The following is a 120,880-nucleotide window of genomic DNA, read 5'->3' as shown; positions in this document are numbered from 1 at the left end:
AGAATAAGGAAAAATAAGGTAAGATGAAAACAGGGAAGCAGAAACACTTGGCTGTAGGAACAGGGTTGGGGGGGGATGGGCATGTGACGGAGGAACACTGGGTGTCACATACAACGGCCAGTCACTCTATTCCGAGGTCCCCCTGGAGCTCCGGGCCTCCCTTCAACCAGGCCTGGAAGCAACCACTTCTGCAGCGCACCTCGGGGAGCCCAGGGGTCGTGAGCGCGCCTCTCCCCACGCGCAGCCCCATTTCTGCCGCGGCTGTCAGAGCGCAGGTCCCAGCGAAAGTGCTGGACGGGCTGCAGGTCCACTTCTAGGCCGTGGGGTCGCCACGCTGTGCTTCCCTCTGCCCACCGGAGGGCCCTGTGCCATCCTGCCAACCCCCGGCCGGCTGCCTTCCCCGCCGTCTGCAAATGACTCACACTTGGGCCCCGGCTTCCTCACAACCCAGCCAAGTGCAACGGGAGTTACTGGCACGAGCCGGTCATGCTGCCATCCAGAGACACAGCAGCCCGAGGGACAGCGGTCGCACGGGGCAGGAGGCTCCTCCTCATTCCACGGCCTCCGCTCCCGTCCCCTCCTCGCTCTGGATGCCAGCTCTGCGCCCCGCCAGCCTCCCCTCCGCAGACGGACCCCTTACGGCTGCTGGACGCCCGGTGAGCACCCATCCCTGCTGTCCCCAAGGCCGCTTCCTCAGGCCAAACACAGGATACTGCCTCGCCTCTCCCACACAGGGTCCCCGTCATGAGTCGCAGGAACCGCTGCCCAGTGACACCCGGTCTCCTGGGGCGCCCGCCAACGGGGTCTGCGTCTTTCCCGTCGCGAAGGAGACAAATTGGTGCGGAAACACGTGAGGGAGCAAGGCTGAGACCCTCCATCGGATCCTAAGGGGGAGCCGGGGAGCCTAGCCACGGGCGTCATGGGAGACGCAGGCTGCAGTGCGAGGGACCCGGGGCAGGGCTGCGAAGCCCTGAGTGGAGCCTGAGGCCGGAGGGTCCACGGCCGGCGGAGACCGCGTCGGAGCCCCAAGATGGCTCAGGGTGCCACGATCTGAGCCGGGCGCGGCCACGCCCATGCCCACAGCAGGAAACCGGGGCCAGGACAGACGCACGGGCCGCGAGGCCGCGGCTGGTGGACGCCAAGGGGGAAGGACGGACACTGGACTGCAGAGGAGGCGGGTCGCGCCTTTATTGTGCGGGGCTACTTGAGCGGGATGAAGCGGGACGAGTGCGTGGCCCCGATGCCCGGCCGGCCGTGCTTCACCGGCTTGTAGGTGATGGAGAACTCGCCCAGGTAGTGGCCGATCATCTCGGGCTGCGGGGGCGGGCGGGGCAGGGCGTCAGCGACCGCGCGGAGGGCACCCGGCCGGCCACGGCGCCCGCCCGCGCCCCGCACCAACCTTGATCTCCACCTGGTTGAAGGTCTTGCCGTTGTAGACGCCCACCATGCTGCCCACCATCTCGGGCAGGATGATCATGTCCCGCAGGTGCGTCTTCACCACCTCCGGCTTCTCCATCGGCGGCGCCTCCTTCTTGGCCTTGCGCAGCCGCTTGAGCAGCGAGTGCTGCTTCCTCCGCAGGCCGCGGTTCAGCCGGCGCCGCTGCCGCGCGCTGTACAGCTGCATCAGCTGCTCGCTGCGGGGGGCGCGGGCTGAGCGCGGGGGGACCGCCCGCCCCGCCGCCGCCTCGCCCTGCCCCGCCGCGCCCGGACCCTGCCCCGCCCCGGCCTCGCCGCGCTCGGACCCGCCCCCGCCCCCGGCCGCCGCTTACTAGGACATGTCCAGCAGCTGGTCCAGGTCCACGCCGCGGTAGGTGAACTTGCGGAACGTGCGCTTCTTCTTCTGCTCCACTTCCGCCTGCGCGGCCCGGGGCGCGGGTCAGCGCTGGGCCCGAGGGCCGGTCCCCCAGCCGCCGCGGGGCTCACCCGGCCCGGCCTTCCCGCGCCACCCCGACACCCACCGGGCCCACCCCGCGCCCCCATATCCGCCGGCCCCGGAGGCTGCCGCAGCCGAGCGGCGCGGTCAAACCGCGGATGGCGTCAGATGGGCCGGGAACAATCGCGCCAACCCTCGGCACTCACCATCTTGTCAGCTCTCCGGAAAGGACCGCCCTCTCGACGCCTGCGCAGTTATCACGAGCGCGCCCCCACGCCCCGCCCCCCGGGCCGTCCGCGCGCAAGCACTTCCGCTTTCTGGTTAGAGGAGTGCGCCCTCTGCTGGCCGGAGGGCCGGACGCAGGCTGCGCAGACTGAAGGGACCGCCGTGGTTCTTCCGGGCTCTGACCCCAGGGCCAGGGCAGGGCCGGCCGCCTCCTGTATGGGGGACGTGGGGCACATCGTTGCCCCTTTCGAAACCTCATATTCCTGCAACGCTATTGCTGCCAGGGTGTGCGGGAGCTGGCGCTCCAGTGGGGCGGCGGTCAGTCGGGGGCGAGGAGGACAGCCCGGGGAGGCTCCAGAAGGCGCCCTTGATGGGGACCAGCCAGCCTTCAGCCCAAGAAGTCCCGTAACCGCTGTGCCCGCCTAGGTTTCTGTGCGGGTCTAACAGGGACAGCACGCAGGGGACAAGGGCATGGAGCTGTCACCCCGAGGACCTCAGATGCACGGTGCACCGCGGCCAGAAGGGGAAGCGCCCCAGTGTCCATCCATGGATGAAGGACACACGCGGCGCGGTCAGTCCCCACGCGAGAACACGGTGCAGCCTCAGCCTGACCCCTGCCACCACACAGAGGGACCCCGAGGACACGGGGCTCAGCGAGAGCAGCCAGACCGCCAGAAGGACCCGTCCGGCAGGCCCCCACTCCCAGGAGGGCCCAGAGGAGTCCCGTCTGCACAGAGAGGAGAGGGTGGGGGCCGGGGCTGGGGCGGGGGCAGGGACAGAGACTCCCTCCGTGTCGGGGGATGGAAGGTTCTGGAGTCAGAGGGTGCGGGTGTGAGTGTGCTTCATGCCGCGGAGCTGTGTGCTGAGAGACGGTTATGATGTCAAATCTCAGTGTTTTGTCAGGATAAAAAACCAGCACAACCGGACCTACGTTGTCGCTAGAGCAACCTCTAAGAAAACTCAAAAAATGTGAAAAAAACTCATTAAAAGAATTACAGTGGTACACTAGGAAATACTCATTTAATGCAAAAACATGCACAGAAGCATAGCGAACCAGGAAGCAGACACACAGCGGACGGAAAGCAGGGACGGAGCAGCTGGGATGGAGGAGGAAACTGGCAGGGCCAGACCGTCAGAGGAGGAGTGGAGACCCTGGGAGGGACCGGCCAGGCGCCTCGGCCCCGCCCAGCAGACCCCGAGGCCTGTTTCTCTGTGGGACCAGCAGCCACGGAGCCTCTCGGACCTTTCCTAGCCTCAGGCCAGACTGCTGGCTTTGTGGGGAGGCGGCGGGCTGGCCTGGCGGGAACAGGAAGCCTGGAAGGAAGCTGGGCCTCTTCAGCCATTTCCACAACCCTGTGGGTAGAGCCCCTCAACTGCCGAATTAGGGGACGTCCCTTCCTGTCCCCTGTGGAGCACAAGCTCAGGTTTGGGGACCTGAGGGGGCTCCCAGGAGCTGGAAATCCCTGCACGGTTTGCATGATGTCCTTTGGCCAGGGACACTTACCTTTGCAGAGGATTAATTTCACAAAAGAAAGGAGCTAAGGGGGGCTCCTGGGGGGCTCAATTCTCTCAGCCTCTGCCTTCAGCTCAGGTCATGATCCCAGGACCCTGGGATCGAGCCCACGTGGGGCTCCCCGCTCAGCAGGGAGCTGCTTCCCCTCTGCCTCTGTCCTGCTTGTGATCTGTTGCTATTTTGGTCACCGTCTCTCTAGCAAATAAATCAAATTAAAAAAATTTTTTTAAAAATTCTTGACCGTGGCCTTTAGAATAATAATGGTCTCTAAAGACTGGGAGCTGGGACGTGTCCCCTCCCGCGGCAGAGGGGACCTTGTCAGGGCCCTGAGCTGGGGGTGACCCTGGATTCCCGGGGCGCCCAGCGTCCTCACCAGGTCTTCACAAGAGGGAGGCAGAGGGCGGGGGTCCGGGAGACGGGGAGACCCCGCGCTGCCGGCGGAGAGGATGGAGGGGGGACGCGGGCCAGGAAAAGGCAGGAGCCGGGTCTCCCTGGGGCCCGGGGGCCCAGCCCCGCCAGCACCGGGGTTTTAGGACTTCGAGCCCCGAACCATCAGAGGATCAGCAAGTGCTTTAACCCTAAGCTGGTGGCAGGCTGTGGCAGTAGCCCTCAGGCCCCCACACACTGGAAGCTTCAACCATTTTGTTCCTCGCTGACTCCCAGAGCAGCCTCCCCAAAACGCCTCCCTCCCCCACTCTCGCAGAGAGGCCAGCCCAGAGCCAAAGTCCTGTGTGCAGGTGAACTCTGACTCCCCTCCCTCGTCGCTGGCAGTCACAGCCCCTTCGGTCTGGGGAGAGGGGCAGTCGGGAGGTTGGACAGGAACAGAACGTCCAGAACATGGCTGGAAAGGCGGGGCAGACACTTTGCCAGCCGGGCCCTTATATAGGCAGGGGGTGGCCACTGTGGGATGCTGAGCTCGTCCCACCCACCTCCTGCCCCCAGCTGCAGGTTCTACTAGGATGGCCAGGCCCCACCAGGTGCCCCCGCGGATCCACCTTCAGCTCTTGGGGCTCAGGCCCCCATGCTGCCTCCTGACGGCCCTCAACTGGGTGTCCCGACACCCAAAACCGACCACGTCAAAGCCCGGTTTGTGGAAAGGCGAGTGGCCTACCCAAGGCCACAATCCAGGTGTCACTTCCATGGGACAGGGGAGGCCTGGCCAGTCCCCACCCAGATCTGTCCAGGCACCCTTCCCCTGGGTCCCAGCAAGCGGCCACTGAGCCCGGGAACCTGGGCCCCCTTCACACTGGATCTGCAGCCCTAGGCCATCCTAAATCCACACTGGCCATGAGACCGAAACCCTGGACGCCCGAGGTCGGGCCCCGGGCTCCCCACTCGAGCGGGCCGCACATGCCGGAGACCACTGCCAAGGCCGAGGGCCAGCGAAGGTCCTCCCGTGGGGACGCACAGCCGAGAGCAGGGAGGGAACAAAAGGACACAACGTGGGTTTCTAATCCAAACGCACTTGTCTTTATTCAAACCAGGGTCCAACTGGTCAGTGGGGACGCCCTGACACCACGTGTGCGCGCGTGCGGCTGACAAGGCCTCCCTGTCCCTGGTGCAGGGGCGGGCGCGGGGTGGGCGCCTGCAGAGGCTGGGCGGGCGCAGCCCCCACAGCGCACCGGCCAACGGCACCGGCAGGTCAGTCGACAAAAGCAAGGAATAAACAAAAAAAAACAAAACACGCTCAGTAGACTTCTTCTGTAAGCTCCCAGAGTTTCCGGGCCAACGAGCCCAACCCTCAAAGCCCGGAGGGGGGGCTGGGAACGCCCTCTCCGCCACCAGCGCCGACGGAAACCCTGCTTTTTAAATTAAAAAATAAGCCAGTATACATCGTAGAAAATTTCTCTTAAAAATCTCACAATTTGTAAATGTATATTTTTTCTTTAACATAAAAGTTTACAATATATGGTAAAACAAAAGGCTCAGGAAAATAATTTCAAAAAAAAGGAAGAAAAAGAAACCTGAAGTTTTGAATTAAAGCTGAAGACTTTTTTTTTTTTAAACCCTGTTGTTGAACCAGTGACTTTTTTTTATTGTGCTGATGGGTTAGAGAAAGAAATATGTTTAAAAACTTCAGTCCAGACACCCACCGCCGCCTCCAAAAGCCTCTCGCCCCCCTCCCCCCGCCGTCGAGTCGCTATTTTTCTGCCAAGTTTGTGATTGTCACGAGTTCACAAGTTCTAAATCCTGGGTCTCAGCCGCCCTGACGTCCGCAAGGTGCCGGCCAGCTAGCGTCGGTACGGGTGGAACCCTTGCACGTTGTGGTTCTGACCTCGTCCAAAGCCACTGCCACCGGCGGGGGGGCCCCCCGAGCCTGGCACCGAGGGGCCCCCGTAGGAGGGGGGCTGCTGGCTGGGGTCTGAGAAGCCCTGTCCGAAGCCAGCCAAGTCCTGTCCGTAACCTGCAGGGAAAAAGCCTGGTGAGCCGGGGCCGGACAGCAGCTCTGAGCCCGCGGCTGAGGAGGGGTCCGCACCTGCACAGCCCAGCCTGCTCCCCCACAGGACCCCGACCGTCTCCGCACAGAAGGAAAAGCAGCTCAGAGAACCCTAGGACCCCCTGGTCTGTCCCATCCGTCTCCGGCCTCGCCTCCCCACCCGTTCCCAAGGACCCGCAGGCTGGGCCCTGGCGGCCCATCTGAGCCCCTGCAAACCTCTGAGCTTGGAGACGGAAGCACCTGGCCTGGCTGGTGGCCGGAGGGCTTCTAGGAAGTTTGAGTGCAATGCACGGGAAACGGACACAGCCCCCAGATTCTAAGAAAATGTCAGACTAGTGCCAGGCCTTCCCCCGACCCCCGCCAGACCTGAGACAGTCCTCCCTGCAGAGTTGACCCGAGCCGGCAGCGCCGGCAGCACCGGCAGGGGCGGGTGGAGTGCCCGACGCCGGGCAGGAGTGCCCCGCAGGGAACATGCGGGCAGAGACTGCCAGGGCCGGGCAGGTCCCCCCACCCCCCCACCCCCAAACAGGACCTAGACCCTGCACTGCGGACCTCAAAAGGCACGGGAGGCACTTCCGGAAAGGGGACCGGCACCAGACTGCACACCGGGATGCGGGAGTGTCCTGGGGCCCCAGGGTCCCCGTGTCCCGGCAGAGGGTGTGCGAAGGCACAGGGTGCCTGGGGCCGTGGGGCTGTGGCCTGTCAAGAGCCTCGCCCCGGCAAGGGCCCCATCCCGAGGGCACCGCCGGGTCCACCCCCACCCCGGGCCGGCCGCTGCCTGGGTGCAGGCCGAGTGGGGGCCGTGGAGGAGGAGGAGCCACGTACCTAGGCCACATCACTGCTCAGCCTGACCATAAGAGTGTAAACAAAGTATGGGCCCGAAGCCCGACGGGTCTGGAGAATAGGTACCCAGGCCTGGCAAGAGACGAGACCAGGGTGACTACCCCAGGGCAGCCTCAGCAGAGGGGCGGGGCCACGCTGGCGGGCGGCACACCCCCACCCAGGGCTGCTCAAGCCCATCACATCCTGCTTCGGGGGTGGGGGGCGGGGGCGGCAGACAGCCGAGGTGCTTGGGGACCATGGCCAGCCACAGTGCCGGGGGACAAGACTGCATGACGCTGGGCAGCCGGGAGCAGACAGCCGGGGACGACACCCAACCCGCAGACACTGCGGCCTGGGGCTGAGTGACGCTGTGGAACCATGGGCTAAGGCTGTGGCTCCCGCAGGAGTCCTGGGAGGCCTGGCGACAGGCGGTCCCACCCACGTGGCCCAGCAGAGGCGGCAGGAGACCCCCGGACACCTGGCCCAACCCTGTCCTCACGTGAGCTCCGCCCACACAGGCCACAGGTCGCCACGCTGCAGACCCCAGGCTCAGAAGCACCTCCTCTGCAACCAGCCACTCGCTCGCGGGAGGCCCACAGTAACGGCCCAGGCAGCGCCTGCCGCCGACCAGAGCCACGAACCCAGGGGGCCCACAGGTGCCCGCCCCGCACTCTGCACTCGGAAGAAAACAAGACAACCAAGGAACAGGGAGAGGTGTCCCGAGAGGCCCCGTGCCATCCTCCTAGGGGCCCTGTCACAGCTTCGGGTTCCCAAACCCACGGGCCCTGGACCACTGGCTGCACGATCGATGTTTTTCTAAGACTAGTTTCCTAGCCAAAACCCAAGAAACCAAAACCTGCTCGTGTTCACTCTGCTTGAGCCTGCACAAGAAGCCCCTGCCGAGCGGGGTCCCCGCCACATTCGCGCTGGCGGGGAGGAAGGCCAGAGGTTGGGGGGGCGGGGGGGGGGAGGCCAGAGGGGGCGGGGCCAGGCCCCGGGCCCTGGGCCTCGCCGGCAGGTCTCCTACTCACCGTACTGACTATAGGGGAAGTCCGGCTGGGCCGTCGGAGGCTTGCTCATGTCCGGGGCGGCCTGAGACGGAGGCGGAGGGAAAGCCAGAGGGGCTGCCCCTGGAGTGGCAGGTGGAGGAGGGACCCCTGGCGGGGCGAACTGATCCGGTGGGGGAGGGGGAGGCCCATAGCCGAAGCCTGCGAACAGACAGGAGAGACAGACACAGCGCCTGACCGCAGCTGCCCACACGACTTCCTGCCGGGACCCACCGAGCGGCCAGGCCTTGAGGATGTCCCTAGGGTGGGCCTGGGGCAGCCTGTCGACCCCCAACAGCCAGTGTTAGGCAGAGACCCCACAGGCAGTGGTGTGAAAAGGACAAAACCCGCCTGCCAGCACCGGCTCCCACACAGCAAGCCTTCTGCTCTGTCCTGCGGCTCGACAGCCCGTTTCTATCCACCTGCCTTCTGGTCAGAACCAGACACGGTCCAGGCCAGCGAGAGACACACCTCTTCCACGAGGAGCCACGCGGCCGTCCCGTGGCCTGACCCAAGCCAGGGTGCACCGGGACAGAACCCGCCCTCCTAAGCCCTCCCCAGCAAGACTGTGGGACCAGCAAGGCCGGCCGCGTGGCGCACAGCAGTGACAGCCATCAGCCACGGCGCACAGGCGAGGGTTTCCTGTCACTGCCGAGGACCCAGCCGCCAGGCGGGTGCCCCAGCACGGAGCTGAGCACAGACCAGAGCTCCTGAGCACTCAGGCCCCCTCAGCGGAGTCACATCAGGTCCAGACGCCCCAGCAAGGGGCACACTCCCCTCGCGCGACAGCTGTGCCGCACACGGCCCTCCGGCAAAGGGACCAGGACGGGCAGCAGCCCAGTCACGTGCCCCAAGCCAGCGCCAGGCACAGGCTGCAAGGTGCATGTCTGGGGGGGGCCCAGCCCGGCTCCAGGGGCCCGCAGGACTTACTGAACTGTGGGGGGGCACCGTAGCCCTGTGGGAAGCCCTGAGGAGGGGGGAACCCTCCGGGAGGGGTGGACACGATGTACGAGGTGAACGGCGGGGGCGGCGGGGGCGCTCCTCTCCCCGCAGGCGGCGGTCCGTAGCCACCTGGAACGCAGGAGCGGAGGGATGGGGGAGGGCGCAGGACACGGCTCCCGGCCGCCCCCCCCGCTGCAGATTCCGCTCTCTCCGGGGCCCGGAGACAAGGACTTACCAATTGCCTGTCCTGCTGGAACCCACATTCCTAAACAGGAAAACAAAGAGGGTGGTGGGTGTCCAGTCCACAACCCAGACGAGCCACGGACGCTCCCCCGGCGGCTCTCGCTCTACTGGCAAAGCCCTCCCAGAAACAGCCTCCAGGGGCCTGGCATCCTGCCGTACTGCGGGCACAGGAGGACGTCCCGGCCTCGAGGAAGGTGTCCGAGGAGACACTGGGCAAGGGGCTACCACTCTCTTCTCCAAGGGAAGGCTCTCCCGGACAGCCCTGGTCTGCCGTTCAGGCGGCCCCAGCTCCTCAACAGAGCCCGTCAGAAAGGGTGAAGGGGACACCCATGGACTAGGGGCTCAGAGGCACGGGTGGGACATCAGGCTGGGTGGTGGGACCCCTGGGCCGGCTCCCAGCCCAGGGCTAGTGAGCAGGAGCTTCTGGTCTCAGTGACTGGTCTCCCGCGGCTGCACTCGGGTCCCCCCCAACAAAGACCTTCTTTCACGGCAAGCGAGCAAAGTGGGGGGCGGCAGAGGCAGACGGAGGAGGAGACCTCCCGCGGAGCAGGGAGCCCAACGTGGGACTCAATTCCAGGGCCCCAGGATCATGACCTGAGCTGAAGGCAGACACTTAACGACTAAGCCACCCCGGCGCCCCTGGCTGTGTTTTATTTTGGAAAAAAAAATGTTTTAAAAAAGACAATCTGTGAGCTTTGGCTGGTGCGGGGTTAGGGGGCGGGCCAGGTGCCTCCGGGTGCAGACTGACCCGCCTAGCCTCCTCCGGCCCCTCCCTGGACACAGTTTCTAAAGGAGGCGGAGGCTATCAGATCCTGTTCTGGGGGCCCTGGGAACCTCAACCCTTCTGCCAGGCTGACCTTAAACCATCCTGCTGACCTTCACAGAGGCCCTGACGGCCCGGCCCAGCTAGCTTCAGCCCAGAGCCCAGGGGGCAGGAGCAGATTCAGAAGGTCCAAGAGGCGGGACCCTGTGCTTGCTTCCAGCCAGGCCAAAGCCTCAGTCTCCCTCCAAGCATCTTATCTGAGCCTCTGAGACGGCCAGGCCAGGCCCACCTCCCTCCGTCCTCGCCGAGAAGTCTGCTGTCGGCCCACTGTCGGGGCAGAGACGGCTGCTGTGGTGCGGCAGCTGCTGGGGGCGACGGCGGCAGGGACGGATTCCCGGAGCCACCAGGGCCTCTCACTGCCCGCTCAGACCTGTGCGGCCCTCCTCCACAGCATGACCCGTGGGGCAAAGACACTCACACAGCCCAGCGGGTCACAGGAAGAGAAAGCCATCTGCCCAAACCACAGGTGGGGAGCCTGGCTGGGACCCAAGCACACCGCCGAGGGTCACAGCATGCTCAAGGTGGACCAGGTGAGGCCACGGAAACTGTGAGCAGGCTGGACAGTGCCCCTCTGGGGCTTGCCGGAAGGTCTGGGTGCCAACAGGTACCCAGCACAGATCCCGCGTGTGGCCCCTGCGGCCGGACGGGGAGGGACCCCACCTCTGCCTTCACGTGGTCCCTCAGGGGCTTGTGCGCCTGTCTGGTCATCACGTCCCACCTCTGCGGTGAGTCTGCTACCCCCTGGCTCAGGACCCTGGCCTGCACGCAGGTCTCCCTGAAGGGGGCCGCCTGGGGGTGTGACCCGGTCTAGGCGCTGGAGCCTTACCTTGCGGGCCGTATCCTTGCTGCCACGTGGGTGGGGGCTGGCCTGCCCAGCCATTGGCAGCACTGGGCACGACCCGACTGCCCCACTGGCTGGCACCTGGCTGTCCCGGCGCTTGGCTTTTGCTGTCCCGTGGCTCAGCCCGTTTAACTTCCACCTAGACAAATGAAGCTCTGGTTTAGGGAGATGCCAAGGGTCCTGGACCCCCTTCCCTTCAGACACACCCTCAAATAAGTTACGACTACACTTAGCATCTTATTATGACTTAAAACTAAATACTTAACTATAAACCTTATTTAGGCCAGTAATCTTTTCTTTAAAAATTTATAGCTTTTTTTTTTCTTTTTTGCTTAAAACGTGTTTCTCAGGTACAATAGGTGCAACCGTAAGCTGGGTAAGCCCGCCGCTGCAGAGCGTGGGCTGAAGGCCGAGGACCCTCAGAGCTTTGTGGGACAAGGGTCTTTCAGTCAAGGTGGAAGGACGACTTTCTCCTTCGATGGCCTCATCACCCCAGGGACACAGAGCCCAGGCCTCTCCAGGGCCCCAGTGTGGCCGGAGCCGGACGCTATCCGAGCTCCGCGGAGAGGATGGACGGACCTCAGCTAGGAGGAGCCGGGCCCACAGACTCACGGGCCCCTCCAGAGTCCCCCCACCCTGCCTAGGCTTTAAGCTCATACCTGAGAAACACAGTTGCTTTACTTAGGTTTTTTATTTAAAATGTCTAATGGAAGATAAAGACTTACCTTCCCCAGGCTAACGCTTAAAGAATCTCAGTTAACTCAAAATAATGTCAGAGGGAATGGATGTGGTAAGAGAATCTTACATTACATCTAACAAAAAAAGTAAACAAACATGCAATAAAATGGACATTTGAATCAGTAAGCAATCTTCATACTGTGTTAGGTCGGCAGCCCTGGACCCTTCCTCTTTTGGACGCTGTCGGGAGCCGCAGCCCCGGGGACGGGCGCAGCGGGAGCGAGTGTGCGCGCCCCACTGGCACTGGGCACTGTGGCGGCCAGCAGCCCCCCCCCCCCCCCCTGCAGGGTTTAGGTGCGGGCAGACTGACAGTCCAAGGTCCCCCAATTACAGGGCTGCCTCAGCATCTGCGTCTCCAACTTTTTTTCTTTAGTGATAAATTTTAACGAGAAGGAAGACAATAAATCCACTCGGAGTCATCCTTGGGGTCTCACAGGCTGGTGCGCTAAGCATTATGTATCCCGAATTCCATCAGTTCTGCTCGGGGCCCCTTCCTGCCGGAGAACAGGAGACGGCACGGGGGCACAAAGACCCCACCTTCCTGATGCCCCAAGGACACCCCAAGGATAGGAACAAGATCCCCGTCAGCTCAAGGCCATGTGGCAGCCGGACCAAATGAACAGTCCACATGCTCTCCTTAAGGGAATCTGGTTTCCGCTTACAAAGCAAAGCAAGGCGGCCCTTGCACCTTTTCTGCCCGATTTTTACCCTCTTCCTATCAGCGCGGGGTGCAGCCACTTGCACTCTGGCCTTAATGAGAACTGGGCCCGGGCCCCTTAGGGAGGTGAAGCCCCACCGAGAACCCGAGGGCCTGCCGTGCCTCGCCCGCCCGTGAAGGTCGGGCACTGGGAAAAGGGCGAGGCTGGGGCTGCTGCCCGCTGGGCTCCCACGGGCGTGCGTCTTGCTCTAGAAGCTGAGCCCACACCCAGGAGCCATCTCAGTCCCCACTCGGTGCTCCGTGCGGACCAGACTCAGACACCGATGCGTCCTACAAAACCGGGGTGGCGCCGGCCGCCTGGAGACGGGTGCTTGGCAGCCTTTCTGCCCCTAGGGCAGGACCAGGCCTCCTCCAAGTTTTCAATGTTACAGTACCTTAAAGGATTGAACGTGGACTCCTCTGAACTGGTGTTCGTAACTGGCACGCATCCCTGAAATCCGCACACTAATTTTAAACTAAAAGCTTCAATGAACGCTGGAGCGAGATTTGTGTGTACTGCTTAATCAGGTTCAAACAGAATCAATTAAGCCTGCAACCAAACCTCAGGCACCTCGATGTAAAAATAGCTCCACGCGGCCGTGTTTACCGCGTGCAGGGAGCGGGCTGTGGGGCTGGGCCGGGAATGCTGGAGAGGTAGGAAGCTCGTGGTGCCTCAGTCCCTCCACAGGACCCTAACGACAAAAACGGGGCCGCTCTCGTCCCAGGGGCGGGGCAGGGCAGGGCAGGGCAGCGGGAACCAGGACATGCCTGCTGCCTGCGAGGCGACCATGGGGACCGCTGGGGGGGGGGCTGTACAAGGGCAGAGACAGGAATCCTGCACCAACGGGGGCCCGAGCCTCTCGCTAACTCTCAGAGACCCCACCCTGCAGACCCTCTCCCAAAGATCTGTTTTAGAGGGGACTCCCCCCGAGCCCCGGGGGCCCCGGGAGAGGAGGAGCGGGCGCGGGCTGACCCTGCCCGCCGCGGCGGCGGCAACACAGTATGAAGACGACACCGGAGGTCACTTGGCCGCATGGAGCTAAGTGCCACCGAGAGCATGTGGCTGCGGCCGGAGTTCCACATAAGTGACCCAAGTAGAGGAAAACCAATCCTTCAGGATGTTTACGTCTCTTTCAGTTTGACACGGACCCTGTTGTCACAGGTCCACTGCCCACCGCGCGGCACGGGGTGGCAGGAGGCAATTGGAATGCGGGACAGACATCTGAAGGAGTGGTCGCTGAAACCAAGCCTGAGGCAACCTGCAATTTCACTGGAGGCCAGCCCAGGGGGCCCCCGCAGACCGTGCCCCTCAGCCGGGGGGCCACCCCCACCCCCCACCCCAAAACCGGTCCCGGCGGATCCAGAGCGAGGGGCTCCGGGAGCAGCGCCGGCGAGACGGAGACGCCACGCCGCAGGCAGGAGCCCTCGGGCAGGACGGGAACCCGCACTTCTGCAGGAACAGCGCCCGAGCCCACCCAGCCCTACGTCCCAGGCCCTTTTTCTGCTCAGGAATTGTCGTTTCCAGTGAAATCCCTAAGTTGCCTAAAACTTGGTTTGGTCTTAAGGTAAAATAAAACTACAACTACACACTTTTTTGCCCATGATGTCGTGAAAATGCATGTTGACAGCCTGGTCCACTGATTGTTCGTCCTCGAAAGTAATAAATCCAAAACCTAGCCAACGACGAAGAGTGAATCAAGGTAGCAGGGCGTTGTGACACAAAACAGGATGATGAACAGTATCAGGGCCGGGCCGAGGGGGCACCCAAGGGTTTCAGGGAAGCTGAGTGTGTGCGGCGGCAGGGCCGGGCCGAGCCGGTGGTGGAGCCGGGGCTCCCCGTGGAGACACGCTGGGAAACGCCCCCCCCCCCCCGGGGGGGGGGGGGCTGGCCTCTGAGGGAGGCGCAGCCTGGGCAGGAGAGGCCCGGAGCGTGGAGCGCCCTGGAACGGGCCGCGGCGCACCCCTGCGAGCAGGGCAGCGGCCGCGAGCTCCGCCTGGGCGAGACGGGGTACGTGCGTGGGTGCGCGGTTGCTTTTCTGAAACCCGGGAGTCTCCCCCTCGGCTTGCAATTCGCTTTGCGACTAGGTCTGACGGCAGCCGTGTTCACGGTTCTAGCGCGCCGACCAGACTGCGGCGTCTACAGTTAGTGCCTCGCTAAGCTTAGCCAACGCCGTTGGATAAGCCCAAGGAGTCCCGTCCGAGTCACACACGTATGCATACAGGTGTCTACCTCACGGACCTACGCACAAGGTACACAGAGATACAGGCCACAACGGGGTCCAGCAGCTCCAACTCTGCTGGCAGCAAGAGCAGGAGGGCACTAGGTCGTCAGAAAGAGAATTTTCCAGGGAAAAAAATTTAGCGTTTCCCAAACACAAGTGGCAGTATAAACGAAGTTTGGTCGGTCCGGGGGAGAGTGGCCGCCCGGCTACCGTGGCGTGTCTGGTCCTCAGTCGGCTGCACTGTGTCCCCGGGGCCCGACTGACTAAGCGTGAGAGGCGGCACGCGGCAGGCAGCTGCCGGCAGAGCCGGGGGACGAGGGTGGCCGCGGGGAAGGGCCGAAGGGGGCACGGGGGTGCCGGCGGCGGCACAGCAGACCCTCCCCAGCCGATGGCCGGAGCCCAGGTCAGGCCTGCGCCTGCCAGGGCCTCCAAGGGCTGCGGGGCCGGAGCGGGCAGGGATGGGGCATTGATCGGGAAGGGGCGGCCAAGGCCGAGGCCTCTCAGCTGCGGGACAGGGATGCTGGGGCTGCAGCCACCGGGCGGGGGGTGGGGGGTGGGGGGTGGGGGGTGGGATGGGACCGCAGGCACGACGTGGGGCCGGGGGAGAGACAGCTCAGCTCCGAAACTGGGGGATGCCAGAACAGCAGGGAGGGACACCCAGGACTCTGGAGGCCTGACGTGCCCCTGCGCGCGTGTCTGAGCGTGACTATGCACACGCTCACGCGAGACTCTGCACACGGCATGAGGGCAGGGGTGGAGTCGCGGCTGCAGAAGGATGGTGGCAAGACACAGGGAAGGAGACAGCAGCGGGAGTCAGGCCGGGCCGGAGAGGAAGGTGGGAGGTGAGCAAAGGCAGTGGCCAGGGCGAGGGGCGAGGTCAGGGCTTCACTGTCCCCAGCAAGACACATGCAGAACCCTCGGGACAAGGACAGGGACACTGTCTCAGGTCAGCGGAGAGGGAGGAGGGAGGCAGAGGCCTGGAAAAGACCTGGGAAGGGGAGAAAGCAGGATGACCTCTCTGGGACGCCCCTCTAGCCCATGGGGGGGTGCCTACCATCACTGCCCCCCTCTGCTGGCCTCGTGCTCGCAGGGACCCTCAAAGCCCGACGTGGAGGACATTGTGAGCTCCCACGGGAACATGGGCCCCAAGGTCAAGCCCAAAGCGCTCTCCCCGCCAGCTCCTCCTGCCTGCACCCCCAGCCCACGGCGAGGCCTCAGGGCGCCGAAGGGGGGGGGTGAGTCTAAGAGCGGCCCTCAGGACCCCCACGCCCTGCAGTTTCACGAGACCGGAGGCGAATGGTGGAACACGACATGGGGAATGAACAGCACGTTAGAAAGTTAACATTTTCTCCAAGTGCAGGAGTGAGTGTCTGCAGCCACAGGGCTCGCGCGGTCCGTTACAGCGCGAGAGGCGGTGAGTCTCGGGTGGGGAGCCCCGGGGCGGGGCGTCTAGGGACGCATCTGTCTGTCAAGAGACGACATCACCACTGAGGGAGCGGCCAGAAACACACTGAAACTTCGTTTACACCCCACTGGAGCGAAGCCCGCTCCCTCCTCTGACTGCGGGACTGGCCTGTACCTGTGTGACATAATTTAGCACCTGGAGAAGAGAAATCTAAAGAGATATCGTTAATCACAAACAATTCACAGAGAGAAAAGGAAAAACAACTTACTTAACGTTACTGTACTTTACTACGAGACACTTAAGTACGTCACTAAGCATGTATGTCTACGTTAAAGTTAAGCTAAGACTTAACAGCTTAATCGACATGGAGTGCGGATACGTCACTTATCATGGAGGGAGAGAAGGATGAAGTTCAAATGGCAAACTATTCTCCAGCATGGCGGGCGCACGCGGCGGCGGCGCCGGCTCTGCGCGCGGGGGCCTCCGACGGGGCTGGGGCAGAGGCTGCGCGGCGCCCGGACGCCAGGCCGGCTCGCGCAGCCGGTCCCCAAGCGGCGGATGAACCCAAACAGATGGGCGGGCACAAGCAGCAGCAGCCACAAAAATAAAATTGCAAAAATAATAATAATCAACAATAATAAAAAAGGGCACGGAAATCGGGTGCCTGCTGTCCCAGCGCCACAAAGCAGCTGGGACGCGCGGGTGCGGGTAGCTCCCGGAAGCTCCCAGGGATGCCTGAGACGGCTCCTCACTCTCCTCCCGCTGCCCCACGGTCTTAGGGGAAACAAGAAACAAGAAAAACAGGAAAAAAGCATGGGATGGAAAAGAAAGTCCACGTTCAAGCCGAGCTGGGGCAGACCTAGCCTGACGCCGCGGAATGAGACCTGCCTGGGCAGGGGCCCCAAGTGGGACACGGCCCTGAGGGTCAAGGGCCCCATGAGAAAAGCAGTAAATCTCTCAGTACACGTTTAGAAACAGACCATATCGAAATTCAAGTCGGGCTGTAAAAACTTCAAAAGAACGAGCCAAAAACACCCGGGGACGTCTGACCTTGGGAAGCAGACAGGCTGGGGCTGCACAGGAAGGGCCTGCGTTTGAATCGTGTCTCCAAACCCCCCTTCTCTGCGGCAAGCTCGCTACCACCACCTAATTGTGAAATAGTTTGCCATCTGAAGGGGAAAGTCAAGGACAAACTCCATCTCCTTTACCTCGAGGCCTCTGCTTCTCCGCGTCGTAGATCATAACCACTTCTGTGACCTGCAAGAGAGACGGGTGTTCGAGAACCCGGGCGCCACGGGCAGGCGCGAGCACATCCCGCTGCCACAAGACTCCTGAGGCAAAGGACCGCTGGGGGCGTCTCCAGATGTTCCCCAGGGAGGCCCCGAGGCACAAGGCCGGACTCCTGGGGTTTGAGGCCTGGGACTCAGGGGACCCGAAGGAGGCCAAGGGGAGGCCAGGGGACCCGAAGGAGGCTGCTTCTGCCCCGAGTGCTCACGGGGAGGCGCGTGGACATCCGAGGCACCGGCCCCACACTGCAGTTGCAGGACCGCAGCATGCCCTTCCATTCTCAGACAAAAACCAAGGCCTGGATGGCGGGACAGGACCCAGAGCTCTGGTGCTCGGCCGCACGCTCCGAGACCATCCAGCTGCCCCGCACTCGGCTGGGCACTCCCCGCAGGGGTCCGCCCCGCCAGCAGCCCCCTCCCCGGGGCCCCTGGCTCACCAAGCGCCCTTCGGCACACGCTCCGGCCCAGGTCCTCCGCATACTCGGGCACCACCCCCGACAAGCAGGTGGCAGTGGGCAACAGGGCTGTCCCACCATCGGGGGTGCGGCCCGGTGGGCGCCTGGGGAGACCCTGTGCCTTTGCCTCAGATGACTGGACGGCCCCCCACGAGCCTGCTCGCCAGCCCCCGTCGTCTGCCTGCTCTACTAGAACGGAGTCTCCTGGAGGAGCCCAGGTAACTCTAACCCCCCATAAGAGTCTGAACAATTTCAGCCTCTTGAGAAACAACCGGCCTTGGGAGAAGGTCTGCTGTCACTGAGCAAACGCTGAGCAGGAGACACACGCCTGGCCGGGGAGCGCCAGGCCAGCTCCCTCCAGGCCGCCGGACCTGGGCTAGGGTTCTCCTCGCCTTCGCGGCCGCACCGCCCACCCCACAAGACACAGCAGGCGGGTTCCCCCAGACGAGCCGAACCCTGCTTCTCCGACACCTCGGAGTGCTCCCCACCATGCCGCTCACAACCTACGAGAGGGCCTTCCACACCGGCCTGGCAAGCGTCCGCTGGCCCGAAAAAGCAGTAGATGCGCCCCGGGCTCCGGCTTGCTCTGGGGGAGACACAGGCCCAGAGGACAGAGCCGCCAGGTGCCACCGGGCTCCACCGCTCCCGCCCGGACCCGCCGTGCTCTGGCGCAGGGACGACTCACCACTCCGAATTTCTTGAAGTATTCCCTGAGCTCTGTCTCACCACAATTGTGAGGAATCCCACCGACAAATATTTTATTTGATTTACTGTTATCGCTCCTGGGTCCTTTCTGCTGTTTCAAGAAGGAAACGACGGTTAGTCGGTGTGGGGAACCCCCACGATGCTCCCCGTGGGGAGGCTGTGACGCACGCCGCACTGGGCTTAAGACCCAGCCCAAAGCCAGACCGAAGCCCTCCAAAAACCAACCAAAGAGAATCAGCGAACTGTCCTAACCCTTCTTCCGCCTTCCTCCGGGACCCGCGGTGACAGGGGTCCAGCACAGCCACCAGAACGCATGCGCAGAGCGAGGGGCGGGTCCCGTGGCGAGTTCCAAGTCACAACAGCGAGGGCAGGAATCTCTACCGTCCCCGAGGAAGGGCTGAGCGGGGTGGCTGGCTCAACGGAGACCAGCAGTTTTCCGGGGCTAACCAAAGAGGACGACGGGCGGTTCCCCCACGCCTCGCCTGACCCCCAGTGACCCCACCCTCTGGGGGGAGGGCCTCGCACCTTGGAGGCAAACACTCGCCCGAGCTCATCCCTTGTGGATAGAGGCGGCCCAGAACCTCGGCTCCTGCTCCCAGGACGCCGCCTCCCCCTGACCCCTCACACCGTCTTTCCTGTCCAGAGCTCCCGGGCGCACTAGCTCCAACGTCCCTGGACCAACGCCACAGGAGTCTGGGGGCGGGCAAGGGTCTCCCGGGTACACTTAGGGCTCAAACTCCATCAAGAGTCTGCTTTGTCTCGGCAAGGCTGCCGAGAGACTAAAGGACACGAGGAACCGGAGAATGTAAATGCGGAACAGCAGAGTGAACAGCGTGAACAGCAGAGCCACGGAAGCCGCTGAGAATGACCCCAGAGCCACAGGGCCCGTGCGGACACAGCAGGGGCGGGAGCCGCTGCCGACACTCCCGCTGCGGGGACAGGCCTTGCGTGCGAGCACGTGGTTTCAGGAGATACCGCTCCAGCGCCCAGGAGTGGCCAACCCGAGACGGGCCGGAACAGAGACGACCAGGAAAATGTCAACAACTGATGGGCCTAGGCCATGTGCTTAGGTGTCTGATGTACTACTTTACGGATTTTTCCAAACTTCCCAAAAAGTTTCCCAATAGAAAACTGGGAAAATAAAAACGATTTCAAGGGTCTGAAGCCCCTGTCTACCAGCAGTGGTTGGATCTTGCTAGAAATTCAGGTTCTGGGGCCCTGGCCCAGACACACCGACCAGACGTCTGCCCTGCCTGCAGCCCAGCTCTGGCCAGGTCCGTCTGCCGGGACAACGGAGTCCCGGATGATGGTCCTCTCCGGGTCTGCTGGGTTGGGGAAGGGGAGGGCGGGTGACGGCACACAGAGGAGGGTCTGCTCCCACAGGCTCCGCATCAGGGGCCGCACAGCTTCCAGAGAGCCCCTGCGGAGCCCCCACACTGGCGGATTCTGAACCAGCTGTTCCAAGCAGCAGGCGCTCAGACCCGGCCGACTGACCCGACCTGGCCAGGAGCGGGGACCAGGGGGCGCGCTGACACCGCCCCCTCCCCGGGCACAGTGGGAGCCAGCAGGGAGGAGAAAATGGAACTTCCGCGAACAGGTGTGGGAGGCCTTTTCCTTGTTTCCAAGGTAGACTAGGAAGAATGTTCTTGGCTACGAAGTAAAACACACGCCCACTGGACAGAGTCAAGCAACTGCGTGCCGCTCCAGCAGCAAAGCGACCCGCTGCCCTCGAGGGCCACGGGCAGAACACCAGGCGGGGGGGGGGGGGGGCGCACGTCCCCTCCTGCGGGGCCAGGACACCGGTCAGAGGCCGCCCTGCCCAGCCCAGCCCTTACCCATCCTTCCTTGGGCCGCGTCCTCTCCGGCTGCATCCCTCGAGGCGTGCATGGCTTCGGGTCGATCTGCAGAAGTTTCAAAGGAGTCAGTTGTGACTACGAAGCCACCTTCTCTAGAAGAGGTGTCCGCACAGCAAACAAGCCCCTGCTCCCAGTCACTTCACCCCAAATCCAGGCCCTACTGCCCCCTCCGGCCTCAGCCCAGAGCTCCAGCCCTCTGAGCCTGCCCCGCTAACCTGCTCCCTCCCGGGAACACCCGCCAGGCCCAGCCGCAGAGGCAAGCTGACGGGGCAGCGTGCGGCGGGGCGGAGGGACGGGGGACGCGGACTCCAGGGAAGGCCACTTACGTTCCGGCCGTCTAGTGTGTGTGGTCTGCTGGCCAGCACCGTCCCCACACAGTTCGGGTCTTTAAATTTGACAAACCCAAAGCCTCGAGACTGGTTGGTGGTTTTATCTTTCATGATCACACAGTCTACAACTTCTCCATATTGGGAAAAGTAGCTGCGTAGAGTCTCTGCTCGGAGATTGGGACAAAAACACACACACACACACACCGAGTGTTAAGCACTGGCCCCGCTGGTGTCCCAAGCACACAGGCTTGCAGCTCCCCGTTCTGCAGCCTGACCTGGAAAGTGTGGAACCAACCCCTTGTCGACTGGCTCAGCAGATAACTGGGGGGGGGGAGGGGGAAGGGGAAGACGGTCCAGGACAGGAGACCCACGGGAAAGGACAGGTTCTGAACACGGACGCATCACGTCTTCCCAAGGAGTGGAACGGGTGCAACTGACCGCCGCAGCGGCCGAAGGCATCAGGGACTGCTCAGTGACCGCCAGGAATGCCAGTTCCCACAAGCTGCTTCCTCCTGAGCCGGAGCTCAGGGTTGGCGCCAGCAAGCCCCCAGCACACCCCGCACAGAAGCGGGCCCCCGCCCTCCAAAGCCCCCCAACTCCGCCGACACATGAGGACGGCTCCGGGTCAGGTGCCCTCCCTCCCCGGGATCCAAGACAACAGTAAGTCAAGAATCAAAGAAAACAAGCAAAACCCAAAGTAACAGCGAGACGCATTCACACGACTTGAAGACCAAGGTCAGAAGCCTGTCTGCGGTGCCTGGCACGCAGCCGGTCCCCGCCACCTACCTTGGGTGGTGCTCCAGTCAAGACCGCCCACGAAGAGCTTCCTGCAATTCAACAAGAAAACGTTCAGGGTCGAGACAGTTCCACTCCGCCGTGCCAGCCATCTGCCCCGCCCCCGCCCGAAGCTCGGAGCTGCTGCCTTGTGTCAAGATCACGGCAATGACACATGTCCGCCTCAACCATCGCCCGGCCTCGTCAGCTACAGACACAAAACCGACGCCAACACTGGCCAAGACGGTGGCGAGGAGCGTTGCAACACGTCAGCAAAGACGACATGCTCACTGCGCAACCCAGTGAGAAACCGAGACCTTGTGAAATGGACCAACAGGAGCCCCAAACCACAGGGGCCTCTGGGCGGGGTCACAGGGCACACTGCCCCAGCGCTCCTGCAAATCGTGTGGCCGTGGGAATCGAGGTCTAAAGGCACCTGCGACAAACAGCCTGACCGGGGGGCAGGATGCTCTAGGGAAAAGCGTCAGGTACCTTCCATGTGGTCATGAGGAAGGACCCACTAATCACTGGACGGTCCCTGGAGCCCCCGACTCAGCACCAGAGCCCCGTCCCACGTCTCCCACCCCGCGGCAGCTGGAACTGTCCTTTCAGGCCGACACGAGAACTTTCCAGAGGAACCGCACTGTTGCCCCAGTGGCCAACCCGCCTCTCTTCTGCCCGGGACGCCCCTCGGGCAGCTCCAGACCCGCAGAACCCTCCCACTTCCCCCCGCCCCGGGGAGGGGCTCCGCACCCACAGGCCACAGGGCAGTATCCACCTGCCCCCCGCCCCTGGACTGGCCAGGCCTGAAGTGAACCAAAGCGCCGGCACAGAAAGGAGACGGCCCATGTGCTGGGGCTATTCCAGCCTCGCTGCGGCCAAGCTCATTTGCGTCTCCAAGAGGCACAGGCCCCTCAGACAGAACTCGGGCCACCCACAACCTGGGAGGGGTCCGTGACCGCAGAGGTGGGGGAAGGGGCCACGAGCACTGTCACACGCAGAGGGGGACCGGATGCTAACCGGCAAGGGCTTCAGACGCCAGCATGTGCCCGAGGCTCCGTCCCTGTCTGAGACTTAGGGTCCCGCGGTCCCCCTGTCTGGAGCCGACCACGCCACACTCAGCCTGAAGACAAAAAGTCCCCCGCAAGCCATCAAGGAACAGGGAGCCCTGTCCTCCACCCCAGGACACACCCCTTCGAGGCAGCCGGCGCACCTGTCACCCCGCTGCATCCGGGGACTCGAGCCGGGCAGGGCACCTCCCACAGGCAGCAGGACCTCCGGGCCTTGCTCCCACTCCAGCCTCTTTGCCGGGCAGGGCCTTCTGAATTCAGTGTGTGAGAAACACTGGCCCTGCCACGGTGGGCCGGGCCAAGGAGGGGTGGGGACAGGTACCCCTGGCCGAGGCCACACTCACGGGGCTGTGCGGGCCGCAGAGGCCGCTCTGTGAGGACAGGCTCCCGGAACGTGCTGATCAAGCAGCGGAGGGAAGCTCACACTCGGGGCTCATCAGCTGAAACTCGTGTCTCCTACGCACCCTCAAAATCAGGCCAGGCTTCCTCCCGCCTGCAAACAATCCCAGGAGAGAGGGGCCCCCCGCGGCCAGCCAGGGTGCTGCCCCAGCACGCTGGGTCTCAGGCCCCACCCGCCCTTGCAGGGCCGGGCACCCAGCAGAGGCGCAGGCAGCAGACGACTGAAGGCCCCAGGGCTGGATGGCGCCGCGAGGAGCTGCCTGTTTGCCCACTCCTTGCCCACAGGAAAGGACGCGGGTTTGCCGTGGAAAAGCAGATTCATGCAGGAAAAAGACTCCTCCAGCCTTCTCAAGCACCGAAACCTGATTCACTGAGACAAATGCCAGCCCCCGTCTAGCGTGCACCCAACCAAACAGAAGGCCGCACGCAGGTGCCCTCCCAAGCAGCCCAGTCCTCCAGCCCCCGCCCACCTACGGACGAAGGAACTCGTCCGACCAGTCCAGGTTCCACCCCTCACGGAAATGCCAAAATCTGGCACCGAGGAGAAAAGACCAGACACACCACCATCCACGTGAGGGACAAGGCCGAACTGCCCCACGGACTGGGCAGTGCGAGGCCAGCAGCACCGCGCCCTCGTTTCCCCGTTGTGCTGCGCTGACTTCACAGAGGGCTCCAGGTCTCAGAAGAGGGCACACACCCAAGCATCCGCCTGAAGGCTCCCGGGGCTCCTGTCCCTCCCACTACATCCCACGAGTGGCACCCAACGCACGGGAGGGGCGCCCGCCGCAGGGGGACGTCAGCGCTGAGCTGGCGGGGAAAGAGAACCTGGCTTCTCGGGTCACTATTTCGCTCTGGCCCACAAGTCTGAAGTTACAGAAAGTCCTCAGCTACGAGAGATCTTCATGACCGAGGAACAACAGGATCTCCCTGGCCCCTGGCCCTGGGCTCTCTGAGCTGCACACCCGGGGCACCTTCGCGGCCGCTCCCCCGTCTGTAGGGGGAGAGCGAGCGCCCCGAGCCTCCAGGCGGCACCACTAGCTGCTGTACCCGTTCCCAGCTCCTCTGCTCCCCCTCCGGGGGCGGACATCCCCCAGGGCCACATGCGGGAGCCATAAGGTTCCGGAGGTCCCTGGAGGCCACCTCTGAGCCCCAGCACGGAGCCCCAACTCTGAGCCCTGAGACTATGGGGCCTTCGGCAGGACTAGCCAGGAGCAGCTCCGTCGCGGCGCAGGCAGCAAAACCGCGGGCGGTCACCGCAGACGCGTGGGCAAGCCTGGCACAGGGCGGGGGACTGAGCGGCCAGCCAGCAGCCCTGCGGCGGCCCAGAAGGACCCGAGGGGCGCCGCACGCACCTCAGGCCTGGACAGGACCCTGCGGACTAAGGGCCCAGCTGACCGCGTGCACCCCACTCCCAGCCCTCCCCTGCTCTTGAGGGTGCGAGAGTCATGACTCAGCTGACGCTGAGAGTCACGGGCCCCCCCCAATTCCCAAACCCCACAAACCACCAAGGGGGCCTCCTGGCTCCATCAGGCCCTGCCAGGTGACCCAGCGTCAGGTTCCTGAGGAGGAACGGGCAATGCCCCTACCAGGAGGGCCCAGGAGAGGTGGCTCCCAGGGCCCACGCCGACAGCAGGTGCTAGCGACTCCCTCCTGGAGGGTCTCTGCGCAAGCGCCCGCCTGCCCCCGCCCGCCAGGCTGGACAGCCCCGTGGAGGACAGTGCGGTGCCGCTCGGCGCGCCTCAGGGCAGTCCCCCGCTGCGCAGGCCGGGGAGCAGACCTCCAGCGGCCTCCCTGGCCCCGGCCAGCCACGGCGGCTCTGCCCCCTCCCAGCGTGCAGGCAGCCTTCAGAAAGTGCCACCTCGCCTGGGAGGCAGCGGCAGGGCACGGCTTGGCTCCGGAGGCCCAGAAGCCAAGGGCCAGGGCCGAGCGCAGCCGCTCCGCCAACGGCTCTTCTGCCCGAGGCGCCCAGCGCAGAGCCGAGTCTGCGCCGTCCTGCCCCTCTGGGGAGGTCGCCCCAGAACCGGATCTCCCTAAGCATGAGCTTGTCTGCCTGCAGAGAAGGAAGCAGCTCTAGAGCGAGGCACACGGCACGGGCCCGGCAGCCGCCCCACAGCAGCAGACGCCAAGTCCTGGGGCTTGGGCCCTGCCCGCAGCAGCTCAGGCTGACCCCCTGCCAGCAAGGGGAGCTCGTCCCCTCCCAGACCACTGTGGGGGGCCGGTCAAGGGGCGCCTGCAAGAGAAAAGCCCAGGACGCCCTGGTGCCTGGCAGGAACTCCCGCCACCCTCAGCCTCCCCCCCACCTGCCCTCCCCAGGCAGGACGCGTGACCCCCGGCAGCACTCCCCGGTACTGGGCAAAAACCTCAGTCGAACAAGGGACCTCCTGTTGAAGACACGCCTCGCCATTCTGAGAGAGTGGGACGCGCGGCACAAGGACAGTCACCCTGCGAAGGCAGTCTAGCCTCTCATGGACCGTGTGGCCATATCCACGGTCGTGCCTGGCCCTGATCCCCTACAAGGGCCGCACCAGCCCACCAGGAGCACGGACTCCCAGCTCCGGCACATCCTAGGGGTGACCCTGGACAAGTCTCCTGCCCTTCTAAGCCTCGGTCTGTCCGGCTCAGAGAAGGGTTTGACTTGGGGCATGAAGTCCTGGCCTGGTACCCAGCAGGTGCCCCAGGAAGGGCGTTCCCCGCGAGCGCCCCTGGAGGAACGGCTGCCGCAGAGCAGGCACGTCACCCAGGGAAAGTGCTCGACCCACGGCCAGCACTGGAGACAGAAGTAGTGACCCAGAGCACCTCCCAATGCCACGGTCAACGTTACAGGCGCCAAACTCGTTCCCACTATAGCAAACAAGCCCTAAACCATGGGAGCAAGAGGCAGGGATGCCTGGGGACCCCGGCAGAAAAGAGCAGATGTGCCCAAACAGGTGTCTCATCTGCCAGAGGCTACTGGGGAGTGTCTGGGGACACAACCGGGGGTGCTCCTAGCTCCGAGTGGGGGGCCTCAGGGATGGCGCTCAGCCCCCACAGCTCCCGGGATGCCCCAAACGTCAGCACTGCTGGGGAGAGACTGTCCAAACCGCAGAAGAGCAGCACCTCCACCTTCGACCCCCGGACGTCTCCGTCACCCTCTCCGCGGCAAGAACCTCTCTGAACCCAGCCACGAGGACCCCTTCCACCTCCCAGGCACTCAGACAAAACAGACATTTACCAAGGGGCTTGTGCCGGGGCCGGCTGGGCTGCTGGGACGGGGGGAGAGGGCAGGCTTCCAGCTCCGGCAGGCGGGGGTTCCCGCCACCTCCCGGCACCTGCTCTCACAGGGACCCGCGTGCTGCTGCTTTCTCTCCACGGAGCCCAGCCTTCCCCAGGGACTCTTCCCTCGACGGTGTCCCGCTGGCCCTGCCGTACTAGCAGCACACACGGTAACATCTTCCCGAGCCGCTCAGCTCCTCCACACACGCCAGCGGCCCCGGAGGCCGGTGGCACAAGACGCCTGGATCCTAACGGGAACCGACCCCGCGGCACTGCGCACACCCGCAAGAGGCCCACCCGAGACCGGGGTCTGGGCCCCTGCGGGCCTGTGCCGGTGCCAGCTCCCGAGCCCCAGTCGAGAGGCCCTTCCAAGTCGCCCTCCCAAGATCATGGCACAGGAACGAGGACAGAATGCCCAACCCCCCCAAGCAAGGTGAGTGCCTGTCGTTGCCCCCCCACCCCTCTGGCCCCAAGGGAGGTTATCAGCGTGTCACACATCTGCCACATGGGGCCCCACGTGACCCTGGTGCTCCTATCAGCCCTCTGCCCTCCAGACCCAGCCCTCCCTCTGCTCTGGCTGATTTGTGACAATCGGCACGATGGAAACGCCAACTAAAACCACCGGTCTCCGCCAACTTCCTCTCTCCCGCCAGACTTCCCGGGGACCGCTGAGCCGGCTTTGGTACAGCCCAGACTCGGTGACGCTCTTCCCTGGAAGACTCCAACGCAGAAGGACAACCCCTCACTGGACGGCGCCCCACGCGTCCACGCGCTTCCTGAGGCCCTGCCCCTGCACCCACACACGCGGTTCCTGTTAGAGAGAGGGGAGCAGCCCTTCCCGCCTGTGAAATGCTCCCTCGGGAGTCACTCGGACGAGGCTGACCACAGACCCAACGAGGGAGACCGGAGATGAAGAGGCATGTCGTCAGAGATCATTCGGACCTGTCACGGCCCGCCAACATCTCCCATCACCTGGATCTGGGCACCACACTCGCTCCCACGTGGTCACCACGCACAGTCGGCAACCGCGTTCTGCTCAGGAAACGGAACCCAGCGGGGTCACCGGACTGTCCTAGGACAGCCAAGCAGAGCACGGAGATCAAAGTGGACCCTGGAGGCCCACATCAACAGACCAGAGACAAGGACCCTGTACAAAACAGAAACCGGTCAACAGTTTTTAGCAATAGACTTCCACCTGCAAAGCAACTCAAAGTTTCTGGACACCGGACATCTACGACGTTAGAAGTCCGGCGATCTGGGCGGATGCGCAAGCGTGGGGAGGGGAACGCGGCCAGCCAGGATACGCGACCCGCTGCTAGCTCCACGGCGTCCCCAGGCTGCCTCTGCAGACCCAGGCTTGGATCCCTGCGGCACACCTCGGGGGTCTCCAGGCCCCCTTCCCTCCTGAGCTTCGTCTGCTCTCCCTGCTGAGAGAAAGGCAGTGCAACGCCGGAACACCGCAGCCCTGCACTCTGGAAGGCCGCGCCACAGGGATGCCGCGGGCCGGCGAGCTCACCAACAGGCTCTGCCTCACTTTCTCCCTATACCCTGGTTTCCCGTCAGAAGGGCTGCAACTTTTCACCCACGTAACACAAAGAACGCCGTCTCCCAGGCCCCGGACACGCTCTTTAAAGCAAGCCAGACTAGCAGTTCGGGGTCCTGCTCCGGGTGCCCGAGGGTGAGTGGTTTCGGAAGGGGGAGTCCACGGAAGGCATTTTACGTGCACGGCCCTAACCGGGAGCTGGGGGCCCTGGGAGGCCAGTCATCCCCCACCAGCCACCAAGCACCCGAGCGCAGGGAAAAGCATACACGAGGCCCCAGAACCCCAGCCCCAAACTGCACGGAAAAACGGAACCATAAAGCCCGGCCGACAGCACGGGGCCGCGCTCCGCAAAGAAAACCAGACCACGCCCCTCAAGCAGGCAGAAACGGATTCCGAGCCCCTCCGGGACCCCCCGCTCACACCTCGGCTCCGACGCAGCGAGAACTCCGCTGTGGTCAAGGGGCGAGCCCTCGCCAGGTCCGCCCGGGAGGTACCTTCCCCCTTTCTTTCCAATCCGGCCGCTCGGCGCGGGCGCCAGCCGGAAGGGGCTCCAGCTGCAGACCCCCGGCAGATGGTCGGGGCGCCCAGCGCTCGGCGGCGGCCCGGGGGCCGGACCCACGTGACGGCGGCCCTGGCCCCGGGTCCGCGCACCGTCCTTGTTCTTCGCACCCCGGGAGGGGGCTCAGAGCGGCCGCGGGCGAGCCGCCGCCCGCGGGGCAGAAGTTGCGCGGCCGCACAGCCGGCAGGGCCGAGGCCGGGACCGCCACGTGCGCCGCCCCGCCAAGTTGGTGCGCGGGCTGGGGGGAGTCCCGGGGCCCCGGTGAAGCCCGGCACCCAGGCGGCCGGGGCGCCCCGCGGCCCCTGCTTGCCGTTCCAGATCCACCCCCCGCGGGAAGTCCACTCGCCGAGGGGCACCCGGCGTCCCAGAGCCCCCCGGCTCCCTTTCCGGGTCCTCCTCGCGCAGGAGGCGGCGGCGGTCCCCCCGGACGCTCCCAGGCTCCGCTCGGGGTCCCCCGCCACAAACCCGGGCGCGGGGGCGACAGCACGGCCCGGGCCCCCAGGCTGCCCGCTGCCCCGACGGGAGAGCCGCGCGCGGCGGCGACGGGGACGCCCTGACCGCCCCCCCCGCCACAGTCCGGCTCCCGGGCCGGGGCCCCCCCCACCGGGCCCTCCCAGAGCCGCCCCGGCCAGGAAGCGGCGGGACGCGGACTCCCGGGCTCGCTCCCGCTCGCCGCCCCCCGGCCCCGGCGGTCCCGGCGGCGGTCCCCGGCCCCCCCGAGCGCCGGCCCCAGCGCGGCCCGCCGGCGTGACCTTGACGGGGGCCGGGGCGGCGTCTGGGCGGCGGCGGCGCAGGCCGGCGCGTCCTCACCCGATCTCGTCGGCGCCCGAGTTGTTCATGGCGGCGGCGCTCGGCGTCCCGGGCCCCCTGGCTCGCTCCCGCCTCCGGAAGGTCACCGGCCCCGGCGCCCTCCCCACAGCCGCGGCCCGGATCTGCGCAACGGCGGCGGCCGCGCTGCCTCCTCCCCTCAGCGCCAACGGTCACCGCGCGCCCCCGCGCCCGCGCCGCCGCCCTGCGCACGCCCGGGCGCGCTCCCGCACGGGGCCTCCGGGGGCGGGGCCAGGGGTGCGCCCGCCGGAGTGCGTGCCTGCGTGCGCGCCTGCGTGCGGTGTCGCCGCTCGGCGGCCTGGCTCCTGCGCGGCGAACGGTGTCGCCGCGGAGCACGCTGGGAAGTGGAGTCCCACGCGCCGGCCCCGCCCGGCGGAGGGGAGCGCGCGGCCGAACGGCGTGCGTGCGTGCGTGCGCGCGCGCGCGGGCCCTCCGAGGCAGGCACCGCGGGGCGCAGGCGCGGCTGGGCTTCCTTGTTTGCGCTCAGGTCGGAAGTGGCACGCGGGGTCGACGGCGGGCGGAGGCCACGCCCACTGCGGGGTCACGCGAGGCGGCGGCGCCGCTTTCCCCGTCGGCGTCTCGGCCACGACCGCGGAGCCCGTCTGACGGGACGAGAGGGCGGCGGCGGCCGGAGAAGCGTCCCCGCCGCGTGCCCCCGTCCCCCGCAGATGCGGGTCTGGGGTCCCCCTGCAGACGGCCCTGCAGCCCGGAGCAGCCCGCCCGGACCGGTGCCCTGCGGTGCTCCCCGCCGGCGGCAGGCGCGTGTTCTCTCAGGGTCAGACTGGAGCGGCGGACGGCCGAGGGGTCCCAGGCGGCCGGGGCGCAGGACCTCCTTCGGCCCCTCCGCAGGGCGGGCGGGCCGCGAGCGGGGCGGGGCGGGGCGGGGCGCGGCGGGCAGGCGGTCGTCCGCGCCCGGGAGCTGCCCTCGTGCAGGGCTCGGGCGCTCTGCAGGCCGGAGGAGTCCGGACGGGGGCAGGCACGGGGGCCCGCGGCGCTGGAGGACGGGCCCAAGGCATGCGGAGAAGGGACCGCCGGGGCCGGGCTTGGCCGCGTGTCCCTGCTGGGGGAGCTCAGCCGCACTTCCAGGAAGGTACCCCAAAGGCTGGCCGCCCTGTGGCGCAGAGCTGTCCCGGGAGGCTCACAGCTGTTGGAGGAGCCGGAAATGGGACGGACCCACACGTCCATCGGGGCCTCTGCGCACGCTCACAGAGGCCGGTGAAGTACCCAGGATGTGGTCAAGGGGCAGAAGCCAGACACAAACTGTTCAAAACGATACATTCCTGAAAAGACAGACGCTGGGGTGCCGGCCGGCTCAGTCAGTAGATCATGCGGTTCTCGAGGTCGGGGTCATGAGTTCAAGCCCTGCGAGGGGCGCACAACCTCCTGGGAAGGTAGCGAACAGTGCAGGGGGGCCGGCTGGAAGACCCAGGCCTGCACCTGCCACGGGGCAAACACGTTAGGGCTTTGTCCGTTTACTCTGTATCTTTTCTTAAAATTTCATTTATTTATTTGAGGGGGAGGGAGAGCGTGAGTGGGGAGAAGGTCAGAGGGAGAAGCAGACTCCCAGCCAAGCAGGGAGCCCGATGCGGGACTCGATCCCAGCGTGGGGACAGTGGCTTAACCCACTGAGCCCCCCAGGCGCCCCTACTCCGTATCCTTTAAAAAAGATAAACTAAGGGCGCCTGTGGGTTAAGCCTCTGCCTTCGGCTCAGGTCATGATCTCAGGGTCCTGGGATCGAGCCCCCATCGGGCTCTCTGCTCAGCAGGGAGCCTGCTTCCCCCTCTCTCTCTGCCTGCCTCTCTGCCTGCTTGTGATCTCTGTCAAATAAATAAAATCTTAAAAAAAAAAAAAAAAAGATAAACTAGCCAGTTGTTTTTTGCCTCCTTCCTACTCATTTCCTACCTCCTGCCCCAGAGCAAATGCTGTGACAGTGACGGGTATGTGGACACTTCTGAGTTTCCTTGTAACGTGGGGACGCGCATACCCAATCCACAAAATGTAGCTTCGGTCTCCTTTCAAATGTTGGACAATAAACATAAAATTCAAAATCGTAACCATCTCTGAGTGCACCACTCAGCGGTGTGAAGCACACTCACACCCGACCCTCCGTCTCCAGAACTGTCCATCCCCCACACGGAGGTTCTGTTCCCACAAAGCACGGACCCCTCACCCCTGCCCCAGCCCCGGCTCCCACCGTCTCCTCTCTGTGTGGACAGGACTCCTCTGGGGCCCTCCTGGGAGAAGATGGGTCCTTCTGGGTCTGGCTCCTCACTGAGCCCCGTGTCCTCGGGGTCCCTCCGCGTTGTGGCAGGAATCACGGTCCTTCCTTTCTTGGGCTGAATGATATTTCAGTGTGCGGATGGACGGACAGGTTGTGTTTATCCTCCATCTACTGACCGACATTTGGGTGGTTTCCACCTTCTGGCCACTGTGAACACAATGTACAAATATCTGCCTCATCCTTCTTAATTTAAAAGTTCTATCTTTAAAAAAAGAAGGGGGTGCGCCTGGGTGGCTCAGTGGGCTAAGCCTCTGCCTTCGGCTCAGATCATGATCCCAGGGTCCTGGGATTGAGCCCCACGTCAGGCTCTCTGCTCAGCGGGGAGCCCGCTTCACCCCCCCTCCACGTCTCTGCCTACTTGTGATCTCTGTTAAATAAATAAAATCTTTACAAAGAGAGAAAAGTTATGATTTTGTATACTACGTACATATACACATGTGGTAACGTGGACGTTGGCGGGTCAAGCAGGGCACTGGACAGGAACCACAGGACTGTGCTGTCGTGGTTGCCACGTGGCTTGTAATCTCATTCACTGTTTTTTTTTAATTTTTAATTTTTTTTAAGTAGGCACCACGCCCAGTGTGGGGCTTGAGCTCACGACCCTGACACCTAGAGCCGCACGCGCCACAGGTGGAGCCAGCCAGGTGCCCCACTTATCACTTATTCTTGTTCACTTCCCCCCCCCCCCAAGCAGGCTCTGAGCTCCAGGGGAGTCCGGATGGAACCCCCAAATTAAGGTACTCCTTATGTGTCTGATGAATGAATGAACGTCACTTCCCACGACCCATTGCTGCACAGCAGGGCTGGCACACTTTTCCTCTACAGAGCGAAGTAGTAAATATTTTTGGTTTTGCTGGGTGTGAGGTTTCACGGCCATGACTCACCTGGACCGTTGCGGCCGGAAAACCCCAGCGTGCCGATGGTAGCGAGCGGAGCTGGCTCTGTGCCGATACAACTTTATTTGCCCACGCACAAAGGTGAATGTCATGTAACTTCCATGTGTTGTAAAATAGTCTTTTGGGCCCCCCCAACTATTTAAAAATGTAAAAACCATCCTAAGCCGTACCAAAAGGACACCAGGGGGATGGGCTCTGCGGGCTGATGCAGACTCTAACACATGAGCACTCCGACCGAACGGGTCCCCTTTGTGATCAGGAGTACGTGTTACGTGGTATATGCGTGACACGGGTCTACATAATCTGGTAATGCCGGATGGGACACAGCCCGCCTCGCATCCTCTCTGCCCGGCCTTGCTGTGGCCCGTCACGGACGTCACTCGCCGTCTCGGACTCCAGGCTGTGAAGTGCAGACAGTCGCAGCACACGCTAGGGTCTCTCACAAGGAGTGGACACAAGGAGTGACCTCGTGTCGTTCCTCCGCCAACAAGAGCAGGAACGAGTGCGGCCCATCTGAGAGGAGAGGAAGATGGAGCCGGAACAGAAACCGGTTGGCTAAGTTGTCAGCCAGACCCGTACTGTGCCGTCGCTGCTTTTGGGGATGGAGTCCAAGTTGCATGGAGATGAGCTCTGAGCCTCTGCCTTCTGCTCAGGTCATGATCACAGGGTCCTGGGATTGAGCCCCACACCAGGGTCTCTGCTCAGCGGGGAGCCCGCTTCACCCCCCCTCCACGTCTCTGCCTACTTGTGATCTCTGTCTGTCAAATAAATAAAATCTTAAAAAAAAAAAAGAAACCAAACCAGGGGCGCCTGGGTGGCTCAGTGGGTTAAAGCCTCTGCCTTTGGCTCAGGTCATGGTCCCAGGGTCCTCAGAGCTCTGAGCTGACCACCCCCTCCCCGCTTCCGCTCAGGCTCCGTTGGGGCAGCAGCCTCTGAGAGTTCCCCAGCGATCCCGGCCTCCTGCTCTTCGGGGCCTGTGCGATCCCTACCCTCCTGTGCCTGGCCGGGGGACGGGGTCACTTCTGTGATTAGGCTGCGGACAGCTCTGACGTTGCAGATTCTCCTGCTGGCTCTGAGGAAGCACGTGGTCAGCCCGCGGAGGCCCACGCGGCCCGGGGACTGCGGCCCTCCCGCCACCCACAGCCAGTGCCCGGGCTCGGAGGCGGGCCCTTCCCTAGAGGCGGCCTCGGGGGCGCCCCACAACCGGCTGGCCCCTGCCCGAGCATTCCGACAGGGTGAGGGGCAGGGGACCCAGCTAAGGGATGATAAAGGGGCGCCCCTGGAAGCGGCCGCGGCCGGGTAACCTGTCACACAGGCACGGCTAACCGGCCCGAGCGGCTGTCTCCGGCAGGGCGTTCCGGGCCATCGCCCCACCTCCGCGACGTTCCGCGAGCGCGCCACCTGCTCACGGAGCGGGCCCAGGGCGCCCTCCGCGCCGTGGCCTCCGCCGGGCCGGGTCCCGCCCCCGCCCCGCCCCGGCCTGCGGCCCCGCCCCCGCCCCGCCCCCGCCCCACAAGGCCTCGCCGCGACCTGACCCGCGCGTCCCCAGCCGAGTCCCCCTGCGCGCCCCGCCGCAAGCATGAGCGCCCCCGCCGCGCCCCCCATCTTCGCCCCCGGCGAGAACTGCGGCCCCGCGTGGCAGGCGGCGCCCGCGGCCTACGACGCGGCGGACACGCAGCTGCGCATCCTGGGCAAGCCGGTGATGGAGCGCTGGGAGACCCCCTACATGCACGCGCTGGCGGCCGCCGCCACCGCCGGAGGTAGCCGGGCGCGCGGGGGCAGACTGAGGCCGCAAGCCGCCCAGATCCGGGGTCCAGCCTGCTGTCCCGCTGGGGTGCATTCGAGCCCCTCGGTGCCCGGTCTTCCCGCCCGCGAAGTGAGGCCAGCGGGGGCAACGGGGAAGTGGACGGGGTGCTGCGGGCACGGGCTTGCACGCGGCAGGCGCCTCCGGACGACCGGAACCTCCTTCCCGGGGTGACGGCCCCCACCCCGCAGACGGGGACCGGCTGGGTCGGGGGAATGGGCCCGACGACGACGACCTTCTCGGCTGGCGCTCAGCCGTGTTCCCCGCGGGGGGGGGGGGTCTGTGGAGGTCGCGCGGGGCGGGGGCGCTGCCCTGGCACCCGCGGGGAATGTTCCGCCCCGGAGCCCCCAGAAGCCCGGCCCGTGCTAAGAATAGCTGGGGGGGGGGGGAGCGGAGCCTGGGAAGCAGCTGTAGGGGTGGCCCTGTGCCCGGTGGAGTCTGAGGGGGCCCCAGGGGCAGGGCATGGGTCCTCTGGCCCCTGTGCTTCTGCCTGGCGAGTGAGCTACCCAGTGTCCCTGCGCAGTTGGGGTGTCCCCCGGCCCGTCTTTGGGCCAGTGGGGACCCATCTCCTCCCCAGTTGTTGCAGGTCTAAGGCTTCAGACCCGCACCCCTTATCGTAGCAAGCACGGGTAGGACGTAGAGAAAAGTAACCAACTGGAGAGATAAGGGCCAGTGGAGCTCAAAGTCCAGGGTCTGACCCCCCACCCCCAACCCTGGGCCATGCCTAAACTTGGCTGCCCACACCTCCCTGGCCCCTGGCCCCTGGCCCCTGGCCCCAGCCCACACCGTTCCCGCTCAGGGCTACTGTGTTCCAAACCTCCGCCCCGCTTGTGCCCTCCTGGCCTTGTGCCCCCTCCTCCAGGCAGCTGCCCAGCCCCCGCCTGGCGAGTGATACAGGGCTCTTTGTGTGACCAGGGGGCCGGGTGCTGGAGGTGGGCTTCGGCATGGCCATCGCAGCTTCCAAGGTGCAGGAGGCCCCCATTGAGGAGCACTGGATCATCGAGTGCAACGACGGCGTCTTCCAGCGGCTCCAGGACTGGGCCCCGCGGCAGCCACACAAGGTGCCCACGTCTGCCTGCCCCGGAGAGCGTGGGGGCCTGGGTCACTGCTGCGGACGGGGAAGTGGCATTCTCCCCTGGGAACCCCTCTGCCCTCTCCCTTACGGCAGGTGGGGAGAGGCCGGCCACCAGAGACCCTCAATCTTCTCTTTTTGCCTCCCTGGCCCCAGGTGGTTCCCTTGAAAGGCCTGTGGGAGGATGTGGTGCCTGCCCTGCCTGACGGCCACTTCGATGGTAAGAGGGAGGGGCTGGGGGTGCTGCCCGGAGTTCCGCCCCCAGCCCCGCTCTGTGGCTCGCGGACCGACCTTGTCAGGAACCCGCCTGGTAGTGTCGCTCGCAGGAGTGCGTGGCAGAGGCGGACGCCGTCCCCGGGGGGGCGCTGGCGGGCTGGGAGCTCCGGGCACAGCCAGGCCCTCTGTGCACACACACACCCCTGCCGGGGCCACTGCCCAGCCCTGAGCTCTGGCCCCCTACTGCCCGCGCAGGGATCCTGTATGACACCTACCCGCTGTCCGAGGAGACCTGGCACACACACCAGTTCAAGTTCATCAGGGTAGGGCCTGCGTGGGGGGACAGTCACCCCAGGGGCGAGTGCCGGTGGGTGCCATTCACACCTTCTCCGTTTCCCTGACTGCTGGGAGGGGGAAGGCCCCCAGGGAAGGCTTCCGTCCACACCCCCGACTTCCCTCCTGACCACTGCCCCCTGCCCAGGACCACGCCTTTCGCTTGCTGAAGCCCGGGGGCGTCCTGACCTACTGCAACCTCACCTCCTGGGGGGAGCTGATGAAGTCCCAGTACTCAGACATCGTCACCATGTTCGAGGTGCGGCGGCCCAGGGGTTGGCTGGGCGGGGGAGGGGTCCCTGCCCCAGCCCCAAGCCAGGCAGCAGCCTGTGGCCCAGGCTGGGGGGCGGGGGCGTGGTCTCCTGGGTAGACTGTGAGCCTCCACTTAGAAGTCAGGTAAGGTCTCAGCTCAGTGGCCTTCCGCGGCTCCTCAGCGCCTTCGGGACACAGGGACACGGCCCAGGCTCCCCACCCCGGCATCGCCCCTGTTCTGCCCCCCTCCACCCACCAGGACTTTACAGGGTTAGGCCGGCCGTCCCTGTGGTGTGGGCGATGCGCGGAGGCCAGCCTGCGGAGGCCCACGGTGGGGCCTTGCTCCCCGAGCGTAGATGCCTGGAGGGGCCCCCGCAGCCGGGGGGCTCTCCCGGTCCTGCGGGCCAGCGGCCAGGCTGCCAAGCCCGGCTCCCAGGGGCCGCGGCAACGGTTCTGCCATCCTGGAAGGAGTGACACCCCCCACCCCCACCAGGAGACGCAGGTGCCTGCCTTGCTGGAGGCGGGCTTCCGGCGGGAGAACATCAGTGTGGAGCTCCTGGAGCTGGCCCCGCCCGCCGAGTGCCGCTACTACGCCTTCCCGCGGATGATCGCGCCCCTAGTCCGCAAGCACTGAGCCCGCCGGGCCTGGGGCTCAGCCTCTGAGGCCTTCAGTCCTGCCTGCCTGTGGTGCCCCCACAGCCAGGAGTGCAGGCTCGGGGCTCTCAGTCCGGGGTTCCAGGCCAGACACACCAGCAGTGGGACAAGCTTCCCTGACCTTCCCCATCCGTGTCCTCAAGGGCCCAATAAACACCAGCCCTGGGCTTGCCTAGCCACAGGCCGGTACGAACCCGTGCGTGTGGTGACTCCTCCTGCCCCTCCGGACAGTTCATGTACAGAACATCGTCCTCTGTTGACGGACCTCCAGGGAGACCGGGGGGGAGGGGGGAACTCTGCCCCCAGCACGTGAGCTTCCCTGTGCCCACAACAGACCTACAGGACCACTGGGCCACAGCGGACGGACACTCGTCAACCCCCCCCCAGCCGGCCACTGCAGCAGAGAGCAGGTGGCGCGCGTCGGGGCCACGCAGCCACCGAGTCCCTGGTTCCACCCTGTCCTGTTTAAGGCGGAGGGCCTTAAACAAAGCAAAACATTTAAGCCCAGAACCCCCGCCTCGCCCCTCCCCGGGTGCCGAGCGTGCCCACCGCTGCCCGCAGGGCTGCCCACTCTGGCGTCCGCAGGCTCGCGGCCTGTCCACCGCCCTCCTTCGGGGGCTCGGGGACTGCACAGAAGGACTAGGCCTGCCTGGCGCAGCGTCCCCCCTCCCACTCCCAGAGCGCCCGCGGCCACCTGTCACACGGGGAGGGGGACACACGGAGCTCTGTCTGTTTATTGGCCGGAGCAGGGCGGGGGGTGTCACGGGGGCGGGAGCAGGAGCCGCGCTACCTGCGGTACCAGATCCGCAGCTTCTTCTCCCGCTTGATCTTTCTCTGCAGCTGCAGGATGCCGTAGAGCAGCGCCTCGGCCGTGGGCGGGCAGCCTGCGGGGGGGCTGTGCCTCAGTCTCCCTGCCCACCACAGGTGGCCGATCCCGCCCTGCGCCCCACCCCCCCACCCCCGCCCTGCCCTGCCCCCAGCCCCCAGCCCCAACCGGTGACGGGATGCCGGGAACTGTGTCCATCCCCCACGCTGGGGCCGCGGATGGATCCCTGCTGCTTGGCAAAGGGCGCCTCCATGGGGATGGTCCAAGGGGAGGCACGGCGGCCGGAGGCCTGATGGGCCCTGGGACCGGAAGGGGGCGGCGGAGCCATGTCCGGGGAGGGGTCTGAGGGGGGCAGGGCTCCGTCCCCAGCACCGCCTCTCGCCTGTACTGCCCAGGCTGGGGGTTCCTGACCCTGGCAGTCAAGCCACGGGCAGTGAGGACGACTGGGCTGCCCGTTCTGGGCCCAGCTGCCCTGTCCGCTAGCCCAATGACCTGGCCTGGGGCCTCTGGGAGGACGAGCACAGGTAGCCTGGGGGCTGGCGTGGCCAAGGCCCTCAGCAAATGTCTCCAGAACACTAATCACCATCCGCCATCCCTCTGAAGGGTGCCAGAGCGTGACCTAAACCTTCCCGGGCAGCGTAGAGTCTGGGCCTCGAGGGCCCTCTACTCGCCTCGCCGGGGCTCAGGTCGGGCTTCCCGTGGGGGCACTGAGAACCCAGGAACACAGGGTCTCGGTCTGCAGGCTGAGCACCACCGGCTGAACCCCGACCTCCAACACAGGGAGGGCGGAGGCCCCGGGCCCAAGCGTGGCCGGACACGGGCTTTCCGCAGACACGTGGTCCTTTCCAGGGTGACGGATCGCAGACGCTCCTCACGTTCCTGACGCACATGACTGCGTCGGGCGTTTCCATCTGTGGCATCCGGCCACCCCGGCGACCCGGGCTCCAAGGGAGCCCTGCCCTCCCTCATGAGAGCGAGACCCCGTGCACCCCAGCCCTGACCACCGGAAAAACCTTCTGTTTTCTAACTGTCGCTCTGGGCTGTGTCTGTCACGTGGAACCACGTGAAGTGCATCGGAAGACGGCCAGGAGCCGCCCTCGCCCGGCTCAGGCTTAGGCTCAGGCTTCCGTCCGCACTGGCCTGGGCCCCAGCTGGGGGAGACCTTCAGGGACAAGGGAGGCGGCGGCTGGGGCTTCACTCTTCTGCTTGGCCCTACACCTGTCTGCCTGGGAAGGGGCGAGCCCGCAGCCCCTGCGGGGTGTGGGGACCCTGTGACACGGCTGGCTCACCTGGGACGTAGATGTCCACGGGCACGATGCGGTCGCAGCCCCTCACGACGGAGTACGAGTAGTGATAGTAGCCGCCCCCGTTGGCACAGCTGCAGGGGGGTGGCGCAGTGAGTAGCCTGCTGGCCGCCGGCCCTGTCCCCTCCGCCCTCCCACCTCCCCCCCCCCCAACAAACAGGAACCGGGAATGGGCGTCCTCCAAGGACGTTTCCTTGGAGGATGATGGAATGTTCTGGAACTAGGGGCTACAGCCGACGGCCCGTGAATCCGCGGCCCATCCCGGGACTGTGCACTTGGGCAGGTGCACTCCACGGCCCCAACTTTACCTCCCGGGACACCGAGGTGAGGAAGGAGCCGGCGGTGTGGGGAAGGGACGGGCTGGCGGCAGGCAGCAGGCCGAGGGGCGCGCAGACGGCCCATGGGGCGGCGCCATTTGCGTCCATCCGCAGGGCCAGGGCCAGAACGGGGCACCCCGAGCGGCAGAGGGGCGCCCTGGGGAGGGGCCACGAGGTGTCCCGAGGTGACCGCGGCGGAGGGAGCGGAGACAGCAGGGGTGCGGCTGCGAGGCGGACACTCACCTCCCCATGGACACGACGTAGCGCGGCTCGGGCATCTGGTCGTACACCTGGAAGAGACGGCGGGGTCTGGCCGCGGCTCGAGGCCGGGGCGCAGGCAGCGGGCCTCGGGGCCGGGCCTACCTTGCGGAGCGCCGGGGCCATCTTGTTGGTGAGCGTGCCCGCCACGATCATCACGTCGGACTGGCGCGGGCTGGCGCGGAAGACCACGCCGAAGCGGTCCATGTCGTAGCGCGGCGCGGCCATGTGCATCATCTCCACCGCGCAGCAGGCCAGGCCGAAGGTCATGGGCCACAGGGAGCTCTGCGGGGGCAGGGGCTCAGCCAGGGGACCGTGCCGCCCGCCCCAGCTCAGGGCCCGGCAACCCGGCCTCCCCACGGCCACCATGCCACCGCCAGGCCCCGGAGGGTCACCAGCCCGGGGTGGTAACAGGAAGGGAAAACGAGCTACGCCTGTGGGCCAGCACCTTCCAGCGGCCATGTTCCCGAAGAAGTAAAGAGGTCGAGCCCGGGTGAAGCGAGTGCTGACCACGTGGTTCACGCACTGACCCGGCATGTCCTTGATCCCTGCTTTCAGCACAGCTCGTATGGCCCAGTGCCAGGAAAGCCGCACGCCGCTCAGTCGAGACCCTGGGGCTCAGCCCCTGCAACTGACTCATTTGTAACCCTTCCCAGGGTTCAAGGACACCAAATGCCTATTCCCCCAGGAAGGCCTCCTGGCTACCCTTGGCTGCCCCCTGACCGTTTCTCCATCCATTCGGTGCCGGCCTCCCTCCTGCTGTACTCCTCTGCCTTCTCTGCTGTCCCTGCCTCGTCGGGAACCTGCCCTGGGTCCTGCCTACCCCACTCTGTTCACGCGGGCGCCCGGGTGCGGGCTACACAAGGAGGCGACCCGGACAGCACAGTTAGGACGACCCTGCAGCGGCCACGTCCGTGCTGGAGCCACAGACCCTGGCAGGGCGCTCCCCACGGCCGCAGAGACACCCGCACACAGGAACGACCCCGGGCACCCCCAGCAGAGCGAGAGGCGCACACAACACGCGGACTGAACAGGCTGAGTACTGGGGGTCTGGGGGCGGCCTGTTTTCGGGTTTTTCCCAGGAAGGAACCCCTGCTCTGGACACGCTCTGGTTTCCCAGTTAAAATCACTTCTACACTGAAAAAGAAAAGAAGAAACAGAAACAGGAAATCTGCAGAAGGGAGGTGGTCACGTTCCCTGGGGCCGAGAGACAGACCGGAGGAGACGGGGCACAAAGGGGACAGCAGGGCCCGCAGCGGACAGGCACAGTGAGCACGTGGGAGCAGGCGGCGGGAGGCTCGGGGGCGCGGAGGGTCGGGGCTCACCCGGCGGGCCCAGTTGATGAGGTCATCCAGCTTGGCCACCACATACTCGCCCCGGCTGCTGGGAAGGGCGGTGGATCTGGGGAGCACGGCTCCAGCTGTGGACGCCGCGGGCTGGGTGCTGGATAGAAACACATGGCAAGGGGGCGGACATTAGCCAGGCAGGCGCCCCAACACCCCCACACCTTGGTCGGGCCTGGAGCAGCCTCTCAGAGGGCAGCAGCAAGCCGGCACCACGGCCTGGTCTGGGGCAGCTCCAGCAGGAGCTGGGCCGCCAGGGTCAGGCGCTCAGGGTCGGGCACTCCGGCCCAGGGCAGGACGCACGTGCCGAATGACAGCATGAATGACGGCTGCCGGCTGTGGCCCCAGCGGGCCTGTGTCCCTAGGGGAACTTGGTGTCCCCGAGCTCTGCTGACGCACTATCAACGGCCCTTGCTGGTCTGGGGTCGCACAGATTGTCCCGAATGTGCAGGACGGGGCTGGGCAGGGCTCTGAGGGCAGGGATCCACGCTGCCTCGCCCTGATGGTGAAGGGAGGGCCCTGGTGTCACCCAGGGCTGCCGCAAGGGCTTTCCTGTGTGCAGGGTCCCCGGAAGCCTGGCCTTACCTGCTGGGGCTGTCAGCGGCCACACTCGAGTGGACACCACGCACCTGCGTAGCCACGCCCACACCGGAGCTGCAGAGAGGGGGGTGCACATGAAGGGGAGCCTGGGGTGCCCGAGGCGCCGTGACAGGGCCGTGCTGGAGTAGGGGTGGGGACACTTCTCCCAGGGGGCCAAATGTGGCCTCCGCCTGTTTCTGTCCATGAAGCTTTACTGACACACGACCACATCCGCCCGTTTCTGCCCGTGGGATCTGTTTTCAGAGGCAGAGCGCGGCCGTGGGCTCACAGCCCAGCTGGCCCTTCACGGAAGTCTGCGGAGCCTGTCTAAAAGGGTCTGTTTTCCATTTCCTAGTTTTCTCATTTCCGCCTTTATTTTGCCGTGATTGCAAGTGATTCCTAGAAAGGTGGTCTTACGGAAACAAGGCCAAGTCAGCCCCACCACGTGCTCCTTGAAGCCTCCCACCTCCCCCCATCAGGGGACGCTCTCCCCAGAGCTGCCGTGTCCCTGCCCCAGGGCACCGGAGATTTCATTTCTGGGCTCTGTCCACCAGAGAGGGCACGGCACTGCCTGCCTCCCTGACCCGAGGAGGCCTACAGGAGGCCGCCACCTGAGCAGAAGCACCGAACGCCTTCCTGCGACAGGTGACAGGTGCGCCGCGAGTGGGCGTGGGAGTGGGTGCAGGCTTTGCCACCCCCTGGACTGTCCCCACGGAGGGGCCTGACCACCACCTGCCGGAGGAGACTGCTGGACTGTGGCTGCCTGACTCACCACGTGACCTTCAGCAGGGGGGGCCCCCCCTGGCCCCCCAGCCGCCTGATGCTGCTGGAGGGCCCTCCCGGCCCCCCCCCCCCCCCCCCCGACCGAGCCCGCCCTGGCAGGGCCTTGTGGCTGGGGAGACGCAGACACTCACCGCAGGGCCAGGGTCCGGGGGAGCAGGCGGGGAGCTGCGGAGAGAACCGCGGGCTCCGGGAGGCTGCACAGGAGCCCGCCGGGCACCCTCCCTCTCAGCCTCGGTCTAAGTTCCACGTAGCCGGCGCTCGGCAAAGAGGGGTCTTTCCGAGCGGGACCCACACAGGGACCCTCCCCTGCCCGGAAAAAGGCCCCTCACCCCCGGGCCAGCCTCCCCTTCCTCCGCGCGTCACAGTCGCTCCTGCCTCAGGGCCTTGGCACTAGCCGGTCCCTGCGCCTGGAGCTCCGTGCCCCAGGCGGACCCACGCCGGCCCTTCCTAGCGGGCGGGTTACGGCCCTGCCGTCCCCGGGTGGGTCGCGGCACCCGTTGCACCCCCGTCTGTGCCGTGGGGCGCCTGGCCCTCTCCCATGACGCCGGGGCCTCCCGCGAGCGGCCGCGCCTGACGACCGAGCGGCCCAGCGGCGCTCCGGGGCCCCCGCGGCCTCGGGCGCAGACTCAGGGCCGGGGACGGCTCGCGGCGCGGGGATCGCGCCCCCGGGACGCGGACCACCGCCGGCCGCGCAAGCCCGGCGGCCCCTGTGCCCGTGCAGGCCGCGGGTCCCCCGGCCCCCGAGCGCGCGGCCCCGACCCGCTCACCCGCCAGCGCCGCCATGTCCGCCGCGGCCTTCAAACAACCTCCGCGGTCCGTCCGCGCCGGCGCTCCGGGTGCCCGGGGCCGCCTGCCAAAGCGGCTCGGCTGCTGCGCGGAAGCCGGGCCCCGGCGCCGGGACGTTCCGCCTCCGCGGCCGGGCCCCCGCCGCGCGCCCCGGACGCCCACCCGGGGACGCGCGGGCCTGGCGGGGGCGCGGGGGGCGTCGCGGCGGGCGTCGCGGCAAAAGCGGGGCGGTCGCTCGCTTCCCCCCTCCGTCGGGAGCAAAAGGCGAAGACCGCGTCCCTGGGTGGGCTCGAACCACCAACCTTTCGGTTAACAGCCGAACGCGCTAACCGATTGCGCCACAGAGACGGCGCTGCGGCCCGCCGCCCCCTGGGCGTCTATGAGTCGCGCGCTCCCAGGAGGCCGCGCGCGGGCGGCGGCGGCGCGCGGGCGGCGCGGCGCGAGCCGGACTCCGAGCCACGGCGACCCCTGCCGCCCAGCCGAAATAGCTCAGTTGGGAGAGCGTTAGACTGAAGATCTAAAGGTCCCTGGTTCGATCCCGGGTTTCGGCAGCTGTTTTGGCGCCGCGGCTCCCGCCTTTCCTCCCCGGAACGTCACCCGTTCTGCCGGGGAGGGGCGGGCCGCAGCCCCGGCCCACGGCGGGACGGAACAGGGCGCCCAAACCCGTCTCCGCTCTCAAGACCAGGATTCCAGCCCAAACGTGGACTCCACCCCATTCCCGATACTCCTTAAGGGGTCGAAGTACACGGCTCTCGTGGCAAACACCCAACCCCTGAAATTCTTTTTTTTTTTTTTTTAAAGATTTTATTTATTTACTTGACAGACAGAGATCACAAGTAGGCAGAGAGGCAGGCAGAGAGAGAGGAGGAAGCAGGCTCCCTGCTGAGCAGAGAGCCCGACGTGGGCCTCGATCCCAGGACCCTGGGATCATGACCTGAGCCGAAAGCAGAGGCTTTAACCCACTGAGCCACCCAGGCGCCCCCAACCCCTGAAATTCTTGCAGTCCTGCCGGAGTTTACACTTGGGGGAAACTGAGGCTCCCTCAGGCAAGCGCAGGCCCCGCGGCAGGCAGGCCTCCTGGCAGGAGCCCTCCAGGCCCACGAAGCCCTGCACAGCCCACCTGGTCTCGCTTGCCCGGAGCTCCAAGGCCCAGGTGGGAGGGGACGGACCTCGCCGCTCTCCTTCCCGCGCCCCACAAGCCCATGGAGCTGGACTTCCCAACGTACTTGCATAAACTCTGCATTTTAGGCTCGTTGAGTCACAGGAAAGTTGCCCACGGAGTGGGGTTCCTGTGCACCCAGCACCCAGTCCCGCATCGCTAGCCGCTGACACCGCCAGGCACGCTTGCGGCAGTTCATGAGCCAAAGGGCACGTTCCTGACGTCCCAGCTTTCTGCAAGTTTTGTTTTGCCACAATATCCTTGCCCCGTGAGGGAGGAACCCTGGGGACCGAGCCCACAGCCCTGGGGACGTCTGACCGCGCCTCAAGAGACCGGAGAGTCACTCAGCCGAGCAGCTCAGTGAATTGCCAATCCCACAGGAACCCAGGCAGAGCCTTTCCCAGCTGCTAGGGGCCGTGGGCGTGGCCAAGGCTGCTTGCCCCAGGCGGTGAGCCAGGCTGGGGGGCAGGGCCTGCCAGGGGCGGCCTGCTGGGGAGTGCGCTGGGTGAGCAGGCAGAGGGGGAGGGTCTGGGGAAGGGAGCAGAGACGGAGAAGGGGCGGCACACACCAGGGCCAGGCACAGGGAACCTGGGCAGTAGGGGACCTGAATCCGGGACAGGGATGTGAGGGGACAGACGATTTCTCGTGCCACTGTGCCTCCCTGCGGTTTCGGATTCTTACCCTGTTGTGGATCATTTTTTAAAAGATTTTATTTATTTGAGAAAGAGAGCACTCGTGTGGGCATGAGCAGGGCTGGGGGCGCAGAGGGAGAAGCAGACTCCACACTGAGCAGGAGCCTGAGCGGCACGGTCGGCCGCTGGAGAATGACCCGGCCTGAGTGTGGGAGACCGGAGGAGGAGCCAGGGGCCAGGCGTTGGCTTCCTGCGGGAAGCCCATCCCAGCTGTGCCTACTTCTCCCGGGGGGACCCCCATTAGGCCACCAGTCACCAGGCCTGTGCCCCCCACGCCTGGCCCACGGCCTTAGGACCAGCACCCGCAGGCTCCCCAACAGGGCTGCCTTCTGCAGCCTCTCCCCGCGGGCAGCCTGCCCCTGCGGTGCCAGCCCACAACAGCCACCAGCCACCACCACCACGGAGCCCCGGGGCCAGGAGCACAGCACAGAGGACAGGGACAGAGCTGTCAAGCTCTCCCAGAAAGGGGCGAGGCCCAGGCCCGCACTGGAGACGACAGTGGCCTGCTCCAGCGGAGGGAGGGAGCGACTAAGCCGCCTGGCATCGGGTCCCATGGTAGACAGGAACCATCCACTCTCTGCGGTTCTCTCCCCCAGGCTTGGGGCAGGGTAGCCCAGGGACCCTGGGGGACACGTGCCCCCCCAGCCCCGCCCTCCCAGGCCAGACTTCCCTGCCCCACCTGCGAGGGTTCGGGAGCTGCAGCCTCTCCCCCTGCCCAGCTGGCCTGGGGTTCTCTGCACCGCCAGGCCTCTGCCTGCTCAGAGGGCACCTTCTCGGGCCAAGCACACCTGCCCCCGCCCCACACCCCGCAGGCTCGCACCGCCCCAGCCCCTGCTGCAAGTGGCTGCTGTGGGGAGAGGGGCCCTGCGGGGGGACAGGAGGAGGAGCCTGTCCCGTTCAGACTCAGCAACCCAGAGGTGCTGCTGCCAGCCGGGGGTCTCCCGACGAAACCGCCCACCGTGTGCAGGACTATGCTGTCTCCCAGCAGCTTCAAATAGCGTTCATTTGAGCGACAGGCCACGGAATTTCTGTGACTGTGTGAGGACAGGCCACGCAGGTCTCTGCAGGCCAGGGCCTGGGCTGGGGATCCTCGGGCACTGGGGTGACCCGTCAGCTGCCCCATCTTCGGGGCCTGGGCAGGAACGTGAGCCTGGCCTGCAGACAAAGGCCTTGCTTCCGCAGGAGCCCACGGCACAGCCCCTCCCATCCCCGCACCATCCCTGCACCGGGACCCCGGCTGCACACACAGGGACGGCGACTGTTGCGCTCGGGAGGTCGCAGGCCTCGGGACACAGATGCCAGGGGCTGGCTGGGAGAGCCGGACCCAAGGCGGCCACGCAGGAAAAGCCGCACGGACGGGGCAGGCAGGGGGGCTCGCACTGTGCTCACAGTGACCACACAGGACGGCGGGGGGGGGGGGGGGAGCGGCCGCCAGTCCCGCCACCCGCGTTCTCTGGCACAGGGACCGGGGCCTGCCTCGAGAGGAGGGAAACTCGGAAACGCGCGCGTGTTCTGAAGGAATCATTCACATCAAGCTCTTTCTTAAAACTCCTGTTTAATAGATACAGCGCTTTTTAACATAAAAAAACGTGCACCTCACGTTGAACAATAGAAATACTGGCATCCAGTAAAAGAAAACATTTCTGTTCCAAACACCTTTCCGAAACTCTACCTTCCGAGACAGCCAGGAAAAGCACACCCACAGAGGGGAAGAGAGCACGGCCCGGGCCCCAGTCCTGTAGACCCTGCTCGCGCCCCGGCCACAGGACCCGCGGCGGCCCCTCCAGCGTCAGCACCGCTGACTCCTTTCTTCTAGGAGCTGGTTATCAAATATTTCTTTTTCCCTTCAGAAAATAAAAGGAGAGAACCTCATTTTAATAATTTATCTTGACTCAGAATATGGAACAGAGGAGTCCGTGCTTCAGGGGCAGAGTCGCAAGTCTGGGGCGATGCAAAGTTCTGGAGACAGAGGGTGGGGTGTCTGCATGACGGCGAGCGTGCTTCACGCTGCCGAGCTGTGCACTTAGAAATGGTTACGATGGAACATTTTACATTATGTGCATTTCACAATTAAAAAAAGAATTTTTTAGAGGCGCCTGGGTGGCTCCGTGGTTAGGCATCTGCCTTCGGCTCAGGTCATGGTCCCGGGGTCCTGGGATCGACCCCTGCGTCGGGCTCCCTGCTCAGCGGGGAGCCTGTTTCTCCCTTTCCCACTCCCTCTCTTGCTGTGTCTCTGTCAAATAAATAAATAAAATCGTAAAAAAAAATAAAATAAAAAAAGAACTCTTTAAGGAGTATGAACTATCAAACGGTCCTTGTCAACTCCCCGGTAAGAATGACACGAACAGGTGTTTGGGGCACCCGCAGGCCAGGGCTGGCGACAGTGGATTCTGACAGCAGGCAAGTCCACGCGCCTGCGTGGCTCAGGCGGACCACGAGGCCTGGTGGGCATCCCCCCACCCCCGCCCCGTGCATCACAAGCTGAGGGGGAAGGAGCCGGACGGAGGCCAGTCCCTGGGGTCTGGAGAAGGCTGCCTCTGCCGTCATCAGCCCGGCCGATGTCCCTTCCATGCCACACCCAGCACGCCCGCGGCAGGCCAAGGGCAGCGGCAGAGCGTGCAGCGGGACAGTCCTCTTCACAGGCGCTAGGGCCAGGCCCTCTGACGTGCAGGAGGAGCGCGCCGCGCTGGGGGGCGTGTGTGGGCTCCGACCCTGCTCCCCCAAGAACGCTCTTCTGTGTCTGTGAGTCGACGCCCCATGCCGGACCACCGAGTCTCCCTGCAGCCTGGGGCCCTCGAGTTCCTGACTCATCCGGGCCACCATTCCCGCACACAGACGGCTTCTTCCAGGTCGGCCCTGCGGGCAGCCCCCCCCACCCACTGGGCGCTGTGGCCCACAGCACACAGCAGGGCCCTCCCCAGGAAAGAGCGTGGCGTCCCGGGGGGCTGCCTGGGCTGCCGGGCGCCGTGGCAGTGGTCCCTGGCTCGTGACGCCGGCTGAGTCCTCAGCCTGTTCTCAGCGAGGCCTGGCAGCGAGCCCAGAGATGGGATTAGGGGCTCTGGGGGCCAAAAATCGCAGGGCGGCTAACCCCAGCGGCGGAAGAGAAACATCTTGATCACGGCATTCTTCCCACCAGCTAGGAGCGGCCCAGGGCGACTGCGGCCATGCGGTCTTACTGTGTGTTCTCAACGGCCAAGGCCCCCGGCAAGGCGGAGAAAGCCCAAAATGCGATTAGGCACAGCAGGCCCGGCACGCGCCCAGGGAGTGGCCCCGGAGGACTGCCTGCGGGCCGTGGCACAGGCCGGGCTGGGGTCCGCCTCCGCCTGCTCTGAGCAGCTCAGGGATGTGCCCGAGCACAGCGCACCTGAACGCTGGCTTCCCTGGGTCCCTCCGGCAACTCCTGGCCAAGGGCTTCCGCGCATGTTCAGCCATGGGCGATTTGTTCAGCCAGGGCACCGGGACCGACGTGTCAGCCAGCGGGTCCCCGAGCCCCGGCGCCCGGCACGGGGAAGCGCAAGCCCTTCTGGACGCACTGCCACTGGTTTGACAGCGGTGCCCGAGCAGCCTACCGGTAGCCGAGGGACGGTCCTCTGAGGTACTTCTCCTCGGCCGTCTTGTAATCCACAGCGTCCACCGCCGCGATGGCGCAGATGATAGCCTGCAAGAGGGCAGAGGGCGCTCAGCTGCGGCCAGCGGGCCCGCGCTGCCGAGGCGCTCGAGGGACGCAGTGTCCGCGTGGCCTCCACAGATGCGCGTGGGTCCGGGAGGTCTCTGCGTGCAGGGACGCTTCCCGTGTGGCATGAAAGACACGGTCTCATACGCAAGACACGAGAGTTCGTGTCACTAAGAGCGGAGAACGAGGCAGAACCAAAACCACAAAGCCCATCTGTGACAGTTTTGAAGTTTACTGTTCCAACGACAGAAAAGACAGAACAGCGGTCATCCCTGCACACGGCAAGTGCGACGCCGAACATCCTCATTTGTGTTCTCAGAAAAAAACAGAAAACTCTGGTTACTAAAAACATGATTTTTTTAAAGATTTTATTTATTTGGCAGAGAAAGGCAGCGAGCGAGGGAACACAAGTAGGGGGAGCGGGAGAAGGAGAAGCAGGTTCCCACCAAGCAGGGAGCCCGACACAGGGCTCGATCCCAGGACCTGGAGATCCTGACCTGAGCCGGAGACAGACGCCCCATGACTGAGCCCCCAGGCCCTCCGCGAAGTGTTTCTGAAGAGCCTGTGTGGGGCGTGTGGCGGTCGGCTGGGAGAGCCTGCGACTCGGTCCCAGGGTCGAGGGCTCTGGCCCCACACGGAGCGTGTAGGTCACTTAAGAATAAAACCTTAAAATCAAGCCGAGCCATTCCGCTCTGGGACACGGCAGCCCGTCCGCTCTGGGCACTGCCGGCACACGGCAGGTCGCTCCCGGGCAGGGCGACCAAGCACTGTGGGCTTCGGCAGCATCTTGCCCCCCCGCCGGTGAGAACCTCCGCCGTCCCCACACAGGACCCCGTGTTCCTGGGGCAGAACCCTCCCTTCCTTTCAGAAACGCACCGGAGGACTGAGACATAAGACAGATGACGGCGCGCGGCCGGAGGACAAGCGGGGTGAGGCCGCTCTTCCCTCCGCACTTTCAGTTACCAAGTGACGGGTAACTTTCCCCACACGCTCACAGTGCCCAGCAGAGCGCCCTCTGACCTTCAAAACCACCAGGGGAGTACGTGTGCTGCGGACAGCCGAACGCCGGCGGGCGCGTGCGGGAGAACCGCAACACATCTCTGCAGACGTGTCCGCGTGCACACGGGGACGCAGCGTGCGCCTCTCGCCCCCCAGCACTGGCCACGGCGTCTACACAGCCGGGCCCTGCCCCCTGCCCGCGGAACGGCTGGGGCGGGCACCACGCTCAGCGCCTCCGCGGCCTCCCGGGCCGACTTCAGGACACCAGCCCAGCGCCGATCCCGGCCCCGGGGGCCCCGGCCGCCGACCCCCACCCGGCCCGCGCCACAGCCCCGCGGCGCACTCACTTCCGGCAGAAGAACGTCCAGGATGAAGCGGATCCTGTCGCCGCTGGGCCGCGCGGGCGCCCGGCCGCCGGCCTCCTGGTACAGGCCCTGCAGGTACTTCACCACCGCGTCCAGCTGCTCCTCGTCCTCCAGGTACGTCTCCACGCACGTCACGTACTGACCCGACGTCAGGAACGTCTTCAGCCACCGGGACGGCTTCCTGTTCTTCAGGATGGCCCGCAGGTGGCCCTCGGCGCCCCTCGCTTTCACGATGTACTCCACCAGCTTCTGGTTGGCCCGGTCCCGCGCGGCCCGGGACCGGTCAGGGAGGACCTTCCTATAGGGCCGCCTCCTCCCCTGGGGGCTCCCTGCCACAGGCTCCTCGGGGTCCCCCTTGCTCAGCTGCGGAAACCTGGTCCCCAAGACGTCCTGCTGGATGGACTTGCGGACAGGATAACCTGCAGACCAGCGACACGGCCGTGAGCCCGCCGGCCTGTGAGGGAGAGCCGCCCCCCGGCCCCAACCGCTAGGGTACGAAGGGCTCCTCCTCTGAGGGGTCCCACATCCGTCCGCAGCTCAGCCTCACCCAGCGCTGCCCCCCGAGGAAGCACAGATCCCTCCGCCTCCACCCCATGCGAGCAGGGACAGCGGCGGATGGAGGGACTGTCCATTCGCCCACAACCCAGGCAGCGGGGACGGCAGCCGCAGAGCGCCGCCACGCACACGTTTCGGAGAAGAGGCCGGGTGCCCGCTGGGCAGCAGGGGCAGGCGGCAGTCAGGCTCGGACAGGGCCCGGCCTCACCCAGACGCCTCCCCTTCCGAACCTCCGCCACAGAAGGCAGCTGCCTCACGCCGCGAACGAGCCAGTGGACTCACTTATGTCGGCAGCGTAATATTCCAGGAAGGAGCCGGCGAAGGAACCGCAGCCTGCGGGGAGGCAGGAGAGGAGAGCCACGTCCCATCATCAGAGGTGGCGCTCGGGAACGGCCCGAGGGACGCAGGGTCAGTGTGCCGGCCTCACGGCAGCCGCATCCGGACCGCTTCCGGAGAGGGCCGACGGGCCACCAACACCGACGTCGGGGTGCCACCCACCCCCAGGGGCACCCAGAAAAACTGCCGTCTGAGGAGGCCCAATGGTTGGACTCGGGCAGAGGGAAGCCAACCCCGATTCAAAGCGAACCGTGCCTCCATTCACACCCAGCATCTCTGTCTTTGCCGGAGAGCCAGCCCACCTGCCCCTGTTGGGGACAAGACTGCTACGGGCCCAGACCCGGAGACCCAGGGAAACAGGCCTGCGCTCTGCCCCCAGCCCGGTCCCTTTGTCCGAGGGCACGCAGGGCCACATACCAAGCCGGACCCTGTAGTCCGTGATCAGGGAGACGCACCAACCGATGGCCTGGTCGAAGTCCTCCTTGGCCTCGTTCTGCACCAAGAGCAAGACAGCGGCTGTCAGCACGGGGCCACGGGCTCCTCCGGCCCGGTCAGCAGCCTCAGCCCATGTCCGGACCACAGTGCCGGCAGGTCCCCGTGCAGAGCTGCTGGGACACACGGGGCATGTGCAGAGGCCGGGCTCTGGGGCCGGGGCTGCTCACACAGCGGGTCCCGGGGAGCGGAGAGCTCTGCGACAGGACGGCTGGAGCCTCTCAAGCCGAGGAAGGAGCCCAGCACCCCACGTGCGGCTGATGTCCCCAAACGAGACGGCCAAGTCCGACCGGGCAAACCCTTCTAAGAGCTGCCTGTGCCCCTGCCTTACATGCTGTTGGCTGAGTTGTGCCCTGTGACCTAGACCTCAAGGTCCTCACCTGCAAACCAAGGACAACACCCTGAGCTGGGACAACGTCCCACCACCTGAGACCCCCTTCCGCCACCTCCCCCGGCCCTCTCCCCGTGGCCACCCCACGCGGTAGGCGTGGGACAGGGACAGCAGGTGGTGCTGCTCTGTGCTCGGGAAAGCAAAGCTCAAACGGTGGCCGTGACGCCGGGGCCGGTCCATCGACACAGCCAGGGACGGTGCCGCGGCTCCAGGGGACAGTGCTCCTGCCACCAACAGCCCCCGTGACCCCGGGCACCCCACTTCCCGGGGGACCTGGCTTTTCTTGGGGAGCAGGGCGGCGGGCACCATCTCAGCGTCTGGGTTTCTGAGGCCACACGTCATCTTTGTCACAACACACACTTCTGACTCTGGGACACACAGACCTCAAAGCCAGATTCCTGCTGTCCCGTCGGACACCCACCCACTTTGGGAAAGCTATCCGGATCCGAGAGTGGCCACGGGGTTGGGGCCAGCCCCTGGCCTGGAGGGTTGGGCGACCAGCTCCCCATGCCACGGCCGGCCCTCTTCCAGAACCCGCCAACGGGCACACTGGGCACCCAGCGCAGGCTGCGGCCCACGAGCCGCACTGAACGCTCTTACCACGGACGGACGGGGGCAGGACCACGCACATCAGTGGAAGAGAAGGCGGGGGCCCTGCGTGGGGGCCAACCTCCCCAGCCCCTGCCTGCGCCGCTGGGCAGAAGGCTTCCCGGAGGGCCTCTGCCCGTGAGCTCCCAGGCAGTCCACGTGCACAGAAGACAGTGACATGAAGCCAGGAACAGAACCCATGGCGGGGCGGGAGGCTAACTGACCGCCCCCCCCGGCTGGGTCCGTGCGGGCAAGCCGGCGTCACACACGGCACCTCAGGGCCACACAGACAGCGAGTGGAACAGACAAGCGCCTCACGGCTAACGGGCTCGGCGTACGGCAAGCCCAGGAAGCTCCGTGTGGGGCGTCCGCCGAGCACTCTGCCCCCCCCCCCCCCCGGGACACCTTCTGAACGATCACCCGCGTCAAGACGCCGCCTCGCACCCGAGCACCCCGTCCTCGGCACCTAGACAACGGGGGCGTGGCCGGCGACCGCCCAGGGCGGTGGTGGTCCCCACCAGGAATGGCCAGAGCCCGGCCAGACCAGAAAGCAGCGGCACGCCTCTCACGGCCACGACCCACGGCACACGCACCAGAAGAGCCTGTTTCTCTTTGCAGTCGAAGTGCTTCAATCTCCTGAGAGACACCGTGATGCTGGGAAGAGGGAGGTGAGGGTTAACGGGGACGCCGTCTCGTGAGTCAGGATGTTTCCTCCGCTGGAACCAGTGGGACCCCTGGGGGCCTCAGCCAGCAACCAGCAGCCCGAGGAAGCCCCGGAGACAGGCCCCAGGGGACGCGGCTGGGGCTGCCACGTGGGACAGGCACACCCCTGGCCACCCGTGGGAGGAGGCGGCAGCACCCAGGGCCCAGAGGGTCCAAAACGTGCTTGCAAAGTGCCCTCCACGCAGACAGGCATTTTCATCCAGGGATTCCGGCCTGGCGGCAAATGACCGGACTGCGAAGCAAACAACAAAACCGGCGGCGGCAGGACTGCTGCTCACAGCGCCCGTGACGACCGGGCTGGAGTACCGTTTGCGGGGAACGGGTGGGGGCCGCTGAGCGTCTAACAAGGCAAACAAAGCTTGGGAAACTGGACTGTCTGAGCGGTCCCTTTCAGCACAGCCTCTGGATTCCTCTTCCAGGGGAGCTGGATTGCAGGGGGCACGTGAGACCATCCCGGCCTGGGCCCAGGGCCCCTCCCCACCGTCCCGGTGCCCCCAAGCTGGCAGGCCTTCCCCCGCCAAGCGTTTCCCGAGGGCACGGACAGCTGGGTTACCCTCTCCCTTTTGGGTCCATGCGCCCCTCGATAAAGAGCACACTGGCTTTCTTCTCTCTTCGCCGGACACTCTTGACCTGTTGGGAAACCCAAGAAAATAAAGTATCAGGAACCCGGAAGAGGCCAGGGCTTTGAGCCACCTTCCTGACCTTTCTCCACCGCACAGGCTGGGACATGGCCGGCCTGGGACAAGGAAGGCTGCTGGCCAGGGGCGATCAACAACAGGGACGACAACAAGGCCAAGCCCCCAGGTGGGATGCTCAGACACCACCCCGTCTGCCGCAGGCACGCTCGCTGCTCACAGAGCAGGACCCGGCAGCACTCCGCTGTTCCCTCTCGTGACAGAAAGACCCAACCCTGTGCCACCTGCCGCCCCGGCACTCGACCACGCGACTGTCTCCTGACTCAGCAGGATTGGCTCACTCCCGGTTTGGGGCTGAACAAAGCGAGCTCAGGCAGGTAGGACCCACCAAGGACAGAGGCGGCCGTGCCAGACTCAGCCCAGCCTCCTCCCTGTCCAGTGCCCCCGTGTCCCCGGCTTAGCTATAGAGAGTGGGCCCCAGGAACCTGTGACTGGAGACCCGTTCCCCAGCAGGTCCCCAGCGCACCGGTGAAACTGAGGGGGAGAGGTCCAGGAAAAGGGTGCCAGCCGCAGGGAGGGACGTGAGCATCTGCCACGAAGCAAGCTGAAGGGAGGCCGGGGGACCCCGATCAACGACCCCCCACAATGGTGCGGACACGCTGCACGGACCCTCACTTCATCTGCACGTCTGTTGAAGCTGCACTTCTGCCCGGCGAACGAGGCGCGGACGCCAACCCTGCCGTCACTGCAGCCGGTCGGCCCCGTCCGAGGAGGCCATGCTGCCCACCGGAGGTCAGCCTCACGGCAACGGCAGTGTCTGCCGCTCCTGCAAACAGCTGTCCAAGTTCAGCGTCCCCACCTCCCACTACAAATTAAAGCCCTAGAGCGGGAGCCGTCGCAACACCATCTGGGGGGGCGGCTGGACACCAGATGAAGGGTGGGAAGCTGGCACGCCACCTTGGCCTAGGAAGCGCGTGGACAGTCCGCACGGGCCGGGCACACGGAGAAAGCAGAGCTGGAAAATGTCAACGCGGAGGCCCACCACCGCACCCGCACAACCGATCCCTGGCCTGGAGTGGGAGCAACTTCAAAGCTCCCGCAGGACAACCTCAGGGGCACGGTATCGGACACCAGCAAGTTGCAGACACTTTTAGGCACAGTTTCCTGAGCTGCTTGGTCTAGATCGGCTCCAGGACCCTCACGCTCAACTGTGCCAGAACGATCAAACTGCCCTTACTCAGGTAACCGTCTCCAGAAACCCTGCTTAGAATCACGAGGCTGTCGGTTTCTCCCAGGAAAGGACTCCCCCGGGGTCCCGCTGACATGAGGGGGCGAGCGTGCGTGCGGGTGCCCGCGGCCGCCGGAGCTTACCACTGCTGGCCAGAAGGGGTATTTCTGGTGCTTAAGCCAGACGAGCATTCCCACCTCAAACGAGCGCGGCTCTGGAATGAAAAAGGACAAAAACATAAACAGTAAGTCAGATCCGCGTCACTCACCAGATGCAACAACTGGAAAAAACACAGTAAGAGGCCGCTCAGGCCGGACAATCTGGGCCTGGGCAGAGGTCCCCACGGCTGGAAGGCGGTCTCACGACAACGCTGGCGCCTGAGTCGGGGGGGACACGCGCTCTGCCGAGCGGGGACAAGCCAGGGTCGACTCTGTACCGCCTTGACCACTACTCTACAGTTGCAAATTCCAGGCTCGTTTTCTAAAAAAGAGTGAAGCACATAAACCCCAACAAAAGCAGCAAACCAGGGCACCTGGAGGCTCCATCAGTGAAGCAGCTGTCTTTGGCTCAGGTTGTGATCCCGGGGTCCTGGGATGGAGCCTTGGGATGGAGCCGGCACCGGAGTTCGGGGTGGGGGACTGTCCCGCTCGGTGGGGAGCCTGCTTCTTCCTCTCCCTCTGAACCCTCCCCCGCCCATGCACTCTCTTCAAATAAATAAAGTCTTTGGAAAAAGCAAAAAAGCAAAAAACAAAAGCAAATTCCTAGGAAGCTGAAAAACTGGGATTTATCTTCAAAGATAAAATTATTTCAAAAATTATCTTTTATTTCAAAAAGAAAAAAAAAGAATTACCAAAATCATCCAGTGACCAGCCAATTACAACAGAACAAAACTTAACAAGACTTCCAACCAAACACAAAACTCCAGAGCGAGTAATTTGGAAGTTGAACAATGAGGTACGGAAAGCAGACACGAGAAGCTGCTTCTCCAAGCGGAGACAAATTGAACCCCGTTCCCGCGACTTACTCCGGGGAGCTGAGCCGGCAGAGCCCGGCAGGCGGGGAAGCGTCTAGCACCTGACGGTGGGGGAGGGTTCAGGGAGGAACAAGCGTTGGCAGAAGACCACAGACCAGTGCCCGCGGGTTGAGTCCCCCTCAGGGACAGTAAGGAAACGCCCGCGCGTTAGCACAGACCCAGAGGCAGAGACAGCGTGGGCCACGGGAGCCGAGGCACAAGGGCGCGCCCTGCCCTGCCCTCCGGCCTCCCCTCCGAGGAGAGGTCCCCCAGCTCCCACCTATTGTTTTTTAACAGCTCACGGATCTGTGATTATCCCACAACGAGAGGCTAAAACGCGCCAGGGTGTGTCGAAACAAGCAGTGGGCAAGTCTGAAACTCATTCCGAACCATCCACTCCACAAAAGAGACAGAGTTGCCGTCGGTCGCTGGTTCAGGATCTCGGGTCTTCATCTCTGGTCCTTCCACGAAGAGGGCCGGGGGAGCGCACTGGCGCACGTGGGCTCTGGTGCGGACAGCGCGTGCGTGTGGGACGGGGTCCTGGAGTCCCGCTGCCTCAGGCCAGAGACCCTGCGTCTCTGGACAGACATGCACCTGACACCCCCAAAGGTCTGGAGGCAGCGCCAGGCCACACACCCCAACTGTGGCGACTGGACCCAGCACTCTGCTCGGCTGTCCTTCCCTCGCACGGAGACACGACGACACGTACGGGGAGCAGCGTGCTGGCGGGGAGGTCTGGCCGGTCTCCTTCCAGGGAAGCCCTCTTCCCTCTGAGCGCTTCCCCTTATGACGGAGGGCAGAGACCCCGGCGCCTCTGAGGCTGTGGGGGAGCAGGAGGACAGAGCGGCAGGACGGCCAGCTGCCTCTGCCCAGGGGAGCCACGCGTGGAAACGCACCTCTTCTCCGCACTTACCGTGGTAAAGGAGGATTCTGGGCGGCTCCTCGTCGTCCTCATCTTCCTCCAGGACGGCAGGAATGGGATTGAACTCCACGGACTCTCCAGAAGACTGACGGTCTGCCAACGATTTCAGAGTCACCCTTCACTGTCACCGTCTCAGGGACTTAGCCCGAGAAACACTCCGGGACACGCGACCATCCACGCCAACAGAAAAGATGGCACGTCACAGACTCCCAGCCACCAGATGCGAGGTGGCTGCCCTCTGACCCGGGTGCGCTTACAGGAGACAGACATCGGAGTCGAAGAGCACCGGGGGAGGCCGCCGCGTCTCCGTAAGGGGCAGGTGCACAGGCGGCCATCTAGGCAGAGCGAGGGCAGGGTCGGGGCAGCTGGCGGGGGGGGAGGACGCGGGGACAGGCTGGGGCTCATCTCCCTGCTGCCTCCGTATGTGCCGGGATGAGCGTAAAACACATTTAAATTCAAGGCAGAAACCCGAGCGCGTGTAGCCAGTGGGCCTGGATGCACGGAAGTCGAGAGAAATGGACCGTTCCCAGCAGCGCAAAAACACGAGGGACACCGCCACGTTCAAACGAAGGGAGCCCCTGCGCGCCGCCGGCCACCGCACACGAGTACGCCTCCGCAGGAGCCGTGAAAAAGTCGGGAGGCTCAGACTAGTCTGAGACTAACTCCGCTGACAAGTGAGTCACTCACTTCTGAGATTCCTGCCCGATCGGAGGGAGCAGACCGCGCGGCTGCCAGAGCCCAGCCCCCCGCCCCAGCCTGTTCAGAACAAAAAACCCAAGGATTTGAGACTAGTCCTAATTATAATCCCGTGGGAGCCAGACACAAAGGAACTGGGCAACCTCTGCCCGGCCTCTATTTTGACACGACCTCGTTAAGATCAGGTAAAAATCACGCAAGTGGGGTGCCTGGGTGGCTCAGTGGGTTAAAGCCTCTGCCTTCGGCTCAGGTCACGATCCCAGGGTCCTGGGATTGAGCCCCGCATTGGGGTCCCTGCTCAGCAGGACGCCTGCTTCTCCCTCTCCCACTCCCCCTGCTTGTGCTCCCTCTCTCGCTGTGTCCGTCAAATAAATAAAACCTTTAAAAAAAAAAACAAAAAACAACACGCAAGTGCCTGACCCGCATCAGCCCCGGAGAAGCCAGATCCGCCCTCCACCAGCAGAAGCACTCCCGGGCCGCGGACCTTTACCTTCCTCCACCAGGATGTGAAGATTTCTTGTCTCCTCTGCAGCAGCGTGGGGGGCAGGCAGGCCGAGTTTGCCAGCGCTGCGCAGAGTCATGCAGCCCCTGGGCTCCTGCCGGGGCACTGCCCCCGGCTCCAGCTGCGGGGTGGGCAGGCTCTGGCTGCCATCTGGGCACAGCCGCTTGGCGGGGCGCCCCAGGGTCGGGAGCACAGCAGGGCCACGCAGAGGCAAACCCGGGTCTCGCCCATCGGCCCACGGACCCTCCTCCCTGTCGCTGGGCGGTGAGCCGGGGGCTGGCGGGCTGCTCTCTTTCCTGCCGTCTCCCTCCAGGAGCGCAAGTGCTCTGTGACCCAGGCGAGGCTCCTGAGCTAACGTCCTCCCCCTTGGGCCCGGGGCTGTCCGCCCTCTGCAACGCGCTCTCGGTCCACTGCCGGCCCGAGACGCAGCTCTGGCTGAGGGGGCCGCCACGGCTCGCAGGCTCTCACTTTTCCCGAGCTCCTCCTTGGGGGCCACTTGGCACAGGGAGTCCTTCCTACAAGTGGGTGAAGCCGTGAGCCTTGGGTGTACGCGTTCCCGCCTCTGAAGTCCAGAACTGCTCGGCACAGCTTCCTGGAGACCGGAAGAGCCGGGGTCACGGAGCGAGGAGGCCAGATCCGTGGGCTTCCCTCCGGGAGACACAGCCGCTCTTTCTCCCCTCGAAGAGCTCTCGCGCAGCAGCGCGGCTCTCTGGTTGAGAACGTCCAGAGCCACTCGAAGCGAGCGTCTATAGGCCAGCTCCTCCAGGGGCTTGGCGGGAACCTCATCCTGGGAGGCTGCAGGGTGAGAAGCGCACAGAGCCTGGTGACGGGCGGGCGCTGGCACGGCCGCCAGACCGTGGCCACCTAGGACTGACACGGGCTGTCACACCCGAAGGGAGGACCGACCCTTCTCGGCTCCCCGTCCTCCCGGGGCGGGACGAGGCCACAGAACCACGGCTATTGTTCTTAGTTCAGGCCTCCAGTCCTGCTTTCCCAGAACAAAGTGACTGACCCCAACCTGACTGGATTCCAGGATAAATTCCCCAGGTCACAAGAACACTGCCAGCAAACCGACTCCGACGCCTCCCAAGTCCTCCCAGCCTCGCAGTTTCAACTTCAGTTGGGCTCAAACCCTCGCCAGCTCCGTAAAGACCCGGCCTGGCAGCGAATTGTGGGGCAGCGGAGGGGGCGGGGGCGGGCCGATGAGAGGGACCCATTGGGGGCTGGTGGACTGTCCGTTCTCCTGCGTGAGGGTGTTTCCAGGCCAGAGAGGAGCACCACGGCCTGGAGCTTTCAGTCTGATGCCCCCTGCCCCGCACGCATGGTGCGGTTTGTGGGGACGAGGTGCTGGGCGCAACGGCACAACCCAGCGGGCACACACCGTCTGCAGCCTCCTCCCGGCTTCTCATCCAGACCTCCCAGGGCCCCGGCCCTCGCACGACCCGGGCGAACCAAGAGGAGTGTCTTGGAGGCGGAGGCTGACGCCGCCTGGGGTGCGCCCGCTGGATGCCACTTTGAACAAAAGCAGTCCTCCCCAACGCAGAGGAAAACGGACCCTGTCTCATACACACCCCTGGAAGGGCTCCCGGTCCGTCTTTCCAGGACACTCCCGGGGCTCGGGAGAGGGGGTGTGCACCCCTGGTCGAGGCGGCAGAAAACCTGTCCGTGTAGGTCGGCGGAGCCCCCCGCAGGCGCACCCAGCACCACGGAAAAGCAAAGGGGGTGGGCGCGGGCAAGGAGAGCCCCGGCAGGCCATGGGCACCAACATCGATGCTGGTCACACAGTCCGTCCCCCAGGGCTCAGCTGGGGAACTTAAACACACGAGCCTGCTCCGAGACCCGTTCTACAGTCTTACTGCAGGATGGCGGTGGCGGGGAAGGAAGCGGTTCCCCATCCCCTCATGGAGGCAAACGCACCCTGGAGGCCGGGGAACCCAGTGCTTGTGGCTGGCCGTGCCGGGACTGAAGAACAGGACCGGCTCTGGGGCAAATTCTAGAAGGGTTAAGAACAGAGACCCCTTTTCTTCCTCTCCGTCAGCTCAGGGTTACCTGGGACCAGGGTCTTTCCCTTCCCCCACTCGGTCTCTGTCAGGCAGCGACGCGCCTGCTCTTACCCAGGGAGGAGGCTATCCGCTCGATGTGCGCCGTCTTCAGGGTTTCCACGTCGGTGCTCCTCACCTCGATCCTGCAGGCACAGAAACACCCGTTACCCGCTACCTGCCAAGGCCATAAAGACACTTTCAAGCAGGTTTTTCTCTAGACAGAAGAGCTAGGTTCCTTTTCTTCCTTCTCCACCCGCCACTTAAGTCAAAACTCACAGCCAACCAGGAATTCACGGGCTGAAGTCAGAGGCAGCAAGGACCCTGGTGCGTTTTTTTTCTTCTAAGGCAGAAAAGATTGGCTGGACTTAAGAGTGAAAACGAATTCGAATTTCCTTTGTTAGGTTTTCAGAGTAGATGATAACGTCACTAAAAGCTGTTTACAGCCCAGCCGTGTGTTCTAGCCTAAAGGGATGCGCAGGGAACGTGTGACCAGGCACGCTGAGGGGCCGCGCTGGGGGTGGGGGGCCCGCGGAAGCTCCAGCGGGAGCCGGCGAGGTTTCGTGCTTTCTGATCTGGGAATTCTACCCTCAGACACAGCGACACCACGATCCTACGTGATCTGCGCATTTTAATCATCCCGGGGGATGTCACCATCTTCCATCTCCAGGTGAGAGCAAAAGACCTACATGCTTCCCCGCCTCGGGACGCGCCCCCCGAGCGCCAAACGGCGGCCTCCGTCAGCTGGACAGGCTGAAACATCAAACATTTCAAGGGGCACGGGCCCGTCTCCGTTTGTGAGGAAAAGACACGCGTCTGCGGGAAGGAACCACCCGTACATGAACCCCAACAAGGGCTCCCGCCGTGTGTAATTCACGTTTATCCGATTTCTGCGCTGACCCCACAGAGCACCTCACGGGAATCTTTAATTTCCAAATGGACATTTAAAGAAAACAAAAAAACCACCCCCAGTGTTTTCCTCCAAAGACTGTTACGAGCGCCCTTACTACGACTGTCACAACAAATGAGAAATCAACAAACCCATAGGAACAACTTCACTTTGCGGGGGCGGGGGGGGGTCGCAACATGAGAAATCCCATTCGGAAGAAAATACTAAAAAAACCCACAACATTTGGGGCGGCTGGGGGACTTGGTGGGCTGGGCGTCTGTCCTCAACTGAGGTCATGATCCCGAGCCCTGGGGGCTGCTCGGGTCAGGATCCGGGCCCTGGCATCCAGCCTCACCTGGGGCTCTGCTCAGCGGGAAGCCCGCTTCTCCCTCTCCTTCCGCCCCCATACTCGTCCTCTCTCTCTGGGTAAATAAAATCCTGGAGAAACAAAACCCGCAACACTTAACTTTTCATCTAGGGAGAGGATCTGAAGACTCAGAAAAAACTCCTTTTTCCTCTTATTTCTGGGCGACGTCTCCGTTCTGGCCAGCACCTGCGGGAGGCGGGAAACGGACGAACGGCCGTTAGGGAGAAGCCAGGACGCCGAACCCCAAGGCCCGCCAACTCCGACTGCCCGGGGTCCCCCCGCCCGGACTCCGCAGGGGCAGCGAAGCCCGCGGGGCCGGCGGCGGGCGGGGCGCGGGGCTCTCCCGGGCTCCCGCCGGCCTCCCCGCGGCGGCTCCCGCTTCTCCCCAGAGCGCGGCCAGGCCTTGCGGCGTCGTGGCCCGTCAGGCGGGCAGTGAGGCCGCGGCCGCCCGCTCGGGCTCCGCCGGCCCCGCGTCTCTCCGGGCGGACACCGGCCCCCCGAGGCCCCCGGACCCGCCGCCCGAGGGGGTCACCTGGGCCGGCCACAGCCGCTCCTCCCATCGGCACAGGACATACTGGGCGTCCGTCATGGCTCGGGCGCATGGGGCCTGCGGGGACGACGGGCACGCACCGGGCGCCCTGCAACACAAGCGGCACAGCGGCGTCGGGGCCGCCCGGACGCGCAAACCGCCGCGCAACAGCCGGCCCCGCGCCCCGCCGCGCGGATCCGACCGAGCAGCCCGCGGACGGCGCCGGCCGCGGCGGGGCCCCTCGGGGACGGGACAGCTGCGCGGCGTCCTCCGGGCCGGCCGCCCACGGGCACCGCCGCGGCGGGGGCCGGGCCGGGCTCGGGAAGGGGCGCACGCGGCGGGGGCCGGGCCGAGCCACGGTGGGGAACGGGCGCACGCGGCGGGTCCGGCTCGCGCCCCCCGGGGCCCCCCGCTCGGGGCTCGCCCCTCCCCCCAGGCCCGCCTCGGCCGACCCGCGGGACGCAGCCCGCAGGCCTCACCGGGCGCCCGGCCTCCGCAGCGCGGCGTCCCCGAGCCCGGCGCGGAGAACGAGGAGGCCGCGGCGGCCCAACGGCGTCGGCACCCGCGCCTTCCCAGCCGCCTCCCGGGCCCGCGCTCACCGCCTCAACCGCCGCCGCCGCCCCCACCGCGGGCTGAGGGCGGGAACAGCCTCGCGGCGCCGCCAAACCCTACCCCCGCCGCCAGCCAATGGGACGCCCGTATCCGCCCCGGGGCCCGCCCCTTCCGCCCTGGCGGGCGTGCGCGCGATTGACTGACGGGCGCCGGGCGGGCGCGCGGGCGGTTGACTGACGGGCGCCGGGAGGGCGGGCGCGTGCGAAGCCGAGGGGCGCCGAGCGGGCGGCGACGCCTCCGCCGGGGCCAGCCCCGCTTCCTTTGTGACCCCGCCTCTGGGCCCCGCGGCGTGCGGAAGGCGCCCGTTCCCTCCCTGCCATCACACGGCCCGAGAGAACCTTCCAGAGCCTTCCAGAACCTTCACGGTCCTGAGGCGCCACGTGCTGCCGCGGCGCCCCTGACGGAGCCGCTGAGCGCAGCCCGGGAAGCAGGTACCAGTGGGCCGGGCTCCGGGGTCGCGTCGCCTCCCTTCAGCTTGACCCCCCGCACCCCTCACCCGGCGTCGCCAGGCGTGGCCCTCAGCGCGGCCCGGACCCTCACGTCCTGCCGCGGGCGCGGGGGCGACGAGCGGGTTGAGGCGGAACGGGGGGGGGGCGGGGGGCGCGGGGGCGGGGGCGTTGGCGCCCGGGGCAGGCCGGGAAGGGGCGGGGGGAGGGGCGGAGCCGACACCGGCGGGAGGGGGCGGGGAGGCGCGAGGGGCGGAGCCGACGCCGGCGGGAGGGGGGGCGGGGAGGCGCGAGGGGCGGAGCCGACGCCGGCGGGAGGGGGGCGGGGAGGCGCGGCGGCCGCCGGGACCCGCTCGGCCCGGGAGACGTCGCGGCGGCTGTTTCCGCTGCGGGTGTAGACGGCGCCCGCGGCTCTGGCGCCCCGGCACGGTGCCCGCCGAGCTCCCTTGGGACCCTAATCGGGACTGGGAAGGGATGGGTCAGAGTCCGGAGGCGGGTCTGCCGCACGCGGGCCCAGCTGCGGTTCGGGCCGGCTCGCCCTCGGGTGCGGACGTTGCCTGCAGTCGCCGCGGGTCGGGAGGGAGGTCAGCGCCTAACGGCGGTGGAACCCGCCCCGGCTGGCCCTCCGCTCGCGGGCGGCCGCTCGATCTGTGCGCCCGGGTCTTCAGGCGGTCGGACCCAGCCCCGCAGGCTCCCCGTGGCAGTGCCCGAGGGGCAGCCCCGCACACCGGGTTGGCTGAGGTCCCGGGAGCCCCTTGCGGGTGCGCTGGCCGGACGGAGGTGTGCGCGCGCGCCCCCCGGCTCCCGAAGCGGCCGAGGAAGGCCGTTCTCGTGGCGGCCCTCCCGGTCCTTCGCGCCCGGGTGGGAGATCCCCTCCCGCAGCGTCGGGGGTGTGGGGTACTCGGGGCGCATTTCGGGGACGGCCTGTTGCCCGGCCTGGGCGCGCCTTGCACGGGAGGTGGCGCTCGGGCTGCTGGAGACGACCGGTGACGAAGCGGGGACAGCGGCGTCCGCGCGCCTACCGGGAGCAGCAGCCGCGGGAGACCCGGCCTCTCGACCGCATTCTTCGGCTTCTGCGGCGCACCAGCGCGGGGCCTGTTGGCAGAACCGTCGCTTCCTCGTTAGCCGGGCGGGCGTCCGCTCCCCCCGGCTCGTGTGTGCCTGGGCTCCGCGGCGCCGCGCGGAGCCGGCCTGTGCGCCTCTGGGGTCGCTGCTCGGCTCCTGACCTGCGCTGAAGGACCCCAAGAGCACAGCCCACTTCGCCGACGAGGAAACCCGGAGAAGTTGTTGACGCGTTGGTCCAAGGCAGAGCGGAGACTCTGCTTTTCTGAGATTTTCTATTTATTTCAGAAACACGGAACATGAGCCGGGGGAGGGGCAGAGGGAGAGGGAGTAGCAGCCTGCGCCCTGAACAGGGAGCCCCGTGTGGGGATCATGGCCTGAGCTGAAGGCGGGAGCCCCGGAACTGAGATTTCAAACAGGACCAGCTCCAAAGCCCAGGCTGTTGGTCACCGCGCCGCTGAGCACCTGCGGGTCCTGCAGGAGCTGAAGAAACCGAGACAGGAGCGGTGTTCGTGGCCGGGGCTGGAGGGATCGTGGAAATGACATTTGGCCTGAAAACCTGATGTCTCAATGGCCTGGGGACTGGGGAAGCGTTTTCAGAGCTTAGGGGCCGTGCAAAGGCCGTGGGGTGGTGGAAGGTCCTACTTGTCAGAGAAAGTGAGCGATGTCTGCTGAGGCCGGGAACAAGGGTCAGAGAGAGCAGAGGGAGTCCGTCCAGGCTTAGGTGTGCCCAAGGAGCAGGTTTTTTTTTTTTTTTTTTCTTATTTTTTAAAGATTTTATTTATTTATTTGAGAGAGAGAAAGCTGAGAGGAGAGAGGTCAGTGGGAGAGGCAGACTCCCTGGTGAGCAGGGAGCCTGAGGTGGGTCTCGATCCCGGGACTCCAGGATCATCACCTGAGCCAAAGGCAGTCGCTCAGCCAACTGAGCCACTCAGACACCCCGTAGGAGCATTTTTTAAATTTTTGTTTGTAATTTATCATCTTAGGATGTCTACAAATTCACAGAGGTTTGCAGAAGGAGCCTAGAGAGGAACCTTGTACGTGTCACCCCCTTCCTGCCGTGGTTCTGTTTCTGTGACACAGTGTCACAGCCAGAACCCTGACCTGATGCGGTGGCGGGCAGAGCTCTTGAGCCGTGTGGCGCGTGTGGGTGCCTAGCCAAGACGGGCATTCCCACAGCCACCCCTGGTAGACCCACCCTGCTCATCCCGGGGCGCCACCGAGCTGTTCCCCATCTCCCTCCTTCCCCAGGTCCGGCCTTACAGCACACAGCCTCTGGAGACCGGCCCTTGCCCCTTGGCACGGTGCCCCAGAGAGACGTTCAGATCCTGACGTGTCAGGCGTTCCTTTTTGTGTGAGTTCTGTTCTGTGCCACGCGTGTGCCCGATAATCTCCCTGCTTTCAGGTCCCTGACGTCAGTCCCCTGCACGCATACTGTCCCCTGCACGCATACTGTCCCGGGTGAGAGTGCGGGCATCTCTGGGACCCATCTGTCCCACGCAGGAGACGAGCGAGGGGTGGAGGGTGGTCTAGGCGCTGGCCTACCCCATCTGCCCTGCATTCCCAGGTCCGAGCGCCCCCGCACAGCTCCCACTGGCTGCGGACAGGAAAGCTCTCTATTCCAGCCACTTGCCCAGTCGCAAGGGAGCTTGTGCTCCTTGGAGGACAGCTAGCACACCCTTCATCAGAGCCTGTCTGGACCCCCCCAGTGGCGGCTGAGAGGACTCACCAGCCCCTTTCGGTACGCATCTTGTAGGTTCCCTGGCACCCCACAGCTGGGGCCCTGGACCAAAGATGTGCTCCTTGGGCATGTCGTGTCTGCGCCAGTCCACCCAGTGTGTTTTGGGGGAGACCGTATTGGGGGAGACAGGATCCCCTGTTACTTGCAGTCACAGTGAGAGAGAAGGGCGATCTGTCCATCCCCCACCCAGCCTAGGGGGAAGCCTGGCCTTCCCTCCAGCGTCTGTGGAGCCTGGAGCCTTGGGGCAGAGTCCAGGAGAGACCAGACTAAGTGACCGAGTGAGGGATCCAGTGGGCAGATGCCTCCCCGTGATGCTGCCCAGTGGACGGTGCCAGAAACCCCGTGTAGACAGAGCAGAGTCTGTGGTACTCTGAAGCCTTATCCCCGTAGCATGTAACATGGAAGGAAGGCTGCTGCTGTGACTCTGGGGGGCTGAGAAGGAGCCCCAAAGAGAAAGGCACCCACACATCCTGCGTCTGTCCTGCCGAGACTTCAGGCGCCGGCAACCGCGCCCCCGGCTCTTCTCCTTCCTGCCTCCTACGGGCTAGTCCTGGCCAGGCGCTGCCCTGCTCTGTGCCTGTGACGGTGCGGCAGGCAGAACACTAGGACAGTCCCCAGTGCCTCATGACCTGTGTCAGCCCCTCCTCTTGAGCGTGAGTAGACTTTGCAACGGGATGGGGGTCATGTCTCTGATTGTGTGACATGTGGCAAAGGTGAGAGGATTTTCTGGATGGAATTAAGGTCCTTATCAGTTTAATTTTAGGGGCACCTAGGGGCTCAGTCGTTAAGCATCTGCCTCTGGCTCAGGTCATGGTCTCAGGGTCACGGGATCGAGCCCCATGTCAGGCTCCCTGCTTGGCGGGGAGCATACTTCTCCCTCTCTGACTCCCACTGATTGTGTTTTCTCTCGCTGTCTCTTTCAGTGTCAAATAAATTTTTAAAATTCTTTTAAAAAAAAAAACAACTCCCTCTTGCTTGGGGGGGCACTAATTTATTTTTTAAAAAATTAAAAATCAGATGGTCTTTAGTTAATGTAAAAGGAAATTGTTTGGTGGGCCTGACCTAATCAGGGGAGCCCTTTGGAAGAGGGACTGGAGGTCCTCCTAAAGTCACAGGGACTCTTCCGTGGCCACAGAGAAGCAGGGCATCGCAAAGCATGCAGGTGCCCCGAGAGGAATTGTGCCAACAGCCTCGTGAGCTTGGAAGGGGCCCCTGCGTCAGGCCGCCCAGCCCCAACCAGCGCCTGGATGCTGCCGCAGGGACCCTGAGCAGAACATACAGCCTCGTGTCCCCCGGGCTCCTGACCCGCAGAAGCTGTCAGACGAGCGTTGTCTTAAGCTTCTGAGTTTGTGGTCACTTACTGCCTTACAGTAGAAAACTCGCGGGCCGCTCCCCCATCCGCGGGAGTGGGGTTCCCGAGCTCCCTCTCCCGCCTTCCTCGATTCTTGTTTCTGGGGTCTCCCCGGCCGCCTCGCCCTCCAGAGGCCCAGGTCAAGGTTCAGCTGCTTCAGGGACCCCTCCCTGGGAGCCCACAGCTGGGCTGCGCCTGTGGCATGGTGAGCCCTGGTGGGGTCACTGTCTGTTCTCCTTCCTGTGGCGCAGAGCGACCGGCACTTCTTGCCCCTGTCACCGCAGGCTGCGGCACGGCTGCTGCGGGAGAAACGGCCGAGCACTCTGGCCAGCACGCGTCCGCCCCTCCCCTTTCTGCCAGGATGCCGTCTGCCCCCATCGCAGCCAGGCCCAAGACCAAGGAGGAGGGGGACAGAGTGGAGCCTCACCAGCCATGGTGGGGGACCGGCGGACCCAAACGTGTCCCTGGCCCTAAAGCGATACGGAACCACGATCCCGAGCTTCCAGAGAAGTCTGCCTCCTCCAGGGGCTCTGAGGGAGCAGCTGTCCGACCTCAGTGGGCTCTGGCGGTCCTTGGCTTGTGGACACATCCCTCCCCTGCGCTGTGTCCCTGTGTCCTCATCTTGTGAGGACACCAGTCACTGGACTTAGAGCACCCCCTCCTCCATTACAGTCTCTTCCCAATTGTCGGCAAAGACCCCACTTGGCTAGGTTCTGAGGTTCCCGGTGGACATGAATGTGGGGGGACCCTGGGGCGTGTGAGGGGAGTGGACGTTTGTTGTCCGCTGACGCTGAGCCGCAGCGTGTCTGGGACCTTGTGCAGCGTCGCCGGTTCACGCTGTGATGTAATGACTCGTCTTCGTGCTTGTCTTCGCCAGACATGGACCTCCTGCCAGAGGGAGACGGCGCGTCACCCGAGGCTGCGTCGCACGGGACCCGGGGTGGGGGTGGGGGAGCTTGTCCGACCAGCTGTCCCCGCGCACATCCTAGCGACGGAAGCGGGCTCGTGTAGGAAAACAGCTAATTCGCACCTGGAGCGGTCGGGGTGGCCCTCGGCGGGAGCTGGAAGGTGCATGGAGAAGCCGCCAGGCTCCTGGGCAGGAGAGGGAGAGGAGCCAGGAGCGGAGGCGCCGCCGGAGGCCGCAGAGAAGGCAGAGCAGGTGGGCGTCACGGCCCCCAGCAGCTCCCCGTTCGGAGGGCGCTGGGCCGCAGACCTGGGCCGGAGCCTCCCCGAGCAGGGGCTGCTCAGCTGAAGCGGGGGACAGGCCGCTGGCCAGCCGCACGGGTGAGCCAGGCCCCACAGCCCCGCGGGATGTGGGGACTGGCGGGCGCTGGCCACGTGCGAGGAGCCGAGGAGATGGCGCCCCGGGTCAGAGCGACCCTTGCGCTCCTCGGGCCGCCAAGGCCCCCAGTGCTGACCCAGCCCCAGGCCCCTGCTGACCCTGGTCGCCTGGGGGAGGCGGTGGCCGGGACGCAGTCATGGTCGGGAGCTTTGCTCGGTGACCTGGTTCGGTTACCGTTTTAGAAAGGGGACCAAGCAGTAAAATACTCTAAAACCACCGACCTTATGCTTTCCTGATCTGGGCCGGGCTCCCTTGAGGCCGCGGAGCTAAGTGCTGTTTCTGAGGAAGCACCCCCTCACGGGTTCCTGACGGTCAGGACTTCAGCATAAGCTCTGGGAGTCGCGTTCAACCCGTGAAGGCCTCACAGTGGCGGGCTCCGCCCCATGCCACCCGCGGGTCCGTGCCGTTGGCCGCGATCTCACGCCCTGCGGTCTGCCGGGTGAGATACGGCTGACTTGCTAGGTACGTCTTGGGTCCGTATTAGACACGCAACGAACACTCGTCGGGTGTTACTGACGTACAGTTCATTCAGGCTGACGCTCGGGCTGTTACAGCCTGCGGACGGGCCGTCGTACACACAAACGTCAGCGGTAGCGGGTGTGTTTTTATTCGGCAAATCTGGCAACCTGTTTAGTAATGGGGTTTGTAGACTTTTCTCCAAAGGGGCAATGGAACTTCTAGGAACATTATGCTGATTTCACTCTTTCTGCAAGAGCCTTTGGTATGTGCCGGTCGGAGTCTCATCTTGGTTCGTGGAGACGCTTTCAACAGTGTGAGTGAGTGCGCACACGAAGCCTCCAGAAACTGAGGAAAATCGGTTATGAGATGCATTTTTATGAGATGCATATTTTAAAACAGGATGGGGCAGGCCCCTGGGTGGCTCAGTCCGTCAAGCATTCGACCCTTGATTTTGACTCAGATCTTGATCTCAGGGTCCTGAGAGGGAGCCCAGTGTGGGGCTCCCTGCCGGGTGGGGCGTCTGCTTGGGACTCTCTCCCTCTCTCCCAAAATGTTGGTTGCTCTTTTTAATCAAACATATAAAACTTATTTTATTGTAGGTTTATGCTGATAAATTTGCATGCAATACAACTTGCCATGTAAAGTGCGCAATTGAGGAGGGGCGCCTGGGTGGCTCAGAAGCATCTGCCTTCTGCTTGGGTCATGATGCCGGGGTCCTGGGATCGAGCCCCACATCGGGTTCCCTGCGCAGCGGGGAGCCTGCCTCTCCCTCTGCCTCTGTCTCCTGCTCCCCCTGCTTGTGCTCTGCCAAATAAATAAACAGTATCTTCTAAAAAATAAATAAAGTGGTAATTCGGTGATATTTATTCACAACGTTGTGCAACCAATAGCTCTGGAATGTTCCAGAACATTCCATCACCCAAAAGGAGCCCTGTCCCTGTCCCCATTAGCATTCACCACCCCCTCAACCTGTTCTCCGGCCCCCACGAGCCCCATTCCCGTCCGTGGAGGAGGCTGGTCTGGACGTGTCACACGCGTGGACTCACACCTGTGTGGCCTTTGTCTGGATCCGTCCCTGCGCGCCATGGGCTCAGGGGCCCATGCCCGGGGCCTCATGCGTCAGTGCTCTGGTTTTCATAGCCCAGTAACGACCTCGGGAGTGGTGCGATAAGCTAAAATGGCCACGGAAAGACATCCAGACCCCAGTTCCTGGAGCCTATGAAATGTCTAGCAGAAAAGGAATTTTTAGATGTGATCAAGTTAGGGATCTTGATGGGAAATGATACAGGATTATCTGGGTCCCGATGTCGTCGCAGGGGCCCTGACCGGAAGGAGGCAGCAGCCGGGATTTGACGCTCACATAACGGAGAAGCCATGCGAGGCGGGAGGCAGAGACTGGAGCGACGTAGCCACCGGGACGCACCCGGGGCCCCCAGGAGCCAGAAGAGGCAGGAAGGAGCCGCCCTGGGGCCTCCAGAGGGAGTGTGGCCCAGTTACTTTGATCCAGCAACCGTGACTGAGGCCTTCTGACCACTAGACCTGTACGGTACAGATCTGGGTTTTAACCGCCCAGCGTGCGTGCGGTCAACTGGTTTCCGCCGCTGTTCCGGCTGAGCTGTGTCCTCTGCAAACTCGTCTGTTGACGTTCTAAGCCTGGGGACGTGACCGTGTGGATGCGGGGTCTTTAAAGAGATCATTAAGTCAGAGCCAGACCATGAGGGCGGACACAGGCGGAACACGGCCGTCCACACGCCCCGCGGAGAGGCCTCGCGAGCGACCAGCCTGCCCGCACCTGGACCTCAGACTTGGTCTCCAGATCTGGGAGAGAGGAGACGTCTGGCTCCCGAGTGTGGTATTTCCTGACCAGGCCGGGCGGACGGAGACAGCAGCCGTGGGTGACTGATACCCGCTTCCATCTGGGCCTCCCGCCCCACAAGGACTCCGTGCCTGGCGTCCCTGCGCGTGCTGTGCCCGTCCTGGCATCCCCCCGCCGGACCTGGCTGCCGGCTGAGCTGTGGGCGTGGAGGGAGAGTGGGGCAGCTGCTGTGGACACTCATCTGGCCGTTCCTCAGAAAGTTAAAAATAGAAGGACCGCATGACCGGGCAGTCCCGCTCTGGGTTTGTACCCAAAAACAGCGAAAGCCTTGAATATCAAACGTAATCCGTACCTGCGCCCACAGCAGCACAGTTTACTGCAGACGGACGGGGCCGCGCCCAGCGTCCGTCCACAGATGGAGGGACACACACGGTGCGGTCCGCCCCCACACAGGGAGGAGGGGACCCTGACCCCTGCCATGACGCAGAGGCACCTTGAGGACACGGGGCTCGGTGACAGGAGCCGGCCCCAGAAGGACCCGTCCCGCAGGTCCCCACTCCCAGGAGGGCCCCAGAGGAGTCCCGTCCACACAAACAGAGAGGAGGGGGTGGGAGCCGGGGCTGGGGCAGGGGTGGGGAGTCCGTGCTTCGTGTGGGGGACGGAAGGTTCTGGAGACAGAGGGCGGGGGTGTGAGTGTGCCTCACGCTCAGAGATGGTTACGATCTTGAATTTATGTGCGTTGTACAACATTAAGAAAAAAAATTAGACCCCATTCCTACAAGGCAGGATTTCCCACCCCCTGTGGGGTGTTCTTGACATGTTCCATGTTGGGGTCAGAGGGCAGCAGACACCCGGTCAGGAGCATAACCCCAGCACCATTTCAGTGGCTCTCTAGGGGCCATGTCCCAGCTCCGGGGCGAGACACCTGCCCTCCCCGACCAGGAAAGGGCCGTGTGCTGCAGGTCTCAACCAGGAGTCGAGGATTGGGCCGAGGATTGGGCCCCGTTGAATTCCCATCCTGTTTGCCTTTGATTTTTTAAAAAAGCCTTTCGTTTCCACTCTGAGGCATTTCAGGCAGGCTGTCCTCTGCATTTCAAACAAGTGCTCCGGGAGACTGGCTTCCTCCCTCTTCCCTGTCTCTTCTCCCAGACGGCAGGGCTCTTCCTTGGTTTCCTCAGGGTCCTCCCGCATGCTGTCTTGCGTTGTGCCCGCCGGTCACAGAGACACAGCCGCCAGCCTGCCCAGCCCTGCCCAGCATCCACACTGCTCCTCCGACACCCGGACCCCGGGCTCTTCAGGGTCACGCCGCTCTGTTAAACTTCCACCCAAGACCCTGAGTGGAAACGAGGATTTCCCCGTGTGTGTGTGTGTGTGTGTGACTGGATCAGAGCTGGCGTGGGGCATGACAGTCGCGGCAGGCGGATGGCACGTGGTTGGACAAGTCCGTGGCTGCAGCTGGACTCGCCCCGCTCCGGGAGTCGGGCCCCCTCGGTGCCCCAGAGCCTGGGCTCCCGCTCGCAGCCCGCAGCTCCATGAAGCGTCCCTAGAGCGCGGACTGGCCCCGGGCTGGACCCGATGGCTTTGCCGGAGCCTCCATCCTGCCAGCAGGTGCGCTCCGGTCTGCAGGTGGAGCTCAGAGTGGGCGCAAGGAATCTGGTGGGTTTCCATGGCCTTTGTCACATGGGGCGACTTTTAAAGATGGTGGCAAAGTACGTATTAACGTAGGGGCACCTGGGGGCTCAGTCGTCAAGCGTCCGCCTTCGGCTCAGGTCACGGCCCCGGGTCCTGGAATCGAGCCCCATGTTGGGCTCCTGCTCAGCAGAAGCCTGCTTCTCGCTCTGCTTGTGCTCCCTGTCCCATGGCCTCTCTGTGTCAGATAAATAAAAACCTGAGAACAAATATGTGCAACGTGAAAAGTCCCGTTGATCGGGACTGTCTGTAAGCACGGCATGAGGCACACTCACTGCCCTGCGAGCGCGCCGCGCTCCGGCTCCAGAACGTTCCATCTCGGGGACTGAGCACTCAGACGCACGGCCCGTCCGCAGGGGCCTTTTGCAGACCTGCGCCCTACTTCCCACGACTTGGGCTGTTGCCCGCCCGCGCGGCGCTGGGCGGGGATTAAAACCGCAGCGCCTCCCTGAGCGGACTCCTTGTGGCGCGAACTCGAGCGTTGTTCAGGCTTCTTAGTTCTTTCACGAAAGACCAGACGAGTTCAGGCCACGCTCTTCCTAGATGACGTGGGACACGTGGTCAGGCAGTGTCGGTCTCCGTATCGTCCAGAATTTCCTTGTCGGAACGTGAAGCGGATTGATAAAAATGTTTAAAAACCGTAACTCCAGGGACGCCTGGGTGGCGCAGGGTCGAGCCCCCGACTCTTGATTTCGGCTCAGGTCCTGATCTCGGGGGTCCTGGGATCCAGCCCCTGTCAGGCTCTGCGCTCAGCGGGGAGTCTGCTTGTCCCTCTGGCTCTGCCCCCGCCCCCCCCCCACTCGTGCGCGTGCACATCTCTCACTCTCTCGCTCGCTCCAAGAAAACCAGTAGGACCCCGTAACTGCATCAGAGCGATAGAAGGTGGAGAAGTGAAATTTCCAAACGGACAACGAGAACGGCAGGAGGACGGGGGTGTCTGCGCCCCCGGTGGCGGCGGGCACGGCCGCTGTGGGCTCTGTTGGCTGACATCCATCCCATCCTTTGGGGTCCGCCATCCGTGTTAGGGTGTTGGACGCCAGCGCGGGCGCTCTGGCCAGCTGCCGGGTTAGCTGCTTGCCACCACCGCTCCCCGGCTCACGCCCTCTCCTCGGGTCCCCCGGACGTGTTTCCGTGCACACCCCTTTCTTTCTTGGTTGTGAGAAAACCCTCACTCCGACACCGGCTCCCAGCAGCACCACACATCCAAATAGAAGGGAGCAAGGGAAACTCCAGAAGGAGCAGGGAAAGGAGAGCTCTCTGGGGACACAGCGTAGTTTGCTCCCGCCCCGGGTCGTAGATGAGCTGGTTCCCGCGCGGAGGCGGTTCCCAAGTGTCTCAGGATGCAGGGAGGGCCCCGGGGGGGGGGGCACCCTGCGAGCGGAGCAGGCGGGGCGCTGGAGTGGCGTGGAGACGTGGGCATTTGTGAGCTTGTCACACTAGTGCGTCTGGACGGCCCGCGTGGGCAAGCCGGGTCCGGGGCCTGGGTCTGTGCGCGGTGCTCTGGGTGCTGGACGGACAAGATGGCACCGGGGGGCAGGGTCCTCTGCACCGGGCCACCCCGTTCGTTTCTCTGTGCCTTTCAGTAACTGTTTCCAAATAAAAAACTTAAAGACGATAAGAGACATGTTCTAGAAATCTGTTCCCTCCCCAAACGGGCAGGGCTGGGGGACCGGGGAGGACTCGGAGCAGCCCTGGTCACTCCACCACAGGCCTCTCCCAGCCAATCGTTCCCAGAACGTCGGCCTCTGGCCAGACACGCAGGCCACAAGCTCAGAGGACTCGGGCTGTGGTTCACGGATGGGGCCCCCACTCAGAAGGGACAGAAACCTTGCAACGTGTTTAAAAACCCCACAGAGGAGGCGCCTGGCTGGCTCAGTGGGTTAAGCCGCTGCCTTCGGCTCAGGTCATGATCTCAGGGTCCTGGGATCGAGTCCCGCGTCGGGCTCTCTGCTCGGCGGAGAGCCTGCTTCCCTTCCTCTCTCTCTGCCTGCCTCTCTTGTGATTTCTCTCTGTCAAATAAATAAAATCTTTAAAAAAAAATAAAAATAAAAAAAAAAAATAAAAACCCCACAGAGGGGCACCTGGCTGTCTTCATCGGGCCGGGGAAGAGGGTGCAAGTCTTGAACTCAGGGTTGTGAGTTCGGCCGCCACCTTGGGTGTAGAGATTACTAAAAAATAAAATACGATAAACTCAAAAAAGCGTAAACCCACAGAACACTGTATTTCTGCAAACCGGTGTCAAGGCCGGAGTCCTCTCCACGGGAGACAGACTCCCTGTGTCCATGTCAGAACGGAGGAGAGCGTGACTATTCCACTGGACAAGCGATGGTTCCGGAAGCTTTGGGAGGACGCTGTTCCGAAACGCAGACTCGATGGAACCGAGGCCTCCGGGTGAGGGGAGGTGACCACTGAGAGGGGCCGTGGCTTAAAACGAGGGCTGCCTGTGCTCACAGCACCCACATGCCACGCACACTGGGGGGGCTCCCGGAAGGAGCCGGCTCTGGCCCTGGGGCGGGGGGCGCGTTGGGGACAAGACGGGCAGCAGGCACGAGGCCTGCCAGGTCACGGGAGGACAGTGCCCTTGGAGAACTCCGGGTCCGTCCTGGCTCACAGTACGGTTCCTCAGCTGGCGGTCTGAAAGAACCGGACACGACACGACACGGAAGAGGCGCCAGGCTCCGGCGCGGGGCTGGCCACGCCCAGAGAAGGAGGGTTGGGGGCTCCAGCTGGGACGTCCGAGTTCACGGGCTGGACTCCTAGACCTCGGAATGGGACTTCATTTGGGAATAGGGTCACTGCAGGTGTCATTAGCTCAGATGAAGTCCCACGGGGGCGGGGGCAATCCAATGACAGTATTTTTATGAAAAGGGCAAGTCTGAGTGGCCCCCAACCCTCGGGGTCTCGATGACCACAGCCGTCCCAGAGGCCCGCGGCTGTCCCCGCGGCAAGACTGCTGGCGAAGCGCCGCCGCTGTGGGCACATCTACGGGGTCTCGGCGAATGTCCTGCCTTTGTCAGCCAAAAAGAACATCTAGTTTCTTTTAAAATGGTCCTTTAAAAAAATAGTCCTTGAGAGAAGGCACCGGCTCTCAGAAGTATTCACTTCTGAAATTCCAGAAAGGGCGTACGTTTGAAAGTGTGTTTATGAATGACCAGGACATTCGACTGTATTTTTAAGGACACAAAGATGTTACTTTTTGTTTTCAGATTCTGGGATCTGAGGTTTTCCTTTGTTTTTTCAGAGAATGATTCCTTTTATTTGAAGTTGGAAACCAGGGCAGAGAAGACATTTCATTTAGGATTGCAGACTCCGGTGGTATCCTTTAATTTTTTTTTCTTATTTATTTATTTATTTGACAGAGAGAGAGAGAGATCACAAGTAGAGCAGCAGGCAGAGAGACAGGCAGGGAGAGAGGAGGAAGCAGGCTCCCCGCGGAGCAGAGAGCCCGATGCGGGGCTCGATCCCAGGACCCTGAGACCATGACCGGAGCGGAAGGCAGCGGCTTAACCCACGGAGCCACCTAGGCGCCCCTATCCTTTAATTTTTAAAGGTCATAAATAGGAGTAAAGCCCAAAACTCCAGAACTGAGTCACTTTAGAAAACCAAAGAGCCTCCCACATCAAAACGCCAACTACGGGGGAAGGGCCGGGTGTGTCGTCATGCCCTCCCCGCCCCCAGGACCTAAATCCCCCCAGGCGGCGCGGGGTCCCTGAGAAGTTCCCAGAAGAACCCACAGAAACGGCTGTGGACCAAGGACCCCCCTGAATCCTGCACGCCAGTGCGCCCACGAGGGGCAGAGAGGCGTGTCCCTGGCGCGGCGGCCCAGAGCACCAAAATCTGGAAAGGCCGACGGACAGTCCCAGCCGGCGGCGTCCGCGTTTGGGGACTGAGCACCGCTGTCCACTGGGGGACCCCCAGAGCCGACGGGGGAGATGCGACCACCGAGTGTCGCATGGGGTTCCAGACGGGGTCCCGGGACAGAGGAGGGCAGGAGAGGAACCGGGACACGTGAGTTAATAACGGACCACCCACGTCGACGCGTCAGCCGTGACAAGCGCTCCAGGCTACTGCCAGGCCTCAGGAGCAGGGAGGACGGGCGCAGCGGACCCGGCAGCGCGCTCTCCTGTCCTCGCGTCTCCCCATCCGCAGAGAGCCCCCCTACGTCCAACGGTCACCACAAAGCTACAAGGGACGCCAACGCGGCTGTGAGGAAGGGCTTCAGAGGTGCGGGGCCGGGGGCTGGGGGGACGCGCGGGGAAGTGAGTGCGACAGGCCACGAGCCGGCCGCCACGCGTCCAGCCACACCGGACCACCTCTGCGAGTGGTCGGGGGCGGGGTGACCTCAGCCCCCCCCGAGAGAGGCTGGGCTCTCGGAGCTGAGCACCATTCTCCCTGTGGGGAGCCTGTCCGGCCGGTGCACAGCATCATACAGGGGCCAGCGGCCTCGCGTGGTCCCACAGGGTCTGTGGACGGTCCTGCCCCGCCGCGCTGTCTCGCTGGGACGCTCGTCCTGCAGCTCCTGTGAGGGGCCAGGTCGGGGGCAGGGACGCTGTGCAGAGGATGCTCGGGGCGGCTCCGGGACCCACCGTGCTGTCCCCGCCCCCTCCGGGAGCCCCTGTGCCCTGGGGAGACTTTGTGTCCCAGGAGCAGGGCTGTCTTCCACGAGACTGACGACCATCAGCGACCGGGGCGGCTCAGCCAAGGCAGCTGCGACCGGGTAGGCCTGGCAGCCGGAAGGGCAGTCCCGTATCCCCTCCCGGCTCCCGCTCCGAAGCCTGAGGAGGTGTCGCAGGGCTGGTTCCTGTTGAGCCAGAGCCCGTCCGAGGTTCCGGCAGCTTCCCCGGGGTGGGGGGCGCATCACCCGCAACCACAACCCACAGCTTCAAATACCTTCGTAAATCCCAGAGCGGGGCAGGCTGAGTGCTGGCAGGAGCTCACAGGTCCCGCGAGGGACGGGCCATGGGGCCGGGCCGGGCGCCCTGTGACACGGCGGCTGGAACGCCCACCCCGACCTGCACAGTCCACGACGGTCCTCAAAAAACGACAGCACGTCCTAGAAATGTTGTATGATATCTGAGTTACACCTCAGGAAAGATGTTTCTTAGAGAAGGTATATTACTATGATAGAGTCAGTTTTCTAAGCTTTCTGAAAACGCCTGTGCAGAGATGCCTGGCTGCCTCGGCCGGGGGTGTCCGACTCATGGTTTCAGCTCAGGTCCTGATCTCAGGGTCGTGAGGTCGAGCCCCGTCTCTGCGCTCAGCGGGGCGTCTGCCTGAGAGTCTCCCTCCCTCCCTCCCCTCCCCCTGCTCGTGCTTTCTCTCTCTAAAGTGAACAAATCTTTAAACATATACGCATGCGGGAAATATCTGTGTGCGTTATGGGCGTACACGTTTACTGTCTTTTCTGAGTTTCGTTCTCTCAAAATTTTCCACCATTTAAGAATTCTGTAATTTGAAAAATGCTTTACAGACCCTCGATATGGATGACGTGTTGATCTTCGTCCCCAAACCCGTGACCCAGCCCGACTGCGAGAGGAACACAGACCCGGGAGGAGGAGCCCATAAGCTCGCCGAGCAGCCTCCTCCACACTGTGCAGCCCGCGAAACCCACGGCAGCTCTGAGCAACCATCTCAGCCCCAAGGGACCTACGGGGACATCGCCCGGGATCCTGACGGGTCCTGGGACGGAGGGGGACACCAGCAGAGACTGAGGACGTGCGCGTCCGGTCGGGAATCTCGTTCCCGTAACACACAAGCACCCGTCACCTGCCGTGTCCGAGGGACCAGCATGGGCCTGGGGCCGGGCCCCGGGGCTCCGCATTCACAGAAAGTAAGACTGTCCTCACGATGAGACCCTAATAACAGGACTTATCCCAGAAGATCAGGAAACGCTTCGAAGGCCCACCACTCCTTGGGCTGTGAGTCAGGGGACCGCTGACGGTCACTTGGGCACGTGCTGTGGTCGCAGAGTGGAGGGCTTGCAGGGACAGAGGGTCCCCTGCAACCACGGACCACCTGCCTCTCCTCGCCCTGACTGCAGGTGACCAGAGACCACGCCACACTGGCCATGGGGGGTGTGGCCCCAGGCCTGCACCGGGAGGCGTGGAATCGCCCCACGTCCCAGGCAATAGGGACCCGTCCCAGGCCTGGCGGTGCACGGATGTCTCTCTCCCTGTCGCCCCAGTGATTCTGAGACCATCGACGTTTTCACCTCCGGGCAAATGATGTGTTTCACTCGGTATCTGTTCTGGGACGCAGGTTCCGATGATGCCCCTAGCGCAGCCGGGTCCATCCTGGGCGGTGGGAGGCGGGTATGCGCGCTTTGTGGACACAGGGATCTCTGAGCCGAGCGGCCTCTGCGCCCGCCGCCCACAGCCCAGGTCTTCCAGTGCCACGGCCCCCAACCCCCGCTGGTGCACAGGGACCGGCCGGCCAAGGCCCCCGTCCTTGCCTTTCCAGAGGCCCGCAGAGCTAGAGCACCCCTCCAGGAAGGGCCGCCCCCCACCCGCAGCGCGGAGACCAGGCCCCAGGGCACAGACCCCGGCCGGGAGGGCCCACAGGTGCACGGAGCCCCAGCCCCGGGGCAGGCCTGCGCGTCGTGGGGGGAGCCCGGGACACCCAGCAGGCAGGCCAGCGAGGAATCGCATTGAGCATGGGCTGTGGGTATTTGGGACCTACTTACGCCAGGAAGCGGCTCGCCAGCTCTGAGTGTACGAGTCCACCGATGGGAACGTCTGGAACAGGCCAGTCTGCAGAGTCGGAAACTGGGTTAGTGGGAGCCGCGGGCTGCGGGGGAGGGGAGTGGCTGGTAACGCGGACGGGCATCCTTTTGGGGCGGTGGAATGTTCTGGAACTAGAGAGAGGTGGGGCACAGCCTCGGTGTACTACAGGCCGCTGGATTGTTCACGTTAGAAGGACTGTGACGTAAGTTTCACCCGGATTCGGAAAAACTTCAGGGACCACTTTATTTTTTTAGAGAGCGAGGAGCACAAGCGGGGGAGGGGCAGGGGGAAGCAGGCTCCCTGCTGGGCAGGGAGCCCCGAGACCACCTGAGCCCCCCCGACGCACCTTCAGGGCCACTTCAGAGGGGAATCCGTCCCAGGAGCCGCGGCATCCGGCAGGACTGGGCCGCCAGCCACCCCCCGGCCCCGTTGCGCCAGGTGGAAGGTGTCCTCCCAGCAGGGCGATCGGGGGCCCAGGACTCCCAGCAGGACCTTGCAGCTGACGGGGACTGCGCTGGGGTGGGCACAGCCCCTCTCAGGCACCGCCACCACCGCTCGGCCCAGAAATCCCCGGTGCTGGCGGGTGGGGCCCACCAACCTCCCGACCCGTGTGCCGCTTGGGTGACAGCCCCGAGGCAGAGGGACGTGGCCCAGCCCGCGGGGGGCACCGACCACTGGGTCCCTAATGCACACATCAGAGCCCCCCCGAGTGAGGATGGGCGGGAGGTGCGGGGCACACGCATCCCTGACGGTGGCTGGGGCGGCGGTGGGCGCTCGCGGTTTTGCTCTGGGGACACATTTGCCGGAGGAGAGGAAAGGCCAGCATGGGGCCTCGTGTTTTATTCGTGGGTCCTTCTCGTGCGACTCTTACAGGGTTTCAGCAGGAAGCCTCCCCGCCACCAGCAGCCGAAAAGTCCTGGCCGCCGTGGTCAGTGCACTTCCCAGCCTCTCCCCGAGGCCAGGGAGGGACGGCCCAAGGCGCCGCTATGGCGTCCGCCCGCGGTGCTGCCCCCCACACCAGCACGGGCTGGAAACTGGGCAGCCCCGTGCTTTCCCGAACGGGCTGACGGGCAGGGGCCGCTGCTCTCATTGCCGCCTGGGAACCGTTCCCCTGGACCGTCCCGGCCCTGCGTCCACCAGTCGGCGGACTACTGCATTTTCCCTCATTTTGCATCCCGGAGCTCCAAGGGGGTAGCCCTGAGCTGGGCCACTGGGCTGCGCATCCCCGAGCCATCTCCCGGCGGACCCGCATCGGGTCAGCTGGTCCGCGGCTGGCGGATTCTTGCCGTTGTCTCCACCTCTCGCCCCCCAGCCCGAGGGCATCTCCTGCCTCCAGCCGCGCTCGCAGCGGGTCACTAGGCCTTGAAGGAGAGCCCGTGGCCCCACGGGGAAACAGACACCAGTCACCGTTCAGGACTCCGCCAGGCAGGACAGCCAGCATGGGGTGGGGAGCCCACGATGGAACGCCGCGGGTGCGAGGATGGGAACCAGCCCCCTTCTCCCCAGAGAGCCCTCAAGTGCCTGATGCCATCGGCCGAGAGCTGCTGCCTGGCCCTGTCCAGAGAGTGGAAAGGAAAGTGTCCCCTATTGTCTCCCCAGAGGGACACAAAAAACAGGGACAAAGGCAGCCTTCCCGGAAGGGCTTACTGCCCCTGCTTTGCACCGTGGCGCCGGGGATGCAGACAACAGGGCAAGGGCAGCAGAAAACGTGGGACGACAGCCGGCTTTGTGCACCGTCCCCTCGCCGCAAGAGAGGCCGGGGCCTTCTGCAGCCGTGTCCATCCAATTTCAGGAGAACCGGAACCGTGGGAGGGTTCAGCAGGCCTCTGAGGGTTCAGCAGCCCCTCCTGGGGCCCAGCAGCCCCGCGGGCAGTCAGCACGGCAATGTAGGAGAAGATCCGCTTGGACAGGGTCAGGGCTGTGGCCCGAGGCAGCTCAGGGTACAGAAGGGGACCCCGCTGTGAGCGCCTGGGCTCACCCCTGGTCACTCACCAGCCGCCTTCATCGGGTCGTCCCTTCCCACCCTCCTGACGTCAACCCGCTCGCCCCAGCAAGGCGGCTGCCCCCATTAGCACGGGCACGGGGAGGACCCACCTGCTCCTGGGGGGCCATGCGCAGGGTTCGCTGGGGCTTCCAGGCTCTGGCTTTAAGACTTTAGTGTATTTGGCAGGGGGAAGTTTCTAGAAAGGCAGAGAAAGCAGGATTTTGCTTGGAGCCAAAGGGAAAAAACCTCAGAACAAGACGCGGTATTTCCTGCCTGTAGGAGTGGGCAAACAGCTCTCTGGCCCGGGTGGGGTGGGCTGCCAAGCGCCTTCCCCGGCCGCCTGTCCCCTCCACGTCCAGCGCAGGCCGTCTCTGCCCCCAGTGCCCAGGGCAATCCCAGGGCCTAGGAAAGTGCTGCCCCACGACCCTGCGGAGGCTGCGTGTGGGCCCCAGGCCTCCGGCGCCCGAGCCTCACCACACGCACTGTAGGACGTCCTCGCGGGACGAGAGAGTCCCTCCGGTGTCCCGGAGCCTGTGCCTGCCCCGGCCGACTCGGACACTAATTCCCTGTCGGACAGAGGGACACAAAGGGCCCGAGCGGAAAGGCGGCACAGCCCAGGCGGGCAGCAGGCAACAGCAAGACACAGGGACCCCGAGCACCTGGAGGGACCGAGCTCCGTGTGAGGAGAATCACTCGCCACGCAGAGTTGTAGCCCGCCTTCGGGGACGTGGAAATTGGCCCTGGTGGAGAACGCATCACCCCAGGCCTTGCCAAGCGCGTGGCTCCATTTCCCCCGCACCCTATGCACCACCCCCAGGAGCGGCCGTGGGGTGACCTCTGTCCGGAGCTCGCCCGGGGGGCGGCCAACACAAACCACCGTGTGTCTGGGAGGAGGACCGTCGGCCCTGGGGGAAAGGGTGTGACAGGCACCGGGCCCAGTGACAACGGGGTGCAGGGCACGTGAGCACGCCCAAGGCCGCTGTTGGGGCAGAGGGAAGCGGAGGTGCGCCCACGTCACTCGTGCCGCTGGGTCCTCGGCGCCAGGGGGGGCTTGGAGAGAAGACCGGCCACTTTTCTGTGGTTGTCACGTTTCCTGTGACGCTCGAGGTGCGGTGTTTGAGGAGCGGCCAGGAACCTGGGGCTGGTGGCCGGCCGCCGGCTCGGGGAGGCGGCAGGACGGGTGTCCCGGAGCCTGTGCCTGCCCCGGCCGACTCGGACACTAATTCCCTGTCCGAGCAGGGTGAGTGCTGCCCTTCTGTGACCCCCGTCTGAGGAATGGTGACACTGTGAAATCGCGGGCTGTCAAGTCCGGGGGCCGCAGCGAATGACAAGCTGGTCGTCCATTCAGCGCGGGGAAAACCTGACCGCCTCCCAAAACAAAGGCCTATGTTCTCCAAAAACGTTCAGCTGCTTTCTTTTGTGTTGTAAAAAATACGTCCTCTAAACAAGTTTTTAAAAAATTTTTTAAGTCCTCCCTCTGCCCAACGCGGGGCTCAGACTCACGACCCTGAGATCAAGCGTCGCCCCCTCCCCCAAGCGGAGGCAGCCGGACGCCCTGAAGGACACTGGGTTTAGCTCAGGGAGTGGACCGAGGACAAAGGAAAAGAGGCTGGGGACCCGGTCCGCACCCCACAGACATCCTCAAGGAGCGGGTGTTTTTATACAAACGCATCTTTTTGGTTTTTTATGCTTAAGTTTTGTTTAATTTCACTCTTTGTTTAGAAATAGTGACGGGCTCGCAGGAACTCGGAGAGCTGGGACCGGGAGCCGCGGTGCTGACCCCCACCCCCCCACTCCCCAGCCCCCACCCCGTCCCAGCAGGGCGTCGGGTCAGCGCACAGAGCTCCCTCCAGCGACCGGCCCGCCGCACCTCTGCAGGACCGCACCCCTGCCGTCCGTCAGGTGCACAGACCGCCGTCCCGCCCAAAAGTCTGTCACTGTGAGACTGTTCTCTCCGGGTCTGCGGAGAGCTGCCCCGTGCCCCAGGGGCCTGCCGGGCGCGCCCGCCCTAGCGTCTTCCTTTGTGTTGCCCAGTGATGTCCCGCAGTGCGCGGACGGGCCGTGTCCTGTCTGGGGCTGCTGCGGGTCAAGCTGCCGGGCATGTCCGTGCTCGGGTTCCGGGGGACACGAGTCTTCCTCTCTGGGAGGAAGGCCGGGGACAAACCCGGCAAGGCTCGCGTCCCAGTGGGTCACACGCTGCCCGCCAGGCTGTTTCACGGCCCTCGTCGCCGGATGTGGACGCACGTTGCCTGTTGTGGCGGCTTCTCGGGGTTCCTCCGGGCGGGAGGTGAGAGGCGGGGGGCTCTCACGGTGGCTGCGAGAAGGGACGCGGCGACCGGCACACGCTTGGATGTGGCTCCCCTCGGACCAGGTGTTTCTAGAAGTGGAGTAACGGTGCCGGCCGCGGGGAGCACAGGTGTTCCACACGCACGGCCGCTGCCCTCTGGCACGTCTTCGAGTGGCCTTTCTCTGCAAATTGAGACGATCGACCTATCGCACGGGGCTTGTTCCACGCGGGAACGCAGACGCGGCATTTGCGGACACTGTAAAGGGACCTGGGCGGGTCGGTCAGGGCTCCTCACTGCGCGCCGGCCCTGTCCTTCGGGGAGGGCTCGCGGGACGGCCGCTCTTAGCCCGGCACTATCAGCGGGACGCGCCCCACGCGGCTTGCTGTCACCGGTCGGTTGCTCCTCGGACGCCCTCCTGCACCCCCGCCTTTGAGAGCCGCCGCTCCGTCCTCCAGACCCACGAGCTGGGCTGCCGGCGTGGATTCCACGCAGCAGCAAGGTCACGCGTGTTTGCCGGTCTGCCTGGCTCGCTTCGCGCCACCGACACCACCGGTAAGGTCGCTCATCTCCATCCATGCGCGTCTCCCAGATGCTCAGCACGAAGGCCGCGCACCCACGGCAGGCCCCGGCCCCCGCTTCCCTGAAACAGCCCCTGCCGAGGGCCGTGTTTTCACTGGCTCTGTCCCTGCTCTGTCTGGGGCTGGTGGCCTTTGTTGGCCCTCAGGAGGAGCCGTTCCGGGAGGACGTTCGCGGTGCATCCCTGCGTGGGATGTTTCGGATTCCAGCGCTCGGATCTCGCTCGCGTCCTTTCTTTGCGGTTGCCGGCCTCCGGACCGAGCCGAGAAAGCACGCTTGCTTTAAGAAATATTTTTAAAATTTTTAAATTTAAAAAAGTTTAAATTAAAAAAATATATTTTTAAAAATATTTTTAAAATTTATTTAAAAAATATATTTATCTGGGGCACCTGGGGGGCTCAGTCATTAAGCATCTGCCCTCGGCTCAGGTCATGATCCCGGGGTCTCGGGATGGAGCCCCAGATTGTGCTCCCTGCTCGGCGGGAAGCCTGCGTCTCCCTCTGCCCCTCCCCCAGCTCACATTCCCTCTCTCGCTGTCAAATAAATAAAATTTTTTAAATCTTAAAAAAAAAACGTGGAATTTCGTCTGGGACTTTACGGATCAAGAGCGACTCGGGGACACGGGTCTTCACTGAACTGTTTTGCGATGATCTGCGCCTTACCAGAAAGTTGGTTTGCGCACGCCCAGGCCCCACACCCCGTGTCCACATCTGACCTTCCCCCCAAGGAACGGGTGCGGGCGGGCCTGACCGGTCGGTGGAATGGGGGCCCTGAGGGGGCTCGGGCGCAGGGGGGCCTGGTCCCGCGGGCTCTGCACCCGCGTCTGCACCGCAGTGACCCGAGGAAGCGCCCTCTCCACGGGGGGCGGGGGGTTCGTCAGCGCCCGAGCTTCCGCCCAGGCCCCCTCACCCCGGAAGGCATCTACACAGAACCGGATCCCAAGCGTGTTCCAGGACGACGGGGCGACAAACCTGGGCCCCGCGGACGCCCACACCCCTACCCTCGCTGCTTCGTGGAGTAACATCTGTCGTCCCCCAGACACCCGCCTCAGGTCAGACCCTTTCCTGGACTTGCCAAGAACACAGAGCCGGACCCCCTTCCAGGGTAAACCGCCACCGCCACGCCAGGGTGAGCCGCCCTCTGGAACGGGTCTCGCAGACGCTCCCGTCCATCTCTCTGGCTCTCGCGTCTGGTTCACGCCGAGTTTCCACCCCTGGAAGCCAGGGGCCCACTCGGCTGGCCCTGCGGGACCCCCTCTGGGTCCCTGGACTCGGCCCGCGTCATGCAGAAATCCCAGCCTTCGGGAACGGATTTCACCTGTTTCTCCAGTAACGTCTTGTCCGTTCCCAGATCCCACCCGGGATCTGCCATTTCATCCACCTGTCGTGTGTCCCCAGGCTCCTCTGGCGGGATCGTCCTGTCCTGTCGGATCTGCCCGGGAGGGGTGCCTAGCTGGCTGGGTCGGTGAAGCCTCTGCTTGGCTGGGGTCGTGGTCTCGGGGCCTGGGTCGAGCCCCGGTCGGGTTCCCTGCACAGCCTCTGCTCGCTGCTGTACTCACCCTCTCTCTGACCAATAAATAAAATCTAAAAAAAAAAGAAAAAAGAATTGCTGGATTTTCCCTCCCGTGGGTGTTTACAGGAATTATTTCTAATCTCTAGGAGGTGGTTTTACTCACCCCTCAGTGTCTGCGTCCCCAAAGATGGGTCCCCACGTGTCCCAACGCCCAGCACGCGTGAATGGGGCCTTATCTGAAAATAGTCTTTGCAGATGTCATTCGTTACGACGAGGCCCCCCTGGAGTGGGGCAGTCCTGAATCCAGCGCCGCTGTCCTCACAGGAGGGGGACAGAAGGGAAGCCACGTGTCCACGGAGATGCAGACTGGAGAGACGGAGGAGGCCACCGGCCACGGGATGCCACGATCGCCAGCAAGCCGCCAGCCGCTGGGAGAGCCTCAGAGCCCCGGCCCCCGTGGGCTTCGCAGGAAGGGCAGCTCCGTGACACCTTGGTGCTGAACTTCTGCCTCGAGAGCCGGGAGGGAACACACTTCTGTGTTTTGAGACCATCCTGCGTGTGGTCATTGCTTTTCCAGGGAGCGCGTGCGCCCGGTGGCTCCGAGCAGAGCCGGGTGCAGAGCTCTGGGAAGGCCACGGGGTCAGGGACCCCGACCCGCTGCATCGTTCAGGAGGAGCCTCCAAAACGCCGCCTCAGAGCTCCGGCCGGCAAGGAGCCCCCATGCAGGTGTCCCTCCTGCAGACGGAGACCCCACTGCGGGCCAGGGCCCCACGTCCTTGTTTGCGGGGAGAATCATCAACACAGCCTCAGCGTCCAAACGCGGCGCCCCTTCAACGAGCGGCGGCAGTGGGGCTCTGCTCCTGTCCCGCTCTGCCTGCCGAGCCCCCAGAAAGCTCGTCCCCGTGAGAAACCCTGGGAACCGAGTTCGCGCTCACTCACAGAAAGGGTTTTTGCAGGCGGACGCAGGATCTCAAGGTGGAACCGTCCAGATTAGGGTGGGTCCTAAGGCCGATGATAAGTGTCTTTTCCAGAGACGGGAGGAGAGCGCCACGTGACCACAGACGCAGAGACTGGAGGGACAGGACCACAGTCCAAGGACCGGCGGCCCCCCGGAGCCGGGAGAGGTCCCTGGAGCCTCGGATGGATCGCGGCCCCACCGACCCGATTTCCAGGCCGGAGCACCAGGTCAGCACGTAGCAGCAGCTCAGTAAACACCTGAAAACCAGCTGCACGTCTCTCCGAAACCACCTGCCCACCCACAAGCCCCGCCGTGGCCAGCCTGGGGCAATGACCCAGACACCTGCGACCGCGGACTCCACCCCCTGGGGCCCTCTGCTTCCTGGGACGTCCGACCCACCCAGGCGGTGTCCCGTCAGCCTTCGGTGCCCTGACCCAACACGGGCTTTCACAGAAGCCCCCCTTCTGGGCACCTGGGGGTCTCACTCAGATAAGCATCGGATTCTTGATTTCAGCTTAGGTCAAGATCTCTGGGCTGCGGGATGGAGCCCCTCCCTGCTCAGCAGGGAGCCTGCTTCTCCCTCTGCCTCTGCCCCTCCCCCTGCTCCCGCTCTCCCTCTTCTGACAAATAAATAAATAAAATCTAAAAAAAATTAAAAGTTACTTTTCTATAACTATGCCCGGGAGCCTCCCTCGGCCCCCATGAGCTGCCCAGTGACGGACCCCGAGCCCACGACGCTCAGGGAGGGGACCAGACACAGGAGACTACACGGGGTGTGAGTCCACGCGGGGACACGCCCAGACCAGGCTCCTCCAGGGATGGGAAGGGGCCCGCGGGGGCCGGGGGCTGGGGGCGGGGAAGGTGACTCTTCTCTGGAGGTGGCAGAAGGTTCCGGAACTGGAGAAAGCCGGCGGCTGCGGGACTCTGTACCGAACTGCTCACCCGAAGATGATGCGTTGTGCGTTGTGTGACTCTGGTCTCCGTGAAGTCGCCTCCCTCATTCTGTTCTTCACGGGGACGGGGACACGCGGTCAGTGTTAGCCGCCGCGGGAGTAGACGCTGTGGCCTACGGGGACAAAGGAGCTGGTGTTCCGATCGCCCTCCAGGGAGAGAGGCACAGACGACCGGTTCTCAGGAGCCGCGGGAAAGCCATGTCAGCAAAGGCCCATGTGCCCAGGGCTGGTGCCGCTCACCTCCCACCTCCCGCCCGCCGAGAAGGTCCCAGAGCCTGTGGCGGGACCGGTGGCCGCCAGCCAGGGTCTTGGGCCCATGCTGTCCCTCCCGGGGCTTCTCCGTCAGGATCGCTGTCCCACGTCTGCAAATCTGAGCCTCCGCTCTGGTGTGGACCCCCAGGGGCCGCTGGGTCCCTGTCCGGGGCGCCAGGAAGGGGCGCGGAGGACGCCAGCCTCTTCTGCACTGCCCAGAGGTGCTGCGGGCCGTCAGATGGAGGGGTTCGGGCCGAGCCCCGCCCCTCCCTGCCCAGACAGCTCTTCCCCCACACCCCCCACGAGGACCCAGGACTCTGCAGGTAACCCCAACACCAGACCAGCCAGGGGGTCCCTGCCTCCGTGTGGACGCTGTTCCCATTCTGCAGCCAGCGACACCGAGGCTCAAAATGGCCGCAGCTGGTCCCCAGATCCAGGCAGGGCAGGGCCAAGACCTGTCCCCTCCCCCAAGGCCCCCGAACCCGGGCCAGGCCCCTCGCATGGGCAGGGGAAGGGAACCTCCGGTCTTCTTAAGCCTCCATCTTTAAGCCCGCTGTTGCCTTGGCAACGGTCTGCAGCTGACCTCTGTGCAGGAAAAAGGGTGACCTTCCCGGTGCAGTGTCCCCACCCCCCCCACCCCCCCACCCCCCCCATCGCTGTTGTCTCCCCCTCCCCCGCCCCTCCGCCCGGCCCCCCACCCGCCGAGCGGTTTAAAGGCATCTGTCTAAACAATGCATTATGGATTTCCCCGCGGCTGGGCACAGCCCGGGAACTGCAATCCAGACAGCTCAGGCTTTCCTAAACCTGAGAAAGGGAGAGTGGGGTTAGAGACGCGTCTCCCAGCCTGGGGGTGTCCGCTGGCAGCTCTCGCCAGGCTCAGCTTCCCAGTCTGCCAGGCGGGGCGCTGCAGGGGCCGGGCCGGTGGGGGTGACCAGCCAGTGCGAGCAGCCAGGGGGCGGCCAGAGCCGCTGCCGCTCCGCTGTGGGGGCCGCACCCCACTCTCCTGCCCTGGGACGGCAAGGAGCGACAGGGGGGCCTGCCAAGGCTGCTCCACACAGCTGGACGCTTGTCCTGGCCCCAACTCACCCCAGTGCCCGGGCTGCAGGAGGGAAGCGGCAGTTGGCTCTGCTGGGTCGGTTCCCACCAGGAGATGGGCTGTGGGGCCCAGGACCCTCGACGCCAGCAGTCTGTCCTCCGAGCCCTCGCCCGCGCGTGCCCACCAGGCGGAGATGGGAAAGGACCAGCGGAGAACTGAGCTCCTCCCAGAACTTCCCCCGGCAGGATTTCTAGCCTGAGCCCCTTCCCCGGCCTCTAGACTGTCCTGCCTGCGTCCGCCTTCTGATGGGGCCACTGCCTGACCACATCCCCCCACCGCTGTGGCTCCCCCCTCCTCCCCACCTCCTCCTACTAGGCTACCCTGCCACTCACCAGCCTCAGGGCCTTTGCACATGCTCTTCCTTCTGCCTAGACACTCACCCCGCAGGAGTCCAGCTCCAGTGACACCTCCTCCGAGAAGCCCTCCCATCCCTTCCCTTAGTATGTGTCAACTCAGAGAGAGAGAGGACAGAGACAGGCCGCTCCTCCGAGCTCACTGACCACCAGCCTGGAGGACGGGCACCAGCTTTCTCTTCATGTCTTATTTCCCCTTTTGGGATTCCACGTCACTTTCAGACACAACGTGTTTATCTCGTGCCACGCGCTGTCCCGGGCACCCTACAAGCATGGATTCATTGGACCCAAAACCGCCTGTTCCCCGGACGTGCAGAGGGGGAAACCGAGGCCGGGCGAGCAGGTCTGCTTTGCTGCTGCGTGTCGGCCACTGTGGTATGTCCTGGTGCGTGTCCCCGTCACGCACACGTGTGTTACGTGTCATACTCTGGGGCACGGGACCAGAGCCCACCCGAATGACCTCAAGTTAACCCGACCACATCTCCAGGGACTCTGTTTCCAGGTCAGGTCCCACTCGAGGGTCAGGACTCGGACACAGTCCACCAGCAGCGGCGTGTCTGTGAGTCTGCGCCCTCCCCTCTGTCCCCTGTGCTGAGACCCTTGGCTCTCATCAGCCTCCACAGGTCCCCGGGAGATGCCGTCGCACTCCAAGGACAGTGCCTCAGGTTCCCCTCCTGGGCTCGGCTGGGGTAGACCCCCCGGGGTCCTGACCCCCTTCCCAGGTCCCTGCGGCCACACAGGTACACAGCGGGTGTTTCCCGATGGGGCTGCCCCAGAGCTTCAGGATGCCGGGAGCAGCCCCTGGGACCCAGGAACCTGACCTGGGCTTATGTCGCCCTCAAGCCTGGAAGGCCACCAAGCAGACCGCGGTCAGCACGGACACTGGGGTTCAGGGAGGCCAGAAGCGCCAGGACTGAGGCTGCCGGCCCGCGACCTCGTACCCAGCCGTTGGCCAGCCTCCTCCGCGTGGGTCTGTGTCTGTCTCCCACCCGCCGTGCGACATTCCTGTGTCCATTGGAGGGACACGGGTCACTACGGGCCGGGGAGAGTCAGAGGAGGGCTGTTTCCAGGGCGAGGTCTTGCCCCTGCCACTTGCCTCGCCCCCAGGGCCGGTGGACAAGGGGCTTGAAACCCCCATCCGGCTACAGCCCCCAGCCCACCGTCTCGCCCGCGCCCCCGCACAGCCCCCTGCAGCGCTGGCGTGGTGGGAAGTCTTTGGGGGCCGTGGGTGGGGAGTTGTCTCCTGCGGGTCGGGTTGGACACAGCCCTCTTCACGCGCCTGGCTTGCCTGCCATGGCCAGCGGAGGAGCGACCCGTCTGTGGCAGGCGGGGAGCAGGCGGGGAGCAGGCGGGGAGCAGGCGTGTCTGCGGTCGGGAAGGAGGGCGCGGGGGCCCCGGGAAGACGCTCTGGCCAGCGGAGACGCAGCGGCAGCCCAAGCTCCTGCAGTGGGACGGGCCGTCCTCACCACCAAGCCCACGAGGCTTCTCCCCACTTCCCCCCGTCACCGGCCCCGAGCCCTGCATGGACTCACACTTTGCTCTTGGCCTTGGCAGGTACTGGCCTTGTTTGAGGGTTTAACACTGAAGACAAGAGCAGCGTTTTCGGGAACAGCCTCCCCTCCCTACCTGCCGAGAGGGGACACACCCACCTGCCCGCCAACGGGGCACGGACAAACATCGCGTCCCCCACATGCAGGAGTGTCCCCCAGCCACGAGCAGGGCGAGGCCCCCACGCACTCCCCCTGGGACGGACCCCGAGCCCTCGACGCTCAGGGAGGGAACCCGACACAGAAGGCCACATGGGGTGTGAGTCCACGCGTGCGACACGTCCACGGAGCGGAAGGGGGCCCGTGGGGGCAGGGGGTGGGGCTGGGGGGTGACAGGTGACGGGACGGGGTTTTCTTTTGGGGAAGAATCAGTGGTGTTGATGGATACACTCCTCTGTGAACGGACTAGAACAAGAGAATTGTACAGTTCAAGTGAGCGATCGAGAAGGTACGTGGCCCTCCGTAAAGCTGTTGGGAAACGTGAGCCGCCTTCCCGCCCAGTGTCCACCTTCCTCCCTGGTTCTGGAAGTGACTCCCCGGCAAGGCACTTCAGCTTCTCCCGGTGCCACAGGCAAGGAAGGCTTGTCCGGGAGCCTTGTAAGGTAGTGAGGCTCCCGTCCCCAGAGGCATGCGGGCAGATTGCAGCAAGCCATGGGCAGGGGTCCCTGCCCTGGCCTCCGCTAACTCTGCCCGCCTCTCGAGCCCTCCTGCCAGGCGAACACACATATGTTCGCATCCACACACGCAACTGGGGATTTTCCCCCTTTTCTTCCAGGAAAGGGCCCTGTCATGGTCGCAGGACATCGGTGACATCGTGGATTTCATGGTGCTTTCATCACCGCCCGCCTGGCGCACAAAGGTGCCTCTAAGCCCTTCTCCTCATATTCTCTATGTGGGAGCCTCCCGCTTCCTAGTGACTTCAAACGTCCCGATCCGATTATGGTGGGGGGTGGGGAAACAGCAGAGCGGAGGGGGTGGCCTTTATCCCCTGCCCAGGCTGGGCAGGGCCCCTGGGGACGCTCGGCAGGTTCCTGACATTCCTGCGGGTCTCCGAGGGTCCCTGACAAGGTCCCACCCCACCTCGCTGCGTCCTCACGGGCTCTCTGCTCCCAGGCAGGAATGCCAAGCACACAGTGGGGTGTGGGCACGGAGGGATCCCCCCTGACGTGGCTCCACAGAGCTGAGAACATGACTCACTGGAGCCCCCTTCCACCCTGTCCCCCTCACCCAGGACACGGGGCCGATCCTGCCCCGCATCTCCAGCTCTCACCAGCCCCCCGCCCTGGTGGAAGGAAGCCTCCCCCCTTACTCCCCAAGCTGGGACCCTCCTGGGAATGCCCCGGCCCTGCCGTGGGGCCAGCAGGATGTCGGGTCACGCCCTGGAATTCATACTAACATCGAGGGCCACAGGGAGCCACAGGGGGATTTAGGCAGGGGACAGTCATGGTTTGATCTTGGTTGTTGAAAAGTCCTTGGTGCCCTGAGAGGGAGGGAGCTGGGGGCAGCAGGCCCCATGTGGCTCAGGGTGGGACAGATGGGGAGTGGGGAGGAGCCGGATCCCAGGGGACCCGAACTCCGGGGCGCTGGCCCCGAGGGAGGAAGGCTCAGACCCAGCTGCCTGTGAGCGGCGTTCACGCCTGAATCTCAACAGGACCGCGACCAACATGGAGAAGAGACCAAAACTGGGAGCTCCACACACCGGAGCGCCCCGGGCCACAAGCAGGGTGAGGCCCCCACGGGCCGCCCCGGGGCGGACCCCCAGCCCACGACGGGCAGGGAGGGAACCCGACACAGGGGGCCACACGGGGGGTGAGTCCACGTGGGTGACACGCCCAGACCAGGCCCCTTCACAGACGGGAAGGGGCTCGCGGGAGCCGGGGATGGGGAGGGGGGACAACTGATGGGGACAGGTCTGCTCTCTTGGGCATCGGAATGTTCCGCCGGAATTACACCGAGGCGATGGCCACACATTTGCTAAAACAACCGACCTGCTCGCTTTCAGCCGGTGCGCTCCGCCCGAACTGCCCCCAGCTGAGGAGACGGAGTCGCCGGCTCCCCCGGGGAAGGCCCGTTCCCTCCGTCAGCGGGCGCCGCATGACTTGTCCTTGACGTGACGTTCCGGAAGCCAGGGACCGCGCGCCGGTCTGCAAGCGGGTCCCTGGCCCCTTTCTACGAGCTACTGAAAGTGGGCACCAGCGGGTGTGGGAGGGCCCGCCGGGCACGGGCGGGAGGCTGGCTGGGGTGGGGCTGCTCTTGGCTTGGCTGGCCAAGGCTGGACAAAGCTTTGCAGCCTGTGCAAAGGCCCCAAGGCAGCGACAAGATCGGTTTATCCGAGGATGGAACCGGTGGGCGGGTCTGCGAGAGCAAGGGGGAGGGCGGGCCGAGGCGCCCAGGTGCTCCTGCGGGGCGGGGCGAGGGCCTGGGCCTGGCTCTTGCTGTCTCGCACAGAAGGCGCCCCCGGGGACACGGGACAAGCAGCACGGCTCAGCGGCGTCGGGCCCTCCAGCCCCGGCTGTCCCCTGCCGCCCAGAGCCTCCGGTCAGATGCAGTCCTGGACTGAAATCCACGCCTGTTCTGTCCCTGCGGCGACCACAGGTGGAGTGGACGGGGTTAAGGGCTTCTCCCCGCAAGGAACATGGGAATGGGGTCTAGAGTGATGTGGCCTTTCTGGGGCCAAGGGACAGAAAGTGGCCCCCACGTGTGCTCGTGACCCCAAAGGGGGACCCCAGGCATGCCCATACGCAGAAGCCTTCCCAGATGTGCTCACCACACAGCAAGGCGTGAGGGGCCCGGACGCACTGTGAGCGGCCAGACCTTCTGTGCCTCAACTGCCTCCGGAGGAGACGGGCCTGCCGAGAGCATCGAGCCAGAAGCTGCTCCTCCGGTGGTGGGGGAGGGGCCGGCAGAGGCAGTCGCGGAGCTGGCTTGGGGCTTCAGCTCGGGGCGGCTGCAGCCCCGAGGCTCTGGGAGGCAGAGAACAGCTGGAAGGCCGTCCTCATCTCCGAGGTCCCTGCCCAGGCCCCACCTGGTCACCCCCCAACCTCTCCCCGCCCCTCCCTGGCCTCCTCTCAGGCCTAAGCCGCCCATCCCCAGGCAGCCCCCAGAGCAGTGAGACAGTCGTTTCGCCAGCACCACTCTCCCACCTCACCCGCCGTGGCTCCCCAGTACCGTCCATGTAAAACTCAAGTCCCCCCATGGTCCACACAGGCTGGCCCGGCTGCCCACGGCTGGACTCCAGCTCCCGCACGTGCAGGGCCCCCCGGGCACTGGCGAAGTCTCTCCGCGCCCAACGGCCACCCCGCCTGGCACGTCACAGACCTCGTGCTGAAGCATCCCCTCCTCGGGAAAGCCCGCAAGGCCCGCATGACGCACAGTCGAGGACCCCGAGGAGGCCCGCCCGGCCTCCACCTTCCCTCCCGCCGGACCGTGCTCGCGGTCCCTGTGCCCCCGAGGCCCAGGCTGAGCACCCAGCCTCGGTTTCCCCCGCTGCCAGACTGGCGGGCTGCCCGCGACAGGTAGCTCAGGGGTCGGGGGTCAGGGCTGGGCCCCAGGGTCGTCCTTGCCATGCCCCCGGCACCGTCCCCCCACCCCACCGTCCAGCCCAGACCGATCTGTCGCATTCCTTACAGCCGCTGCCTGCAGGACGCAGGCCCAAGCCTGGCAGCTTTGTGCCCCCACAGCCCGCCCAGGCCCGCCTCTCCCCCCCTCTGCAGCTCCTCCCAAATGCCCGGGGCCGCACCCGTCTCCACCAGCCTCCTCGCTCCACCTAGTGGCGGCCAGAGCCTGAAGCCGCGACGGGCCCCCAGGGCACACAGCAGGGGGGAAAAATTCCCCGGGCGCAGGGGGGCGTGGTGCCGGGCCATGACTGCGGTTCTGCATCCCTGCCCCCAGCTCGCCTGAGAGAAGAGTCGCCCACATCTCTCCTGACAAGGCCGGAAAACAAGCCCCGGGGGACAGGCCGGTGTGCCCCCCAGGTCACACAGAAGGCTGGTGAGTTCCAGTCAAACTCCAGGGTCGTGGGACCCCATTGATGTCTCGCCCCCGCCCCCGAGAAATGGAAAGAGGCCTGGAGTCAGGACCTGCCATCGGGGGAGGACAGGGGTGCAGGCAGCGGACTGCTGCTGGGGGTCTACCGTGGGGGAAGGGGCAGTCCACACCACTGTCCTACTTCAGACTCCGGGAGTCCAAACCCCAGGGCCCACCCCGTGTCCCTGGCCAGCAACCTCTTCGCTAGGCTCACTGTTACTTCAGAGAGAAAATGGGTGCGACTACAGGGTCCTTGTGAGGTTCCAGGGAGGTGAGGCCAGTAAAGCCCATAGTCCAGTGTTGGGTATCCAGTAGGTGCTCAATAAATGTTGGCTGTTCATGATCATTGGGTCGTATTGCTACCAGGCCTTGTCCACCCTCCCCCCTGTTCCTCTCTTCTCACTGGCTTCCACCGCAGAGGCCTCCTTGTGTTCATCCCAGCCCTGCCCTCCTTGCTGCCTCAGGGCCTTTGCACATGCTATTCTCCCTGCCAGGAAAGCCCCACATGCCCTTTTACCCTGATTAATTCAAATTTTTCCATTTGGGCTCCCACTGTGTCTCTGGCATTCAACACGGGATCGAGGGCACAGCTGGCCCTCCTAAAATGCATGAGGTTGGATGAAAATGGGGCCGCCCCCAGACAGCCCTTCCCCACCTTCTCTGTCCATCATTTTGAGGAAACCGTGGCCTGGAAAAGCGCAGCAACAGTGGAGCCCTCTCGTCAGAAGGGCTACATCCGGGATGTAGCAGGGTAGGCTGAGGAAACCGCCACCTCCCCCTCCCCAACCCTGGCCCCCAAGGAGGGTCGGGCTGCGGAGGCAGAGCCCAGGCCAAATTGAAATTGATTGTGGGGAACAGCTCAGCAGGGTGGAACAGACGTGTGACCGCCGGGGAGCGCAGGGGTGCCGGAGCGTGTGAATGCATTCCGGCCAGCGAGGGAGAATCTTTAGTCTTCAGTGGAAGCTTCTAGCGATGGCCTCCCAGGAGCTGGAGGGTGAGGGGCTAAGTTGCGGCAGCGGCAGAAGCAAGGACACCCCCTCCCTCCATTCGCTGCTTGCCCCTCTGTCCCGGGAGCACCCTTGTGGCGACCCTGTGCACCAGCCCAGCTCTCATCTCAGCTCCTCTCTGGCCAGCCCCGTGGGGTGGGTGGACACGGAGAGAGCCGCAGCCCAGCTCTACCCTCGTGTGCCTCTTCAAGTGCCCGGTGTATGCCTGGCTCTGGCTGGGCCCAGCATGGTTCATGTGGCTCCCTGTGGCTCTTCCTGGATCCTTTCTGTGCACTGGGGAGCCCCGGAGAGGACAGAGCTCGCCCAAGGAAGGCGAGTGGAGACATGAGCCTAGGCTGTGAAGCTCAGGGGACAGAGCTGCCAGCCCTGGTCTGGGTGGGGAAACGGCCTTGAAGACAGTGGGAGCTACAGAGGAATCTAGAGCAGGGAGAGTTTCCTGGGGCCTTCTTAGGGGGACCTCTAGGCCATGGGCCCCCATAGCCGCCCCCTATCACAGAAGGTCCCACCGAGGCACAGAAACCAGGTACCTACCCAGTCAGGCCACACTTCCCAGGAACTTCCTGTTTCGAGGCTCAGAGAAGGCAGCTGCCGGGCCACGGCTGCCCAGCCTAGAGGTTGCGGGACCCGCCTCAGTTTCTCCTGCGGGCCTCCTCGGGGTGGTGACCAGACACGTGGCCAACAGGGCAGCTGTGTTCCTCAGAAGCCTGTGTTCCCTGACCCGGAAGCCCCCCTTGGCGATGGGGCCGGGGGTCACACCCCGACAGGGCTCTCAGGGCCCCGCCCATATGGGCCTCAGCCCAGGATTAGGGAGCCAGGGTCGGGGGTCAACGGTATTTCCCTCGGCTCCTTTCAGGCCGCAAGCGGATCCGTTCTCCCTGCCACCTCCGATTTCCTGGACAAAAGCTCAGGGGAGGGCCTGGGGGGACGGGGGGGGCCAAGCGCCCCTGGGAAAGTCCCGGGAGGGCCTCCACGCCCTCCCAGCGCCCACCGATGCTCGGTAGACGCACCTATGGCGCAGACAGGGACACGGAGCCCAGGAGAGGGGCTCAGGGGGCCGCCGCGCAGGAGGCCCCTGAGCTCAGGGTCCCCAGGGGTTCTGTGAGGCCGTGGCTGGCAGGGGGCCTGCGGCTCAATGGTGGGAGGGGGCGAGTGGCAGACAAAGGAGAGCAGGCTGGCCCCGCAGGGACGCGCTCCGCTCGTCAGCCGTGGTTCCACTTGAGTCCGTCCTGGACAGGCTGGATAATCCCTCCCCACCGCTGCTGGGCCGTGACGACTTGAAGGGGCCTGCAGGCCTGACTGATGGCTGGGGGGGGCTGGAGTCCCCCCAAAATTTCCCCCAGCCGCTGGGAATAGCTTCAAGCCATGCCCAGTGGTGACGATGGAGAAACCAAGTCATGGGGGGGGCACACACAGCCCCTCCCACCACACAGTGAGGCCGGGCCGGCCCAGTGGGGCCCAGACCCTGGGTTGGCCTTGCTGGGACCTCCCCACCCCCACACAACCTCATCGGGAGCCTGGAGGACTCCGGGGCCTGGGCCCAGGAATCACTCACCTCCTGTTCATTCCCCAGCACCTGGGCAGCAGGTACACACAGGTGGCTGGCCCAGAGCCAGACCAGGGGCCCGGGAAGGCCCTAGAAATGGCTGGGTCTGACCGTCCGCCGGACCTGAGCCCTGCTGAATGCATTGCCCGGTCTCACCTGGCCCTCTGCCCCTCACCCCTCGGTGCCTGCAAGGGTCTCCACGGGCGGGGGCTGGCATCCCAGGGGGATGGACTCCTAGATCCTGAGTGTGGGATGGGACGGGGGGCCTGTGGGGGCTGAGCTGGGGAAACTGAGGCCCTAGGGACCTGGGGCAGTGTTCCCACAGCAGATCCTGGAGGGAGGTCAGGGTTAAAGGTTAAAGCCTGCCAGGGCTCCCTGCCGCCGTCGGGAAAGACAGACGCCCTCTCTGCCGCTCCCGCATGGCCCCGGGCTCCTCTGCGCGGTCCTCCGCCTGGCCACGCAGCCGGGTGTCCCCCCGAGCTCCCAGGCGGCTGAGCGAAGGTGTGGGCCTGTCCACGGTGACTTCAGCCGGGTCCGGGGACCCTGAAATCCTAGCCCTGGGATCCTACGGCCAGGGTGGGAGCTCGCCAGCAGTTTGGGCCAGTCGAAGCCCCCTTCTGTGGGCCCCCGTCTCTCACACCGTCAAGGCCACCTTTGGCGGGGCCGCAACAGGTGTGCTGGGTCTGGGCCTATCCCGGCCGGTTTCCCTGGTTTAAAATGGGCGCCGGCTGCTGCCGGGGAAGGCCTCCCCCTCCGCCTCCACTCCCGGGCACTGCTCCCCACAGCCCTCAGGAGACCGCGGCCCCCTGGTAATCCAGCCGCTGGCCCTCGCCTCGGTTTCCCCTCCTAGTGGCCTAATCCCTGGATTGTCAGAGGCTGGTTTTACAGACACTGAGAGGCTTTTCCTAATAGCTTTACGGGGCCTTGCCGCCTGGTGATTAGTCGCTCCTTAATTGAAAACTCCCTTCCCACCCACCCCCTCCGCCCCGTGGGCCAGGCTCTGGAGGACGGAGGGGGCCTGGGAGGACCCCGCAGCCATGCAGGCCTCCAGGGGGCCGCCCGCATGCTCCAGTGGGGTCTCCCTGGCATCTAGCGGATGGGGGGGGGCACTGTGAGGCTGACCCCAGCCCACGAGGGGCCAGGCCAGGACTCAGAACTGTCTGTCCCACGCCCAGCCCCCAGGGCCACCGCCACCACCCCGCCCCACCCGGGCACACAGTCAGTGTCCTGGGTTCAAATGGGGGCACGTGACTTGCGCAGGGACCACCCCCCAGCTGAGGAGCTGGCCTCCCCCCAGCCCGGGGCCTACGGACCCCTGGGCGCCTACCCCGCGCTCAAGAATTGGGCGTCAGACTCCTCATCTCACTTCCCGATCCCCTGAGTGTCTCCCCCGGTGTCCAGCAGGCCCCAGGGGTCAGGGAGGGACCACAGAGAGCCAGCGACGGGTCCCCACCCCTCCATCCACGCCCGCCATCGCTGCCCGGTCCCAACCAGGCGACTTAATTCCGCTTGTCCCCAGGATGCGGGCCGGGTTACTCACGTGGTGTATGTATGTGCGTCCGTCGAATGACCGCCGGCATAGCGTCCCGAAGGGTCCCGCTGCCCCTCCTCTGAGAGAGGCCGCTCCCCACCAACGCCCCCATATGGGCACCCCCCAAGGAGAGAATAATGGAGAATGAGGCCGGCACCGCCAGCCTCTCCCGGCTGGCGACAAAGAGCACTTGATTTGGAGTCCATGCACAAAACACACGGACCTGGTCGTTCCACACACATTCGGCAAGGGGCACCGACTGCCCGCGCTGGGGCCATGCAGGGAGGGAACCAAAGGCCCTGGTCTTGTGCGGACACTTCAGCTCATCGAGAACCCGGGCTCCGAGGCCCCACTCTGGGCCACCACAGCCCCATTTTCCAGGAGAGCAAACTGGGTGCCGCGCCGGAACCCAGACCTGCCTGACGCCTGGAGCTGTGCCCTCCGCCACCAGCGGTGAGGGACAACTCTGTGCCTCAGTTTCCCCTCCTGGCCACAGTGCCGTCTAGAACTGGAGCGTGGGGGTGGGCATGAGGAGCGATGCCAGCCATGCGCAGGCCACGGGGACTCACGAACACTCAGGCCACAAAGGGAGCTGAGATACTGGAAACCATAGCTCTGGTGCCTGGCAGGGGCCGGCCAGGTGAAGGCGCAGAGCCACGGGCCGGCATTCCCACGCAGCCCGCAGAGAGCCCCTCCGGGGGTCCCCCGAGCGCAGGAAAGTAGCAGGCTGTCATTCGGGCTGCTCAGGGCCCAGGAACCCCACCTGGGGGGGGCCTGCTCAGGCGCCCCTTCCCAGCCCCCCCCACAGGCCCGCACTGAATCACCTTACAGGGAAAAGGATTCCAGGCTCCGGTGGGTTGCGCTTCCCCGGGCTGTGGGGTGGGAGGCCCGGCCCTCCCCACTGGCTGGAGTGAGCACAGTCAGGCCCTCCCCAACCCACCCGCATCCCTGCTCAAGGGGGTCCCCGCTCAGGCACTGACTGCGGCTGCCAGCTGGGGGGCCTGGGGCTGGACGCGCCCCGCGTTCTGGCCTCGGCTTGGCCACCCGTAAGCTGGGTCTCGGGGGTTCGGTCTGCGCATGGATGCAGCACATCGTACAAGTGGGGAAACCGAGTCCTCCCGGGAAGAGCGGGGCGCGGGCGGGGCCTGGTGCGGGCTGGAGCCGGGGAGGGGTGGGGGCGCGGCCTTTCCCGGCTCCGGCCTGGCTCCGGGCAGCCGCAATAAGCCCCTCGAGCCCGCAGACTGGAGCGAGGGCGGCGGCCGGGCCGGAACCGCGGCCTCTCGCCTCCTCCTCCTCCCCCAGGACCGCTCTCGCGGCGGGGGCGGTGCGCCTGACCCGTGCCTCGGTTTCCTGCCCGTCGGGCCGGGCCGCCCTCGAGGGCTCAGTAGCCGATGGTTCCGGCGATCGCGGGAGCCGGGGAGGCGTTGTGGCGGGGTGGGAGCGAGGCTTGGGAAGCGCCCTCCACGAGGCCCCGCGCTCCGTCCGTGCGCCCTGGGGCTGGCGCTGGAGGGGGCAGAGGATGGAGGATCCTGGGAAATGGCTCTGGTGCGTCTGTCCGGGAAGCTTCTCGCACGCCCACCCCGGGAGTCTGGCCAGCGCCCCGGGGCCCAGAGCGAGAGGCCGCCCCGCCTAGGGTGGGGGGTCTGGACTCGAACCCACAGCAGACCTCCAGGGCGCCCGAACCCAAGCAGGTGCATCAGAGTGTCAGGGAGAGGGCAGCCCCAGGAGTCCCCAGCAGGGTCCGACCCCAACAGGAGTCTCCAGCCAGGACCCAACAAATGTTTCCTGGCTTCTGGGGCGGCCGGGGGACGGGACCTGGTCCATTCCCTGGGCTGCCTCAGTCCCCCGTGCAGATCCGAATCCTGATCCCACAGAGGCCTGGGGCTCACCCTGGACGCATCCCAAGCACAAGTGGGGCCTGGTGGGGTCTCTGTCCTCACCCGCTAGGAGAGGAGCCTCCCCGGCACCCAGCGTCCCCCCAGACTGCACTGTCCGTGGACCCATGGCCTGGGCCTCTGCGCCTGTTTCTGGATCGGGTGGGGTAAGGGGCTAGCAGGGAAGCAGCAACCCCCCGCCCCCCGAGGGTTTCTCCTAATCTCTGGCCTCAGAGGGAGGGGGCTCTCCCCAAACGTTGGGGTCTCCACCACTGAGCAGGCAAGCCCTGTGTTCCTGTAAGTGTGCAGAGGGCCCATGGGGGCCACAGGCAGGGGCTCAGCTTGGCCACGTGACTCCACGGGGAGGGAGGCACCGAGGTGTGCGCCTCCCCGAGACCACCCGGGTCCTGGCGCTCATCACCCCAGTCCGCGCCTCCTCGGCTTCCAGTCCTGCCCCAGAGCCTCCCACGGCTCCCCAGCTCCTCCGCACACCCCTGAGCCCCCACCGCCCGGGCCTCCATAAAGACTGGGCCACGACCCGCCTGGCTGGCCCTTCAGTCTGGTGCCTGTGGCCGGCCCCTCCCCCGCCAGACCCCGCCAGCCGCTGGGGAGGGGGCGCAGGAGGGGACAGGAGCCCCTCGCACGGCAGTCTGCCCCGCTGGCCACACCGGCCCAGCTGCGGACACTTAATTCCCGGCCTGCGCGTCATCTTGCTCTGATTTATGGTTCCTTGGGCGTTCCTGGGCTGTGAACTTGCTTTTTAATTGTCCCTCTGTGGCCTCCTGGCCACCTGCAACCTGGACCAGGGCCCCCACACTGTGGCCTCCTCCCGTGGCCCCTAAGCGCCCCCAGTATTGGGCCCGGAGGCCACAGGGCCCACAGACCAGGGAAGGGCCCGGCACTGACCGCATACAGGAGAGGAGCCCGGAGTGCCCGCTCGGGGCGCTGACCTGGACGGGAGGACTCGTCTGTCACGTTCTCTCCTTTCTGGTTCCGCAGCTTCCACGCTTCGCCGCCCCGTTCACAGCGTTTATGCAGGCCTGCTGTGTACCAGGCGTGCTCTAGGCCCTGATGACATGGCAGTGACCAGAGAGACAGGGAGGCGCAGGGCTGAGACCTGCAATGGTCCCGTGGCCTTTACTTGCTGTGGAAAGCAGGGGCGATGGGGGCTTCTGGCTGTGGGACTGTAATCGAGGGACTCCGAGGACCCCCGAAGTCAGCGTGGTCCCCGACAGCCCTGAGGGTGAGGGATGCTGGGCCGTGGGGCTCTTTCTCCAGCGGAGATAGAGAGGGGCCGCCGGGGCCGCGTCTAGGGACAGAGGCCTGGGGCCGCGTCTAGGGACAGAGGCCTGACCCCGCTCCCGAGCCAAGACGGCTGCTGACCTGACCAGCTCCGCCCAGGACCCCCTCCCCGTCGCGGGGCACTGAGGCAGCAGGAACCAGCCCTGGCGCTGGTTCGCGTTGGACCTGCATACCGATGGCTGCCAGGGGGCCTGCGGGGTGGTGCCCGTCGTCGGGCTGAGGCTGGGGTGCGCTCCCCAGGGGCCTCACAGTGCCCAGTGCAGCCTTGGGAGTGAGCGGCCACCCCGTGTGGTGGCCGTGTCCCCAAGGCAGTGGTCCGTGGCTGGCGATGGACAGGGGTGGTTCCTGAGAGACCCAGGGCCTGTATGCAAGCCCTGGGCAGTACAGGGGTGTGGCGGGGGTAGCGTGGCTGTGGGGCTCCTCTGCACATGCACAAACGCGACTCTGCGTCCAAGGGCGTGTCCCCACTGTGGTCACTGTGGCCCTGGTGCTGACCAAGCAGGCCTGGCCCTGCTCCCCCGGGGGCCCCCAGCCTGCAGACAAGAACCAGATTCCACTCGCGGCGGGTGGGGTGAGTGCCCGGTGGCCAGGGAGGCTGAGAGAGGACATCTTACCTAGTCTGAAGGGTGCAGGGCAGACAGCCGGTCCGTGACCCATGGGAACCGTAGACCAGGCAGTGAGAACAGCCCATGCCCTGACCCTGGGAACAAAGCTATTTTTGTACTTATCCACCCGATGTCACCTTTTATGTTAAAACTTGTCTTAAAGGAGTGCCTGGGTGGCTAAGTCGGTTGGGTGTCTGCCTTCAGCTCAGGTCAGGGTCCTGGGATCGAGCCCCGCATGGAGCTCCCTGCTCAGTGGGGAGCCTGCTTCTCCCTCTGCCTCTGCCCTTTCCTCCATTCCTGCTCCTTCCCTCTAAAGTAAGTAGATAAAATCTTTTTAAAAAGTTCCGGGCGCCTGGTTGGCTCTGTGGGTTGAGCCTCTGCCTTCAGCTCACGTCATGGTCTCAGGGTCCTGGGATTGAGCCCCGCATTGGGCTCTTTGCTCAACGGGGATCCTGCTTCCTCCTCTCTCTCTGCCTGCCTCTCTGCCTCTTGTGATCTCTGTCTGTCAAATAAATAAATAAAATCTTTAAAAAAAATCCTTATAATAGCTAGCTGGAAACAACTTCAATGTCCATAAATTGGTGAAAGGAAAACCAAATGTGATACAGCCCCACGCTGGGACATCACTCAGCTACAAGCAGGAGCGAGGCCCCCACGCACTGCCCTGGGGACGGACCCCGAGCCCATGATGCTCAGGGAGGGAACCAGACCAGGAGGCCACACAGGGTGTGAGTCCACGCGTGTGACACGTCCAGACCAGGCTCCTCCACGGACGGGAAGGGGGCTCGTGGGGTCCGGGGCTGGGATCTGACAGATGATGGGGAGGGGGTTGCCCTTGGGGGCAGAGAGAATTCTGGAATCAGATGGGGCGCCGGCTCCACGACTTGTGGATGTACGAATGTTTACATGGACGGACAGTGTGGTACGGGAATTATATCTCAACAACTTTTTTTAGTAAGAAAATTAAAGTCAGTGCTAGGGTCCCACCACGGTCCCGACGCCATGTCCCTCGGGTCCCCTCACCTGCAGCAAGGGGAGGCCTCCTCCCTCTCTGAGCCTCGGGGTCCTCACCGTGGACTGGGGGGTCCTTAGGGTCTCCCTCCTCGGTGCTCAGCACAGGTGTCCCTCGGCCACCCGGCGACACTGGGCACGGCAGGTGGGGCGCACACAGGGGTCTTTGTGCAGCTCAGTGGCTTCATTAAGAGGCAGGCCCTGTCGCTGGGCCCAGCTCAGCTGAATTAATTAGCTGAGAGCCTTCCCTTCCTGCTAATTGTACCCAGGAGGCTGCGGTCCTAGGGGTACCCCAAGGGGACAAGCCTCTGAGACGATCCCTGCCCATTGGCCCTGCTGGGGCGAGGCTGGGGTGAAGGCCACTGGGACCCCACAGCCCCCGACACCTGCCTTTTGCAAAGTCAGAAAGGGATTGAGACGCAACAAGTAACCGCTACCTTGGCCTGGGCAGTTAGGGAAACTGAGTCACAAAGCAGCAGAGCTTGGTGACACAGAGGTCAGAGAAGGTGGTTGGATTCTAAAGGAGCCAAGATGAAATCGGGGTTCACCAACCCCCTCGCCCCGGGCATGGAGCAGGGAGCCAGACGCCTTGACCAGCCCGGGGTCCCGGCTTCCCCTGTGCTCCTCTGCGGCCCTGGTCTCTTCCCTCCCTCCTCCCAGCTGCCCCAGGGCTGGGGGGGTGCTCATTCCTATTTCTCTGCTGTGGGGGCGACTGAGGCCCCCGGAGGACAACGAAGGACGGCGGTCCGTCGAGGCTCATCCCGGCGCCCGGCTCCCAAGCCCCCCGAGACCCGGCTATGACGGGCGCCAGACGTTCCTCGAAGACGCCCCTCCCCGGCCCACGCCAGACGCGACCCAGCCCTGTGCTCCCCCTGTCCCCCCCCCCGGTCAGGGTCGGTGTCCCCAAACACACAGGCACACCCTTGAGGTTTATGCTCATTTTATTATAAAAAAATACAGAATCCAAAGTTGATCGTATCGGAAGGGGAAGCCTGTGCCGCCGGCTCCCGGCGCCGCGCTGTGTACGTAGGTATAATATATAGAAAACACAGATCAGGAAAGGCGGGTAGAAATATGAAATCCGTATAAATGCCGTTTGCTTCTTGAAAGGGTCGGGGGTCTTCTTCTGGGTGTGGCCCCCGCATTCTGTGTTGTCCCGTTTTCTCTTAGGAACCTAAGTTCCTAGAGCCGGGGGAGGGGCTCCGGCAGACGATCGCGCCCACGGCGAAGGCGGCTTCTGCTCTAAGAGGTCCCCCCACCCCTCGCCAAACACAAGTGCCCCCTCCCAGGAAGGGGTAAGAGAAGACGAGACTTTCCAGGCCGTCCTGGGGAGCACAGTAAAAACCAGTCACAGTACAGCTGCCGGCTCTGTTTACAGAAAAGTCCTGTCTTCTCGGCCTGCCGGGGGCGGGGGCAATCGGTGAGGCTGGGGGCGCGGGGGTCGGGGGCCCAAGCGGTTCTAAGCCTCGGAGGCTGAGACTCTGAAGAGGCCCCCAGGGGCACATCCCAGGCTTCCACTCTGGGCAGGGTCACCAGGAGCGAGGAGGGTGGGGCAGGGGACGGGGGGGTCTGAGGCAGGTCTCAGTCCTGGACCAGGGCCTGCCGGCGGTGGTCACTCACCCCTTCGGTCTCAGACCGGCCTGTTCCAGGGCTCGTGGGCGGTCCAGGGTGGGCTCCAGCCCGGACCCAACAGATGGAGTGACCAGAGCAGGGGTCTCCAGACACCTGTGCCCCGGGGGGCCAGGCACCACCCCAACCCCCGTCCACTGTTTCCTTCCCAAAGTCACCGGCAACAGCAAGGAATAAATTAAATTAAAAAACTCAAGTCTTTCGGATTCCACCATAAAAGAAAAGCATTGCTGAGAGGTTCTTGGCTTCTCCAGGCCTCTAGAAGAGCCCTCCTGGCCAGGCGCCGGCCAGCCACCGCGCCTCTCGGGCCTCGGTTCTTTAGCCACGCACCCCCCGGGGCTGGTCGTGGGGCGGCGGACAGCCCCCCAGCCCGGCAGGGGCAGCACCAGTCGTCGGAGAATCGGAGTCTGTCTCCGGTCTCTAGGCGGGGCCGTCCAGGCGGGCGGGACTAGGAACCCAGGAGGGTCCAGAGCACGGGCACGGCGCCGAGGACGAGCCGGCAGCTCCCCAAGCCGCTGCACGAGTTGTTGTTGGTGAAGATGGGCTCAGGGGCCTCGTACAGGGTCTCGTCTGGAGGGACACGGAGGCAGAACGGTCGTCAGGTGGCCCCACCGCCCCACGCCCGGCCCTCACCGGCTGCACCCCCACACCAGGGCTGATCAGCCTCAGCTGCGCCGCCCCCCCAACCCCGGCTGGGGCGCTTCTGACCATCTTCACGGGGCAGAGCACAGCAAACAGCAGGTGTCAAATCATGTGTGCCCGGCACCTGGGGGACGTCACGAGGGGCCGTGGAGACCCCCTCCTCTCTGGATGTGGCTCCGATGGTTCAAGAGTTCAGGACATGGGCCCTTTAGGTCTATCCCAGGAAACTCCGCTGATGCTCAGTCTTGGGGGAACAGGGCTCTGGCCTCAGCCCAGGGCCAGGTCCTGACCTGTACTCCTGAGGGTCTGAAAGGCTGTCCTCATTTATAAATGGGGAAACTGAGGCTTGGGCAGGGGCTGGCGCAGCCATTGCTGAGGTCACGGGACTCCCAGGGCTGTGCTCGGAGCACTCTGGCCCTGCTGACCACAGAGCGGGTTCTGTGGGTTCGGGACACAAGGGTGGGGTACTGAACCCTGCACGGTGCCCTGAGGACTTACTAGTCGGCCGGACGTAAACCTTCAGCCTCAGGCAGGGCCGGTCCACAGCGTTGGGAGGCGTGGCAGCTGGAAGAGAGGGAGAAGGATTGGTGGAGTAGGGGACCTCCTGGGGCCATGTCTCATGTCCCACACTGGCAGCTCAGCCCTCCCCACCAAGGCTACGGGAGGCGCCCCCCATAAAACTCCTGACCATACATCAAAGCCCCAGACACGATGCCCTCTATTTCCCAGAAATCCTCCTGCGCACTCCCCCTGCTGGACCTGGATCCCAGAGAATGGAGGTGTCTGGTTCCATCTCACCCCACGGCAGCACAGGGAAAGGTTCAAAGGTGATGAACAAAAATGCGTTTGTTTTGAACGGGTCAGCAAAAAAAAAAAATCAGTATAACCGAATGATTGATCTGGGATCAGATACCTGTTCTCTGGTGCCCGTGGGCAAGTCACCCCCTATCCGGGCCTCATGGGTCACACAGTACATGCTTTGGAAATGGTGGCCTCCATCTGGGAGCCAACAGAAGCCGGTAACCCCTGGGACAGAGGCTGCACTCCCGCCTCCCCCCGAGAGGGACCCACAGTGCTGGAGGTCACGCGGAGGCAGAAGCATGGTCGGGCCTCGTGCCTGAAATCCCATTTTTGCTCCCTGCTTCTTGGCCCCCACGCCAGTACCCTGCAGGGGACGGGGGTAGTACGCGGCATCAGCAAGAGTCACAACGGAGGGGGCCTTGGGGCCCAGGACAGGGAGGGGGAAGGAGGCCCAAAGGCCAGGGAGGGCCAGTGGGGCTCACACGTGGGAAGTCTGTTCACGCACACGGACAGCCAGGCCCGCCGCCTGTCCCCCTGGTGGCTGCCTCCTCCGCCCTCCCCCCAGAAGCCCCTCGTGCTGGGAGATGAAGATAAAAAAGCACGTAATAAAAATAACATTCGTCATAGAGATAGAACGAATAATTACAATAATTATCTTTATGAAACTCCCGTCCTGGAAAGAAAAATGTAATTTTTCTTATATTACGAGGACTTAATTTAAACACCTTCTTCCCCCTTCCTCCACCCGCTTTTTCCTTGAATTAAAAGGAAAAAATCCAACTAGAGCAGAAAGGAAGAACGGGGCTTGTACAGTTTAATTCGACCCAGCGGGAAGCAGGGCGGCGAGGGGCGGCCTCTCCTCAGTCTGCGGGCCGAGCCCCGCTCCCCACCTGGCTCCCCGGAGGCCCCAAGATGCTGAGCAATGGGGACCCTCCGACACCCTGGTACTTCAGTGCCTGCCCAGAGGCATCAGCCAGGTGACAAGGTGGGCACCCAGGGGCCCCCATGTTGGTGGGGCGCGACGCCCGACCCCAGGATCCTGGCTAAGGTTCATGGAGAAGACCACAGCACGATCTGGACCCAAACGCAGGCCCAGCTCTGCTGTGTTCCCGCCTCCCCAGGCCCCGCCATGGGGACTTTATGGGGAAGCACACAGAGGCCCACCAGGACCTCCCCCATGGGCAGCAGAGCCAGGGGCAGCCCACCCTCTGGCCCAGCGTGGGGCTGGGCGGGCCTGAGGGTCCCGCCTTGAAAAGCAGCTTCCAAGGTCCTTGGGGAATCTTGGGCCAGATGCGGGGAGACTGGGTGGCGGGGGGCGGGGGAATCTGGAGGAACACCTGGGAAATATCTGGCCAAGCCAGGCGGACGGGCAGGACACAGGCTCTGTCCATCACTGGCTTTGACCGTGCTCCCTGCCCCGCCAGATGCCCCGTGCCCGTGTCCCTCCTCACTGCGATGGCAGGGAGCACCCCTGGTCTCGTACTGGACAAGCCCATGGTGGCCTGGTCCGGAGCCTGAGGTCCCAGAAGGGAAGCTGCCGGTTTGGACTCTCAAGGCCCCTCTGAGCCTCAGTTCCCCCATCTGCAAAATGGGGGCCCTTGACAGGCCTCTGGGGCTTGCTGGAAGGATACCCTTCAGGAGCTTGAGCCCAGGGAGACAAAGGCCAGGGTGGGAGGAGCGGCCCAGAGGACCGTCCGGCCCAGACCCCATCTCCCCGGGACCGGCCTCTGCCTCCAGCACCCGCGCACCCGCTCCGCGCCCTCCACACGCACCGCGGCCGCCCCGCACTCACAGATGTAGTAGTACTCGTGGCCCGGCCGGAACTCGAAGCCCAGCGAGAAGGGCGTGAAGAGCTGGAACTTCTCCGAGAACTTGAGCGGCCCCCCGGGCGCCGCCGGCCGGTTGCACTCCCAGCGCTTGAAGCCGCGCTGCCGGTGGTCGCAGGACGCGTGGCCCTCGCCGTTGACCATGTACAGCACGTAGTGCTCCATGCGCTCGGCCGGCGGCAGCGGCGCCCCGTAGTGCGGGCAGTAGATGTCCAGGTAGTCGTTGATGCTCACCTCCACCGTGTAGCCGCCGCCGTCGTCCGCCGCGCCCGCGTGGAACCTGCGGCCCCGCGGCCCACGCGGCGGGGCCGGTCGGGGGAGAGGGGGGTGGGCCGGAGGGGGGCTGGGTCAGTGCGGGGGGGGGGGTGTAGGGGCTCGGGGCGAAGTTCCAGGGCGCGAGCCCACGTGCTTCCCAATCACCAACCCCAGGCCACGGCGGGCGCCCTGGGGTCCGGGCTCACCCCGGCCTCCCGCCCACCTGCTAGGCGGGGAGGGGCGGTCGCCGGGCCTGCTGGGTAACCGCAGGCCGCGGAGCAGGTGCCGCGCCGCTGGGACCCCTCTCCTTTCCCCCCGCCCGGCATCTGGGCCGGTCTGTGGCAAGCAGGGTGCTGCACGCTGTTGCCCCCGTCATGAAATCCGTCTCCAGAAAGACGCTATTGCCTGACACCATGCCCCCTCCTCCAGGAAGCTCCCCACACTGCCCCCCACAAGCAACCCCCTTAGCTTTCCTTCTGCAGATCTGGCTGCCAAGAAGGTACCGGGTGGGGGCGCCTGGGGGGCTCAGTGGGTTGAGCCTCTCCCTTTGGCTCAGGTCATGATCCCGGGGTCCTGGGATGGAGCTCCACGTCCGGCTCTCTGCTCAGCGGGGAGCCTGCCTCCCCTTCTCTCTGCCTACTTGTGTCTCTCTCTGTGTCCAATAAATAAATAAAATCTTTTAAAAAAGAAGAAAAAAAGCAGGTACAGGGTGGCATGGGGTCACAAGCTGGGTGTTCTGGGCCTCCCGGGGCTCGTTCTGACCCCTCTCTTAGCCTCAGGGCCCCGTGAAGGACGCCCCCTCCCAGCTCCGATGTGCTCTGGGTTGGACCCCCAACCCCAACTCCTTACTCCCTGGTGACCCTAGCTAGTCCAGGATCATCCCTCCAAAGCCCCTAGAATTTGGCCACTGTTCCCTCCGACCTCTTGGTCATAGCTGTGGCTTCCCCGACCCAGGACACCTCTGCCCCTCAGCCCTACTTCCCAGCCTTCGCCCTGGAGGTCCCCCCCGTCATGCAGCCTGCACCCCTTCCTTGGGGAGACCCCCCCGGAGCCGGTCAGCTGAGAGAGGAACAGGAAGCCCCCCCACACCATCCCTGCCTCAGGCTAGAGCGCCAGGGGCCCTTAGATCTCCCTGCTGTGGTCCCCTGGGTCCCTGTCACGTGAGGTGGGACCAGGGGGCCTCCCGAGAGGAGATTGGCACATAAAAGGCCCAAGCAGGGGAGGGCTGGGGCGGTGCAGGCTCGCGGGCTGCCCCTTCTCCCTCTCCGCACAGGCTTGGACGCTGAGCCCCAGTGAGCTCCACGGCAGGGATGGCCTGGTGGCTTGGACTCCAGCTCTGCCCTGCCGGCCGCCCCAGTACGGGGGACGGGGGGGCAGCGGTGTGGCCCCCATGCCGGGCGTGCTGATCGGCACAGCGGGCCCCTGAGGGGGTGGCTGGATTACCAGAGGACACTGCGGTTCCTGAGACTCTGCACGGGGTCGGGGAGAGGGCTCCTGGGGCTCCAGCGGGGGGAGTGAGGCGAGCTGGAGACCTTGCTCGCTTGTGCCTCAGTTTCCCAGTCTGCACAAGCGTCTCATGGTGTTCTCAAGTCTGTGGCTGAGAAGGAGGCTCCAAGAATTCCTGGTCAGAGCGCGGGAGGGAGCAGGCTCGTCACCAGCCCCTTCCCTGCTCTTGGGGATGTCCAGCAGTGGGGAGCTCAGCTCCCCCCCCCCAAAGAGGTGGGCTGGCGTGTACAGACTCAGGGCACAGAGCAGGGAGACTCGGGAAGTGGGGTCTGGCGGGGGCGGCGGAGTTCTGATGAGGCACAAGCCGGCACCCGGCTGGGCCTTGTGGTTCCTTCTCAAAGCCTGTTTCCAACTCTGTGCAGTGGGGACGGTCTTTGAGGCTGATGGGGGAACCCCAGGCATGTCCGCTGTGGGCCCTGCACAGAGGCGGAGCCGCCCTGGGTCAGGGTCAGGCCGGGGCAGGGTCAGGCAGGATGGCCGTCAGCCGGTCCAGCACGGGTGTCTCGCGGACTGGGTCTGTTCTCCAGTTGCTTGGGCAAGACCGACGCAGAAGCCACCACAGGCTGTTCCAGACCTCATTGTTGCTCCTTCCCAGCCCACCGACAGCCCCCGCCATCCGCCAGTCAACGAGGGCCGTGGCCAGGCGCCTGGTGGGACTGCCCATGCCCAGCCCCGCAGGGGAGGTGGAGATACAGAAACCACAGTGGGGGACTGCCCCGTGGGGCGTGTAGGGCCGAGCTGCCGTGCTGCCGTCCTGGCCCTGGCCCCCTCTGGGCCTCAGTTTCCTCTCTCCTTCCTGGCATCAGGCAGGGATTACACACTCAGCCTGGAGAGGACAGCTTAGCTCTCTGCGGGGCCCTTCTCAGGAGGTGGGGCTGCCCAAGCCTCAGCAGCTCTCCCCACTCCGCCCCTGCCCGTGTTTCTCCCACAGTGTCTGCCTTCCTCCCTGCACTGGACCAACATCCTTCCCCCATCCCGTTTCATCTTCTGAAAACATCCGAAGCCAAGGCTGCTTGGCTGGCTCAGAGGCTGGATGCGTGGGCCCCACCCACCAGGCAGGCCGGGACCCTGGCCTCCCAAAACCCAGGGCTCGCTCTTCCGAATGGAAATCAGACCCTGTGATCCACGGGCTCACCACTCTGCATCGCTCAGAATAAACCCACAGTCCTCCCAGGCCACGAGGTCCAAAGTCCCCACCGTTCCCACCCTGGTTGCCCTGTGATCGCTCCCAGCTCACTCCCTTCTAGCCACATCCACCTTCCCGCGGGCCCTGTCCTGAGCCCAGGGCCTTTGCACACGCTGTCCCCACTGCCTGCGCCTTCCACCTCGTCAGGTACCCCATTTCAGCGTCATCGCGCCTTTGCCGTCACGCAGCCTGCGGTCCGCCCTCCTGGGCCATGGGGTCGGCCTCCTCCTCCACCCCTCCCCCCGTGCCAGCACAGGCCCTGTACGCAGCACCTTGATACGTGTTCGCTGACTAAACGAAGGCCCAGGACTCAAGGTTTTTGAGGGGCTGGAGTCGTGGAAGCAGACCCAGTGGGGCGAGGACCCTGGGCAGGTGGGTCCCAGAACCACCCCACCGAGCCTCTGGCTGCCGAAGTGGACCATTTGTTTCCATCCCTCCCCTCCCGGCTCTAAAATAGCGATGGCCTAGCTGTGTCGGCATTCCGGGTTCCAAGCTGGCGGGCAAACCAGGGGCGGGCGCCTGGTCCCTGCTCAGGGTGGCGCCTGGGCGGGGGAGGGGCCCAACCCCCAAACCGAGCCGGTGCAAGCAAGACAAAGCTTTCGTTTTCTCCATTCGCGCAAAAGGACGATGGGCAAGTGCTCCGCGGGAACCGCCATGAAGACAGCAGTTCTCACTAAGGGGTTAATGACTGCCGGGATGGGTTCCCAGACAGAGGGCTCCTGAGGCTTACAGACCTCCACCAGCCCCCTCCCCTGCCACACCTTCCACCACGCCCGTTCAGCCGCGGCTTCACCCCTGCACTCCTCCAGGCAGCCCTCCTCGCCCCTGGTGGGCCCAGCCCTGCCCACCTCCCCCCACCCTGCCAACCACGGGCCTGCAGCTAATTAGTTTCAATCGGGCCATTGTCAAGTCATTAGACACTAATAGCAAAGCAACTAATTAGGAGTCTCACCCAAAATGGGAGCGGGGGCAGGGAGGGCTGCGCCGCCTCCCCAGACCAGAAATTGAGGCAGGGGTGAGGCGGGCAGGACGGCAAGGTCCTGTGCACCCCTGCTGCACCCTGGACTGTCTCCCTGGTCTGAGCCCAGTCGCAGCTGCCCGTGAAGGGGCCGACAGACGCCTGTGTCGAGACCCCAGCAAGGGGTGCCCTGAGTGGGCAGCAGGGCCGAGGCCCAGGCTGGGGCAGGGCCAGCCCCTCTCCCGGCTGCAGCAGGGGCCTCCAAGACCGCAGCACCCACCCCCAGCTTCCTGACAGTCAGAAAGACATCTCCCCTTCTGAGACCTGACCACCTCCCTCCTAGAGCTGGGGTGCTGGGCGGGGCCTCCGAGAGACTGGGGCCCCCAGGGGGTGCAGGGTCAGCCCACGAAGGCTGAGTGTGGCCTCCTGTGTGCAGGGACAACCGAAGCAAGAGGTAGAAACAACGAGGCAGGGTGGGCACAAAACGCGGGGGCGGGGAGCCACACGCCAGCCCCACCTCTGGGCCTGGGTCTCAAGCAGGCCGTAGCCCGGGGCTAAGCCGGTCTGGGACACCCCCTGCCCCCCAGGGTGCTCCAGACACGCCTGCCTCCAGGAAGGCGGTCATCCGACGGGGCCATGGACGTGTCCCTTCCCGCCGGCGCATGCAGGGTGGGCAGGTCCCACGGGGTGCAGGGCTGCGGCGGGGGTGGGGGCAGTTGAGGGGACTACCAGGCTCACGTGGTGGACGGAGCCCCTCGAAGCCACGGTCCCCAGGTCCAGCTGGAAGACGGAGGCATGGCAGATGAGCCCCCCGCCCTGCGGGACAGGAGTGCAGGCCGGGGGCGAGACCCGGGCCAGGGCTGGCCCGCCAGCGTCCAAGTCTGGCCAAGGTTAAGACCCCGCCAGCATCTGTGCTGAGGCGCACCTGGCTTCCCGCTGTGCGGGGGCACAAAGGTGACTCTGCCCTTCCCCTGGCACGGCGGCTGGCATCGAGGGGCAGGGGGACCCGGCCAAGCCTTGCTTTGGATCCAGCTCCAAAAGAGAAAACCGCCCCCAAGCCACACCATGCGGCACGGCTGGCTGTGTCCCCGCCGCCTAAGGAGGGGAAGGGGCGTGGGGGGTGTCGCGGGGAAAACACGGGTCCAGTCGGGGTTGTGGGACGGGCCCGCAGAGACTCGGCCTCCCAGACCGCCGCCAGTGCACCTGCTGTCCCGAGAGCTCCGGCCATGGTCCTGAGGACCCCGCAGGGACGTCTGCTGGGGGCCGGGTCGGCCCCAGCCTCGTTTTTCATCCAACGTGGATGCTGCCCATGGCGGTCCACCGTGGGGGGGACGGAGGTGGGGGACACAGAGGAACCCTCGCCCGTCCCCCGGCAGGCGGGGGCGTTGCAGTGCGGGCCGCCCCACCGCGGACCCCGTTGCCGACCCCTTTGCAGACCCCCTAGCGGACCCCGTCCCGCTTCCCGGCTCCTCCCCCGGCTCTCGGCCGCAGTCGCTGTCACTGCGAACGCGGGGCCGAACCCCAGAGGCCTCCGCGGTCACGGCCTCGGCCAGGCCAGCCCCTGGGCCCTGCGCCCGCACCCCTCCACACAGGAGACCGGAGGCTCCCAGCAGCCCCGCCTGCCTCCGGCTTCCCGGGGTTCCCCACGGCCCCCCCAGCCCCGCGGGGCCTCGCTCGCGGAGCCCTGAACGCCAGGCACGCTGACCTCTCTCGAACAAAACAGAAAACCCTCCTAGGGCAAACCGCGGCGTCAGCGGGGGAAGCCGTTCCTCCCTGGAGGCCAGGGCAAGGCTGCCCGGCGGGGGCCCAGGGACGCCCGGCACCTGCACCCCGGAGAGGACGCTCTCCAGTCGCCACGCTCCTGTCCGCAGCCCCCCCACGCAGAAGCACCCCGACCCCACTCAGCGGTACACGCAGCCCTCGGGGTGCCCAATCTGCCTGCGGAGGGTGGGCTCCAGCCCCAGCCCCGTGGCCGCTCGGGAGGCCGGTCTGCAGCAGGCGGGGCCCCTTGGCGGGGGGCGGCCTGCTTGACACCAGCCCTGGGCCTCCACGGCCGCTCGCAGTACAGGCAGCCTGGGGCCCCCAGGACCGACGCACACCCACCCTGGGGAGGCCACAGTCGGCTCCAGGGGGACAGAGGGGCCGCCGCGGGGACAGCCAGCCGCGCCGCCACCGGTGTGGACGGTCAGACCCCTCCATGGAGGCTCCGGGACGGCCAGGCCAGCCCACGCGCACAGACACGTGTGTGCAGACGTGTGCGCTCCCGCCCGGCCACAGCAGACACATGTGTGCGCCCCCATGGCCGCGAGAGACCCACGTGCCCCCAGACACCGCAAACATCGCACACGCAGGCGCGCGTGCAAACACGCCGGAGCCGGGCGCGCGCACACGGGGCACATGCGTCACTCTGCCGACACGCAGACCTGCCCCTCCTGGGCCCCCGGGACCCCGGCGTGTCCTGGACGAAAACCCGCACCTACACCCAGACACGCGGCCGAGACCGGGAGCTTCCCGGCGCCGCACACCAGCCCCGCGGGAGGGCGGCTGGCCCAGGACCCCTGGCCCCGACACCCAGCGGCCAGCCTGGGGGCGACGAGGAGGGGCCCGCCGGACAGACGGCTGGACAGCCAACCCCGGGGGGTGCCGGGGCCTGGTGACTGGCTGGACCGCAGGGCCCCACCCTACCACGGCCGTGCCACGGGGTGCAGGGGGGCCGTCTGCTGCCGCGTGAGCACGGGGAACGCGCCGCACGGCAGGAGAATGTCATTTGGGACGCGAAGCCACATCCCTGTACCTTGGTGCGGTGCTAGGCCCCGCTGGGCGAGGGTGGCCGGCCGCCCCACAGCACTGCCCGCGCCTGCCCGCTCCCGCTCCCCTCTGAGCACACCGCTCCCTCCGGCTCCTCCGCTGGCCGCCCGCTCCCACTCCAGCATGCCCAGCCCTCGTTCTGACCCCCTCCCTTGCCCGCCTTTTGTGTGTGCCCCTCTCCCTCTCAGGCACAGCCCCCCACCCTAGCCTTACGTTTCCCCACCTCCACCTGCCGCCGCTGCTGTCAACCCAGCCAGGCCTGTGTCTCGCGTCCCTACCCGTGGGGCCACCTCCCGCTGCAGGCCCTGCTCGCTGACCCTGTACCTCTGCCCTGGGCCGTGTCCCTGGGACGGGTGCCTTCGGGAAATCTCCATTCCGGGCGCCCTTGGACCCGAGGCCCAACACCACCCCTCCTCCTGTGTCCGACACACACCCTGTCACTGGGCACGGGTTCCAGGCCAGCCACCCCTGGACGGGCAAGCCTCCTCCTGGGGGCGTCCCTAGACCACCGAGGCCTTCGGTCAGCCGGTCGGAGTGGGGGCCGTCAGGTTCGCCACAGACGGTGTCCGAGCGGCCGGCCAGAGCCCGGCTCCAGGGGTGGCCTCCATCCCCCCGCTGGGCTCCTGCGGCAGCCCCACGGCAGGTAGGGCAGCGGGCAGCCCCGAACACTCCCTTCCGTCCCCATCCGAGGCTCCTCATGTGTTTGGTGTTTGCTAGAACAAAGGACAGGCTATGCCTGGGACGGAGATTCCAAAGCTGAAACCGAAAACTTGGGCCGGGGAAGCCCTGCCCGCTGGGGTCCCCCCCTGCCCGCTGGGCTCCCCCGCTCGGCCGCAGGGAAGAGCCTTAATCAAACCCACATGTAACTGGCGGGGCAGGCGGCTCAGGGAACCCGCTCCGTGGTGGCCTGGCTGTCCCTCTGCAGCCCGGGGTCTCTGCCCTCCACCCCGGGGCCCAACCCCACAGCTGGACAACTGAGGGGGGTGTCTGGGTGCACTCCCTGCCCCCCACGGCAGGACACTGGCTACCCTTGTCCCAGGGTTTGCCTCAAAGACAGCCCTTTATGCAACTTTCTGCCCGAAGATGGAGAACACCAGGGGACAGGACCGGGATGGCAGGGGACAGTGGGCTCTGGAGGGTGTCTGCCGGCCCTTGAAGCAGAGGGAAAGTGACCAGCGGCCCAGGGACAGGAAGCAGGGAGGCTGGCCTCCCCGGCTCCTATGCGCAGCCCAGCCATGGGAACACAGTGTAGCCAGGGGGGCTGGGGCTGACCCCAAAGCCATAGGAGCTCCAAGCCCATCTCTCGCGGGACCCTTGGTGCACTCCAGCCTCCGAGAGCCAGAGATGGCCCAGAGGCTTCAGTCGACGTCCAGGACATGGTCAGCAAACTTTTCCCACTGCGGCTGACAGGGACTTCTGCTGCCCCCCAAATTGCACTTAGCACTAGACACCGAGGGGGATGTGCAGGCAGGCAGGACACCTCAGCCAGCCACAGCAGGCTGGACACGAGGTCACCCAGGTCCCCACCCCAACTCGGCTCCCCTCCTTGACCTTGGGCCAGCCACTGAGCCACTCTGCGCCTCGGTTTCCCCACCAGCACCAGGCGGACGGGAGAGGATGCTGCCGGTCCGACCCCCAGACTGAGGCCCCAAACCCACCAGCCTCGGTCTCCCCATCTCTGCAAAGCCGGGACCAGGGGTCCCCTGGAGTGAAGGCAGTTAGGGGCGGGCGGGCAGGAATACATTAACTTCCCCAAGTTCACGTGGGGACCCACTGCAGGTCGCACCCACGGCCCCCTTGCCCCGGGGACCGCGGTGCCCCATGTGGCACAGTTCAGCGACAAGGCTCCCCGGGGATCTCCTCCAACTGGGACGCCGGCAGGGGCTCCCGGAGAGGCCCCAGGGTGGGGGACCCCCGAGTCCGAGTCCGGGGAAGGAGCTCGGGGCTGAGCAGCTCCTGAGGGTGCCGGAGGGGGGTGTCCCCCAACTCGGGGCCGGCGGCGCTCGGGGCGAGCGGGGGCGCACGGGGCGCGGGAGTCCCCGAACTCCGCGGCGCCGGAACTCCCCGGGGGCGGCGCGCGGACCCAGGCGGAGCGCGCGGGGGCCGCCCCGAGTCGGGGCGGGAGGCCCGGCGGGGCGGCGGGAGGGTCGGGCCGCGCTCACCTGGGGTTGCTGCGGTTCCAGTACACGGCGTAGCGGTCCGAGCCGGCGCGGGCGGCGTCCTCGGCGCGCGCGAAGGGCGGCGGCAGCGGGAGCAGCAGCAGCAGCAGCGGCAGCAGCGGGCGCTGCGGGGGCGCCATGGCCCGGGTCCGGCCGCCCGCGCTCGCCTGGCCGCCGCCTGCCCGCCGTCTCCGCCTCCTCCGCCGCCGCCGAGCGGGCGGGCGCGGGGCGGGCGCGGGGCGGGCGGGAGGAGGGCGCGCCGGCGCTTGGAGATCCCCGGCCGCCCTCGCCGGGGCGCGCGCGACCTCGGGCGCCGAGAAGGCAGGCGGCGGCGGGCGAGGCGCCGGGGTCGCCCCGGGCGCCGGCCCCGGCCGCGCGGACTCTCGCAGCGCGGGCCGCCGCCGCCGCAGCCGCTGGGGAGGGGCCGGGGCTCCGGCCTTTGTCCCGCCCGAGCGCCGGGAGGGCCGCGGGCGCCCCCTCCTGCCGCGCCCCGGCCACGCGGGGGGCTGAGCGCGGGGGTGGGGGGTGCGGGGCTCCTGCCTCCAGCGCAGCCGGCCTGGCCACACGGTGCCCCGCCGGCCCCCCTGGGGCTGGCTGCTGCGGGCATCCCGTCCCCCACCCCGGGGTCCTGCCCGGGAGACGCCGGACCACCCCCCTCCCCATGATCATCCTCACTAGGACCTGGCCCAGGGTCCCCGAGTTCCTGTCAATCGGGCCACTTGGCAGTCTGCAGAGCGTGGCTGCCGGCGAGGGGCAGGAGGCCCAGGGAGGGTTCACCCACCTCCCCGCGGCGGTTAAACCCAGACCCCAAATCCTGAACTAGACTGAGGCCTCCTGCTCCCCCAAAGTTCAAAGTCCTGGACCGCCAAAGCTACTGCCTCCCTGGGGGGCCCCAGGACCACCACTCATCCTCTCTTGGCCTCTGTTTCCTGTTCTGGGACACAGAACCCGAGTCCCTACTTCAGCTCCTAAGGGTGCCGGGCAAGTACTGGGGCCGGACACAGGTAGTCTAACCGCGCCGCTCAGGGCGGGCGCCAAGCAGCCCCGTGTGGGAACCAGGCCAGCAGCAGATTAAGGCAACACACAGGCGAAATCTGTCGGGGGTGGGGGGGGGAGGCAAGGAAGGGGACTTGGGCAGAGGGTGCAGCGTAAGCAAAGGCCCAGAGTGCCCGGCCTGTTCAGGGGTCTCAGAGTCATCGCTCCTGGGGAGCGGACTGCAGGGGAGGAGCCGGGGGCCTGTCCATCCACTGCTGTCCTCAGCCACGCCACAGCCTCTCTGTCTGTTCGGGTGCTCTGTCCCCAAGTGCGGGCTGGAAACGGTCATGGCGTCCAGCCGGGTCCCACCGCTCTAGGTTTGTTTCCCGGGCCCGGGCGCAGTGATGTACAAAGGCCAGGAGCCAAGAGCGCTTGAACTGGACGTTCCCACGTGCGGGTCACCGCACGGCCGGAGACTGGCAGAGCAAGCGTCTCCTCGGCCAGGTGGACGCACCCATCCAGGCCACGTACCTCCGGTGCGTCGCTGCTGGACCCCATATGCGTCCCAGCCCGCGCTCCGGCTGTGGCCTCTCTCAGAGCCCTTCCCTTTTCTGGCCTTCGGGTTCTGCTCATCCATCAAGGCCTGTCCCTCCCTGCCCCCCGCTCCCTGACAGGTTCTCCGTCCTCTGCCCTTCAGGGAACTCAGCTGGGCTGTTCTGGGTGTTCTGGCTTCTGGGTTTGTCCTCTTACCTGACTATGGGCACCCAAGTCCCAGGGGTGGCCCGGTGGCTCCAGAGAGCAGGGTGAGAACCTGTCCACAGCCAGCGGCCAGGGCCGGCCTCACGCAGGCTGACAGGTCTGGCTCTTCGGAGAGCGCAGGGGTGGTCACTCCCAGTGGGGCGCTCTCCCCAGGCACGGGTATGACAGTAGGGACATAAGCCCCGGGTGGCCAGCATGCCCGGCCCAGCCCAGCCCAGTGTCCTGCCTGACAAAGAGGGGCCTTCTGGAAGCTCCCTCTGTCCTCGGACTTGATGGGACCTCACAGTTGGGGCTGGGGTCTCTTCCATCAAACCCGGCAGGACTTGGACCCACAGGGGTGAGAGGAGCTGGGCAGGGCACACCAGGCAGAGGGCACTGCCTGACAGAGGACCGGCGACGGGTCTGCTCATTTGCATGCAGGGGCCACCAAGGCAAGAACGGCCAGAGCCGCTGTCTGAGCGGATTTGAGCTGAAGCTCTGTTTTCCTTCTGTTCTTGTCTCTCTCTCAAGGTCAGAGCCAGAGCAGGGACAGGAACAAAGGCGCGCATCCCCCATTCAGCCTCTCTGTACCCCCGCAGGCAGCTCCTGGAGGAGGGGCCCTGCTGAGGGGAGGGCAGGGCACGGCACTCCAAGGCCTGGCCCCAGGCAACATGGGAGCCGGGGCACAGTGGCTCCTGGGGACTCCTGTGCTGCTGGGGGCCCCTGTGGGCACCTGGAGGCCCTGACCCCGGGGCTGGCCGCCATCTCAGCCTCTAGGTGCTGCCAGTGGCGGGGGAGTCAGCTGGGGCCAGGGTTCATTCTGGGGGAAGCTTCCTCTGGAGTGAAGAGTCAGATCAGGTTCCCTCTGGGGACAGCCGTCAGTTTTGGGTTCAAGGCTCCGGCAAGGTCAAAGGCCATTCAGGGTTGGCTGTCAGCCCCAGACCCAGATCCAGAATAGGGTCTCTGATGGGGTACGTCCCCGTCCACCTGGTCTTGGGGGTCTGCCCCATCCTCGGGGAGGGTCTTGTCCAGGCCAGGCCCAGACTGCACCCCTGACCCTCACCCCAATACCTGCTGCCCACAGGGTGAGTCCCCATGGCTCGGGATCAACGCCCAGTGCCCTTACGCTGTCGGAGTCTGCAGCGGCAGGGAGAAAGCCAAGGGCATGCAGGGCAAGCTTCTCGGTAAACAGATCAGACCCGAGCTGCCTCCGCCTTGGCTCTCACAGTCTTCAGTGGCCCCAGCTTGGCCAGAGGGAGACCCAGCGGAGCCAGCAGAGGACGCCCCTCAGCCCCTGGGAAGACACCTGGCCTTGACCCCCGCCGGGAGCCATCAGCCTGGTTCGGCCTGGCTGTGAGACGTCCCTTCCGGAGCTTGAGTGACCGGATGGGGAACTGAGGCTGGGCGGCTACTGTCTCTGTGGGAGCCCGAGACCTAAACCCAGCCCTCAGCCGTGCCCCGCGTGTGCCACTGGTGACTGGTGGGGAATTGAGGTGCCAGGAAGGGCCTCCAGGGCTCTGGGCAGTGGGTCTGTGCAGCGCCCCCGCCCCATGCAGGGACACTGGCGCGTGTATCCACACGCTTGCGCGTGAGTGCCAGAGATGGAGGGGCGTGCGGAGACCCCCTCCTGCTGGTCCGCGTGCACACATGGGCCCCGGAGCCGGCGGGCCCTGGGCGGGGACTTTCGTCTCCAGCTGACAGGCCTCTCTCCCGGCTTTTAGCCGCGGAGAACTTCCTGCTAATAGTGCATGAGCCTTGGCGGGGCCGCCAATCACTCGGCGCTCCCACTGGGGTGTGGGTGCACAGGGACACGGCAGCTGACAGCCGTAAGGGCCGGGAAGCCGGCGGGGGCACCCCACCCTGCCCAACTGGGGTGGGCACGAGGCGGCCGGGCCTGGGGGGACATGCAGTGTGTTCCCAGCTCCGGTGGCAGAGCGCAGGGTCTCTCCTGACCTCATTAGAGTAATTAATGTGCCTTTTGAAGCTCGAAAAATCGCTCAGAGCTGTGGGAAAGGGGCGCAGATCACAGGACGGGAGAGCTGGGGACGGCGTCTGCCTGTTAAAAACGTGTCCCCGCGGGTCTGATACACGGGGACAGACGGGAAAGAAGAGCGAGGGGCGAGGCGACGCGGATGGAGATACAGACCAGCAGGCGGGCAGGCGGAGAGTCAGAGTCGGAGAAAGCCGCACCAGCACAAACACAGACACAGAGACCCGTGTTGAGCACCGATGGAGAGAGCCAGGGCCGAGGAGCAGGGCTGGGACACCTCTGGGCTGCCCAGGGACGCCGGCTGTGCCGGACTTTCCCGCGGGACCCTCCGTGCAAGACCTTCCCAAAGAAGAGGGTGTGAGGAGCCGT

At 65.0% G+C, this 120,880-nt stretch overlaps 8 protein-coding genes and 2 non-coding genes across 21 annotated transcripts; 3 read left to right on the top strand and 7 right to left on the bottom strand.

The window, feature by feature from the left end:
• Positions 1 to 1,164: 1,164 nt before the first annotated feature.
• RPS15 (ribosomal protein S15) lies at positions 1,165 to 2,104 on the bottom strand. The gene is made up of 4 exons (XM_045989645.1): positions 2,080 to 2,104; positions 1,770 to 1,855; positions 1,400 to 1,634; positions 1,165 to 1,314 (listed from the first exon to the last, which is right to left on the bottom strand). Exons 1-4 carry the CDS (start codon positions 2,080 to 2,082, stop codon positions 1,201 to 1,203), a joined length of 438 nt encoding a protein of 145 aa, XP_045845601.1. The 5' UTR covers positions 2,083 to 2,104; the 3' UTR covers positions 1,165 to 1,200.
• Positions 2,105 to 5,058: 2,954 nt separating this feature from the next.
• On the bottom strand, positions 5,059 to 29,073 carry DAZAP1 (DAZ associated protein 1). Of its 4 annotated transcripts, none has more exons than XM_045989750.1 (12): positions 28,866 to 29,073; positions 21,245 to 21,285; positions 20,456 to 20,622; positions 20,109 to 20,174; positions 18,254 to 18,361; positions 17,036 to 17,084; positions 13,791 to 13,873; positions 10,751 to 10,904; positions 9,094 to 9,123; positions 8,847 to 8,987; positions 7,902 to 8,078; positions 5,059 to 6,015 (listed from the first exon to the last, which is right to left on the bottom strand). In XM_045989750.1, the coding sequence occupies exons 1-12, from the start codon at positions 28,892 to 28,894 to the stop codon at positions 5,843 to 5,845; spliced, it is 1,218 nt and encodes a 405-aa protein (XP_045845706.1). In that variant the 5' UTR covers positions 28,895 to 29,073; the 3' UTR covers positions 5,059 to 5,842. The 4 variants fall into 4 exon arrangements, with proteins under 4 accessions (XP_045845706.1, XP_045845705.1, XP_045845708.1 ...); XM_045989749.1 differs by having other exon boundaries at positions 18,254 to 18,364; positions 28,866 to 29,072; XM_045989751.1 differs by lacking the exon at positions 5,059 to 6,015 and adding an exon at positions 6,857 to 6,963 and having other exon boundaries at positions 18,254 to 18,364.
• A 220-nt stretch (positions 29,074 to 29,293) lies between these two features.
• LOC123932997 (translation initiation factor IF-2-like) lies at positions 29,294 to 30,479 on the bottom strand. The gene is made up of 2 exons (XM_045991817.1): positions 29,752 to 30,479; positions 29,294 to 29,712 (listed from the first exon to the last, which is right to left on the bottom strand). The coding sequence occupies exons 1-2, from the start codon at positions 30,066 to 30,068 to the stop codon at positions 29,367 to 29,369; spliced, it is 663 nt and encodes a 220-aa protein (XP_045847773.1). The 5' UTR covers positions 30,069 to 30,479; the 3' UTR covers positions 29,294 to 29,366.
• Positions 30,480 to 33,570: 3,091 nt separating this feature from the next.
• GAMT (guanidinoacetate N-methyltransferase) lies at positions 33,571 to 36,585 on the top strand. Its single transcript, XM_045991595.1, has 6 exons — positions 33,571 to 33,821; positions 34,781 to 34,926; positions 35,094 to 35,157; positions 35,409 to 35,476; positions 35,635 to 35,745; positions 36,232 to 36,585. Exons 1-6 carry the CDS (start codon positions 33,641 to 33,643, stop codon positions 36,370 to 36,372), a joined length of 711 nt encoding a protein of 236 aa, XP_045847551.1. The 5' UTR covers positions 33,571 to 33,640; the 3' UTR covers positions 36,373 to 36,585.
• Positions 36,586 to 37,106: 521 nt separating this feature from the next.
• On the bottom strand, positions 37,107 to 42,720 carry NDUFS7 (NADH:ubiquinone oxidoreductase core subunit S7). Of its 2 annotated transcripts, XM_045991596.1 has the most exons (8): positions 42,570 to 42,720; positions 41,934 to 41,967; positions 41,026 to 41,094; positions 40,423 to 40,540; positions 39,203 to 39,382; positions 39,083 to 39,129; positions 38,508 to 38,596; positions 37,107 to 37,276 (listed from the first exon to the last, which is right to left on the bottom strand). In XM_045991596.1, the coding sequence occupies exons 1-8, from the start codon at positions 42,583 to 42,585 to the stop codon at positions 37,179 to 37,181; spliced, it is 651 nt and encodes a 216-aa protein (XP_045847552.1). In that variant the 5' UTR covers positions 42,586 to 42,720; the 3' UTR covers positions 37,107 to 37,178. The 2 variants fall into 2 exon arrangements, with proteins under 2 accessions (XP_045847552.1, XP_045847553.1); XM_045991597.1 differs by lacking the exons at positions 41,026 to 41,094; positions 41,934 to 41,967; positions 42,570 to 42,720 and adding an exon at positions 40,744 to 40,906.
• A 142-nt stretch (positions 42,721 to 42,862) lies between these two features.
• TRNAN-GUU lies at positions 42,863 to 42,936 on the bottom strand. Its single transcript has one exon. It is a non-coding gene; the product is annotated as a tRNA-Asn (tRNA).
• A 130-nt stretch (positions 42,937 to 43,066) lies between these two features.
• On the top strand, positions 43,067 to 43,139 carry TRNAF-GAA. The gene has a single exon. It is a non-coding gene; the product is annotated as a tRNA-Phe (tRNA).
• Positions 43,140 to 45,977: 2,838 nt separating this feature from the next.
• Positions 45,978 to 62,612, bottom strand: PWWP3A (PWWP domain containing 3A, DNA repair factor). 8 transcript variants are annotated; one of them, XM_045991301.1, is made up of 14 exons: positions 62,331 to 62,612; positions 61,384 to 61,489; positions 60,952 to 61,037; positions 59,671 to 59,741; positions 57,545 to 58,351; positions 56,350 to 56,451; positions 54,568 to 54,638; positions 53,115 to 53,191; positions 52,432 to 52,492; positions 50,785 to 50,860; positions 50,314 to 50,364; positions 49,459 to 49,895; positions 48,009 to 48,097; positions 45,978 to 46,283 (listed from the first exon to the last, which is right to left on the bottom strand). In XM_045991301.1, exons 2-14 carry the CDS (start codon positions 61,438 to 61,440, stop codon positions 46,229 to 46,231), a joined length of 2,040 nt encoding a protein of 679 aa, XP_045847257.1. In that variant the 5' UTR covers positions 61,441 to 61,489; positions 62,331 to 62,612; the 3' UTR covers positions 45,978 to 46,228. The 8 variants fall into 8 exon arrangements, with proteins under 8 accessions (XP_045847257.1, XP_045847258.1, XP_045847259.1 ...); XM_045991302.1 differs by having other exon boundaries at positions 62,341 to 62,612; XM_045991303.1 differs by having other exon boundaries at positions 62,489 to 62,508.
• A 96-nt stretch (positions 62,613 to 62,708) lies between these two features.
• LOC123932724 lies at positions 62,709 to 64,744 on the top strand. The gene is made up of 2 exons (XM_045991307.1): positions 62,709 to 63,130; positions 63,231 to 64,744. Exons 1-2 carry the CDS (start codon positions 62,913 to 62,915, stop codon positions 63,661 to 63,663), a joined length of 651 nt encoding a protein of 216 aa, XP_045847263.1. The 5' UTR covers positions 62,709 to 62,912; the 3' UTR covers positions 63,664 to 64,744.
• Positions 64,745 to 103,961: 39,217 nt separating this feature from the next.
• On the bottom strand, positions 103,962 to 117,395 carry EFNA2 (ephrin A2). Its single transcript, XM_045991998.1, has 4 exons — positions 116,812 to 117,395; positions 107,903 to 108,216; positions 105,808 to 105,873; positions 103,962 to 105,237 (listed from the first exon to the last, which is right to left on the bottom strand). Exons 1-4 carry the CDS (start codon positions 116,946 to 116,948, stop codon positions 105,116 to 105,118), a joined length of 639 nt encoding a protein of 212 aa, XP_045847954.1. The 5' UTR covers positions 116,949 to 117,395; the 3' UTR covers positions 103,962 to 105,115.
• Between the last annotated feature and the right edge of the window lie 3,485 nt (positions 117,396 to 120,880).

This window comes from Meles meles, chromosome 20 (assembly GCF_922984935.1).
Source record: "Meles meles chromosome 20, mMelMel3.1 paternal haplotype, whole genome shotgun sequence".
NCBI classification, from domain to species: Eukaryota; Metazoa; Chordata; class Mammalia; order Carnivora; family Mustelidae; genus Meles; species Meles meles.
Note: the sequence above shows the minus strand (reverse complement) of the source record. Positions and strands in the feature narration are given on the sequence as shown.

What these genes read in the sequence shown, in the direction of transcription:
- RPS15 (XM_045989645.1), bottom strand. An exon ending in CAGCTGCTGGACATGTCCTA is followed by an intron (nt 1,635 to 1,769) that starts GTAAGCGGCGGC and finishes CGCCCCCCGCAG; the next exon opens with CGAGCAGCTGATGCAGCTGT. An exon ending in TCAACCAGGTGGAGATCAAG is followed by an intron (nt 1,315 to 1,399) that starts GTTGGTGCGGGG and finishes CCGCCCCCGCAG; the next exon opens with CCCGAGATGATCGGCCACTA.
- DAZAP1 (XM_045989749.1), bottom strand. Translation starts at nt 28,894, where the DNA reads ATGAACAACTCGGGCGCCGACGAGATCGG. An exon ending in TCGGGCGCCGACGAGATCGG is followed by an intron (nt 21,286 to 28,865) that starts GTGAGGACGCGC and finishes GTTGAATTGCAG; the next exon opens with GAAGCTCTTCGTGGGCGGTC. An exon ending in ACGACATCATGGGCAAAAAA is followed by an intron (nt 10,905 to 13,790) that starts GTGTGTAGTTGT and finishes TCATTTGTCTAG; the next exon opens with GTGGAAGTTAAACGGGCTGA.
- LOC123932997 (XM_045991817.1), bottom strand. Translation starts at nt 30,068, where the DNA reads ATGGACGTGTGGGTCCGTCCCATTTCCGGCTCCTCCAACAGCTGTGAG. An exon ending in CGCCCCGCCCCGCCCCGCCC is followed by an intron (nt 29,713 to 29,751) that starts CGCTCGCGGCCC and finishes GGGCCGAAGGAG; the next exon opens with GTCCTGCGCCCCGGCCGCCT.
- GAMT (XM_045991595.1), top strand. Translation starts at nt 33,641, where the DNA reads ATGAGCGCCCCCGCCGCGCCCCCCATCTTCGCCCCCGGCGAGAACTGC. An exon ending in CCCCGCGGCAGCCACACAAG is followed by an intron (nt 34,927 to 35,093) that starts GTGCCCACGTCT and finishes CCCTGGCCCCAG; the next exon opens with GTGGTTCCCTTGAAAGGCCT. An exon ending in GCCTGACGGCCACTTCGATG is followed by an intron (nt 35,158 to 35,408) that starts GTAAGAGGGAGG and finishes CTGCCCGCGCAG; the next exon opens with GGATCCTGTATGACACCTAC.
- NDUFS7 (XM_045991596.1), bottom strand. An exon ending in GCCGCTGACAGCCCCAGCAG is followed by an intron (nt 40,541 to 41,025) that starts GTAAGGCCAGGC and finishes GTTTCTATCCAG; the next exon opens with CACCCAGCCCGCGGCGTCCA. An exon ending in TCATCAACTGGGCCCGCCGG is followed by an intron (nt 39,383 to 40,422) that starts GTGAGCCCCGAC and finishes CTGCCCCCGCAG; the next exon opens with AGCTCCCTGTGGCCCATGAC.
- PWWP3A (XM_045991301.1), bottom strand. Translation starts at nt 61,440, where the DNA reads ATGACGGACGCCCAGTATGTCCTGTGCCGATGGGAGGAGCGGCTGTGG. An exon ending in ATCCTCTCCCTAGATGAAAA is followed by an intron (nt 59,742 to 60,951) that starts GTTAAGTGTTGC and finishes CTGTGCCTGCAG; the next exon opens with GATCGAGGTGAGGAGCACCG. An exon ending in ATATTACGCTGCCGACATAA is followed by an intron (nt 49,896 to 50,313) that starts GTGAGTCCACTG and finishes GCTGGTCTGCAG; the next exon opens with GTTATCCTGTCCGCAAGTCC.
- LOC123932724 (XM_045991307.1), top strand. Translation starts at nt 62,913, where the DNA reads ATGGGTCAGAGTCCGGAGGCGGGTCTGCCGCACGCGGGCCCAGCTGCG. An exon ending in TCGGACCCAGCCCCGCAGGC is followed by an intron (nt 63,131 to 63,230) that starts TCCCCGTGGCAG and finishes GTGTGCGCGCGC; the next exon opens with GCCCCCCGGCTCCCGAAGCG.
- EFNA2 (XM_045991998.1), bottom strand. Translation starts at nt 116,948, where the DNA reads ATGGCGCCCCCGCAGCGCCCGCTGCTGCCGCTGCTGCTGCTGCTGCTC. An exon ending in TGGAACCGCAGCAACCCCAG is followed by an intron (nt 108,217 to 116,811) that starts GTGAGCGCGGCC and finishes GCGGGGCCGCAG; the next exon opens with GTTCCACGCGGGCGCGGCGG. An exon ending in GGTTTACGTCCGGCCGACTA is followed by an intron (nt 105,238 to 105,807) that starts GTAAGTCCTCAG and finishes GTGTCCCTCCAG; the next exon opens with ACGAGACCCTGTACGAGGCC.